At 37.2% G+C, this 144179-nt stretch overlaps 3 protein-coding genes across 3 annotated transcripts; 2 read left to right on the top strand and 1 right to left on the bottom strand.

Annotated features, from left to right (window-relative positions):
* Positions 1-9949: 9949 nt before the first annotated feature.
* On the top strand, positions 9950-86741 carry NGR-A15 (neuropeptide receptor A15). Its single transcript, XM_028319382.1, has 8 exons — positions 9950-10152; positions 21708-21934; positions 74159-74289; positions 76347-76535; positions 84290-84460; positions 85123-85359; positions 85786-85961; positions 86582-86741. The coding sequence occupies exons 1-8, from the start codon at positions 9956-9958 to the stop codon at positions 86739-86741; spliced, it is 1488 nt and encodes a 495-aa protein (XP_028175183.1). The 5' UTR covers positions 9950-9955.
* A 351-nt stretch (positions 86742-87092) lies between these two features.
* LOC114363559 (dmX-like protein 2) lies at positions 87093-90724 on the bottom strand. Its single transcript, XM_028319317.1, has 5 exons — positions 90708-90724; positions 89639-89781; positions 88686-88848; positions 87340-87442; positions 87093-87116 (listed from the first exon to the last, which is right to left on the bottom strand). Exons 1-5 carry the CDS (start codon positions 90722-90724, stop codon positions 87093-87095), a joined length of 450 nt encoding a protein of 149 aa, XP_028175118.1.
* Positions 90725-91088: 364 nt separating this feature from the next.
* Positions 91089-116028, top strand: LOC114363560 (dmX-like protein 2). Its single transcript, XM_028319318.1, has 21 exons — positions 91089-91335; positions 91651-91792; positions 92134-92313; positions 92801-93022; positions 93218-93393; positions 93470-93607; positions 93684-93799; positions 93889-94132; positions 94469-94712; positions 95127-95259; positions 95841-95973; positions 96148-96235; positions 96920-97156; positions 97708-97940; positions 98383-98555; positions 98956-99059; positions 99397-99641; positions 100231-100419; positions 101050-101171; positions 103228-103369; positions 115834-116028. Exons 2-21 carry the CDS (start codon positions 91678-91680, stop codon positions 116026-116028), a joined length of 3429 nt encoding a protein of 1142 aa, XP_028175119.1. The 5' UTR covers positions 91089-91335; positions 91651-91677.
* The last annotated feature ends 28151 nt before the right edge of the window (positions 116029-144179 follow it).

Consider the following 144179-nt stretch of genomic DNA (forward strand, 5'->3'; position numbering starts at 1 on the left):
CATCGTTTGTGAATATGGGCGTTACTTACGCATGTATAATATCAGTAGGTATACTTAAGTACCTACCTATATCAAAATATCATACACTTCTCGCTGCCACTTGTAACTCATGGGAAATCTCATATCTATGCAAACCATATGCGTTCCGAATATGTTTGAATGTTGATGAGTTCCTTTGATTTGTTGTCTTCAGTTGACTTTTGCTTTGTGAATGTAGCTTTATTTTAGTAGATGATCTTCGTCCTTTGTCCTAGTTTATCTGAAATTGTAATTAAGAGCAAACCTAGGGCAAGGATTTTTCTTCTTCTTCTTCTTGTCGTGTCAAACTTAAGGATTTTTCTATCCTATCCTAACCTATCATGTGAAAGGGTTTTCAGTGGCCATAGACCTCTTTCTGCTGTATCTATTATAGGTATATCATCATCATCTCAGTATACAGTAGCCCACTGATAGACTGTTGGATTAAGTGTAATACAGTAACAAAGAACTTTTCTCTCAGTTTAAAAAAAAATAAACACTTTACGCGTGCTATTATAGTCATATCTAGTGATATTTTTTTAAAAATAATTTATGGACCGGACTGGAGCGTTTAGAGGTGTGTCAGGAGCCGATTACAGATGTTAGGCATACAATATTTTTTCACAACTTTTCGTGAAAAAGCAATCAATTTTGGTTTGCAAATTAGCGCGTCTGACATCTGCTGATAATAATAATAAATAATAATATGCAAAGTGTTGGCACTTCATAGCCGATATTGTGACGCGGAACGGTGCCCATAAAAATCTTTACGCATGAGTAATGATTATGAGAAATTTTATGTCACGTATCTACGCCATTTTACCGCAAAATTGCGGCGTTAATGTTACAGACAAAAGTTTTTTTCGGATAAAACTTGTTTTGGCTGCATCATTAGGTAAGCGTTTTCGAGTTTTTTTTTTTTCGTGAACGTTTCCTATTAACTTTCCAAGTATTTAATTGGATGAGTTGACGAAAAAAAGCTTACAAATTACAGGACGCCACCGTTTAGTCCCAAATTAATTAATGCTTGTGCGACGGGTACCAGAAATCGGATTTAAAGATATCTTTAGAATAGGTTTTTATTTCTTAACCGTAGATAATAATAATCTTATTTTAAATAATAATAATAATCTGAGAATGGAAAACACTACCAATAGGTATAACCCACAAATAATTTTTGTCATGTACAGGTACCGAATATCGTTAATAATGGCTACAATTGTGCGTATTGTTATGAAATTGTTTCCTTGATGTTGACAATCGAGCGCATTAATTGGAGTAATTTACCCCATTTGCAAGCGAAATCGTACAAATTGATTGTGTACCATTTGTACGATTTGCCAGATGATTTGTGATTGAGCACAAAATCTAATCTTGTGTGTTGCACTCTTAAATTACAAGAAAGTGTCTCTCTGAAAGTCTGCGATTAAATATTTTGTTACCTGGAAATTAAGTGTCATTTACATTTCAAATCAATTATAAAATTAGTTTTCTTTGATGTCTAGTAATAAACCAATTTATAAAGATTAATGGTGTCAGACTGGTTTTATGCTCCATTAAAAATTTGAGTGCTTCGACAATCAATTACCCAGGTCGGTGATGGAAAAGTTCTCTGGGGACTTTAAAAACAACGTCATATTATTTTTTAATATTCACGTATTATTTACCTACGAGGATGATGTAAAGAAAATAAACTTACAAAATACACATTCACATTTTTATGGTTGCACAGGCACACAGATGATGAAATACTCTAGACTTTAGTATGTAGGTAATAAAATTACTATTGAAATAATTTTAGTTAAACCCCAGACTTCTCATCTGATATTTAATTAAATGAACATATTTTATGTTGTATTAAACATCATTGTTTGGAAGGAAATATACGAGTACGAAATGGAAAAGTAGGTAGGTATAGGTACCTTTCTCCAAACTAATATTGTAAGATGGTTTAAGTATCTACAGAATGCACCATGAAAAAGTGGACAAAAAATGTCGTTCCTTCCTTTTCTTTGAATTGGTGGTTTTGGTGGACATGATTGATGTCGCTTCTTTCGTAATTTTTTAGGAAACTAGTCAAAAGGAGAAAGTATTACTTATAGAATGAAGTTAAGTATGCTTAAAATAGATTTGTCAGTATTTTTTGCTGTAATTTCCCCTTTTTATCACAAAGATAGGAAATCAAATTTCTTTTGATCCCAGTTAGTTAGACGGAGCTGACTACCTTTTCAAACGACTTGTGTTGGAGTTACTGTGTGCTGTAAGTAGGTGCAGATTTAGATATAAAAGGACACCAAATCTAAAAAAATACAGCTGTGTTTTCAGGCAAGTACCTTTTTACTTAATTTTTGAAACAAATTGTGTCATTAACTTGCTGTACCATATAATCTGGACCATGCTTCTAATTCGTTTGCATTATGGTCGTGGCCGTGCTTTTCAGAAAAAAAAGCTTAAGGTAAAAATGGTAGGTCGGATGACAGTGAATAAGCACGCGCAATATCCGCGTTGTCAAACACATTTATCCAGCTACCTTCAGAATGGGTGAGACGCGTTTAATATAACCTATTTGAATTTAAAATCAGGTTCACGCTGTGCACTCGGCCGTACATCGCGATTTGCATGCTCTCGCGGGTTTGAATTGAACATCTTTCAAGAAGAATAAATACGAACGCGATACAATGTTTGTGGAGCGAAAGAAGGCCATCTGTCAATCTTGGATGTTTCTTAGCAAAGGAGTTTGAGTGAATTTTGTTCTTCTTCTTAGGGGCCGTCCATATATTACGTCATTCTAAATTAGGGGGGGGGGGCCCCCCCCAGGATTTTTGGGGTTTCCTACCGATTCAAAGACAACCGCACCCCCTACCCCCCCGTATCATGACATAGACCGCAGATTTGCCATGCAGATGTGCCAGGGAGTACTAATCTGCGCGACTTGTGTCACCCCCTGATGCTTGGCACCCGGGGCGGACCGCTGCGGCTTCGCCCGTGGTACTTACATGTATTATATATATAAACCTTCCTTAAGAATCACTCTATCTATTAAAAATAAAATAAAAGGTTATTCTACAAGTGTTTTAATTTTGTCAAACTGGTAATGACGTCAATTTAGGGAGAAGGGGGGGGGGGTCATTAAGAAATGACGCTAGGATGATTGTAGGGGGGGGGGGTCTAAAATCTGAAAAAATCGATGACGTAATTTATGGACGGCCCCTTATTGTCGTGTCGACAAATAACCTACACAGCGTCGCGTCGGCCCAAAACTCCGCCACAAGAATGGCGTTGTCAGTAGCCTTAATTAAAATAATTAATGAATTTTGTTGATAAGTACAGACAAAGATATGGATACCAGGATGATTTTTTTGCATCGACTAAGTACACTTTACATACAGTGTGAGTCACGTTAAAGTGCACATATGAAAATAGATGAAACTAGACCTATTTTTATCGACAAAAAAGAGGTCAATTTTTTTTTATAGATTTTTTTTTCTTCCGATTACTTATTGCAAAGAAAACATAATAACTTTTAAACTAAGAGGTATATCCTGATAAAATAAAAACAGTAATAATGCTAAATAACAGGCGATACTAAAAAAATACCTAAAATACTCAGAAAATGCCAACAAATAATAATAAATTATACTTTTTGAAAAATCTGCTTTTAAATTCGTATTTTTTTGGTTATTTGATAAATTTCTCCAAAAAATGCCCCTATAACAGGTGGTTTTTATTACTTTGTATTATTCTCTATCGTATTACCTTTGTAAAACCAAAAATCGCATGTCTCTATCCCTATCACAACATTTGCTATGATCGTTTGAACTAAGCCTCTCCGGGCGCGCCATTCAACGCTTCGTTAACAACGAAACTGAAAGTGGCTCTAGATTTGTAATTTTGATAAAGACAAGTTAGATTTCAAATAAAAACAAAAGATTTCGAAGTAAAATAAACATTTTAGTTAAAATTAAAATTGTCTCTACCTGTAGCGGAGAATAATGTGGTGGCAGGCCTTTGTTCAGTTTCATCTATTTTCATATGTACACTTTAACATGACTCACACTGTATAGTAGTCATTTTAAGCCATAATACAGGGCTGGCCTTTGTGGAAATTCCTGGGAAATGCATCTGTCCAGCATTGGACGTGATTTGGCTGAAACGAACGAATAAAAACCTAGATTGGACAAAACTTTAAAAAAAATCTGAAAAATGGAACACAAATTCTATAATAGTCGGGCGACAGTTCGCCATCAATTGCTAAGAAGCCACGACCTTGAAGAGGACAGCTGTTTCTAATAAAAATGAGAATACGGAAACAATACGGCGGAGGACCGGTCTTTGTGGAAATCCTTGGGGGAGGCCTTTGTCCAGCAGTGGACGTCTTTCGGCTGAAACGAACGAACGGAAACAATATTAATTTAACGAGTATTTACATCTTAATTATATCCCCTTAATCAACTAATATTACTCACAGTGAGTCGTGCCGTGTTTCATTGAAACCCATATGTACATTTCAAGCCATGAATTCTTGTAAGTATATTAAATGCATATTCAGATGTCACAATATTGTAAGTACTTATATTGAAAATGCCAGAACGTGTGACATAATAGCGTAAAGCTCTAGTACAAGCTATCATAGTAAGTGTTGAAAATACTCTAGCTCTCGCAATGTTGAAAATTCTACACAATCATGTCACTACTACATATCCACTGTGTTATTTTAACAATGCAACACGGTTCAACGAACAATTTTGATTTGTACCGTTCAAATTGTTGAAACGAAGCGACTATAAAATTAAATGGTTGTGTGAATAGTCTAGCTGTTTTTCAATCATACTGAAAATATATGATGTAGGTGTATGTTTTTGTTGCAGAATTTACACTGAACAAAATGTTTTGTTACTGCTTACACAAAAAGTGACTTGCGAAGTGAGTGTTAACCTATAACTAGACTGCAAAATAGTTTGTATAATATACACAAGATTTTGTTCTTCATAACCAAAGTTAGCAGTTAGTAGTAACCTTCAGTTCGTAGGTCACTTTTTTGGAACCAAACCATTTTTTTTTCAGTTTATTTACACATAATAAGAGTCCACCGTGTATGACGTGCCATCGTCCTACTTATACATTACAATTTTGTAGTAGCTAACTAAATAAGAAGACGTTTTTCCATGTTTTTTTTTCAACAAAGCCTAAAAGCTTTAGCACTTGATATAAGATAAGTAAGTACTTAGTTACGTTGAAGAAGCTACGAAATATCCTAAATGAAGACGTAATCTATGAAAGCCTTCTTTGTATGATAATTCGGGGAAAATGTTTTCATTTTCACACCATTTTTGTGGTATATTGTTCTTTTTTGTTTGATTAAATAATAAAACAGCACAGACGATTTAGTTGAAAGTTCATTGACTTATTGAATAATACTCGTAATAGGTGTTGAAGTTAGTATGAAATTATCGTCTCGTATGAAGAATTTGTGGAAATCCTTGGGGGAGGCCTTTGTCCAGCAGTGGACGTCTTTCGGCTGAAACAAACGAACGAACTTTAACGAACGAGAATTTAACGAAAATTCATTTTTCCAAACAAAAATTTTACCCAGTCTCCAAAGTTCAGCGGTCAGATCTGTCGTCCAAAAAGCTAAAGGTCTTGTGATGAAACTCTTAACACTAACTTAACAGAACTACATACATCCATTAGCAGTCGTTGTCTCTTCGTCAGAGTTCGATCTTCAGCTAGGTTCTATACTTTTCCAACACTTATTCTAAAAAAGTTGGTAAGTACTCGTCGTAGTATAAACTATTACAAACGAGCTCAAAGGGCCATCCTTANATTTATTATTATTATTATTTTGTTTCAAAGATTCTATCTTTCTCCATCTTAAAGACGGGTATTTTGACCTATTATTATTATTAAGAAATCTTCGGCCTGTTCTGCTCTGATAAATCTTTTCTTGAGGCTTCAACGTTGACCTAATAAATATGACCTTTAAAACTTTGCAGGAGATACTCGAGCAAGCTTAAGAAAAAACAGCAACATCACTAAACTTTAATCTGGCAGCGAACAAAATAAGAAGTTTTAAATCTGTGAAAGACTTTGAAGGGAGCAAGCGACGCTTTTGCAAATAGTAGGAAATCCCCCCATACCGAGCTGGTTAATTGATGAAAAGTATTGTATATTCAATTAAATATGTCAATAGATATATTTCAAATAAGTGGTCTAAAAATTTTCAGTCCAGAAATATTTTTCGACTAAATTGTTAAAAAATATTTTTTTTACATTTCACCGGTTCACACCACCGTGTTCGTAATGAAGTTATCCAGCTGACGATTTTAGCCCATATTCTATTGTCTAAAATTGATACAATGCCACAAAAATGATAAAATCTGTCAAAATCATAACCCTCCTTTTACTTTGCCGTAGTCGGGTAAAAAAGCTCATGGACCGCCATAACACAAACTAATGACTTATCAAAAACCATAATACATTTCAAAAAGTATAGTTTTATGCTTTTACGATAAAACGGGGATAAGCAATCAGTCCGTACAGCTTTATTGTAACTTAATCGAAATCACGGTAATACAAAGCGGTAATAATCACGAATTACTATTTACCTAATGGTAGTTTTGGTAGCTAAACGGTCTAGAATCTCTTCTGTTTCTGGCTTTTCTATCTGATTTACGACTTGAAAATAGTACAAACTTTGTAAAGCTACTGTAACAGGTGCTACATTTAGTTCAAAATATACGAGTACGAGTTGCAATCACGCCTCATTCGGCAGTTTGTTGCATTTGCTGAAAATGTTAGCAGGAGTTTCTGCAGGTCCACTTTTATGAGCATTTGTTGCAGGAATTTTCAAACTGTTACTAAGTTGACGAACGTTTTGCGAAAGTTTTGCGTCGTATTTCGTTTTGAAACACATTATGTTGACCAAATAAATTCTCAACTATAGTTCGTTTCATCCACGAAGACGCGCCACACCAATTTTTGGTCGTGCGGGGAGTTTGATCCGAGCAATACGAGCGTCATTATTGTAGTGTGCGTGTGCAATCATGGATGATTTATCGTGTATCGATTGGTATCGATAACACTCATTAGCGGAAGAATGGTGGAGCGCGTCTTAGTGGATGATACGATCTATATCTAAATTAATTTCCACACTCTATTCATATTTGCTTAAAACTAATGACTGTAATAGATACATTAGTTTTAAGCGAAGATGAATACTTTGTATTAAGAATTAATACTTGTTTAAACTGATGCCCTGGCAATTATGGCTAAATAAATCAAACATTTGACCATTCTTCTAAACCATCAAAACCCTAGTGGTCGCATAAGACCTCGTAAAAATTAATTTCTACTGTCTCAATTCGCGGGGCTTGAAGGACTACAAAAAAATAATAATTTCTGTATTTGAGGCACGTCTAATAATAAATTGACACAACTTTATAACATTAATACCTCAAGTTACAAACAACATAAGCCATTTCAGTTGAGTTAATTCCTTAGGCGTATACATTTATGTGATCGTAAAATTTACGGCTCTGTTCCCGTTAGGTATGTTGGTGGAAGAGTTTCTTAAAAGATCATTTGCTTTTGATGAGTTTAACTTTAACTCTTTAGTCAGGGTTGGCAGTATATCTACTTATGTAGCACCCAGTTGTTCTTCTTTTATTGTTGTAGTACCCATTAATCTTCTTATTTCTTCTTGATTTCATTGAGGGTCCAATGATAGGTTTTTTGGCAGTCAAGTTATAAATCCTGGCTATACAGCAGTTGCAGTTATGTGAATGAGTGGTAGCGTTACTAGGTGCAAAGTGCAAAACTGTGCAAAGTCGCTAAACACCGTTTGAAAAAGAGTAGAAAAACCGAAACGGTGCGATGATGCAATGGCAAAGATTTCAATAAATTGCTCTCAAAATCGAGACATATCGTCCTTAGCTTTCAATCTGTAACCTTTTCTCATTTTCAAATAAATAATTGCACACAATAATTTCATCCACTCAGAGCTTAATACATTATTTAATCTTGTTAAAAATAATATCTTCGATCATTTTTCCAAGAAAGCAGTCTGTAACGTTACTCGAACACATTTCTAAAAATAATGTAGCTATAAAAAGACGTACAAAACGTTTTTTATTTTACTACAATATTGACCATTGCCTAAAAGTAAAAGGTCTTGGCATTAAACACAAACAGCCTCGCATATTATCTTAGAATAATATTTGACGTAGCGTAGGCTCACTGGACCCTTTACACCCTTCAAGTAGTAAGTAGTTCTTAGTTTTGAGGGTTTGCTACATAAAAGAAAATAATGGTACTCTAAAAATACCTCTTTTTGTATATCTTTGAATATCCGATCGATAACAGTCAAGACACCTATTTGATAGAGCAAAACTAGAAATAAAATTTACATTTGTGATTATATCTCTCCCTAAACCATAGTTATGCAATTGGACATATCAGACACCAATTATTTAAATTCAACACTTTAGTTTAGCCGGAGGATAAGGAGTTTGAAAGGTTACACAATCTTATGTAGTTGAGTAAGTACCTTAATATTGTGTAGTAAAACACCATAAAAAGTGTCCGTGTTCACCATCAATCTCTAATTTATAAGTGACCCCTATTGTAACACTAATGGGAATTTTGTTTTCAAAAGGGTCACTTAAAAATTAGGGATTGGTGAAAACAGGTTTATATGTTTTGAATCCAACTTATATTTTCCAGTTCACACTTGGCTAGTTTCTCCCTACAAACACATTGTGAGTTGTTTGAAGTATTGGTATCTACTAACCAGATTTGCGTTTCTTATTAGATTCTAGCTATCGTCCAAATACCTAAAAGTATTTGGTTTCTATTTTATTTCTTTGGATCGTCTTTCAATTTTCTTATTAGCTTTTTTCTTTAAGTTGTACTTAATTAGATTTAGGTCTAGACAAGCGGCACTTAGTAAATAAAAAGGTAGGTACATGGTAGCAATTCCGTAAATAATAATGATTCTTAAGTGACGCTTTTTGATGGAATTGAAAATCAGGTACTTAATTAGATCTGTACTTAGGTCTAGACAAGCGGCACTAAGTAAATAAGAAGGTACTTTACTTTGTCTTAGATCGTCATAAATTATAGCCTATATGTTATTCTGGGTTATAAACAATAATACTGTAAAGATTCATCAAAATCCATTCAGTAGTTTTTGCGTGAAAGAGTAACAAACATCCAGACATCCAAACTTTGGCATTTATAATATTAAGTAAGAAGTAAGATTAGTAAGATTCTAAAGTTGCACTTTATGATCGAATCGAAATTTTAAGTAGCCCGTATTCATAAACATTACTATGAGGTCTCACAATGCGCGTGGACGCACAGGGTGACACACAAACCTCTATTCAACGCTGTGCGTTCGATTTTCTGCTTCACTCAAGTAAGCATTGTTTGTGAATACGAGTGTAAGAGTAGATCTTCGCCCTTGGGTATGAGATTATAGGAATGTCTGTTATCTGAAAAGGGAATAAATTCTCGACGAGTGTGAAAGGTCAGGAATTTACACGGAATAAATATTTATGGAACGGCCCTCCCTTTTATACTTACATATTTTATATCTGTTGGAAGAACATCACGCACTCAAATATTGTCTTTTATTCAACAAGACACTGGCTCTTGACAAAAGAAAATCTTATACACAAATGATTCCATATCATCGGACATACGAGTACATAACTTTATTAATTAGATTTTAACCTGTATGTGTACTTAATTAATGATTAAACTGTAGTGCAGTGCTGTTATATTGTGTACGAGTATTATTCCCAAAAGGACGTTTTTTTTAAGTTTTTTTATCCACAACGAGGAAGTTCTTAGCCTGGATCTCCCCTGATGATGATTATTAGGTAAAAGATTCTCTTACATCCTGTATTTAGTCTTTCTGTTGTTCCAGTTATGCAACATGGAGGACTACAACGAGACCCTGGAGATGATGCTGAACGCATCAGAGAACTACCAGTACCAGCCGTACTATCTGCGACCTGAGACGTACATTGTGCCCCTGATCTTCGCCCTGATCTTCATCATTGGGGTGGTGGGAAATGGCACCCTTGTGGCAGTCTTCGTACGGCATAAGGCGATGAGGAATGTGCCGAATACGTAAGTTTCACTTACAGTCATCATCGTCATTAGCCCATAGCAGTTTATTGTTGGACATGCCTTCCCAATACGAGCCATTTTACCCTGTCTTCAGCTTGTCGCATCTTTAGTGTCTACGATTTTTCGCTTGTCATCCTACCTTGTCCATTTACGGTCCTGATCATCATCATAACGCCTGCTGGAGTAATATTCTCAGTACGCATCGCGCAATTTTACCCTGTCTTTGTCTTATCGCATCCTCATTCTGCTGAGTTTTAGGAAGTTGTCTCCCTACCTAGCTGGAGGGCGTCCCTTCACTTGTCACTTACCTACAGTGCTTCTCTGTTCCATAAAAAGAGTCATTTTGATTTATCGAGGAAGCTATTACATAGTTCATGACACACCGTAGGATAATGTAATATTGTGTCTTTGAAATAAACATAGTTAGGTATTTGAACCAATCAACAATCAAAATATTTCATGTGATGATGACTGTGACGTTTTCCGCTTCACGACCTTTCTTTTTACCTTTTTTTTTACCAATATCAGCTAATGTAATGTAACGTGATTTATGTTAGCAAAATATCCACAGCTTTATGCTCGTATCTACCATTTCATTCGTATTGTGAGCCCATTCATGCTCGTCACTCGAAAAGTTTCTTTTCATTCTCCTAAATCCGCACGATTTCGGAGTCTCATAACAACTTCGCGATATCCAATAAGTGTCGTCGCAGAAATATCGTCATTGTAACACTCAGCGAACACACCATTGCATTCACTTTTATTTACCCAAGATGGAGGCGAAGGAATGTTGAGTTGTCACATCAGTTCTGTGATGGGGTGCAGGGTTTTATTAAGCGCCTGAAGGCTTTATGGGACAATAAAATAGCGTATTTTCTTCAGTTGAGCAAGAGCACCTACTTTCTTTTGAAATGTTTTACTGCACCAAGTACGAACTTTGTCTTGACAGTTGGACTAAACCGAACAGAAACGGTTTCCCAATATTGAATAAAACTGGAGAACTGGAGTGTATAAAATAAATATGTACGGTTTAATTAGGTATTTTATCGAACATTCCTCGCATTTGTTCGCTGAGGTTTAGCGCTCGACCCTGTACATGAATCCTAGTACATCTAAGCCTTTTCTGTCCAGCATTTTTGAAATGTACCGTCTCTCATGCCTATTTTGATTTCTATCCATCTTAGCCTTTGGGTTCTTCTTCGAATCCAAACATCCTCTGCAACCTTCCACCGACTTATACCCCATTTTGATGTATGTATTTTGATATTTAAATAGACTTTTAAATTCCCAATTCATTCCATTTCCAGTTCCAGCAAAAAGCCCCACAGTTCTGGGAACCGACCGGTTCTTTCTCAGTATCATTGATTCCCTCTCAGAGCTGGCGCGGGGCCAGACAAGTCCACTTGATTATAATGACTTTTGGCTGTAGGCGGAACACTGAACGACTGCAAAAATAGGCGTAGGTTTATAGGTTTGCAGGGTTAAGGTCGTGGACTTTCAACAAGTACTTCTTTTGTCGTTAGGTTGGACTTGGTACATTCGGACTAAACCGTAGAGAAATTAATGAATGTTTAATTTATAGGTCTAATACGCTTTACTCAGTCAGTGTTTGAGGTAAGGGAGTGGCACGGGACGTGCGTGATAGAGCACTATCTGTCGCCAACAGAAATATATCATTTGTGAACATTTCAGCGGTTCATGAGGTGCCTGGTGACAGACGGACAGTGGTGTCTTAGTGTAGATAGTTTCATCCACGAAGACGCGCCCCACCAATTTTTGGTCGAGGAAAGGGCAGGGTGCGGGGAATTTGATCTGAGCCATTCGAATCATTATTGTAGTGTGCACTCATGGATAATGTATGTATCGATAACACTCAAACTGAAACCGAATGGTGGGGCGCGTCTTCATGGATGAAACGATCTGTAATAGGGTCCCGTTTTTTACTTTGCGGCACGGAACTCTAACAATAGACGTAGGTTTTAGGTTTCCAGGGTTAAGGTCGTGAACTTTACCGATCTTTTAACGCCTCAATAGAACTTGGTTGGAGAAAGTTACTTACCATTGTTTCTAGTTACATTTGACTTGATTCTGCCCACAACTTTTGTCGGGTTTGAATCAGTCTTTGAAAGTTTCACTTCTCAGGAACTAACGGGCTCTCTAAATAAACTTTTGTAATGTCAAACAATGTAAATTTTTGTTAGCGTTGAAATAGTTTTGATATATTAATTTGATTTTTTAATTCAGTTATTTTTGGTCCCTTATTTACATAAAGTAACCCATACCTCAATCAATGTTCAGTTTTTTCAAAAATATAGATTCAACAACGATATAAAAAAAGGTGTAAAGTCAACAGAACTTTATACTACACTAGCGGCTGCCCGCAACTTCGTACGCGTGGATCCCGTTTTAGCCCCTTAGGGGTGGAGCTCAGATCATAGAAGGGAATAGATGTGAAACGGGGGCGTGGCGCGTGTCTCCGCGATATGCCCAGAAACGAACATCGCCCGCGACGCCAGGTTAGTCGCGATTCAGTCGTACTGAGGAAATGTTCTCCGATATTGTTGGATAATGCGCCGTAACGTGCAATAACATAAGTGAAACGAAGAACTACAGGAACAATGAAGTCATTTACCACATGTAAGTATTGCAAATCCATTGGTATTTTGCATATAAATAAAAAAAACTAAACATTTTTACGAACGAATTCAGTGCCGTGACATTTACTGCGATATCGAAATTAGTGGTGATAAAAATTCAAACACGTTGTACATTGACGATTTAGTTAGCAACCACTTTATGTCATGCGTAACTACTGCGCAATGTATTTTATTTCTTCCGATATCCACTGACGCGTGAAAATACACAGTACGGCCGCATGTGCCGGTCGTAACATAGTGCAGGGCTCGTGTTCTAATACGGTTTCCTATTATCGATAAATAGAAGTAAATTATTATTTTCTATTTTCTAATTTTGAATGAAAAAATCATGAGTTGCTTGCGATTTTTAAGTTTTTACAAAAACAATAACAATAGTAGAAGGGATTAGTAACTGTCAACTATGTAATTACTATAAGAGCTAGTTGAAAGCCTAATATAGGCATTATTTTTGATAAACATAGGCGGTACGAATTTCGCCATAATTAAAAAGTTAATGCGCGATAGTAGTTAATAATAATTACAGTGATCCTGTTATTATTATTAAAGTAAATAATAATATATTACCAATATTGTAAATACTGGTAAAAATCGCAAGTACCTACTTAACCCATGACTTTTCATACAAACTTTGTCAGTCTATAACTTCTATACTCCATCGATAACGACATTGAGCTTTGGTTGGGGTAAATTAATATAAGGTAACTTCATTTAGTCCCAATAATTGATTCTGAGTTTTTCGTCCATACAAAATGGAACTGACTCCTTTATGCAAAAATCGTTAAAGAACATAATAATAACGTATAATAATAAAAAGGTTTTCATACAAGCATTTTTTAAACCAATTTCGAGCCTTGCCCCCAGGATTTAAAGTATCGATATCTTATCGACTCCATTTTATCTTTCTTCTCTCTAATTGCTTTTTTCAAAGTGTGCGTCACGTCACGCGGCCATTGATTGGCTATAAGGCACGCCTTCTGGCCAATCACAGCACTTTTAAGCCGGTTGCACATGTTGTCGTAGACTCTCAGTCGCTTTGTTTTTACACAGTTGAATGTGTGTGTGGGAGCTGTGGTGGGGGAAATGTGGGGACACTGGTTCTCGTTGTAGTTACGCGCGACTTCATATCTATTCTCTTTCTATGATCTGAGGGGTGGAGTTTCGTAAAATCCTTTCTTAGCGGATGTCTGCGTCATAACATCTACCTGCACGCAAATTTCAGCCCGATCCGTCCCGTGGTTTGGGCTGTGCGTTGATAGATCACTATGTCAGTCAGTCAGACAGTCAGTCAGTCACCTTTGTGTTATATATATTTAGATAGATTTTCGTTGCAAGGTAGCACGTTTACTTTAATATAAAATGTCACAGTATAGACTGTACTATACAGTTTCAAGTACTCAGCTCATGTACATGAGCTCGTGTATCCTATCCACTTCAACTCAATTCCATTCTGGTCAAGAGACATTCTTCTAATGCAATTACTTTAGTGTTACAAAAAGCAAACTTTCTAGTTCTAGTTGAAATTCTATCTGGCTGAAAACTGGGCTAATGGTGCGGTAAATAGGTGTGAGACATGCATTATTTGCATCAAGCTAATCTGCGCGGTAACGTCGCTGCAGTACAAGTCAGAAAGGTCAACTTGGCTCGTATTTATTTCTAGTAGAATTGTCTTACTTTAGCAATATTGTTGGGAATTCTAAAAGTTATTAATTTTTAACAGAAAAAAGGAAAGTTATTTTTACATATTTTCACATCGATTCCTGTTGGGTAAACAAAGACTGGTTTTTAATCATAGGTCCTTTTCTAATTTTATACATTAGAAAGAGCTAAACGAATGTACACGGCTACTGTTTGACCAATTTGAACAGTTGGCGGTTGGAAGTCGATTTGTTTGCAAGTTATTTCATACATGACGTCATAGTCGTAGTCATAAATATTTATTTCATCATATTGGTATAATTGGATCTTAAATAATAATACAGTCCCGAAACAGGGCATTGCAACATTGTAGGTCATACAAGTTCATAGAGTTCAGATATCGAGATTTAATTTTGCAGTTGAGGATTACACTCGGTTCTGTTACTAATATTGTGAGGTTTCTGATCCAGCTTAATTGGAAAGGAATTAATCCAGTATAGAGGTTTCTATTTGAAAATTCTCTAAAATTTTTATTCAGTAGGTAAGTACCTATCTCTGTATTCCTTATTGTATATTCGTACAAAATTTTAACTATTTCAGCATCAAATCTCAACTAATATTATAAATGCGAAAGTAACTCTGTCTGTCTGTCTGTCTGTCTGTCTGTCTGTCTGTCTGTCTGTCTGTCTGTCTGTTACGCTTTCCCGCTTAAACCTCGCAACCGATTTTGATGAAATTTGGCATAGAGATAGTTTGAGTCCCGGGAAAGAACATAGGATAGTTTTTATCCCGGTTTTTGAAACAGGGACGCGCGCGATAAAGTTTTTCTGTGACAGACAAAATTCCACGCGGGCGAAGCCGCGGGCGGAAAGCTAGTTGTACAATAAAAATAAACAAAGAATGGAAATGAAATTGGAATCGTCAATTTTGCCGTGTTTTTCCTGTCCCAATTAGAATAAGACAAAATTAAATAATGATGTCAACCGGAAAAAATATTTCCTCAATTGATTTGAAACCATATACCTATTAAAGACAAAGAAAATCAGGTCATTTGGAACAATTTTATGTTTTGATAAATGAGGTGATTACAATGTATTTCTATTTATAAACAACTTGCGGCCGCCCGCGACTTCGTACGCGTGGATCCCTTTTTACCCCCTTAGGGGTGGAGTTTCGTAAAAGTTATATTTATTTAGATTTGCAGTTGATAGAGATATAATGCTTTTATCTAAAGTTGGTCTAATCCTAGATAAAGGAAAGTTTCCAGACTTAAGCTCGCTTGTTAAAGTATATTATTATTCACCTAGAAACACAAACAGTTAAAGTTTTATTATCCGTTAATTCTTAATCCAACAATTCAGTTATAGACATGCAATACGAGTATCACTATTAAGTGATTTTATTTATTTATTTATTTGGTCGTTACATCTTTGATTTAAATAGTGTCTTAATCATAAATCCTCTTGAGGTTTGTCCAGACACTATTGTTCTCTATCTATACAAACAAAATAAACGTTTTAGTATAAGCATTCACAACTTTAAGAAAATTATAGGCATACAAAACATTATTTTAGCGAGTGCGCACTACGATGACGAAAGACTCGACGTTCGATCGTGAGGTATTTGTTACTTATTATTTTACACAAAACCTAATGGAATACTTAATATTAGACGTCCACCACATCACCCGTTGACCTTCCAATATGCCTAGCACTCCGATCCAATCCCATCCTATTAACACGTAAGAGTCATTGGGATCAGCTATGAGCATTTGCCACGAGTCTCTCCAATGAATCAATATACGAATAAAATGTAGGTATTCTTTATTGTGCAAAACTACCTTGAATTTTCATGTAACTCGACCTGAAAATAAGTTAATCAACATCAGCTTTATTCAACACTAGCTTTCCGCCCGCGGCTTCGCCCGCGTGGAATTTTTCGGTTTTTTATAATATAATCTGTGACATTCAGCAATAATGTGGTGGTGGAAAGAATTTTTTATATAACCTGTGACATTCAGCAATAATGTGGTGGTGAAAAGAATTTTGAAAATCGGTTCAGTAGATCCCGAGATTACCCCTCACAATTTAACAAATATACAAACACACAAACTTTACCTCTTTATAATATTAGTATAGATTATTTATCTTAATTGATATTTATTTGTACATTTATAAAATTATCGAAGTGATGAATGCTCGAGATAAGTACGAGTAATTTTAGTGCTGATATTCCGATATTACATTTTCTAAATGAAAATGGATGGGCGTGCGTGTGATATTGAAATAAATTACTTTTTGAGTATATTTGGGTACAATAGTAGCAACTTTAAATACAAGCTTTTGTTTGTATTATGTAAGTTATATTAAAGTTGGAGCAATTAATGGCTCTCTAGGTACAGTTGAGTTCATAAATATGTATATTGGCAGTGTCCAATGTTTGTCCAATTTGTCGGCCGTTTGGTGTATTGGTTCAGAACGGACTACAATGCCGAGAGGTCCCAGGTTCGATTCCCGGCCGGGCAGAAATTGAAATGATTAATTTTAATTTCTGTGACGGGTCTGGGTGTTACTATGTATATAATATGTACCTATGTATTTAAAAATAAAAGTATATGAGTAGTACATCCGTTAAGCTAGCACCCATAACACAAGCATATCAATTGCTTACTTTAGGGCTAGATGGCGCTGTGTGAGATTGTCCAAAGATATTTATTTATTTATAATGTGTCAAAATATTGAAGCGCACTCAATACTGTGCTACCGCAACATGTTAACGAACAGTTAATTACATTTTAATGTTTGGAGTTTGTATTGAAAATATACGTTGAAACTAACAATATTTTGAAACATTGGCACTACCAATATTTATGAACTCCACTGTACCTATAGATTTTAATTATTGGGGTTGAAACTATTATTTGTATTTTTGGCATAATACGACTAACGCCCGTTTTCACAAACATTACTATGAGGTCTCACAGTACGCGCGGACGCACAGGGTGACATACGAACCAATCACATAGCTCTATTCAACGCTGTGCGTTTGATTTACTGCTTCACTTAAGCAAGCATCGTTTGTGAATACGAGCGTAGTTAGTTAGTTTTGCGGGGCAATCGAATACCGCGCTTAGCCTCATGATTGGGCCATTGTGTGCGATTTGTGGTTTATCTTCCTACTGCAACCACCCCAGATTCCCCCAGAAGGTGAGCAGCCCGTCTAGGCTGCTACAGGCCTCCTGTAGCGACGATGGTGATCGAAGAAATTGAGCCCGTTGTTCTTCCACGCTACTGCACTCCATGAGCACATGCTGCGGTGTTTCCTCTGCCTCCATGCACCCCCTGCACAGTGGGCTGTCTGTAACACCTATGTTGTATAGGTGCTTGTTTAGCATGCAGTGTCCGGTTATGACACTGAGGACACGAGCGTAAATCTATGGCAGATTTTACAGCGCCCTTAACAGCTACTTTCAAGAACTAACATCTTCATAGATTTGACGCACTCGCTAGCAAGCACACCCAACGTGAACTCATGGTAAGCACACTGAATCCCATCTCTGGAAAATGATTTTCGGGCAATGTAGTCAAGAGCTAGTTATTACTCAAAGAGCTAGTTATTGCTGAAATCATGGGCACAGAGCTAACCACATAATTTACCGCTCCGTTCGCAAAGCCTTTGAGTACAAAGACTACCTTGGATGCACTTCCGAATTCAGTTGGTTACTCCGCAACGAAATATCTGTTTATTGGCACTAACTGTCTCTGTCTCTCTTGTAAGATTCTGAGGAGTGTAAGAGAGACCGATAGAGTTAGACCGGGATTGTATTATAGAGTTGCCACTCAAACCCAAATGCAAATCACGATAGGCAGCCTTGGCCAAAAGTCATTACGTTCTAACAGTAATGTCCCTATAAAGCGATTGTGTAGATAATTCTCGTACCTAAGCCAACTAACTATAGGTAGGTACATTGGATTTAATATAGTTATTAGCGCATCACAATAGAACGCGTCGGTGAACTACAACTAATAACCCACGAGCCGGAAGACGTAGCGTGGGCAGGCCTCCCACTAGGTGGACCGACGATCTGGTGAGGGTCGCGGGAGGTGCCTGGATGCGAGCGGCGCAGGACCGGTTTTTGTGGAGATCCTTGGGGGAGGTCTTTATCCAGCAGTGGACGTCTTTCGGCTGAAACGAACGGACGAACCCTTTTTTATCGGTGGAAAAATATCATAGAATCCTCCAATTACTTAACAAAACATACAAGTAATTCAATCAAAACTACTGAAATATTCGTAATAAACAAAAAATATGGGTTAAAATATTTCATACCGCTTCATGCGAGAGGGTATTTACGGTAGCTGTCGCTTTAAGGCATACGTATAATGTGGTTGAAGGGGTAGGCATCCTAAACAAAATCATCTGTGACCATGCGGTCTGTGGGATCACAAACAGTTCGTTTGTACAAAAAGATTACAGCCCGATGTCACGTTTGATACGGGTTTGTCCTGTTTAAGTTTATTATTATAGGATTTTGCTAAAGCTAAAGGCTTTGGACTAACCATAGCTAGATGTAAATCAGCCAATTCTTGTGACATAAATGAATTAGTACAAGTTTATGTCAAGTGTTTTTTTTATTTTTTTTATTTGGTGCACAAAACAGGGATACATCCATAATTTACAAATAATGCGTTTAAAGCATAAGTGTACGAGTATAACCATACAGTATAACTTCTTGCAGCTCCAATAACAATCGCACACAACATACAAATCGAGTTAACAATATACATAATACATTAATTATAAATAGAGAAAGAATTATTTAATGTTTTCAATGAAATAGCTAGAGGTTCTCGAACGTTTCCTCTACTTTTAAGAAGAAACAAATGTTTGAATATCGGCAAATCCGTATTAAACAAATTTAACAGATTTGAGAACTAACTAAACAAAGTGACAGATGCTTATAACGACTTTGGTTAAACGGTACTGCATAAAAAACATACAGAAGAACTGAGAAACTACTCCTCCTTTTATTGAAATTCGAGGACTTGTGCTGAATTTTAGTAAACTGCATCAAAATTATTAGAATTATTAGTAGGTAAAGTTAGCAAAATATTGACAATAGTGACTGAGTTTCTTGCGCTGCTTCTTTTCAGCACTGGCCCATATTACTGTTCCGAAGCATTGGTAGGGCTAGGACGTGTAAATGACGTAGTGCTCATAAAACTTTTGAATTTAAAAATAACAGAGAGATGGCTGATATATTCAGGCTGTGTCACTAAAGTCGGAAACTTGAGTCAGGTACATCACAAAGGCATTAGCTTTATAGTAGAAGTAGGTAAGACTGATAGTAGGTTGAGCGATAAACCGGCTTGTCCCTTATAAGGGACTAATAGTTCTGATAGTGCCTTATGTAAAATAAAAACGATAGCTTTTAACAATAGAAATAAAAATGTATTGTAATATGATTTTGAAGAAAGAAGAAAAAGGTTTCTGAACATCACAAAGGTTATTTACAGTACTATTCCCACCTCTCATTTTCACCGCTGCAACTCTTGTGTAGCCAGGATCTACAGCTTGACCGCCAATAAAAACCCAACTAGAAGGTGAGGTTTGTCCCATGGGAAAGTTAAAGGGTACGGCTAGTGGTTTATGGGACTATTCCCACCTCTTATTTTCAGTGGTACAACTCCTGTGCAAGATCTGCGGTTTGACCGCAAAACCCAACCATTGAAAGTTACTTAGGCCAGCTGCTGGGCTAGGTTGGATGCCGTGATAAAATCTTATCGTTGATTTTAGACGACAAATGTATGGGCTTATCGTGAAAAATCGATAAAATGTCGCGATAAAAGTCTGTCGTGATATTGACATAATTACCAATATTTAATATCATTTGGCATTATTTGTCAAATAATTACGTTAGTTTATTAACGTGTCCTTTAATACCAATGGAGTTTATGCGTTTGTCGTATTAGTCCTAAATTGACTTTAGTGTAAATAACCATTTGTAAGTGGCGTTAAATTCTCTCAGCCCCCATTAATCTTCATCCTCCACTTTTTGTTTATTGCTTTTCTAATAAAGTAGGCATAGTTTATTGTTTACTTAATCATCATTGATCTTAATACGTAAGTTATTCGTGAAGGTAACTTTATAGAATGAAACGTAAACACATTTTTTTATTTTCATTATTAGTAAAACCACAGGTAATACATACACATACATGATACATGATACAGCTTATATTGTAACACAGTTAGCATATAAAATAAGTATTACATAGGTAAGCCTAGAAGTTTTATTAAAAGGTTCCAAAAGTTTAATTTGGATTATTCCATTAAGTTTATTCAATTACAATAATATATTTTTTTTGTGAGAGCTGAAAAATATCTAATATACGAGTAAAACCAATGAATTTATTTACGAAAGATTACCGTTTTACAAGAATGTAATTTTATTTATAAGTATTATTGATATCAATGAGTATTTTGGGCGTTATGTATGGCGTTATTTTCTATATCAATAGATCTCCTTTCCTTTGTCTTTTTTTTAACTTTGGGGAAAAAAGACAGATTGGGTTATTCTCTTCGAAATAATTTTTCATAGTATTACTTTCACCAGAAGTCCCAATGCATTTCTTGTTCGCCAAACGTGTGCAGTGGAGTGCAGCAAAACTTGGCAAACTGAACTGTTTTGCGAGAAACAATGTCGTCTTCCACTTGGCTTAATACTGCATGCGAAGCGGGAAATTTGGGATAATGCAAGGCAAATTTTGGCACAAGATTAATGGGAGAATAACAATGCTTCAGAATTTCATTTAAACTTTCTACACAGTAAGATCTTTTTGGAAATAATTGTTATTATTTTGTTTAATTTCAACAAAGCTTACTGTTTCTCAATTAGTTAAGTACATGGCCAATTCAGTAGCTTTATTAGCTTCTAGATGCCTATACTGCTAAACATAGATCATCATCATCATTTCAGTCATAGGGCGTCCATTGCTGAACAAACATAGGCCTCCCTCAATGATTTCTAGATTGGCCGGTTGGTATATTATTATTGGCCTATATCCAGTGCCTTTCTGCTACCTTTATGAGGTCGTCTGTTCACCATTGTGTATTTTATCCAATTCTCATTCAATTACATGATCAATTCTGCTGAATCGGTAAGCTTCTAAGCTGCTCCTTATAAATGTCTACTGCTGGACATAGGCTAAGTATATGCCATCAAGATAAATTTGTCACTAATAACAAATTCCTTGTCCTCAGATACATCCTCTCCCTGGCTCTAGCAGATCTCCTGGTCATCATCACGTGCGTGCCCTTCACTTCCATCGTCTACACCGTGGAATCCTGGCCATGGGGTGACACCGTCTGCCGTGTCTCTGAAGCAGCCAAAGACGTCAGCATCGGAGTGTCGGTGTTCACGCTGACAGCACTATCTGCTGACAGATACTTCGCCATCGTAGACCCATTGAGGAAGCTGCATGCTACTGGTAAGTCTTTATTCTTTAAACGCTTTTATTAAGTCTCATTAACGTCTCGAACTAAGCTAAACTGCTTGTGTTACGGATGTGATCACCACAATTTATAGTCCAGCGGTGACGGAGTTCGATCCAACTACCAACCCTCGGCAAGTCCAGAATCTGTAGTACGGCAACGATACCTTTGGGCTGTCGGGCTATTTATTGTTGCCTCAAATCTATTTCATCGCGCTATTTAGTTTTTATTGTAGGAACACGACTATTCCCAATTTCCTAGAGAAAAATGTAGAATTTGGCCTACTTCTCCCTACCCTGGCTAGAAGGGTTGAGAAGGCCCGATGTTCACATATTTCTCCCTCTCTTAGTCGACTCTTCTGATATCCTCCGGAAGAGTAGGGGTGGTCCTAATTTGCACACAAGTGTTTCTAGACTGTGATATATTTTTACATTAACCTTGCCTTGCAGAACTAGGTAATACAGTAAGTAGGTATGTATCTTGAAAATAATCAAATTCAATGGTACTATTTTAGTATATGTCCTTGAGAAATCCTAAAAAAAAATAACAAGTAAACAACCAAAGCTCAAAGGTTTCTTTCGTACGTTTGAAATATTTTTTATTGTTTGCGTAAGAATGAGGCTAAGATTTCGTAGTATTTCCTAATTGAAATAAACGATGCCGCAATGTTAATTATTAACAAGCCTACCTAATTAAACTTTGTAATTAGAGTCATTAAGTTGTTACCTTCGCAGAAATGTAAAACTCTTTTGTTTTATTACGAACATAATATTTTAGTTTGGCCATGTTTTTATTTGATGATTATTTCGGTCTGGTAAGTTATTGTAAGTTTTATTACATGTCTGATGTCATCAAAACTTATAATGTACATTTTTGTGAATGGAATATCAAGATTAAGTTAGTATTTTCTTTACGGTACGACAGGGTAGGACAACAACAATAATACAACACTGTGGAAACTTATGTAGATAGAACAAGTAAAATTTTGTACCAAGATTGTATGTGTGATGATGAAGACTTTCTAAATGACCAGGTAAAAAGAAAATTAAAAGAAAATGAAGCACAAATATACTGGTCATCACAAAAATCGTTCCCCTACGTTTTACAGGAAAACTCGTTTCTACTGACACAATCATGATGCCCCAACAATATTGGTGTTTTATGAAAGCCCAATAAATATCCTTAAAGAAAAACACATTTAATTTCTTAATAAACTATTAACATATACAATACATTTATTGTTATTTACTTGAAAAAATACCTCACTTTGGGCTCACCTCTGGGATCAATTAGACCAATTTTTATGGTTATAAAACCAAATAAGCAATGATCTCACGTGTCCTCTTTAATAGATGGATAGCGATTAATCCCAACTTAACAGTTTTATAGCCATAAAAGTTGGCTCAAGCGTAACTACCTATTTTTTGAAGAAGTGACTCTGGATTCTTCTACAGACACATTTTTGGGGTAAAAACCTTTCCTTTAATGAAATGAAGTTTAGAGCTAGGCTTTTAAATGGTGCCAATATTGGTGGGAAGTGGGGATGCATACGTTTGAAAGTGTTTGTCGCGGGAGGGACGATTTTTGTGATGACCAGTGTATTTCAATACCCAACCGTTTTAAGGGTTCCGTCGGGAATTTATCAATACCGTTTTATTTCATCGATAAATGGCAAAGAGTACTTAAATGTTATTTTTATTTTATCAACATGAAATGGGTTTTAACAGGTGTAGAGTAAAATTGTTTCAGGATTTACCAAATATCCTAAAAGCACTGAAAATGTTGATGTATATTTTAGGGTTAAACTAAAAGCTTTTAAATTGGGATAGTGAAAAATGTAGACTAATACAAAGGGTAATGAATTATGATGAATTATTAAGTAAATACTTCATAAACTAAAGGGACTATTCAAGGTACTATTTTTAATTTCATTATGAAACTTTGGTATACATATATTAAACGAAAACTTTAGTACTTGTAGATACTTGTTGAAACAGTAGGTTCTATTCCGGAAGGAGGTTGTGTTATTAATGAGCACTAGGCTTTAATTCCTAGAGTTCTTAATGGAATTTGAACTAAATTTAAACTGTATTACGTCTGTACACAACTTAAATTTAATATAAGTTGTTAATTTCACGAAACTTGGCACTAGTTTCCAAAGTTTCTCAAAATAATTAACTAATAACAACAGTCACCTGTCTCAAGATGTCAACGGAATTCTGAACTTAACTACTTAGAACACAATCTATATACAGTGTGTCCGGTCATGTAGTGATCAAACTTTATGGGCCAAATCTAGGGACAATTTTATCGATAAAAATACTTCAAATTTGGGGCTTGACCCATTTATCGCAAAATTACAAGGATTTAAGTTTTTAATTTTTAGTTTTCACCTTTTCCTTCAAAAACAAGTGAAAGCGTGGGTAGCTTAACATTAATAAGCAAATATTTTATATCACGCGATAGCCAATAAAATTATCTATTAGCAAAAGTAGAAAACAGATACAAGTTTCATACATTTTAAGGGAGTAAGAATGGATTTAATTAGAAAAAAACATGACTTTTTTCACTTCTTTTTCAGTTATTTTCCAACACAAGAAAAACCAGGTCGTTAAGGTATGTTTTATTTGCATTGTATTATTAGTATTTGAGCTATTCTACAAAACGAATGTAAATTTATTAGTCTACGTCAATTAGTTTCGACGTAATTGTTGAACAAAGATACCCCTTCNATCCGTGCAAGACAAGGACAAAACATATTGCTATCTCACGCTCTAGAATGTTCGAAGCGAGAGGTCCGATATTTCTGTCTCGTTTCTTCTCTATTTTTTCCTGAACATTCTAGATTTTCCAGAAAAGTGTGAAAGAGAAGCTATTTTGTGGAAGTGAGAGATCAGACAATGCAAGAAAGAGGCCTACCGAGTGAGTAAGCGAGAGAGCCTGATGGTTTTCGCTACGGTATTGCCTTTTTGGCGAAAATTTCAAGTTCATTTTCTTAATTACGAAACAGATTAATTAGTTAATTTGAACTAATTGACATGATGTTGCTAACATTAATTCTGACTCTCTTTGACGTCGCTAACAGTTGCTAACATTAATTCTGACTCTCTTTGACGTCGCTAACAGCGATAGTNGCCCGGACACACTGTATATAAAAGAAAGTCGTGTTAGTTACTCCACTTATAACTCAAGAACGGCTGAACCGATTTAGCTGAAAATTGTCAGGGAGGTAGTTTAGAGCCAGGAGAAGGACATAGGATACTTTTTATCCCGTTCGAAATTAAAAAAAAGTCTGCTTATTTATTGCCATTAAGGCGGAACAAAGTTCGCCGGGTCAGCTAGTAAGTAATAATAATATAATCACTGCTTATAAGTAAAGTACCTACACAGTAACATAACAAGTAATATACAACTGCGAGTCAAATCGTAAGTTTTAAAGACATTTTCTTTTAAAATAGAGAAACATTTTTATATCATTTGTAACATTATGTAACTTATATAAAAATGTCGCGTTGAGACCCGTGTTTCTATATTTTAGTTAAAATCTTATATTCTTTATTAATATCCTGAAAAATGATGGAAATCTGTACTGGAATTGCTTTTTAGGGTTCCGTAGTCCTGACCCTTATAGTTTCGTCATGTCCGTCTGTCCGTCCGAGGTTTTAATATTATTTATCTAAACTATTGTTTATCTCTCTCATTACCCTATTCTCCTTCATATCTCATATTTTACAACTTATGATTAAAAAAATATATACAGGGAATGCAGTTCTCTTTTCAAAAATAAAGAAACATTTTCTTTGAGTATTTTCTATCTACAGTATTAAGAGTACTTTCCCTCCAGGAGGCATCACAAAATTCCACCCTGTATTTAAAAAATGCAATCCTCTAAAGCGTTACTAATGCTACTTTGAGTAGAATTACCAATTCTTCGACCCACACAAATACTACGAATAATTGGTCGATAACTTAGCGTTTCCCGGTAGACCGATTGTGCGATGCATTGTGCCAGCAACCATTAATCTTTCCGGTAATAATTTTCCTACGAAAATAATTTATCTGCGAATATCAATTTGTATGGAAAAGGCTCGGGTGAAACGCGGAGAATTATGGAGTGAGCGAACTGAAATCTCGGCTCCTTTGGCAAAATCATGATCTTTTTCTATTGTCATATTATTTTACTAGCGGCCGCCCACGACTTCGTACGCGTGGATCCCGTTTTACCCCCTTACGGGTGGAGTTTCGTAAAATCCTTTCTTACCGGATGCCTACGTCATAAGATTCCAAATTTCATCCCGATCCGTCGAGTGGTTTGTTGGGCTGTGCGTTGATAGATTTTCTATCTTGGGACTTCACTTTTTAAGAACAGCAAGGCAGGCAGGCATTGCAGGCAATCACACCTAACCTAAAGTTAAGTGAGAAGCAGTCTACGGTAGTATATACCTGCCCAGTAAGTACCTATGCATTCTTGCCTTGAGGCCCGGTTGAAGAGACCTCGGGGAGAGACGAGAGACAACTGGCAGCGAATTCCAGTCCTTGGCTGTTTGCATTTTTATATTTAAAAGTTGCTTCTTTTTAACCGACTTCAAAAAAGAAGGAGGTTCTTTGTTCGATTGTATGTATTTTTTTTGTATATGTTCACCGATTACTCCGTCAGTTCTGGACCGATTTTGCATTTTTTTTTTGTTCGATGGGGTAAACCTCTGAGGTAGTCCCATTGTCACCAAGTCAGGATCTGATGATGGGATCCTAGGGAAATCGAGAAAAATCTCAAATTTTTAATACTGGTATTTTCTATACTTTATTTATCTTAAAAACATTTATCAAAGCGTACCATTTCCATTCCTCCGTTTCATAATTAATTAACCTATTAAGCCTGCTGAAAACTCTCCATAGGCCAATAACTGGATCTTCCTAATAAAGGTGGTCGCTACGCTCTAATAATCCTTTTATTACTACTAAAATGAACAAATGCGTACATTTATGAGTTTCATTAACATTACAACTTCTTTTTATTTTGCAAGGAAGTTTTAATAGTTATCTAGAAGATAATTGGGTGTATACGTTTAGCCAATGAGAATTCGTGTTGCTTTATGTCCCAAAATTTTGAAGGATAAGATTAATTACGCCCGTATTCACAAACATTACTACGAGGTCTCACTGCGCGTGGCCGCACAGGGTCACACACGAACCAATCACAGAGCTCTATTCAACGCTGTGCGTTCGATTTGCTGCTTCGCTTAAGCAGGCATCGTTTGTGAATATGGGTGTTATGGCGCATTCACACGTGCCGCCGGCTTATGCCGCCGGGTTTGCCGCCGGCTAGACGGCGCGGTGACGGCATCGTGTGCAGGAACGCTTAAGCTTGTTCGATGCGTCTTAGACTCAGCTACCTCCAGTGTCAGTGTGACGTGCTAATTTCAGAAAAATGATTATCCAACATTGGTAGGTACTGAAGTTAGTAGTTAGGTAGGTAAAACATAGATCCGGTAACTACATTATTTTATGAGCTACCGAATTCAAGGACTTTTAAGAAAATAAAAATTGGCCAAGTGCTTGTCGTACCCACGCGCAGTGTAGGGTTCCGTAGTTGTCCGTCGTTGCCACAATATATTTCAGAAGCAAGCAATTACTTCATCTAAAGTCACTTTTCATATTTTCTTCGAGGGAATTTGTACTGGTTAAGAAATTTTATAATACACGAGTCAAATGACTTTTAATCTGCTACTAAACTAACTGATGTATCTTAACCGTTATAGAAAAATACAAATTAATATTTACTGGAATCACGTATTGTTTTATCGTGACTTTGGATTAATAAATCACAGAAGATAAAGATGTCACGGAAAGTTATTTGATCCACTATTCCCGAGTGGCCAAAAACTCGTTGGCCACTTTCACGAGAGCCTAATAGAAATAATCTATCAAAGGCGTCGATGTGGCAAGCTGGTGAGATAAAAACGAAGGAAGGGATAATTCGATACTTCGGAGGCTGCTGTTTATATTGGGAAAATTATTTCATGAAATTGCGGCAAAAATTGAGGAAATAAAATGGCTAAGAATAATAAGACAAATTGACGTATTGTTTGTTCTTTCACGTTATCATTAAAAGTTACTTTATTATGAGGTAATTGAATGATTAATACTTACAGATCTAGACCTTATCTTACATTAAATCTTGTCTTAATTCCAATACCTATAGTAGGTGGTTGTTACTTTTGGCCTTTTCCCATTCCTTTTACGAATATTTCTTTCAGTCCAGTTATCGAGAAAATGTTCTACGACAAACATACAGAAATACCCATGATCGTCTTTATAAAACTTATACAGTCCCCTAAACTTTTAATTAAATCCTCTTAATTACCTTTATACAGCTTCCTTAGCGTGAGTGCACTCGTAGCGATATAAAGGCCGCGTGCGAGATCGATGCGGTACTAATTTAGCTTCAAGCAATTCCAGATCAAAGTGGTCTGCGACAAATAGACAGAAAGATCCACGATCGTCTTTATAAAACTTACAGAACCCTGAAACCTTCATCATGTCCTCTTAATTACCTTTATACAGCTTCCTTAGCGCGAGTGCACTCGTAGTAATATAAAGGCCGCTTGCGAGACCGATGCGGTTCTAATTTAGCAAGAAATTCCAGATCAAAGTGGGTCGCGTATTGAACGCAATCCCGCGGCGTGACTTCCTTTTATATGCTGGCATGCAAATCATTAGAAACGGCGTTTTAACATCTTCATTTATTGTCCTTGATGCGTAATTATCTTTTCTTAAAGGTTACTAAGCCTCTGTTTGTCACCGGTCATCCGCTTTGCAATGGAGGGAAGTTGAACCTTCGAACTTCTCCTATTTTCTTTTCGTTGCGGGTCCAATGACAGTTAAACTTTCCCCCACGGGAGAAACTTGACCTTCACTGGTTGGGTTTTTATTGGCGGTCAAGCTGTAGATCCTGGCTACACAAGAGTTGCAGCGGTGGGAACGAGAGGTGGGAATAGTCCCGTCCATGTCCACGTATCACTGCGAACACGTAAAATGCACGGTTTAAGGAAATGACTCCCAGACCGCGCACTGTGAGACCTCAAAGTAATGTTTGTGAATACGGGCGTAACTTTCTTACAAGCAAGTTAATTTGCCTTCGCACCGCCCACACTCTCCTAACACCGGCACTGAGTTATATACAGAACACACACACAACCTTCTGTTGCTTGTGTTAGGGCGCATTCATACGGGATACGTCTTTGACGATTCGTTCAAAACACGATACGTTGGAGATGTTCACATTGAATAGAAAGAAAGAAAAAAGAAAGAAAGATTTATTACGATGAACATCACGTATTAGTTGAGGACAAAAAGAAGGTGTATACGGAAAAAAAAGACAGAAATAGGACATAAATATTACAAGGAAATAAAAAGTGAACTGAGCAGTGCTATCCAGTCGCAACAGCGATGCCCATCGCAATGGGAGTCCACTCAGCATTATGCCATGCCGAGTGCACGGACGGACACGGTGTTTTTTCACGATTCGTCAAAATGATATCCGAATTGATGTTTACATTTGTTTCGCGATTGAGTTCAGTGGATCCGCCATAAAACACGATTCGTGATTATCAAAAGCCGACACGTGATTTTTAACGAATCATGATTTTAAAAAAACGAATTCGTATTCGTCATTTTTCAAGATTCGTGAAACGTGTGAACATGGGTATTTCAAAAGCATTACTCCCGTGAAAAAAATGACGAATCGTGAAAAAAAAATGATTCGTAAATTAACACGATTCATCTACGTGTGAACAAGCTCTTACGTTTCAAAAACGCATGGCATGGCAAGTGCTTCTTAGTTTGCATCTGAAGCAACTTTGATTTGGCTCTGGCTGAGCTTTGAGTGCTTAAAGCTATGCCAGATTTCAAAGGTTAGTTGTTCCAGTTATTTGCAGCTCAGCGGCGGTAGAGTCGCTTATACTGAATTTTGAACTTACAACGTGGTTGTGTGGATGTCATGGCCTTATAGCAAGACCAGTTTACGTTACAGTTTTTAAACAGCTTACAGCTTAGAAGACAAATCAAATAAAATCAAATCAAAATCCATTTATTTGCTTGATAAGCGGTACAGCAGATGTCAATATAAAAATAGTTCGCACAAATCACCACAACTGGCATGCAAATAGCTTACAACTAAGTAGGTACAAGGTTTTTGTTTTTTATTTCGGTTCGTCATTGAGACTGAAGCCATAATTAGATTGATTCGATATCATCCTGCCGGGCTAGGATGCGCATCGTGATAAAATCATATCGATGATTTTAGATGACAAATCAAAATGCGTAAAATCGACAAATTTAAATGCGATTAATGTTTATCATGCCGCACATCCTAGGCCCGCAGATATCATTTTGAACCATTTTTAAAGTAAAATAATAGAAAGGTTTTTGAGTAAGTCTAAAAAAAGATCGTTAGATGTATGAAACAATTTTATTGAATTTGGTAGTACTGTAAGAACTTGACAAAAGCCTACTAAAAAGAGATTGAACTGTCTCAGCGATCTCAAAATTCAGTTCGCAATTTGGCGAGAATCCCGTTTTTTGTCTTTCCAGCAAATTCTGACCACGCGTCTTTTTCGCACGAGTAAAATACGATACTTATACAGGGTGACTTTGTAATCAGTATCCAATTTTTTTAAGAAGCTCTGTAGAACAATTTAACAATACAACTTTATCTTAATTATTTTAAAAATCGAACTCGCAGTGTCCATATTTTAAGATTTAAGATTTAAAGGTTATGGCTTATTTTGACGCACTATTATGTCTATTAAGCTTTACAGTAAACTGTGTGAACGTATTTTTCTATAAACGACGTAAATTATCGACGTGTGCCAATCTTGTAACCGCGCGCAGCGGATAAAAATAAAATATGAAAAAAAAAATTTTTTCATTGCGTAAATCGATTAAGTTACTGATTCTGAGTCGCTTCTAAAAATTTTGACGCTGTTTACAAAATCATCCTGTAGATCTCACGCACTTTAATCTTCTTTTTTGGTCGAGTAAAATACGATAAAATTATAGATCTCGTGTATCAAATGAGGGTAACCCTCGATATCTAATCCATTGCTTTCTTTTGTGAATTTTTATGGTACAATGGGCATGTCATTGGATATAGTCACAGTCACATAGGAACGTCTGTCTGATTTCGATAGGCACAAAACAAAATGACATCTGTTTGTGTATAGGTATACAAAATTTATTTATGGATATAATTACTCAATCGTAAATAAAATAAAATAGGTACTGTGGTCTATTCCAATTTGATCACCCAGGTGATCGAAGTTTGTGTCGAAGTGGACTCCAAGCCACAGTTTGGTGTCCTTTGATCACCCACATATAAGAAGTCCATTTTGAGTACCTAGGTGATCTTACCCATGGGTGATCAAAGGACACCAAAGTGTCGCCTAAAGTCCACTTTGATCACCTGGGTGATCAAATCCAGGTGACCAAAGTGGATTAGACCGTATAGTAGAGTGTAACAAAAATGTAACCCTGTATAGTACTCGTAGTAGTATAGGTACTTCTGCTGTTCTAAGAATACAAGAACAGCTAAACTTGGCGAAGTAAATGTTCAAGAAGTAGACTAGCGGGTTACTACTGTTGTAGCAATTCTGGTGTATTTTGTACAAAGGCTTATTGTCGTGTTGTGTTGATACAACTTGTCTTACGAATTGTTTCTTTACGACTTGTTCTACGTTGTTTATGTATGAGAATTCAAGTCTTTTTTTTTCTATTTGAATCTTGGGAAGCTTCCACTTTGAAAAAAATATTAACACTCAACTAATTTTTCTCGAAAAGTCTACAAACACATAAAAAACCGGCCAAGTGCGAGTCGGACTCGCGCACCGAGGGTTCCGTACAAACCTGCAAGGTTTACAAAGTTCGTTCATTACGACAATCGAGTCATAACTATGGTATTTTTATTGCAAAATGAAATTCATAAGTTTATATTTATTAAAAAATATATGTTTTGTAATATAACTAAAAATTTAAGGTTTTCGGAATTTTTCCTTTATGTGTGCTATAAAACGTTGCTTCATGCCAAATTTCAAGATTCTAGGTCGATTGGAAGTACCCTTTAGGTTTTGATTCCCTTGCGAGTACTTGCGAGTTTCAAAATATGCAGCTTAAATTGCTGTTTCTTTTGATTGCGTTGACATAGAAGTTTGATTTTGTTACAGCTTAAAGGTATTATAGACCTGAGTATTTGGTATGAATTTCAATTTAATACCTCTACGCGTTTATGAGGAAATGGGTAGTAAGTTTAAAATTATTAAAAAAATATATATTATGTGATGTAACTAAAAATTTATGGTTTTCGTAATTTTTCCTTTATCTATGCTATAAGACGTTGCTTCGTACCAAATTTCAAGATTCTGAGTTCACGGGAAGCACCCTGTAGGTTTTGATTCCCTTGCAAGTGTCGAAAATTTGCGGCATAAACGGCTGTATCTTTTGATTGCGTTGGCTTAGAAGTTTGATTTTTTCACAGCTTCAAGGGACAGTAGACCTGAGTAATTGATATAAATTTCAGCTTCATACCTCCACGCGTTCCTGAGAAAAAGGATCTTGACAGACGGACGGACGGACAACAAAGTGATCCTATAAGGGTTCCGTTTTTTCCTTTTGAGGTACGGAACCCTAAAAACAGCATTACCAATGTAACATTATTTAAGGGCGTTTTTGCAGGATCCTATTTAGTAGTACTATACGTGTTTTAACATCCAGTTTGCTGTGTCCCGCAAATAACCGATCCGTTTGAATTTTCACTCATAAAATGTGTATTCACATGATAGTTCAGTTTTACGCGGTAGGCCTACTGCATTACATGGAACATTGTATCATCATCATCATCTCAGCCATAGGACGTCCACTGGTGAAAAAAGGCCTCCCCCAATGCTTTCCATGTTACCCGGTTGGTAGCGGCCTGCGTCCAGCGCTATCCTGCTACCTTTATGATGTAGTCGGTCCACCTTGTAGGTGGACGTACCACGCTACATGGAACATACAAAACTGGATTGTAAAAACATTATAAATGAAGACGTTCAGCTTTCATTTCTCTCTTCAAACTTAGGTCAAATTAATAACGCCCGTATTCACAAATGATGCTTGCCTAAGTGAAGCAGCAAATCGAACGCACAGCGTTGATTGGTTCGTGTGTCACCCTATGCGTCCACCCGCATTGTGAGACCTCATAATAATGTTTGTGAATACGGGTGTAATAGGTACATGATACTAATCCAAGTTAACCGTTTAACGTTTTGTTAACCTGCCTCTTACCTACACTGTATATTAATCCCTACCTTGCCAACAAGGTCTGTGTAAACACACGTTTGTTAGTCGAACCTTCTAGAAATACTCGTTAAGTATGTAAACAACAGTAATGTATTCTTCAGATATTACCAAGCACGCGTATGTATACGTTAACTTGTTTACATACGCAAACCTGGATATTTGAGTCTACCTGCCTGGTAGAGGAGATGGTTTTAGTATGAGCGGTGATTTTCTTCTTTTCGTGTCGACAACAAACCTACACAGTGTCAGCCCAAAACTCCGCCACAAGAGTGGCGTTGTCAGTAGCACTCATTAAATCCTCCTGAGTGCAGTTGCTTGGGCACTCAGGGCACGACATCAGGTGCTTCATCGACTGGGGAACAAAACCGCACCTGCACTCCATGTTTAAGCCAGCGCGTGCCATGAGCGGTGATTAATCAAATGTAATAAAATCTTTATGTTCGAGGATATTAATTTGTCGATAAAAAGTTGCTACCTATACAGTAGGTAGTCTCTAAATTGAAGCTAAATCAGATGAAGACCCCTCAAAATATACCTATCATTGGGGTCTTCTAATATTGTAACATAGCGACGATTATAATTAACTAGCGGGCTTTCGCGACTTCGTACGCGTGGATCCCGTTTAACCCCCTTAGGGATTGAATTTTGCAAAATCCTGAGTGAGCACCTACGATCTTAAAGGAACCCCCATGAAAAATTTGAGACTTCTAGCACTTTAGTTTCTGAGCTTTTGTGATGAGTGAGTCAGTCAATGAGTGACCTTTCGCTTTTATAGATATAGATAGATAATAATAAGGGTGACTCTAGGTGCTGGAGCAGCGATTTATTTCTTTTGAATCTATGCAAACTAGATAGTGACAACACAATTCAAATTGTGTACATTTAATTTCGTAAGCTGCGTAAATATTAACTTTTTCATGAAGACGCAATGCTTTTCATCTCGATATTTTGACAAGAAAACTATAAATATGTAAATAAGACACTTTCAGTAAACAACTCGTAGTAGGTATGCCAATATCTATGTTGAATAAAGTTTTTGGCATAAATATCGGGGAAGGGTTCGATAGTTTGACATTTATTTCACAAAAGATTTAGGCCACGCGTTTGCCACGGGACCTGCTCAATATACATATCTATCAACTCTGTCCAATAGCAAAGTTTCTAAGGGCCAGTAGATCTATATTGATAGTCCAATTGGCCGGTTGTCATTTGTTCCACAAAAGATTCAGGTCCCTTCGATCTGGGCGCTCCATTTTGTTTCTTCGCTTCCGGACAAGCCACGGCCTTTGGGAACAAAGCATTTGGGCAAAAGGACATTCTGTAAACTATTGAGATAAGGAGATGGATGGAGACATCCACCCGGAGTCTTTTTGATGTATCTTGGGGTTCCCTAGGACATCTCGAGAGTCAAATGATTGATTTTCATTTTAGTGAAAACTATGATCGATTGATCGAAATCTATGCCTTCTTATTATGAAGGTTTAATTCCCTGATGTACCGATTCACCGAAATCCTACTTACCGATGCTTAATTCGTCGAATGTGACATTTCATCGATAAATCAAGTCATTGTAATCATTATTTTTTGTTTACACTTCGTACTAATAGGCATTGATCAATTGATCAATCGATCAAATTTTCGTTGAAATGGAAATATCGTAGAGAACCCGACGTCTCGTAGGACGGCGTACGCAGTAAATTTTTAGGTGTTTTAGGGTTCCAGAATCATGGGAATATTCTGATTGATGTTGTCCCTATGGAACGAATAAAATGTCCCTTTGTTGTGAGTTATTTGTAGGGCTATGACGCAGTTGGAAATACTCTTTTGTGATTCGTATAGTGAGGTAGATACAGAATTCGTAAGGGTGGATGTATTTCAAGACATTTTATAGTTCCGTAAAAGTGTTAGGTACGTTGTAGAGTTTAAAGTTCATAAACTATGATACTTGAAGCTGTAGTAGTGCTTTAATGTCTTCTTTCATTATCTTGGTAAACTTTTACTGCAGCAGTTTTTCTTAGCGTTTCCTAAATGTTTGTCTTGAAGCGCTGGTAGGATGATGAAACCGAAGTTCTTTATCGGTGACACCGTTCTTTATCGACAACACACAACTGAACCGTTTTTGATGTTTGGCATAAATATAGTTGAGTCCCGGGAAAGGATATAGGATAGTTTTTATCCCGGTTTTTGAAACAGGGACAAAGTTTTTCTGTCCCAGACTAAATTCCACGCGGGCGAAGCCGCGGGCGGATAGCTAGTCTATCTATAAAAAGGAATTTATTTTTGGTCCACGATTTTGACTTGACAAATTACGACCCCTGTAACCTAGACTCAGACCCGACTGACCTAGGCTGGAACTAAAGATTAGGTACTAAATTTCAATCTCTATAATTCTCTCAAAGATATCTTTAATTAACAATTCAAACTAAAATATCTCAGGCGTACGGCGAAATTTCATTAAACACTTTAAATTTTCTATTCTCGCACAAACTCTGTTATTTCAATATTGAAATAGATATTCAAATATTTTAACTGCGGAAACATTGTAAGCAACGCGAAAACAATTTGAGATAGTGGAAATGAAAATAACTTCTTGTTGATGGCACAACTGAGATGAATACAGTAATATCGCTGCTTTTGTAGGACTACTATTTATAGTTTTGTATTCAAAAGATTGTTTGTATCTTAACGTATTCATTTCGGATGTCTGACTGAAAATATTCAAAGGTAATATGATCTGTATAATTTGTGAACTGAATACGCCTGAAAAAGAGGAATTTGGATTGTTATTAACTTATTATTAAGGCCGGGTAGCAGAGAAAATGGCGAAAATGAGATTTTCATTTTTCATTTTTGAGGTACTAAACAGTAAAATTAAAGGCTAAGATTTTTATTGGGCATAGTTGAGGATATTTTCTAGGGCTATTAACGGATGGAAACACGATTTGATGAAGTTGACTCGATAGAATAAATTCCCAAAGTTACCTCTATTCGTTTTCTATTTATGGTTTTATTTTTAAAATAAGCGATTTGAGATTCTAAATCTTTTACTAAACTAAAGTTCAGAAATAACTTGAGGGCTTTTAACGGATGAAATTTTTATATTGCGTCTTATTTAGTTACTATGTTAAAAAATGTAATAATCGCTACTACGAGTAACTGATCATAAAATGTTTTTCCTATCGCTCAAGCTCCCGAGGATCTACCGATAGGTCGGGTGACGTAATCTTGAAATTCTTTTAGCCAGCGCGGAACTTCCGGAAGGTCGGGTGACGCCACGCCTCTTTGAACCGTGTTTACTTTGGCAGTTATATTCTATATTTATTCGATTCTAAAATATATTCCCAAAAATTTTGAAAGTTGTTTTAATTTCTATCACTTGGATATGATTTGTATTAAAAAGTGCTGTGAGTGTGACGCTTGAACGGAAGGAAGTCAACCTAATCTAACCAACTGCGTATTTCTAAACTGCGTATTTCTATACTGTGTAGCCGCGAGAGCTCTTTGGCGCGCTGTCTTCGGCGAAGTATTGCGCGCGCAGATTTTGACAGCGCGAAATACCTACTTTAGCAGAAATACCAAGCCTTAAGGCGGTGTATCTGCTATGTTTATCTAAATTCACAATTCATATCAAAGTTTATTCATTAATTCTGAATATTAAGTTCTGAAATTACTAGATTTGTTCTTGCACACATGCAAAAAAATCCAAGTTTCTCTTTTTGACATTCTCGTTTTGATGTTGTGATTCGAGAAATGATTTAGGTCTATCATCATCATCATCATCAATCATCAGAATTGAGCCGTGCAGAGTAGAATACATTTGTCACCAAACCCTACTCTTCCCGCAGGTGTCGTAAGAGGCGACTTAGGTAGGGACTACACATCAAACAGAGAACGGGCAGCAGCGCTCTCTGAAAAACATCAATCTTTCTAACTGCGATCTCCAACCCGCCTGCCAGGCGTAGGGATTATGGCAAAACCCTTCACTATAGTGGAGGAGGCTCATAGTCCAGCAGTGGACTGTAAAGGGCTGTTGATGATGATGATGATGAATCATCAGAATAATGCTGCAAGACATTGCATTACCAGTAGCTAGGGGGATTTTTGGGGCTCTCTGTGCCAGAAAGTAGGGCCCAGCTTACCAGGTAAATTTTCGGAGAGATCCTTCTGTAAGTTACTCATTTGTAAATTCGTAGTTTGCCCTTGACGTGGTTAGTGGAAATCGGTAATTTTATTGCACTTCAACATCAATTAGAGTTTTATTTTGTTTGTACACGTGGTAAGATTGAATTTATGTTTCCTGAAACCCTAAAATTGTATCTTTCTAATTGATAAACATTTCTAGTAATAGGTGTTAAGTGAGGCAGTGTGAAACGAACAGAAATATATTTTTGTCAGGGTAGATTAAATCGTACATACAGAAGTTTTGGAATTCTAAAATTGTATTTGTGTAAATCAACAGGTTTAAATTAAAACTGAGGTTTCACCAGCCAATATCCAATTTGAGCATGCATGAAAGTTTCAATATTTGCCAATGTTCGTTTATGTATCCGTAATAAAAATTAATGTTCTATATTTACACGGAGAATATTATATCAAAGTATATAAATAAAGGCGTACCTAAGTACGTGTTTTATGGAGATGGGCTCTTTCGGTCTGTCAGTTTGGTTCCCAGACAACTGAATTGAAAATTGCTATAACTAAATAGGCTTTCACGTGAAAAAGAAAAAAAAAATTATAAAAGACAAACAAACTATTGCGGACAATAATCAAGGACCTGTTTTATCTTTTTCACTCAACACTACGATAGATTTTATTGAAATTTCTTAGCGAATAGAGTCGCTTCTTTTAGTTTTGAGTCCCGCCTTAGGCAACATTTTTCAAGTTGTTTATTTAAAAATTATTTAAAACTACGATAGATACTCGTAATAGCCGTATTCCGTATCTGTTTTAATTCGAAACAAACAATCGATGTCTATTTTGAATAATGAAATACTAATGAAATCAACCCCAGAACATGCTTCGAATACATTCGCTGCGCGTCATTTACAAATGATTAATTCACTCTAATGATTGCATTATCACTCGGTATAATCAATTCATTGAATTTCTGGTATAATGTGAATTCACAAAATTTATAGAATTAATTTCAATTTATGTACCTACCATCCTAAAATACATCAGGTGTGATTGCGGTCAAATAACTGCTTTGTTTTGCATTAAAAAACATTTATCTTCTGTAGGTTTTAAAGGGCACTTTAATATGTCCAAATACATTTTCTGCATTAACCCTAGCACTGCTTCAACAACAATAATATGGGCCAGTGCTGAGAAGCAGCGCAAGAAACTCAATCACCTTTGACAGCATCTTTTTGAAGAGTTTTCTCATTTTTAAACCTTGCTCTTGTGATTGAGAGCTTCTAAACAATCATAGTAATAATTAGTGAAACAATCTACAAGTTAGTCTCCTTAACAGAGCACAGAGGTAAGAAAACTTTTCATGAAACATCGATAATCGAACCTTCGGCCGATTGAGCTCAAGACGATTAACAACGCCATCCTTTCAAAGCGGTTTTAAGTTAAAACAATAAAACTCTACCTCGGGGCTACCTCGGTATCGCTCGACACATTCGATCGCAAACAAAAGCGAGTGATAGTAAAGTAAACACACAGCAGTGTGCCTACCATGAGTTTACGTTAGGTGTGCTCGCTAGCGACTGCGTAAAAAAATGACATTTAAATGTATGACATATTGTGCAGCGCCCCTAGCGGCTACTTTCAAGAAATAAAATCTTCATAGAATTTTTTGACGTATTCGCTAGCGAGCTCACCTAACGTAAACTCATGGTAGGCACACTGAACCAATTTTCCTCGGACAGACGAAAGAAAAATAAAACACGAAAGAATTCACCTTTGTCTTGTTGCTGGCACAGAGAACTTCAGACAATACTTGATTAAAAACTTGATTAAATTTTTGGCTAATATCTCCTGTGTGTTCTACTTCAACCGAAAATATTTATAAAACTCAAACTTTTCTAGCTGACCCAGCAAATGTTGAGTTGCACCTAGGGGTATGAAAAATAGTTCACATCTTATTCTCAAACCTACTTTCATAAAAATCGATGAAGCCGTTTTGGACGCGTTTTGTTACAAACACTGGTACGATAATTTTACATAAGAAAGGAAGATTAGTGAACAATGGAACTCAAGTGGCTAAAAATTTTACAGTCATCTTTTTCTCTCATTATAATTTCGAAACAATCATGTAAAATATTAGCTTTATGTGGCTCATTTTGGATATGATCAGTAAGTAACCGTTTTTACTCAAGGAGCATTAGAATCCAATTTGGCATTCCAATTCAATTTATACACAAATCTGTGCCAATCGTATAGGCATTCGTATTATTTACTCCATTTTGTATGCGAATTGAAATTCGAATACTTCTAAAATACGCCTCTGTTGTTCAAATGCCTTTTCTATTGAACGATGCCTTGGTGCAAATAAACCCGTATACTAAGGCTGGGTTGCACCATCTTACTTTAACTTTGACAAATGTCAAAAATCTGTCAAACTCCATACAAAAAACACCGGTTATCGTTATAGTTACGGTCAAAGATAGGTGGTGCAACTCACCCTTATTTTTTGGCGTGTAGGTACCATTATGCTGATATTATCTAAGAAATATTTTTGGAAAATACCCAAAAATATCACATAAAGGCCACAATACCAGCTTTACTCGGTCAGGAAATGGCCTTATGTCAGTTAAATAAGAATTATAGGCCATTTGAGCGACTGCTACGATACCATATTGTACAGTCGACAGAAAATCTATACGTTTTTGTTCAAAAACAGCACTTATTACAAACCACATACGATGCAGTATTACCTTAACGTGCCGTTGTTTTCCATGGCCTAATAAGGCCTAATAAGATCCCGTATATTTTCGTTTTATTGAATGTTACCTTTTGACCTTGAGGTACGATTATACTTTATGAATGCTTGGTTTCAAATGGTGCGTAAATCAATGGTGGATTGTTATCAAATAGTACATTAATCATAGACCATAAGAATCATAGACTTATGTTATGTGACGGTAAATTAATAAACCTTTTTTCCTACAAATGTGTAGACCTTTGTAAATAATTGTGTAGCGTATCTTTACCTTTCTTTCTTAGTACATAATTGATGATTAATACTACTTTACTCTCGATAGAAGAATACCTAGTGTGTGTTCTTTTATTACGGGTACAGACGACAGCAAATCAAGCTTATCTCTGTATCTCGTGTACATACTTATTTACAGGAAAGATTTAATTGTTTGTATTGAATAGGCTCCGAAACTACTAGACCGATTTGAACAATTATTTCACCATTAGAATCCTAATGTACATAGGCAGTCGCAGTACGTGATTCGCTAGGTCAGCTCGTTCCCACCGCTGCAACTCCTGTGTAGCCAGGATCTACAGCTTGACCGCCAATAAACCCAACCAGTGAAGGTCAAGTTTGTCCCGGGGGAAAGTTAAACTGTCATTGGACCCGCACCCGCAACTTTAATCAGAAGAATATCTTAATATTATTATGTAGTACTTATTATTATTCTGTGGTAGTAGTAATATGTAGTTGTAATATCTAGGTTCTAGGTGTTATTTTGCAACCAATGTTTAGTATAATGTTCTGTTGACTGTACTCTAGTAGTTTAGTGTCGTTTTCCCACTAGGCCATTGAACCTTAAGGCTTATTTTATGACGTCAGAAGCCCCGATATCCCTCGAGTGGTCAGTATCGGATAAGGAATTATCGTAACTCAGACAGTTTAGGACGGTCACATGCACCGCAAAGTTTCTGAAGTGGTCGCATGCGGGTTTTATGAAAATCCACGCTTTTCGATATTTTTCTCTACATATTTAAGTAGTTATGAATATTTTTTTAAATTGCAAAATTAAAAAAATGCCTTGTAAAATTTAAATATAAATGACTTTTTAAAATTGACAAGGTCTAGTTTATTTTTCACGAAAAATCATTTTTTTGTGAATCCCTGAAATCCTAACAAAAATGTAATGAAAGATAGGCATCCATTATTATGATTAAAATAAGCGGTTAGATTTATGGACATTACTTATCCAAACATTTTAGATTTTAATTTTGTGAATTACCTTCTGTAAAATAATGGTAGAGCTATAGATTTTTTTATGCATTTGTTAAAGCTATTAAGAAGATTAAAATATTGTGTACAGCTAAAATATTTTGTATAATATTGGAAAATTTTAGTTTCCATTCAGACGTGTAAAAATATACTATAATCTCGCAAAAACGTAACTCTTTAAAGTATAAAAATACCACTCTATCCAGACTAACATAACTGGCACTTATATTAACACGGATCCCTACTCACTATTTTCTGGCATGGACGATTTACACTTCACGATGTGGCAGACAAACGTTTGCGTTAAATGTGATATTATCGTCGACCCCTGAATTATTTTCAGGATTTATCGATAAGCATTTTTTAAGCGCGCTAAAATATTCTTTTCTATTAAATAGTTAAGTATCTACTGATTTGTATTATACTAATGTACGAAAAGCTTAAGATTAGAATCATTTGAGCAGTTACTTTTTAACAAAGATTTACAATATTTTATATTTAATTCAGATTTAAGTAAGTAACTTTCAGTAAAGTAGAGCTGAAATTAAACCACATTTTGATAAAATGTTTTTAGCAATAGTAGACACTAGATATTTCTCAAGGTTAACAGGTATTGTTAATGCTTCTAATGCCTGCAGGACACAAGCACGATTCAACAAATCGTAAGGTGTTAAGGGCGCTAGTTTTATATAACTTTTATTACGTGTAGTAACAAGTTTCCACGTCAAAACAAAGCAACAAAAATATCGGCTATTTTTACGAAAGAAAAGAGATTTTACTGGTATTAGACGATCTGAGTTTCGCAATAATGTATAGTCAACAGAACAATCGGACTATATATTTTGTTGGAAAAATCTCAACTGCATAAGATCACTGTTTAGCCTGACGTGCTATCTGTATCTACTACGAGTATATCTGTTACGGCTAAAGATAGATGTGAACATAAACTTAAGATTAGCCGGCTAAACTTAAGTTTATCTTCGAGAAGCAGCTAAAGTTCGATAACATGTTAGTTTGCGTCGTGATATTCCATCTTTAGCCGGCTAATGTGCACATTAGCCAAAACGAAACGGCTAAAAATGTATTCGAAGGGCGCGCCAGGCCGGCGGAGGGCTTGAGGGGACGGTGGGGAGACAACGCGTGCGCAGTTTTATTTTGTAATTTTAAATACCTACAGAAGACTCTGTAATGACCAAATGGTTTACCTTATTATTTTATTTTAATGATTAGGTAGATATTGTTCTAAGTAATTAATATTTTGTTATTGTAATAATTGTAATTTTGAATACCTACATAGGTACATAAAAGTATGTGTAATGAAAGTGATTATTTTTTAATAAAGTTTTCGTGAATTTCGTGTCAAAATAGTAAACATTATTACATTGTTTCCTTTTCCATTTCCTTTTACATTTTTAGCCAAGGGCCTGCGGTTACACTTAAGTTTAGCCGGCTAAAGATAGAAGAAACTAACATTAACACCTCTTCGAAGATAAACTTAAGTTTAGCCGGCTAATCTTAAGTTTATGTTCACACCTATCTTTAGCCGTAACATATCTATATGAGCGAAAGGTCACTGATTGACTGACTCACTCATCACGAAATCTCAGAAACTACAAGTGCTAGAAGTCTCAAATTTTTGCATGGAGGTTCCTTTTAGAACGTAGGTAGGTGCTCACTAAGACAGGATTTTGCAAAATTCAACCCCTAAGGGAGTAAAACGGGATCCACGCGTCCGAAGTCGCGGACGGCCGCTAGTTCACCAAACACAACTGCCAAGTGAAAACATTTACTAATATTTAGTAGGTTCTTGTTAATTCTTGTTTCTTACTTTGAACACTCTAAATTTTGCTTAAATTGCTTAAAGTTTAAGTTTGAATGTTATAAATCTAGTTTCGACTTACTAAGATTACCTAGAAAACGAATCTTAGGCCCGATTTCTGACTTGAGATTTCCAGCTCAAGCGTGCTCAATCTCATATCTAGCCAAGGATGAATTTAATATGAAAAATTCATACTTGATTTGAGTATAAGTACGGCAATGGCCTTAAACGGTCTTCTGACTTCAACTGAGTTTTACCGGAGTACTAGTACTTACTCGTATGTAGTTTATCAATATTACGAAATTAAAACAAAAAAATACCACAATTTCAATAATTTCGCTTCGTCATTCCGAACAAATCTTATTATGTCGTTAATTTTATCGCAAACGAAACGACATTACTATACGAGAGGCTTACCTATTTTCCCATAATTCAGCCATCATAGAAATCGCAACATAAAATTAAATACATAGGTACATCGCAATAAAATAACTATTAGGGATCTTTTATAAAGGTCAGTGGGAAACGTGTATATTGGAATCAAAGCTGTAAAAGCCTCGACGGGCTATAAAATTTTATTGTAATCCTATAGATCGTGGAAAAACCTTTTTATTCTGGCAAAAGAGTTTTATAAACAGTTCAAGGGTGTTTGGAGGTCAGATTAGAAGGAAATATTTGTAGTTTGTCTTCCTTTAAAACATCATCATCATTTCAGCCATAGGACGTCCACTGTTGAACATAGGCCTCCCCCAATAATTTCATAATGACCGGTTGGTAGCGGCCTGCATCCAGCACCTTCTTGCTACCTTTATGAGGTCGTCAGTCCACCTTGTAGGTGGACAACATGAAATATAAAATGGAAATAACTTTGGTAGTAGAGAAATCGTAAATTTTATTAGAACAGATTTTCAGACTATACATTTTATAGTTATTAAAATTTTTACTTACATTTTATTTTGTTAGCCACCAAAGTGAAACTAGGTGGTCTTTTGTTAAAACTATAATAAAATTAAAGAACATAATTATAATTAACAACCCGGCTAAACCTAAGCTAACATGGCTACGTAACCCGTTGCTAGACTAGAGTTTAACTTTGGCCTGCCTAAAATAGCGCCTTTTACCTCTATATATGATATTAAAGTATGGCTTGACGTAGGTAGTCCGTAAACGAACTAAAGTCGCTGACATAGCCCGACGGATTAGCAAGCTGAAGACGTGGCAGTGGGCAGGGCACATAGTACGCAGAACTGACGGCCGATCGGGCAGCAAGGCTCTGGAATGGAGGCCGCGTACCGGAAAACGCAGCGTGGGACGTCCACCCACAAGGTGGACTGACGACCTGATAAAGGTAGCAGGAAGGCGCTGGATGCAGGCCGCTACCAACCGGGCGATGTCGAAGTCATTGGGGGAGGCCTATGTTCAGCAGTGGACGTCCTGTGGCTGAAATGATGATGATGACGTAGGTATTTTCACCTGTATCTTGCCTAGATTAATCAGTGGGCCAACCACACCAACGCGTGCAGATCGCCATCACCAATGACAGTTCACGCGACCTATGACAGTTCACGCGACCTATGACAGTTCACGCGACCTATGACAGTCCACGCGACCTGTCAGTGGCCATTGATCGCACCAGCGATGGCGATCTGCACGCCTTGGTGTGGTTGAAGCATTAGTGTGAGTTTACATCAAACGTCATTACTAGCGAGCGCGTTAAAAAAAAGGAATATTTTAGTTCTTGAAAGTTTCCGCTAGGAGCGCTGTACAATCCGTCATACATTTAATGTCACTTTTTTACGCAGTCGACATCGAATGCGTTCGACGTAAAATCACACTACGCCCCCAGAACCTGTAGAGCGGAGATAATGGATTCATAATCAGTATCAGAAAATTCCTTTTTCAAACAGATTCATTTTAATATGTCCCCAAAAAGAAATACCCTGAATGGAATTTAAATCCCCAACCGCAGGTGGCGGACACGAATAATGTGTTACCTTTATTAATTAATTATTATTTATGTGTTAAAAATAAAGCCAAAACTGACAATAAAATGAATTTTACAACATAATTATTATTGGTGATTTATTGCGGTTCCAACAGTTATTTCTCACGCCATATTTTTTATAATTTACTAATAATTATCCTCATCTTGAACTTACCTCGTCAGCAAATAATATTCATCACTTACCAACACTGAAAATTGAATTTGGTAATACATATTAAACAACAAACATTAGCAAACTTTAGTCACTATGGTACCTACCTGTTATAATATAATCCAGGCAAACTTCTCCACAACTCAATATACCAAATTACAGTTTAAACTATATTATTTTTGAAGATGGTTTTCAAAACTCTTTATTACTTTGAATTTGCTTTCATATGAAATCTAAACATCGTAGACATTTTAAAAAGAAACACTGATATTTGCAAAAAAAAAAAACATTTGAAAAATTCAGAGTAATGGAACTTTTAAGTAGACTATAATGAAATACAAACAATAATTTTGTGCATGAGTTTAATAAAATATTTTACAAAGCAAAAGCTTTTCTTATCTGTGGATTTTAAATATTAAAAACCTAAACGCGGCGTCCATCTTAAATCTGTATGACGTCGAGCGAAAAAAAGCTGAAATTACCTCAAAGAGTGCCTCTTAAGAAAATTGGAACAAAATACTTTTCCAAAGTGGAGTAGCTTTTAAGTAAATATCCATAAACAGTCAGTACTACAACAGGAATTTGGAAGTCATTTAAGCTTTCATTGCGGCAACGCTGATCAAAGCTCGAAAAGAATTGGTCGGAATAAGCTCGCTCTTTGACAAATTACGGGTCCCGAAATCGCGACCGAAGCATAATGATGCTCGTACGAGGACCCTTATTACAAGGAAAAAGAGGGTGGGACGATATCGTAATTACAAATAAGTGGAAATCGCATTTTAGAACGTGTCATCGGGGCTTTGAGTGCTGAAAGAGAATACGTGCTTCTGGGTAAATATTATGTTCTAAAGAGAATTAATACTTCCCGGAAATTTTGTGAGAAGCAAAAATTTTCTTTTTAAGAATTAGACAGTTAAATCTGTGAACAAGCCAAAGATTTGATTCCTTAAAAACACTTGACGTTCTTGAATTTTAAAACGCAATCTTAATTACGAGTACTATCCGTTCGCGATAAGTTTGCCGCTGGCGATATGACGTCACCCGAAGGAATGCGTCTATAACTTTAGCAAACTACATTGAACATATTTTTTATTTATTAATATTGATAAAAATTGTGTATTTGCGTAAAATAAAACACTTAATTGCGTTTAATCACTAGCAAATTGCGTTTAATCGCGGTTGGAGGAGGGGACACGCATTCCACGGAGCGGCAAACTTAGCGCGAACGGGTAGTAGGTACCTAGGTACCTTCAAAAGATACCATCTTAACTATTTAATTCAGCTAGCGGAAGTAAATTATTGCGTCTCCATGTGATACGGGAGAATCACGTTTTGGCAGCTCGTATAAAGTATCTATTTTCTAGCGGTGTCAATTGGACAGGTTTTATGGCCATTAAAAAAGGTTGAAACGTATTTATTGACAAAAGATTTATAAGGTTCAAAAAGAGCATAAACAAGGCAAACATAATCGACAAAAAGGGGCTAACTAACCACTACTGATCCGCAAATGTCTACTTATCTAACAAAATGGCCGTCAGCAAAACTACAGTCTCCTAACGAAGCGAGTATCATATTCAAGTCTGAAAACAGGCCCTTATCCCCGTGTCAGAGTGAAAATAATTTGCTATGACACTAGTCGCGTCACGTTACGGGATACCAGCTTAATGGTTACAGTGTTAATAGGGACATACCAGTTTTTGACATAAGCTGACGTAAGTGTACTTTCATCATCATAATCATCATAATTTCAGCCACAGGACGTCTACTGCTGAACATAGGCCTCCCCCAATGACTTCCACATTGCGACCTGCATCCAGCGCCTACCTGCTACCTTTATCAGGTCGTCGGTCCACCTTGTGGGTGGACTTCCCATGCTGCGTTTCCGGTTTGTTTCCGGTACGTGGCCTCCACTCCAGAACCTTGCTGCCCCATGACTTTAGGGACTAATTTCACTTTTGTTCTTCGTTAGTTTTAGCCAAATGACCTCCACTGCTGGACAATGGCCTCCCCAAAGGATTTCCATAACGACCAGTCTTGCGCTGTCCACATTCAGGTACTTCCCGCGACCTTCACCAGATCGTCGGTCCACCTAGCGGGAGGCCTGCCCACGCTACGTCTTCCGGCCCATGGTCGCCGCTTGAGAGCTTTTCTGCCTCAACGGTCATCATCTCTACGAGCTATGCTATGAGCCCGCCCACTGCCATTTGATTGCTCTAGTTTTTTACTACAAGGTTTTTGTAGCCAGGATTAACCACAATAAGTCCATTGATAATTATACTGATCTACAAACGCGTTCGCTAAGCTGTGGTTAGTAAGGATTTATAAATCCACAACATTTTACTCAAACTAGGAATCGAAGGCAGACTCTACAGACAGCTGGAGATCCCAATTGCTTGACCAACATTAACGCTATAAAATACAATACTTTGGAAAGTTCTTCTGAAGATCAATTTGATACCACTGAAGAGAAATTGATGATGAAATTCACTACATCTGCGATAGTTACGGTAAAGTTTTACATTATACTGTGGTCATCACATCTTTACTGAACCTCTGAGGAAATAAACAAAAGACATTCGTGGTCTTGAAATCTCACTCAGCCCGGATATGGAGAATTGGTTTGCGAATGTGCACGCAACTTTGAAATTGGGCGGTCGCAGCAAAAACAAAGCTTGTAATGTTTGTTTTTTCCGCTTTGTAAGTGCGAGCAATCGAAATGACCATAGAGTAAACAAACATACTAGGCTAAGAGCAAGTGAACGCCAGACTTACGTTATTTATTAATAAAAGCTCAAAGTTTGTCAGCGCGTGCTCCTAACATAGGTAAGAACGTTGGTGCATCATGAAGTTTGGGTCGTCGTGGCTTTGGCAGCTGCTGTAAATTATTTTCTGGCAGGGGGTTGGCTCGGTCATAAACCTCTGGCTGATGAGAATTATTAGAAGTTGTTTCCTCATCAGCTAGATAGTTCCAAATCTACTAATTATGTTGGGAGCAAGCGCTGACAAACTTTCAGCTTTTATAAAATGACGTATTGTCTGGCGTTCACTAGCTCTTAGTCTATATCGTTTGATGTGGTTAGGAAATCATGATGTTCATAATAAAGCGTCGTGACGACAACCATAAAGGTTGTTATAACATTTATGAGCAAGGAAATGACGCATTTCAAGTTCTTAACATGTAAAAAATAAGTTGGTTTAGGCATGAAAATATTTTGAGACTTTTTGCTGTCTCTGAAACTAAAATTTTCTTTAACTACATAGTGATTAAGCATCTTACAAGCCACATTATTGTGTATCATAAACCCCTCTTGGTAAACTAAATACTTGTATTACGAGTGAGTTCACCACAATAATCGAATAGCGGCGGGAATCGAAACCGCGTTCCTCGGATCACGAGTTGGCCAAGTCCGACACCTTCACCGTTCAGCTATCGTCACTTATAGTAAAAAGCTTGTAAAAAGTAGCGACCCGCGCCGGCTTTGCACGGGTGCTAAGTATACCTACTTATAAACCTTTCTCTCGAATCCCTCTATCTATTAAAAAAACCGCATCAAAATCCGTTGCGTAGTTTAAAAGATCTAAGCATCGATATCGACAGACGATTTACGATATACAAAATACAATAGCGTAAAGCGACTAATGTAGTAATATGTAGTGATGGTAAGAATTTGATGATTAAGGTGCCTCACAAATTAGTAACTAATCCTAATAATTAAATCTGTTTATGAGATAATAATGCCCGTTTTCACCATCAATCCCTAATTTTAAAGTGACCCCTATGAAAACAAAATGCCTGTTATGTGTCACCATAGGGGCCACTTTAAAATTAGGGATTGATGGTGAAAACGGCCATAAATCTGTTTATAAATAAAAAGCAATACAAATAAATGTTTCTATTTATGGAACTTTAATCACTTATCCAATTACGCGTCTGTTTCCATGATTTACGATTTTCTCACCTGGATGTTGTTTTTTCATAATTCATACGAAAGCAGTCTCCCTCCCCCCATTTTCTGATTAAGGGACGCTGACGTCAGAGGCAGGACCTCATAAATTTTGGTCAGCTGCATTTGTCACCGCTAATAAATTTTCGGCGACAGTCTTACTTTGGGACTTCGTTTAATGTTAAGAAACTGGTAAAAACAATGCGATATTTTAGATGTAGCTTGAATTTGACAGTTTGATACATTAGTAAGTTTATTTTGATTTTGTTAATACTTTAGTATTTATTAAGGCTTTTAACAAGCTTATTTAAAGTAAGAAAATCCTTTGGATTTTGAATACATATTTTTTATCAGATTCGTAGTTCAAAATTAATTTTTGACATTAACGTCATTTCAGGAAAATTAATACATCCAAGATAGAAGTTTGTCTAACCTTCCATCAAACACATTGTTGTGTTCCGGCAGTTAGAGGTAAGATAGCCAGTTCCTCCGCGGTTGAGGATTCCGGGTGAAGCTCGCTTCCACCTTCGGCCTGATCGTCACTTTATCATCAGGTGAGATACAGGCCAAGAGCTTCCTCGTTGTGGATAAAAAAACACTGTATATTAGCATCGTATTTAACCTTTGATGCTCACACAAAATTAATTAAAGTGTATCAAATAAGCCGGACTGCATAATTTACATACGGTTTGTCCAAAATTATTCTGAGGTAAACAAATCATTGTGACAAAATGAATGTTGGTTGGAATAAAACTAATCGGACCTTGTCTACGAGTTACACCTTACTACCACCGTTTAAAAACTTTTAGTGCCAATCTATTTATGTACATTTTTGTTCTAATCGTTGAATTATCGAACTCGCAGCAATGCCAACTATTAAATGCCGTAAACATCCCAAACACAATGCCTTGTTATTGCAGAGGCAATAAAATCAGAAATAGATTTGATTTGTTAGGCGCATCGCTCACTGGAGCGTTTGGTACAGTCAGCCGGTCGGGTAGAGACGACGTTACATTAAGATAACACGCTGCAATTTTGAGGCACTAACTAAATGATGGACAGGGCAAATAGTACGCAGAACTGATGGCCAGAACCTTGCTGCGTCATCGGGGGCAGCAAGGTTCTGGATTGGAGGCCACGTACCGGAAAGCGCTGCGTAGGACGTCCACCCACAAGATGGACCGACGACCTCATAAAGGAAGCAGGAAGGCGCTGGATGCAGGCCGCCACCAACCGTCCATTGTAGAAATCATTGGGGGATACCTATGTTCATTAGTGGACGTCCGCGCGTCCTATGGCTGAAATGATGATGATGATGATGAAGTAAATGATAAAGCAGTTTTTAAATAGGTACGCGCTTCTCTTGCAACTTAAATGTATGTAATAAGATCTGTATTGACTACGCTCGTAGGATGGTAATGGAAACACATTATGTTAAAAAAATATTAGAGACCGCTATAAATCAGCCGATAAAGCCTGTAGCTAGGACTGTCACATCCTAATGATTACCAGCAACTACTGACGGTGTGTCGTCTTTTTTTTAAAAGCGTAGAGCGTGCTATGCTCGGAGCTTCCCTGAGTAATCGAATCAGAAATAAAGAGATCCGTAGGAGAACCAAAGTGACTGACATAGCCCGCAGAATCGCTAAAATCAAGTGGCAGTGGGCGGGGCACATAGCTCGTAGAGCTGAGCTCGATGGCCGCTGGGGCACGAGCCGGAAGACGTAGCGTGGGCAGGTCTCCCACTAGGTGGACCGACGATCTGGTGACGGTCGCGGGAGGTGCCTGGATGCGAGCGGGGCAGGAGCAGTCTTCGTGGAAATCCTTAGGGGAGGCCTTTGTCCAGCAGTGGACGTCTCTCGGCTGAAACGAAACGAAACGAACCTGACGGTTTATACCATCTCATTTTCGAGACAGGAAAACGGTGTCGCAGTGGGCGCAGAGCTTTACTTCCAGATGCGAACACAGACTTCTGATCACTAAGGAGTTCTTTTTGATCGAAAAATAAGAAGCTGTACGTCTATAAACAAACCTGTTTTCATTGGCAGCGTATCAATTCGCTTATTTGATCAGTGTAGGTTGGGCAACGGCGATCAGTGATGCGGATTCATCGATAGTAACCATCGGTAGTTACACTATCGATAGTATCACCATGTGTAATAGTATCGCCAGATGTAATAGTATCGCCAGGTGTAATAGTATCGCCATGTGTTTTAGTCTCGACATGTGTGATAGTATCGATACTATCGATAGTTTTATTTAAATATGGAAAACATACATTTACAATTTGTATCAGCAAAGTTAGTTTTACAACCGAGAAAAATTATTGACATTAAGTACTGTAAATATTTTTGTCAGTTGTAAAACTAACTTTGACAGTATCGATTAGGTACTTTTGACGGTCCTCAAAAAAGAAGGTGGCTATTAGGAATTAAAACTCTGTCAACTATGTCGTCACTATTGCATAAGGCAATACTATCGATATTATTATTTTCTTTGCCTTTAACTTCTATCGATAGGCAACACTAACGGCGATCTATTTCCGATAAGGTCGAGGCATGCCAACAATGGTATATGCAGTTTTACTTTGATCATGCATCAATTTCAGACTTGCATTAAACGCCTTTGTGGTCTACTAGTTATAGTAGAATTTTCTGGAAGCCCTCTGGGATAATGATTTAACCTCAGAGTAGATACATACATGTATATGTAAAATATATATAAAAGAAAGTCGTGTTAGTTACTCCACTTATAACTCAAGAACGGCTGAAACGACTTAGCTGAAAATTGAGAGATTTAGAGCCAGGAAAAGGACATAGGATACCTACTTTTTATCCCGTTCGAAATTTAAAAAAAAGTCTGCTTATTTATTGCCATTAAGGCGGAACAAAGTTCGCCGGGACGTCCACCTACAAGGTGGACCGACGACATCGTAAAGGTAGCAGGGAAGCGCTGGACGCAGGCCGCTACAACATGGAAAGCATTGGTGGAGGCCTATGTTCAGCAGTGGACGTCCTGTGGCTGAAATGATGATGATGATGATGAAGGCGGAACAAAGTTCGCCGGGTCAGCTAGCTTAAAATAATTGCAAGTATTTCTGTAATAATTCGACCACTAGAGCTATAATGCCTTTCGTAGCTGTCTTTCTGTAGTTTTATTTTCATGTTAGTTTGACGTTACATTCGTGGGATTGTAAATAAGTAACAGATTTTACCCTTGTGGACATTTACGGCTAAATTACAGAACGAAGCGCGCTTTCCTCAATCCTAATTTTGTTGCGGACTTAATACAAGAGCGACACATCCCTTGTGATCAAGCTATAGTAGGTATAGTTAAGAAGACCTGCCGGGCTAGGATGCGCGCCGTCATAAAATTTATAGATGATTTTAGACGACAAATGTATGGGCTTATCGCGTTAAATCAATAATCGTGCGATAAACGCTTATCGCGGCGTGTATACTAGGCCTACAGATTGTCTAAAAATATGGTTCTGCTGTTTTAAATTTCACGCTAAGCTGCAGGTCACGTTGATAGATATTCTTAAAAAAAAACCAAACGAATTGAGAACCGCCTCCTTTTGTAGAAGTCGATTAATAACTTGAAAAATTGGAACTGCCTAAGGTGCTCTTTAAGAAATGACTATATTATTAATATTATATTATAAATATCCTTGGACATTTTATACTGCGCAACTAGTCCCAAACTAAGCAAAGCTTGTACTATGGGTACTAGAAAACTTAACTAAAAGGTATCTTCACCTTAAAGGCCGGCAACGCACCTGTAACGCCCCTGGGTCTGCGGGTGTCTATGGGCGACGGTAATCACTTACCATCAGGTGATCCGTCTGCTCGTTTGCCTCCTGTAACATAAAAAAAAAAACAAAAAAAAACGGATATAAACATTACTTTAATACTTTTTTTTTGTAAATACATATTATACATAGAAAACACCCAGTCCAATACAAATACCTAATTATGTTCATGCACACAAATGTTTGTACTGTGTGGGAATCGAACTCGCAACCTCCGGAATAGTAGCTCGTTTCGAATCACTACACCAAACGGCCGACAAAATTTTATTATCTTAATTCGGTGGTTTGGTTTCGTTTGGTATTTACATTCTGCCTAAACTAACAGTCACTGTTCTGTGCTCATGCAAATTGAGAACTGGTTACCTTTCATTAAAGGATTGTGAATCCAATTATTACGGTTGGAGTAGCAACATTTGTAAAATTAAATGGCTAAATTTAATGTAAATTGGGCTCTAAGGGAACTGTAAAACTAAAGGGGTCACGAGCCTTTACTTTTTATTAGCTTTCGTTTGGGTTTTTTTTTTCTTTTTATATTTTGATTAAAGTAGGCACCTACTTTTTAACTAAAATAGAGAAACACAGGTCTCTACACGACATTTTTTAAATGAGTCACATAATTACCTACTCACGGCTTTAAGTTTCGGCTGCTATGCTGCAGCCGTGGTCACAAGCAGACTGTGAGTACATAATAATGTAACTCTTGGGGAGTTGAAATTAAAATCAAAGTATTAGTACGTAGTACTTATTATTATTCTGTGGTATTAGTTATTCAAATGTTTTCTGTAGGATAATATTATTTCATGTGTAAGTGATCATCACATTTGAAATTAAAAGTTGTTTTTAAAATGAAAATAAAACAATCGAAGTTTAACCAATAAACTATTTAAACTTATTAAAAGCGAGTACAAGAAAAAAGTGTTATAGCGGTACGCTTACTACAAATTGACTGGTTTTGCCAGTAATTTACGCAAATCGTTTTCTGGAGTAGAATCTCAGTATTTACGATCTAGAAATGCGGTAGCGTGTCAAGCCAAGTTCAAGTATTACTTTTCATCAAGACTACTGTTGTAGTGTAAAACGCACTGTATACTGAGGTGAGGAGCGTCCATGGTGTATCATACACTACACTACTCTTACTACATCCATATAGTCGTAAATGAGTAGTCTCTCAACTCAGTAGCTAGCCTCTCTAGGTAGGTGGTTAAAATTACTTATTACTTTTGACCTTGACACTGTATTTTTTTATCTGAAGTTATGTTTTTCGTTAGCGTCTGTTCTCTACGTAATAAGTCCATATCTTCCCCCTAAGGGCATATCCCATATTCCGCCATAGAATATCACGTCCACCACTGAGACGTTTGTAAAATTTTTTTAGCAGTTAAATCAGATCATTAGTCTACCATCCATAGCTTAATCCACATCTTTCAGTCCTTAATCGCCTCTCAAATCTTATCACGTTAAAAACGCCAAGCTTTATATTTTATAGGATAACAATTTGAAACTTTTTGTAATGAAAATCGGGAAATAAGGGGCTAATACATCCATCCATCATATTTGAGTGACGCAGCGAATTTTTTGGCGATAAAGTCATTATCGTGGCTTTCGAAACATTTTTACAATCATTTAGTGAGTAATTTTTATATTTTAACAGATTTGTGTACATTCCGTGATTTCTTTTTTTTTCTTCTTGGGTCGTAGCAATTTCGGTCACATTTATAACCTACTAGCTTTCCGCCCCTACGCGGCTTCGCCCGGGTGAAATTTTGTTTATCGCGCGCGTCCCTGTTTCAAAAACCGAGATAAAAACTACCCTATGTCCTTTCCCGGAACTCAAACTATCTCTATGCCAAATTTTATCAAAATCGGTTCAGTAGTTTAGGTGTGAAAGACAGATAGACAGACACTAACATTCGAATTTATGATATTAGAATAGACTACTTATGTCATTGATGGTCACTATGTAGGTACGGTCGACGGCACATGGGACTAACATTTTTGTCGCAAAATAGCATGGAAGAACTCAAGATACTGTCTTGTATCGTATCTGCATACCTTGATGTGCAAGCGTAGGTCATTTTTGCTGGAGAAAATACCTTACGCACGTATTCACAAATATTACTACGAGGTCTCACAATGCGCGTGGACGCACAGAGTGACACACGAACCAATCACAGAGCTCTATTAAACGCTGTGCGTTTGATTTACTGCTTCACTTAAGCAAGCATCGTTTGTGAATACGGGCATTAGCCTTTGTTAGTCTGCCTAGGAAATTGAGTCGTAAATTAATGTAATCGTTAATACATATAAAGATTCGCTCGCTCGTTATCATCACTCGTAAACCTAACATCGGGCACTCAGCCCTTTCGTACTCAGATATAATCCGTTTTACGATCGAAATCGAAGTAATCTTGCTTCCAGCAAACGGCTCATCGAATCTATTTGTTCACGTCATAGCAAACCGATTTATGACCAAGACCTGGATTCTGGATTCTGGAAGCTTTTAGCGGCTGGCAGATGCCCATGCACTCTATCTTTTAATATTTATGGAAATGCACACTGCATTATTGTGTTCGCACTACGAGCGAGTAAGTACAATAATATTTTATGGCGTTTATTGGTGCTATCGGTGGGCCAATAAAGATGGAAGATAAAACATAAGATACCTAAATAAAGTTCCAAAAGGTCATTGTTCGGGATTCTTATGGGTATCTACTCGATGAAGGAGATGTTTACTACCAAGAATATCTTGTTACAAGGAAATACATTAAAATTGCGTAGTTGCTCTGATGTGAACGATGTAAAAACCAAAGATGTGACAGGCGCGCGCGGGGGCCCCGCGGGCGCGGGCGGTGGGGCACGCGGCGTAGTGATGTTCTTGTGAACAGTCATAGTTAAATATAACATGACATCTAAACTCAATTATAAAATGGAAAGATTGTTTGTCTTGAATAAGCTCAAAAATTAATATACCTAGGTAAATAACCTAAGCTTTATACCGGGTGCTAGGTAAATGGGTTTATAAGCCGACACTAGCCCATGTTAACATAATTATGCAGGTAAGGTATGGTGAAGTCAGAAAATTGATATTATCATTTTAATTATTTTAATTTTCATACAAATCTGATTTTATACATTGTATTTACCTAACACCCTGTATATATTGTATGTATGTAGAGTCCTACGCTATTTCTGAAGAACATAGGCGGTACGATGTTCGCCGGGTCAGTTAGTACAAAAAAACTGTAACGTTAAATTTCTCGGAAAAATCAGTGACATGTTTCAAAGTATACACGAGTAACATTGTTAGCACTCAATTTTATTTCCAAACAAACTCTTCAAAATATAAATAAATGCCAAATTAGGAAAGCAATTCCACCTTTTTCCTCAAAAAAGAAACAATTACGGCATCATTCGTAAATTAATTCGAATACAATATGTGGCTAACAAAAAAAGATTTTGGTAGAGAGAGAATGTGCCAATCTTCTGAAGTTGACCGAATTATCGCACGGTGTTTTCTTAAGTCTCGATGTATTAATTAATTAAGCGTGGTCTTATCTTATTTCTTATCAATCATGGCTTTTTCCTCTTATTGCTTGTCAGTGTTTCCATTTGTAATTTTCAATATTAAAGTAGGCAGTTACTTGACCGTATACCGTTTCATATGTCTTATTTAAAATGATTAAGCTTATAAGTACTTTATTTTTATTAGAACATAAGTTTATTGAACTAAATAGTCAATTGTATTTCCAATTTATTCCAGACCAAAATAAAACGACTTCGAAATGCAGCAACAAAAGCGTACCAATTCCCATTGTAATTAACATTTAAATTACTTGTTTGACAAAAACCGCAGCTCCGAATACGACTGACTTCTCTTCGCCTAGAAAGCGAGTTTTCCCTTCGATTTAATGTCGAAATCGCGATCGGTACCTCTAACACGAAAAACAATCGTTTGGGTATTTAAATAAAAGATTATATTATCATCGCCATCAAAAGATTTAGTATGAAAACATTAACAGCGCCCCTGTGTACCTACGTGACGAAAGTGAACTTAGTATGAAAAATGGTAGCACAAAACTAATTGTCGTCACGTTATCGTTGAATTCGAAGGCCGGGTATCGAATCTTGTCGAATACGCAAACAAATTTTTTTCGTGCAAGAGGTACCTACTGGAAAGGATAAATAGGATAAATAATAAACGAGGCGTATTTTGGAAGCATTCGAATCCCAAATTCGGATTCGCACGACTCGCATACGAGTTCTCAAAAAATCACCAGATTTTCTGTGAATTCCGCAACGCGTGGTAGAGACCAAATTGTATTTAGAATTCATTAGTAGGAATCATGGCAGAATAAAATTGCCAGACCACTCAAAGGAAAAGTATGCATTGATTTACCCAGAACCGGTAACGGGCCGTGATCAAAGTAATTGAGTTACGGTTTTCATTTTTGATGATTGAAACTTTTTTTTTGTTAAAATAAAAGTACAAATCACTTTAGATTGCGTACTTAATTAATAGGTATTATTACAAATCACTTTCGTATACAAATCAAGTTATTATTAGAATATTTTCATTAAACATCTTAAATTTAAATTGGCTCTGACTGTAATACGATCACATCGAAACTTGGGAAGGAAGTATCAACAGTTAATTAATCAATTACTGGTATTACTTAACGTAAGTACCTCTAACGATATGCTTTCTCTGTTCAGACAAAATTGATTTATAACAATAGCTGTTTTCGACATAATTTTGGTAACTATTGTTTACACAAACGATAGAAAATGTGAAATTAGCAGCCGTAATTTCAGCAGCATCCTGTATTATTCGCGATGCTCATTTGATAAGACCCTTTTCAGCATAATTATCACTATAATAAAGGTCAAGTCGTTAGTTTTCACCTGACCTTTGACACACGGCTGATAAAATTTGACCAGGGTCGGAATCTTCTTTGTTATTATTTACACTTATACCTAACATTTTTGTAATCGTATAAAACACCAGTCAAAGCCGCGTTTCGTGTTACTGCTGTATTTATTTCAAAAGAAATTCGTATAAGTCGCCGGCGATACTTAGAGTTTCTCAAGAAGTCTCAACTTAGGAGACTTTTCTATAAGCTCCTTATGTCAAGTCAATACCAGTATTTATCCCGGCGGTTCTCAGAAAGTTTCCTCGAAAAGATTAGTTCATGTGGAGGGTATTTTTTGAATCCAAAAAATGTTAAAGATATTATGTATACATTTGTAGCTACAGTTATGTAAGCAGCGAAAACTGCGTAGGTTTTTACAAGTAGATAATCTCTAATTTTTGTTGCACAATACAGGGTGGCCAGGGAGTTGACGTTCAAAGCTAAAATTTAGATTCCTTACATCAAGGTATATCTAAATCACCCCCATTTATGTTATACGATTTTACTTAGTTTAGGAGATAGAGTTAATTTTGTGATTTATCCTTAACTAACGAACGAATGAACGAATGAATGTGAATGAAACGAATCGACCCCTTTGAGAACTAGTAATCGCATACTACTAGTTCAAAAAAGAGTCGATTCGCACACGATTTTAATACTTTTAATACATTCGGGCCAAACGCCTACTAAAAAAAAAAATATTGAAAGGAGACGTTTCGCACATTCGTGCGAAGGAAAATCGTGCGAAACTACTACTAACCCAAATTAACAGGTACATAAATGTGACTTAAAAAAAGCCTCACTTGGGACCAATTAGACCAATTTTTGTGGTTTTAAAACCAAATAATGATCTCACGTGTCCTCTTTAACAGATGGATAGCGATTAATTCCAATTTAACAGTTTTATAACCATAAAAGTAAGCTCAACCTGTCGCTTTAAGAAAATACATTGGATCCTTCTAAAGGCACATTTTTGGGGTAAAAAACTTTCCTTTATGAAGCTTAGAACTAGGCTTTCAAGTGGTACCAATATTAGAGTGAGAAGCGGGCATTCATACGTTTGAAAATGCTTGTCGCGGGAAGTGCTTTTTATTTGACACCGAGTGTACATAATTAAAGCTATTTTTGCTACTTCTATTCCTGAAGACTTAAATCCACGCGTGCTTGAACACTCCTATACAAGATTTAAAGGGAACTTTTGTAGCCCGTTTTAGTCCCAATTATGATACCAGTCACGTTGGAAGCGAAACTTCACGGTACAGTTTTAGTTCAGCACTGGTGCTTAAATAAATAATGAGTAGGCGAGTGGTTATCAAGAGTTATTAACTGTAAAACAATCAATTATGTAAACCCTGGTCTTCCTAATATAAATAAATAAATAAATAAATAAATAAATAAAATAGCGTTGCTAAAAGTGTTTAGCTCAAATCTAGTAATAAAGATTTTGAGTATGTATTCTTTAAAATAAGGCATTAGAATTATAGTTTTCATCATATTAGGTTATAGCACACTTATCAACTCGGAAAGGGATCAACACCGTATCGCCTTTCGCGCGCTGTCAACCGCGAGGCGAGGCGTTTACGGTGCGGATAAGTGTGCGTTGCAGTACGGAGTTTCATACAAAGAATACTGACCGCCTCGAGTTGACGATTACGATCCGTTTCCGGGTTGATAAGTTAGTGTGCTTCGTTCTGCTCCCTGTCGGAATTGAAGCAATGAAAACTTTAAAATGCGAATAAAACAAATGTTACAAACATTATTTTAATATTTAAACTTGCATTTTTCCTTTATTTTAATAATTTTAAATTGCATTAATCTGCAGTTCCACCAAAGGAACTATTTCGGGCAAACCAAATCCGAACTACCTATTGCCATCCAAAACTGCTATTAATATCAGGATTTTAGTAGGGTATTAGATTGCTTGGAAGATTTACTATCTCCAGGTGGTTTCGCTTCAGTAGATATTGTAATGTACCGATCGCAATCAATTTCGTCTCCAATATGGATGATTATAGATTTAATCCTTTCTTTGAGCTAGTGTTTTCCTCGTTAAGCTGTTTCTGTTTGTGATAGCAAAACTATTCAAAGTGACTGTGCATTTATATGAAGTGCTTCTGAAAATAATTAAACAAACACGTCTATATTTTTTAAATAATCACGTGACATAGATGGTACAGGATGACACGAAATTCTACAGAATAATAGGCTGAGTTGCACCACCTAACTTTGACCGTATCTACAACGATAAAATCAATGTATTTGTATGGAGTTTGACAGATTTTTGACGTTTATCAAAGTTAAAATAAGATAGTGCAACCCAGCCTGATAGGTCAATATCTATCTATCTATATCAGCCTTTGGGGTTCGTCTTCGAATATAAACCTCCTCAAACTTCCACCGACTTCTGTCCCTGGCCACTTGCATCCAGTTTATTCCAGCTTGATAAGACAGTATAATAGGTACCTACTTAAACTTATGTACTAAGTCCTGCGCCGCCCGCATCCAGGCACCTCCCGCGACCTTCATTCCTTCCTTTCTTCGGTCTTTGTGGAAATCCTTGGGGGAGACCTTTGTCCAGCAGTGGACGTCATTCGGCTAAAACAAACGAACAAACGATGATGTACTAAGTAATGAGATAATTTGAGTATCATTTAATTCTAATGAATATAATGATCAAAATAATATTTCTGAATTCCCTCCGATTCTATATATATTTCTGATACAGCTAAAACGTCGCTTTCCATTCCAAAAACCTTTAGCAATCAACTCTTACGAAATTAACGAATTTAGTTACAATTCGTCAGCAAAACGTTGTGAAAAGATGGAGAAGTTTTTATTCATGCAAACTGGTATTGAATTATGGAAAATGTCGGACACCCTTAAATTGGAGCGTTTGACAGCATGATTCAATCAGCAGAGAACAGTGAACGAGGCGGTTACGTTAGAATTAAATGAATATCGTGACAAAAGTGTGGGCGTAGGAAATTGTATAAAAGTCAAACTTCAACCATTTTTTTGTTAATTACAGCCTAGGTACTCAATACTCAATTACTTACTTTAGGCAGTTATACAATGTGGACCCTGATAGATTAATAGTTGCCAATTGGTAAATGCTAAGAAGAGGCGCCGCAACAAACTCAGGAACCTCTGTCTGCCGGTTTAAAAAGTTATTTTACCCTTTTTTCGGCGTGATTAATATACACAAAATTATAGTTCCAACAGTTTCCAAGAAAAACCTCGGACAGACAGACAGACGAACAGACATATCGAAACTATAAGGGTTCCTTGTCAGGACTACGGAACCCTAAAAAAGAAGGGGTTACAGAATATTATTATGTTAGGACCTGTAAAAGTGTTCTTTGATGGCCTACTTATAGAAAATAAACTAATTTTAGAGTTTTTATTCAGAAGCAAGCTAGTTACTTCCATTTCAATTAGTTCTCCACTAAATCTCATAGCCCTACAACTCAAATCAGACGCAAACACCATATTTCAGCGGCGGCCGTGGCCCTTCTGAATAATTGCGATGTGTTTGCGCAGCTTGTACATACAGTGTGTTTAAAGCTATGACTTGTGGTAATTTTCAATACGTTTCTATGAGATTATGTTCTGGTATAACCATATTATTAATAGCTAAGTACTCGTGACGCTTTAAAATTAGTATGAATTTTTACTTGTGAACACTTGACATCGCGGCGTGTTCGTTCGTTTCAGTCAAATCCAAGCTTTATATTCATAATGACAACAATTACTTATAGGTAATACCAGTATTTTTTTTTACTCCTATATCACTTGCAAAGCTCTCTCTAAGCAGAATAAGAAAACCAGATTATAACTAGATCAATCACAAACTATAAACATTACTAAGCAATAAGCAACTCTTACAAATCAAATAACCATTCCTTATGTATTATCAAACAAAGTATTTATATACAAACGACATCACAACAAGTTGTGTCATTTTATGTAGTTAGAATAGGTGCTATTTTTCTGTGTACAAAATTCATTAAGTACATTATTTTTTATTGTTTATACTTTTTCAGTGATGATGGATAGAGATTAGATTTATTACATAATACTCGTAGAAGCTCTAAACTAGCTCCTGATTTATGTATTTACACATCGTACATTGTTTTCAACCTCATAGAAAAGATAGTGCTGGATGATTTATTACTACTTCCGCAAATAATTTTGTTGAAAGTCTGAAATCGTGGAAAAAATATTGTAGAGGTGTTTCTTGATACGCAAAATTCAAATAATGCCTAGTTATATCGATCCTTTAAGTCACTGATAACATGACTCAAGTATAGCTTGCTCTACCACAATTTTTTGTTGCAACAGAATTATTATGTTGATGGCGCTTAGAAAAGTGACTGAATAAACGTAACGCTGGGTATATTTTTTTTATTCACAACAAGGATACTCAAGAGCTGCATCTCACCTGATGGACAGTGATGATTGGCAATATTATAAATGATGGTAAGACAGGTAGACTCAAAAGTGGATGAGACTTAAAGTTTCATTCTTTCAGAACAATTAACTTGAAATAGTTTGAACACAAATTGTTGTATTCCGGCAGTTGAAGGTACTTAGCCAGTTTCTCTGTAAAGCTCGCTTTTTCGGCCTGATCATCACTTTCCATCAGGCGAGATGTAGGCCAAGAGCTATTGAGAATAAAAAATATATTACTTATACGTTACTACAAGACTATCGCCCGTATTTACAAACATTACTATGAGGTCTTACAGTGCGTGTGGAGTGTGGACGCACAGCGTGATACACGAACCAATCACAAAGCTCTATTCGATGCTGTGCGTTTGATTTTCTGCTTCACTTAAGCAAGCATCGTTTGTGAATACGGGCGTATAATATACAGGGTGGAGTTTTGTAATGCCACCTGGAGGGAAAGTACATTTATTTTTGAAAAGAAAGAGAACTGCATTCAAAGATTTTATAAAAAAATCGAAATTTCACTACCATACCATAAAATTTTCTGTAACATAATTAAAATAATTGAAAATTTCATGGTTTTTCTTTAATTTTATTTATTAAGTTTGTTTAAGAGATTTCATCCTTATACTTAACCCTAACGATCGATGCAATAAAAATACAGGGCGTAATTTTTAACAGATTTTAGTTGATCCGATTCCCGGGCGTGTCAAGCAAATTTTTGGAAATCTTTGAATGCAGTTCTATTTCTTTTAAAAAATAAAGGAATGTTTTCTTTCAGTGAAATGTTCTATCTACAGTATTAAGAGTACTTTCCCTCGAGGTGGCATTACAAAATTCCACCCTGTATATTATGTTGTATTTATTTTCCATCGCCATTTCCTATATCTTTTGTACCGGCTGTAAAACTTGTTATTCTAGATTGCGCCAACAATAATACTAGTCGATAAAACGAACGATTACACGTTGATGTTTTATTTATTACTGTTGATACGCTTTTTGTTTTCGTAAAACAACGCAAATAGATTAATCGATTTCGCGTTTCTACGAACTGTACCCCAAGCATGAACAACTCTCGTAGTGGTAAAGCTGTAATTGTCATGACAATGGATTACTTGCTGTCACAAGTGTTCTTATTAATATTTTTTTTATAATGCAAAAATATAAAGAGAGCGTTAGCCACTAACTACCTTTTGTCGAAAGATATCTTTTGACGTTAAATGAAAATTAATAACAAAATTTTATTTTCTTGTCACAGCAAACAATCCTTTGTCATGACAGTTACAGCTCTACGATTACTATACGATCACGAGTTCGTGATTAGGGTATTGCAGCAATCCAGTTGAAACGGGCTGTCATAAAGCGACTATCCACAGCTAATAATTACGCGGATTGTAACTTTTTAGTGGTGTAATTTAGGGATAGTAAAATACACCTGCTGCTGTGTAACATTTAAGTAGGGTTCTGCTTTCTAGAATTGTCTTATGTTACTTTAACTTTGACAAACATCAAAAATCTGTCAAAAAACACCGGTTACCGTTATATTTACGGTCAAAGTTAGGTTTTGCAACTAAGCCTAAGTCTCGCGTGGTTATAGTAAATTAAAGAGATTTTGGAAAAACCTTTTTCAGGAGTATCCTCTTATCTACAGAACACAATGAGTATTCTCACTGCATTCTGTAGGTAAGTTCATAGATTAGGTAATTATATTATACCTACAGTTTTATTTTTTATGGTCACATCATCCAGCCTCTACGAATATTATAACAGATTCGATTTCGTTATTATTTGCTAGTATGGCCGACTTCATAGACGAGAATTGAATAATTTCATACAGAACCCTTTGCCTGTGTTAGTCCGACGCGTTCTTGGGCGATTTTTGTTCATCCCTATTCATGGCAGAAACATTGAAAACTTAATAACGAAAAATACAACTTAATTAGAAAATAATAATTTTTAACAAAATTCTGAAGCTTTTGTTATCGAAACAGTTAATTTCTGATAATTTCATTATTCGTAATTAGATGCTTTGTTTTAAAAACTTTTCTTTGAAACCTCAATTTAAATCTTGTAAAACTAAGTTGTGTTCGTTCGTCTTCATTGTTACAACGGTCGAGTTAATAGCGCACCTGGCTGCGTGACGTCAGATCGACGCTCTGGTACGGACGGGACGAACGCGGGGAGGTGCGAGGTAAGTGCGAGGGAGAGTCGCATTTCAGCGAAGTGCGTAGTTACGTTCGGGTTGCAGGTTTACTGCGGAGCTAACCGCCTCGGTTGTCTAGTGAACTCTAGTGGTAAGACCACCTGCTTCAGACGCAGAGGTCCCGGGTTCAATTATTTCCAGTGGGGGAAGATTTTTCTGTTCGGTTTGGTTGGTGGTAGAGCTTGTTTTATGTCTGCCTGGCTAGCTACCACCATCTTACCTAAGTCTGTCGCTATAAGAACAATGTTAACAGCATAGTTCCGGCAGTTAGAGGTAAGATAACCAGTTCCTCCGTGGTTGAGGATTCCGGGTGAAGCTCGTTTCCACCTTCGCAGCTTCGGCCTGATCATCACTTACCATCAGGTGACATACAGGCCAAGAGATTCCTTGTTGTGGATTAAAAAAAAAGCTGTGTTGCCAGGTTAAAATCTTTCAATTATTATTGTTAGTTACTAGCGCAAGCTGGCGTGGTTTTATCGTTATTGGTTCGACGCAGGATTAGTTAAATAAGAGTTAAATCCAGTATGGGATGTTTCGGATTTTATGGGTCGCCGCAGATGCCTCAGTGTGGTTTCCAAAGCACAGGTTATCTGTTTTATTGAGCATTCGATTGACATAAGTCTGAAGGCTTAAAGAGTACACTTTTTTCTATACAATGTGTCAAAACCAAAAGTTATTTATCTACTCATACAATCGGCTGTTTACAACTTGAATAGAAATTGAGACTTATTTCGTGGATGTTCAGTGTGTCCCACTTACCAAAAAACTGATATAAAAATATTACGAGAGAGCGACCTACCTACTCCAATCCTTTTACCATAATGATTATTTAATATTTGAGGTTACAACAGAAGTACTATTAATAGCGTCGGTGTTCCGATCTAACCAACCTTTAGCGCTGGAACCGAGTGATTTATAATGATTATTAATTACTTGATTTCTGATTAATCGTCTTGGTGTTGAGCTTGGTTAAGTTACCCTCTTCACATTAATCTTCAAACCATAAAGGACATGCTACATTGGATGCGTTATGCGGTCTACGGTCAAATCAAAGTGAACGCAGCCCGCAACATGTATGAATAATATTGTCGGTCTCTATAGGTACATTTCGTATTGATGCGATCTGACAGTGCGGGCACGAGAAAAGAATGCAAACTGATAGGTACGGGCTGCGTTCATTTGCCCTGACCGCAGAAAGCAGAACGACAAATGTTTAAGTGACCCAAATCGAAAAAATGACATTATAAAGCTTTGAAAAACAGAAATTTTCTTTCTAAAACTGTTATCAAAAAACTTTATGGAACTTAATGTCACTTTAGGGCTGGTTTATTAACCCCTAAATCCACAAAACAGTCACGTGACTTAATTTTTCCGCGCACGGAAAGCGCTTTGAAAATATGAGCCTGAAGTAAAAGTGTCGTCGCGACGTACTTATTGGATACGGTTTTGAAATTTATACCGCCGTAAAACCCGTGTAGTCGTAAGGAACAACCATTAAAGCTATCTTTACGGAATCCCAATTTAATGACAGGTGCCTTACCCGGGTTCAGTATAAAGTACAACTGATAAACGATGAAGGTGACTTATTGAAGAACGCTATCTATCTCAGCGCCAACATTACATACAGTCGCCCTTATTCACAAACATTACTTTGAGGTCTCACAGTGAACCAATCACAGAGCTCTATTCATCGCTGTGCGCTCGATTTGCTGCTTCACTTATACAAGCATCATTTGTGAATACGGGCGACTGTCAGTACGCGTGCCATTGGTTCACCATCCCTGAACCTGCTCGTTCCACAAAATTTAGGGCAAACCACCAATCACGAAATTCACTATAAAGAATAAATAATATTATGTTTTGAATAAGGGTAATTAATGCCACTGTGGAGTAAGGTCCTGTCACTCGCCGGCGGTGCCACTTGTAGTACGATACCCCTCATCAATAGCATTAGGTGTTATTTGATGGCCAGTCTATGACTACATCAAATACTGGGACGTGTTTGAATGCCCTGGAAAGGGCCTATGTACTGTCTACACTACTTTACTTTTAATTTTTTTTAGAACTGTGGCACAAAAAGGTTCGCCATCCCTGATGTATATAATCCCTTTCTAATTCAAAGGGGATATTGTTGGTGCTCCAATACTAACTGTAACTGTGTAAGGCCCAATTTGACCAAACTTTTATCTGAGAATAACTCCTGGTTTATCTGGCACATTGACAGTTTCAGTAAGGGAATATGCCAATACTGACGATTTATTCTGAGATTAATATTTAAAAACATGAATTTGTATCGGCAGTCAATTGCTGTAAAAATTTGCCAACAAACCGAACTCAAACAAAACAATTCCATGGCTTTATTTTTTGTGGAGCATGATGCGGAAAACACTTTCAGTCACTTCGCGTGTGTTTGCTATTTATTTGACCGTGAAATCCGCGCGTGGGCGGAAAAGACCGCTTTGGCTACGAATGTACCGACATAGAAACTCTTTCAGTTGTTTTATCGTTCGTTTTTTTCAGCCAAATGATGTCCACAGACTAATGTTTCCAAAATTTGAAATTGAGAGATCCGTATACGAGCTAAAGTCGCTGACATAGCCCAACGGATGTGGCAATAGACAGGGCACATAGTACGCAGAACTGACAGCCGATGGGGCAGCGAGGTTCTGGACCGTAAAACGCAGCGTGGTACGTCCACCCACAAGGTAGACAGACGACATCGTAAAGGTAGCAGGAAGGCGTTGGATGCGGGCCGCCACCAAACGCCCTCCCGGCGATTGTGGAAATCATTGGGGGAGGCCTATGTTCAGCAGTGGACGTCCTATGGCTGAAATAATGAAGATGATGATGATGATGTCCACTGCTGGACTAAGACATCCTCCAAGGATTTCCACAAAGACCGATCCTGCGCTGCTCACATCCAGGTAGCGTGCCATGCTCGGAGTTTTCATGCATGAATCAGAAATGAGGAGATTCGCAGAACTGCCGAACTTAAGTGGCAATAGTCGGGGAACATAGGTAGCTCGTAGAGCTAGATGGGGCAGATAATGATGAGAGGTCGCTGGGGCAGAAAAGAACTCGAGAGTTCTTTTTATCTGCACACAAATAACTAATTTGTGAATAACCTAAGAAAAAAAAAATAGCCCAAAGGTTAAAATAGTTTACATCAAACGTCCTTACTAGTGAGCGCGTTAAAAAAATGTATAAAAATTTTAGTTCTTCAAAGTTTCCGCTAGAGGCGCTGTACAATCCGTCAAACATTTAATGTCATTTTGTACACGCTCACTAGTGACGACGTTTGATGTAAACTCACACTCAGCCCTAGGTGACAGTAGCCCAACGATGAACGTGTCGGACTGACCGACTCAAGATCCTTGAAACTACACTCAACATCAAATAAACCGCACCTTCCGCGACGCGAACTTTAAAGGTTTTCTTCTGACACAATCATGGTACCCCAACAATATTGGTGTTATTTGAAAGCCCAATAAATATCCTTAAAGAAAAATACATTTCATTTCTAAATAAATGATTAACATATACCATAAATGTGACTTGAAAATAGACCTTACTTTGGGCTCACCTCTGGGCTCAATTAGACCAATTTTTATGGTTATAAAACCAAATAAAGATCTCACGTGTCCTCTTTAACAGATGGATAGCGATTAATCCCAACTTAACAGTTTTATAGTCATAAAAAATGGCTATAGCGTAACTACCTATTTTTTGAAGAAGTGACTCTGGATCATTGTAAAGACACATTTTCGGGGTAAAAACCTTTCCTTTAATGAAATGAAGTTTAGAACTAGGCTTTCAAATGGTACCAATGTTGGTGGGAAGTGGGGATGCATACGTTTGATAAGTGCTTGTCGCGGGAGGTGCGATTTATTTGATGCCGAGTGTAGTTCGAAGTTTGAACCCCGGCGCCGCTCGACTATTTGTGGTGAACCCACTCGTAACACAAGCATTAGCATACCACGAAGGGTTAACGAGATTATTAGTTCGATTAATAATAGCATAAATTAATTCGTAAATGTGTGAAATCTACAGAACTTTATGTCCATGGCAAAGAATGCCCTATGGCATTAAGTTAGCCATTTGGTTGTTGCAAATCACGAAGGCGAGTGAGCTTTACATGTGTGGTTCGTTTTTTTTTTTAAGTTTTGATATACAAACATTACACTATCGTTATATGCATGTACACGTACACACACAAGTAAAGCTCACTCGCCTTCGTGAGTTGCAAGAACTATACCAATTTGTGTGGCATAATTTAACAAGATATGATTCTTTTTAGATCTTCTTTTCTATGGACAAAGTTGCATTGTCTTAAGGAACTTGGCTCTCAATTTCACAATGTACGTTTTTGATTGGCTTCCCACTAACTATTTCAATGTTAACATCATTGCTTAAGTATTAGTCGGCATCAAAGGGAATATTCGTTACTCAACGACACACATTAAAATCAAAGCTCGCGTGTGCTCGTTACACAAATTGTGCGCTAACTATGAAAACACTATAAACCACCTTATCTGCCCAATTAATAAAGTTCATTATCCAAAGACTCAACGGGACTAAATTTCCGCTGTCTGTTAAGCTAATTGGTGGGTAAACCCTAAGTCGTAGATTTAATTAAACAACAACCGTACACATACTCGAACTTGTTCAAAGGACAGATTAATTGAATCTTAACTCGTTTGCTCGTTTGAACCGAAATTAAGATTTTGCAGTCGATTGCTTAAGTTCAAACTCTCTCAGCCAGGAAAACTTGAAATGATATAGCTATGTGGGAAATGGGGGTACTCCAATGAATAACACAAGAGTAAAATAATGTGATAACTGGTTGTATTTCTCTCGCTAGAATAGTTACACGTCTTAAACTATAATAGTTACACAGTTAGTTCGTCTTCCGTCTTACGTCGTCCACAACACACATCCTCTTTTTTTAAACATTTAACCCTATACTTGGAAACGACGGTTTTGGTTAATATTTGTGATTTGCACTATAAATATTGGATTTATGACGAGTAAAAATCATTTAAAAATACGAAAAAAAATCTTAGGTATGTAGTTTTGGAAATATAGTATGTATCTTTAAGTGCACATTGCCAGCTTTTTAGTAAATTAAAACATGGTTTATTTGTTAGTAGAAATTAGTTATTTAAATGAAAATTACTACAAAACCTTAGGCTATTCCTTATTTGAAAAATAAAAAATAAATATCTTTTACAAAAAACTGAAAACAAACTAAAAAAAACACTTCAAAGTCTGTAACGCCTTGTAAGTATAGCTGCATTTGGATGTATGAGAACCACTCCATCAGCGTCGTTGGAGTACCTCCTGAACCTCGGACCCCTCTTACCATCCAGGAGAAGCAAATGCAGAAAGAGCACATGGGAATCTTGTAAGACCATTAAAGAAATACGAGGGGTATTGATGCCAACTGGTACCGAACTGTGTTCACGTCTTTAATTGAAGATAATTAGATATCCAACTTACAGTGGAAACGCAAGATAGCGGAAATGGATCTCTAGAACTCTCAGGGAAACTATGCAGCAGTCGAACCGGCTAAAATTCTTCAATCACCAGCTTTATAACCGGAAGCATGCAGCAGCCTGGACAGGCTGCTCGCTTTTTGGGGTGATTTGGGTTGGTTTGAGTAGGAAGATAACCACCCAACAGAACCAGGAGGCTTAGTGCGGCTTCTAATTCATCAGCTGAAGTGTCACCGCTACTGACTTTCGACCTGGTTCAAGATTTTGGAACCATAACCAGCATTTTGCGCGCCTGATTTTGTTGCTGCAGCACTAATGCTGCATTTCTATATTCAATCCTAATCCAAATTATACGGATTTGGATTGTCAACTGTCAAATTTTAATATGTTTTTGGCCAAAATAACTGCGGTTTTTGATGTTTTTATATTTTTATATTGTTTATAAGACTATTTAAACAATATTAAAGTGTAAATGCATCGAAAATTTTGGAAATATAATCTAAAACTGAATTCAATTTGACAGTTGTAATCCGGATTTGGAGAAGGATTGAATATGGGGATCGGGCGTAAGTTGTCCAAAAAACAACGATTCTTTAGTACATGGATTAAAACTCATATCAGTATATTATAATTTACGGCTTTAAATATTAATAACTAATAACATATCCCTTTTTTATGCGATAAGATCTATGAAAAAATCATAAAATAAAGTCAACGAGAACCTGGCAATGTGTCTTTAAAGATACATTCAAAATTTAAAGTAAATTATTACGTATCTGACAATGTGCATTTAGAGATACATTCCGACAATCCGCATCGTACAAGAATAATTATACAAGTTTTGGGATGAAAAAACAGCACTATCATCAAATAATCACCAATATTCTTTAAAAAAACACCGAAAATAATAAAAATTATCAGCCGGTGCGTAGACGCCTGTCAACGGTCTGACATTTTGAATATTACTGTTAAATCTGTGCAGCCTGTAGCGATTCTATACTGTGTAACACAATCTGTAGTATTTGGGCTAACGTTATTATTAATAAAACTTTTGAAAATAGTTTTTGGTTTCTCCCCCATATTTTTGTTTTGGTCAACGTATCTTTAAATGCACAATGCCAAGAAAAGAGTTAAACCACTATTTCTCGTTCCTCATTCAATTTCATCACTTCCGTTTCCTGCATAGACCATCACTCAGCGTTCAAATTATAAACTATCTTTCATCCGTCATCCCACTGATTCGTTACACACCAAACTCGTTAATCCTACAGCTATTTGTGTAGGATTATGTTCAGTTTATATTACAGTCGACAGTTCGTAAGACCACATAATTTTTTGTCACAAAATAAATGACTCAAGCCAGCAAAAATACGATGTTTGATTTTGCATGAAACATTAAGGAAGTTAGCTAACTTACATTATACGCGTACTTACTAAAATTATACCTCCGCATACTTATATGTTTTTCTTTTTTTAAACAATTAGATTTGCTACAACATAGTTCTTATAGGGTTAAAACTTAATTTCTAGTTAATGTAACTATAAGGCTGGGTTGCAACATCTTATTTTAACTTTGACAATCGTCAAAAATCTTTCAAACTCCATACAAAATACAACATCGGTTATCGTTATTGTTACGGGCAAATTTAGGTGGTGCTTGTTACCCAGCCTTAGCCTTTTTTGTTATACTGGCCACCAAGTAAGGTTTTTTCTTTTTTATTGCTTAAAAAGTGGTAGTTTTTTGTTTTTTTTCCCTTTTAAGTTTTTGAGAAGCACAACTCGTATAATCGCATCAATCCACTATAAACAAATTAAAAGCAAAATTCCAAACAGCTGTAACCATTCGAAATTAGTCAATTGTCCGGGACAATGCAATTTAATCACAACGTTCATTGTTCTGAAAAGTGCTCTGAAAGTTGAAGAGTTTATAAGTAAGCCGAATACAGTAACGTCATTGCCTACATTTCGAATGCGGCCATTTTCGAATTTTTAAATTTAGATATCGATTTGAATGAGACACAAATGAAAAAATAATCATTGTAATGAATAATCATTACAATGATTATTTTTTCATTTGTGTCTCGTTATGTGTGCTCTGAAAAAAAAAATCTATGAAGATTTTATTTCTTGAAAGTAGCCGCTAGGGGCGCTGCAAAATATGTCATACATTTAATGTCATTTTTTTTTTTACGCAGTCGCTAGCGAGCACACCTAGCGTAAACTCATGGTAAGCACACAGATGAAAGCGCGNCCTGATCCTAATTTCCTAAATTTAAATCCGTTGCCGAAAATATTTTAATCTCCCCGTTTCCCCGTTTTACTCGACTCTGGCACGGCGCATACTGCGCGGATTGCCATAAAAAAAAAAAAAAAAAAAAAAAAAAAAAAAAAAAAAAAAAAAAAAAAAAAAAAAAAAAAAAAAAAAAAAAAAAAAAAAAAAAAAAAAAAAAAAAAAAAAAAAAAAAAAAAAAAAGCACACAGATTCGGGCTTCGGCCGAATAGACAATAGATTCGTAAAAAGTTGACAGCGTTTAGTTATTAATTAGTTGAGAAATATACTAAGAAAGGGGTAACTTAATAAGTCATGTAGGTCTTTAAGTATTTCTCGCAAAAAAAATCACAAGAAAATACTTATAATTTCAAGGAATTTCTAAGGAAGTAACAAGCAAAGGGTCTACTGCTCAAATAATATTATTGAGAAAAAACTTGACAAAGGGTATTTTAATGACAGAGCAAAGCAATTTTAACTTGATTTTAGACTTGCCTTGGGAAATTTATCTTCATTGTATGTATTGTATGCATTTTCTTTTCTCAGATGAAAAAAAAAAACAATACTTACTTATAGTCTACGTAAGAGCATACATGAAGGTTCATTGAATTTTTATTTAACGAAGAAAAAAATACATTACATAGCTATTGCTAAAACTAAATCTATGGAAGAAAAGCTACAGAATTGAAACATTAAGCGCAGAAAGTCCAGTCACGACTTGATTTCAATTCAAATACAGGCATGACCTAACTGCTGATTTGGCAAAGCCTTTTCTATGTCGCTATTACCACTAACCACACGGGACCTCTGTTTCGTAAGGTCAAAAGGATAGTGTGCGAGTTAGGCATTAAAATTCATACGGTATCTGTAATCAGACCTTCTGATGTTAATTAGTTTGTGGTATAGGTCAGGCGGGTCGAAGTTCACGGTGAATGTGGGGTAGACTGATTTAATGCTGTTTATAAATGACTCGTGGCGGTAAAAGTACGATATTTTTGTTCTGCATGAATCATGGAGGAAGTTGACTAACTGAATTAATAAATTAGAGCAACGCGTACAGTACTTACGTTTTCTTTTTTTTATAAACAAAGATTGCTACAACAGAAAATTTTATATGTAGGTATAACAAAAGAGGTTTGAACGTGATGTTAGCTAAATAATTTAAAAAAATAGTTACTTAATGTCACGTTAGAACCTCTTTTGTTAAACTGGCCACTAAGAAAGGTTTTCTTCTTTTTTATTGAAATTGTAATTTATTAGCGATCGTTTTTTGTTTTTTTTTTCGTGACATAAAACAGATTTAGATTGAACAAACAGTAACTTTTCGTATCTTGAGATTTAATTACTAAATTTTAATTTGTTGAGTTCGATTGGACCACTTCAACAAAGTTTTATGATACAAACGTCGCTCATGCTTTTTGATAGAGGTTTAATTACCAACATCTAAGTAGTGACTGATGAAATGTGACCCAATATTTGGAAAATACTTAGAAGTAATTTTGCAGGTTTTGTCCTGTATTTATTTATAGCCTGGTGGCGTGTTAAGTGCAGTGTTATAAATATTTGAATGCATTCGCCCAGAAAGCCCTTTTTGGGCGTGGGTTCGTTTCCTGCCCTAGGCAGTTCGAATTTTTCAAGTTAATTATAATTTGGTAAAAGTATTGTTTTTCAAATGAGTTTTTATTTACAGGTGGCAGTAAAAGGGCTACACGAGTGACAGTAGCAACAGCCGTCGGTATCTGGATACTGGCTGGTTTGCTGGCCACCCCCGCTTATGTCGGCTCTTACCTAAGGGCGTTTGTCGTCAACCCTACCACACAGGTGAGTAAAATTTATATTGTTGTTGCAATTCACGAAGGCGAGTGAGCTTTACAAGTGACATTACACTGTAAACTGTTTGTATACCTATTACAAATAAATAAATAAATATCGTTATGTGCATGTACACGTACACACACAAGTAAAGCTCACTCGCCTTCGTGAGTTGCAAGAACTATAAGGCCCAGAACAGACGGTGAAACGCAACTGCAACGAAACTGCAACTGCTAGTTACTTTTGAGTTGCATCTAAGTTTCTGCCATAGCGTCCGTTGAGAGACCACACATGACGCAACCAGTTTGAAACTTTCAGTTTCAGTTTCAATCATCAGAATCATCAGAAAGTTGCAGTTTCGTTGCAGTTGCGTTGCACCGTCTGTTCTGGGCCTAACTGTTCATCATCATCAGCCCATGCTAGTAGTCAGTGCCAGCACTATAGCATCTCTCATATCGTGCCATTTTACCTTAGCTTCTGCCACTGAATCTTTAAAAGTTGTCACTTTAAGGGTGAAAGGCATCTTAGGATCAAGCTTGCAAAGGCGCGGTGAAAATGATTTCATTTTCTAGTAACATTATTACATTTCTAGAAGAAAATTAGCTAATTAAATAACCTCTCTCCAAATAACAAAAAAATAATACTATAAACAACTGAATATATTATAGAAAAACAGAATTTATGTATTATAGCGACATAATAATGTACTCACAACGGGCAACTGATAAAGATCATAAATGTTAGAAAATATTTTTTGGATAATGACTAACTTATAAATGACATACCTTTTTCTCGTATTTATCTTTCTGTATTCTACTGTTGCTATCGGCAGGTGAAATCTTTTTCTTGTGAGTTGTTTTGTAAGAGGATTATACCTCATACAATGGTTTAATACATGTAGTAAAGGCAAGGTTACTTTAGTTGTAAACGAGACAATAGTCTCAGCTCGGCGCCTCGCGGTCGTCAAGGTATTAAGACTATTAAGTGCTTAGTTAAACCTTGTCTTGAAGTTGTAAAGCTTCAACCACACCAGCGCGTACAGATTGTCATCGCCGGCGCGATCATAGGCCAATGCCAGGTCGCGCGACCCATGACAGTCCGCGCGACCTGTCATTGGCCTGTGATCGCGCCCGATTCGACCAAACTTTTATCCGAGAATAACTCCTGGCATAACTGGCACATTGACAGTTTCGGTATGGGAAATATGTCAAAATGTCGAATAACTTACGATTTATTCTGAGATTAATACTTATTTACTCTTGTTTAGTCGAATCCACCCTTAGTGATATAAGTAAATACAATATTTTTAAGAGCAGTTATTAAAGTAAGAAAGAAGTCTGCCCGTCTGCTCGATATAACCAACTGACCGGAGCGGTTGAGTCTCGAATAAAATATAAGAGACAGTAAAAATAAAAATATTAGCAACTATTGACGTTTATTTTTAATTAAAATACCTATGTGAGGATTACGTCAATTCGTGCTCAATATGTAGCATCTTATGTTATCGTAGGTACTTATATCCTGAATCATTGCTGAAATTATTAAGTCAGTATTAGTGATCTTGCCACATAAAAAACCGACAACCGAAACATACATGATTTTTACATTACCTATCTTTGCGTGTATTCAAATAGGTCATAACCAAACAATAACTACATAATATTAGGTACTACAGATTACTAGCTATTAGGTCAAATAACAGAAGTACTTTATTTTCAAGTAAACGTTTTTAATTTGTATGTCAATTTACCTATCTAAATTAGTCGTTGATAGATAACGTTTAAAAGCCAATTAAGACTGAATTTTCATGTCGCGACAAAGCTGAAAAATAGCGTGTCATACGATAAACATTAATGAGCAATAGAAAGTAACATAGGTAACACCAAAACTCTGTTACTAACTGGTTCTGCAAAAGTTTTACTCGCGATTCCTCTGAAATTTAAGCCTCAGCGAATGCACGCATGTAACTACGATGTTGTTAACTTGTTACACATCCATTGCTTATGGTTTATCGTAGGCTAAGTTTAGTAGAGTTTCCCAGATTCTCACCCTAATTCTCTTTTCAGTTCCTCGTCTGCTACCCCTACCCGCCAGAGTGGGGGGAGAACTACCCCCGCACGATGGTGCTGATCCGGTTTCTGGTGTACTACTCGCTGCCGCTGGCCGTCATCGCCCTTTTCTACGTGCTGATGGCGCGCCATCTCGTGTTGAGTACGCAGAACGTGCCCGGTGAGATGCAGGGCACGCAGAGACAGGTTAGTAACTAGAGTTATCCCCGCACGATCGTGCTGATCCGTTCTTGGTGTACCTACTACTCTTTGCCACTGGCCATCATCGCACTGTTCTACGTGCTAATGGCGCGCCATCTCGTGCTGAGCACGCAGAACGTGCCCGGTGAGATGCAGGGCACGCAGAGACAGATTAGTAACGAGAGCTATCCGCACGATCGTGCTGATCCGGTTCCTTGTGTACTACTCGCTGCCACTGGCCGTCATCGCACTATTCTACGTGCTAATGGCGCGCCATCTCGTGCTGAGCACGCATAACGTGCCTGGTGAGATGCAGGGCAAGCAGAGACAGGTTAGTAATGAGAACTACCCGCACTATCATGCTGGTCCGGTTTCTGGGGTACTACTCACTGGCGCTGGCCGTTATGGTGCTATTCTATGTGCTCAGTGGCGTAGCGTGGCTTTTCGCCGCCCGGGGCCGTCCGGAAATCCGCCGCCCTTTATTTTAATTATATATATAAATAAAATATTTTAAAGTTTAAATATATTGAANGTATGTGCTAATGCATAGATAGTCATTGTTGTGTACTTGTGAATGAATCTTGAACACTTAATAAAAAAAATCGCTAAAGTTGCGTACATTTATGTACTTACCTAAATTAGAAACTTACCGAAGCGATCCCAAGATTGAATCGTAAATGTTACATTGTCTAGAATCCCTAATGTGGCCTGATTATAACGCTTGAGAGAGTTTTGTTAAAATGAAACATCGATTCCCGCTTTAGGCAGTGCGATTTTTTGCAAGGTTTATGAAACCCAATAAAATCGTCACTGGCAGTTTCTTAATTCAAACGTTTAAGCATGAATTGAAATTGAATTATTTATGAATTAATTTGTAATATCGGTTTCATCAAGAAAAGGTTATGGCGTTTTCCATGGGACCAATGTGACCTCCAGCTGTATCGATCACTTAAGCCAATGAAGTGTAATAAGTAAGCTCAGACACGCCCACATAAGGTTATTTTGATAACCTATGAAGGTGTAGATTGTAGAGGTATTTCAGTCTAGTTACATTTATTACTTCGATAAATAAATTCAACAAATACCAACTGCCCTGACAAAGAGATTAATTAATCCACGTATTTTACAATTTACAAACATTCAGTCGAGTTTAACGCCACATGAAGACTGAAACGTAAATTATTTGATGACACTTAACAATCTAAACAAATCTGTTAAAATGTTTCGGTTTCACTAATTTTACTCTCAAAATTTATTTATTTTGAAAGGCTTTTAATGTTTATGTTAATTGACCACCGTCTGGCAAGTTGGAACATTTATAACATGTTTATTAAGTGCATTATCTCTGGCAGAAACTTAATTAGCCAAAGTTTAATTGGTTGCTCTAACCACATCGGGCGAACTCTACAGGGTGGAAAGAATAAGTGATCTCACTCGATTATTTATAAACTACACAATATATCGAAAAACTGGTTACTGATCCTGAAAGTGCTTCATGAGCTCTTTCAAACGGTACCTGGAAACACTGAATTTTCAGATAGATCCAGTTTATTCTGTAATCTTTTATTGATACCGTTTGTTAGATCTCATGAAGCACTTTCAGGATCAATAACTAGTTTTTTGATATCTTGTATAATTTAGAAATAATCGAGTGAGAACACTTATCGTTTCCACCCTGTATAACTAATTAGTTTTTATGATATTTCGCTTGGGTATCTATAAGAGCTCAAGAGAGAAACGCAGAAATTTGTTTTGTTTGGCAAAAACTTCTATGCATTACTAGACAGGCTGCTCTGAGTGAAGTTATTTGCTCGCTTAGATAAATAGACACTTATCAAAAACTTATTTAGTCGATTACCAGCGAGCTCTCGCTCGTCGGAGCAGACGTGTTTTGGTTCGCTAAAGTTGTAGTCGACAAAATAATGGTAGTATAATAGCGACAATAATGTTCGTCCACGTCATAATATAAAGTTATTTTAGGGACCTAGCACACGCTATGATATAATCTTTATTTGGTTGGAACTGCTTGTCTAGTATTTCGAACATTTTATATCAAGTTTTTGTAGTTTATAAAAACCTTGGATTTTCAAACCAAAATGCGAGGTAGGAATTTGGCACGTATCCGTAAAAATATCAAGCTGACATGTTTGTTCTATGTTCTGGGATATTTCTACTGTCACAAATAGTTTAGTTGTTTCAAAAACTATTTGATAACTTTGATATTTGTGAAAATAAACAGCAACACAAGCCGACATGATTTTAACTGTACCAAAATGTTGACATACATACATTATATCTATAGGAGGATTTCACATGCGTAGGTAGGTATCGTAGATATTAAATCTTATTGCACAAATTCTGTTTTACCAAATCCTTATGAAAATGAGTAGCAAAATTAAACACATTTACATATTTGCTCGAGGAAATATCCATTATTAATTGCCGAAGGAAAAACAAATAAAAGCTCGTCAAAAATGAAACCGTTTATTAATATTTTCCGCCCATAAAAAGGCAAATTCCTATTCATTTCCTCACAAAAGAAGTAATAATTCGCAAATGTACGTTCTAGAAACAATAGATATTTTCTGCGTTCCGAATAATTATTCACTGGAAAATTGTACGATGAAACTTGAAATTGTTTTGATCAGAAATCGGAAGCGAATTTCAGATACTCTGCAAGCTACAGACTTGGATCGGCTTCGAATTTGTACTTCCATACTAATTAACAGCCCGACCAAACTATCGGCCAACTAAAAGTCCACAGTCTGCGAACTGTCTTGGTTTGACATTAATTTCGGGTATGCAGATTATGAAGAACAATTTGAATTAGAAGTCTAAAATCTAGAATGGGAAAGGGCAATTCTCAAGAATTCTAGATCCAAACTCGATAGAAACACAAAACCAGCCTAAAGACACTGATTGGCAAGGATCCTGAAGCAATCATTTTATTCTGGATTGATTTTCTAGGAAACCGTCGTGAAACCTTAAAAACTAGTTTATAATTTAAATACACAAATGGTTATGGAAACTGGAGACGAAAGATTAAATAATAGGTATTAAATTATAGTTTTGAAGCATATTTTTGCGTAATTTACAATGGTCATTGTGATGGTAACGATAAAATATTAAAGATTATCATAATTTAGAATTCTTCAAATAGTATATTGTGGACCAATGATATAGACAATGAAGGAAATACAAACACACAAATGAAGGAAGTAACAGTTTATCTAATAAAAATAAATAAATTAAACAGTTAAAAACTCAGACATAGTAGAAAAATCTATGAGTTTCAAGTTAATAAAGTTCTACGACAAATAAAAACAGCTATGAGATTTGAAAACTGATTTGTGTCATTAAGAAAAGTCGGGATTAGTAGAAAATAATGACTTACTCGATTGTTTTCTCGGAAAGACTCCAGGATTATGAAAGAAAACATCTTTCGTCTCAATGGACTTGACCGGGGATTAGGAGTCGATAGGATTAGGAGTCGCTCGCAACGCAACCGAAGTAAATTAATTATTTTTTTTGTATTCAACTTCGGTAAACGGACTAAAGTCTCTGACATATCCCGAAGGATTAGCAAGCTGAAGTGGCAATAGGCTGGGCACACAGTACGCAGAACAGCAGAACTGACGGCCGATGGGGCAGCAAGGTTATGGAGTGGAGGCCGCGTACCGGAAAACGCAGCGTGGGACGTCCACCCACAAAGTGGACCGACTGCATCGTAAAGGTAGCAGGAAGGTGCTGGATGCAGGCCGCTACCAACCGGGTAACATGGAAAGCATTGAGGGAGGCCTATGTTCAGCAGTGGACGTCCTATGGCTAAGATGATGATGATGGCAATATTTATTAATTTTTTCACGTGCATTTCGAAGTTTTGACACAAGTCGATTCGACACAGGAAAAAACAATAATATTATGTATTATGTCGATTTGTCATACTAAACTCGTCGTAAATTAACGTTTATTTACTCACGTTTGTGACGAATTTATTTCAATGTGTTTGATGATGCCAAATAGACAATAACCCTTTTTGGGGAGTAAAACCTGTTGACCTTTGTAATTTAATTTACAATTTTATCTTTTTCCATCAGGCTAGAAGAATGTGTCCTATAACATTTCAAACGATTAATATCGTGTTTGTTCACAGATGCGGGCGCGGAGAAAGGTCGCCCTCACAGTGTTGGCCTTTGTGCTCGTGTTCGCCGCGTGTTTCCTGCCCTCACACGTTTTCATGATGTGGTTCTACTATTAGTAAGTGAACTAAAATAAACAGATTTTAAAACAACAAATGTTTTAACTAAACAAAAAAAAACTTAATGTTTGCTCAATAATGAAAGCGTGTCCGTGAGTCAAAGAGGCGAGAGGATGCTGACTCCATTTCCTCGCTGGATAGCAATACTAAGCCTTTGTGGAAGGCAAGGCCAACATTTCTGCAAGGCCAGCATTCTTCCAGAATTTTTAACTTAGTAAACTTGATCTTATCGATTAGTCCAAGCAAACTAGCAGGTATTTCCATTCCAATCCATCTGAGTATGAATGAGCCTACAAATGAAAGTCTAAACGATATCGATATTTAAACTATAGCTAAACTTAGGGACTACACAACAAACAGAGAATGGGCAGCAGCGCTCTCTGAAAAACATCAATCTTTTAAACTGCGATCTCCAACCCGCCTGCCAAGCGTGGAGATTATGGCAAATCCCTCCACCATAGTGGAGGAGGCTCATAGTCCAGCAGTGGACTGTAAAGGGCTGTTGATGATTGATGATTGATGATGAAGGAAAATCTCTTTCTTTATATTTTTGTACCCTGAATGTGTATTTTCCTTTATTTTGTTTGTCAGCCACATGTCGTTTTTATTTGGATTGAGTTTGCTTGAATGATATGAACCATCCTGTAATTATTAATTCACATTTGTTTGATGTTTGGGCCCTTATTTGTTGTTTTTTTACGACAAAATGTGACGGGATGGGGGAAAACAAACAGAAATATCATTTGCAGTATTTTTTTATATTCTCTGTGTATTTTGAGCATTCAGATCAGGTATTAAAAATAACAAAAATATTGCAACAAGCTAAGTGAGAGACATACTCCGTCCGTTAGGTTCGTTTAGTTGCCTCTAAGTCCGTCCCTACTCCGTGCTCTCTTATATGAGATCCGGTAGTATGAATATACTTTTAAGGTCGATTCACACACATCCGTGAAGCCACAGATCCGTCAACGCGTTCGCTTTGTATTTTGTATGACTGATTATGTGTAGCGTCAATGATTCAACATACATGGCTGTACTCAAAAGGTGATGCATGATTAGGAAAGCTGACCCCGCGTAACGGTATAAGGCGAGGCAGAAGAAGAAGATGTTAGCCTAGACTCAGTTTTATTTTATTTTATTTGGCATTTCTTAGGAAAGCTTCCAGCTAAATGTTACATTAAGTAGTTCACGGAGTTTCAGTGATAAGTCCATGATTTCCAGTGTCGGATCTGACACTGAAGGCACTGTGTCGTCACTGACACTGACAAGACGTGAGAATGTTCATAGAGAATGTATGAAAGAATATTTCGCACTGTGCCGGTACTGTTACGGAACTCGAATGTATGAAAGAATATTTTTTCTAACTGAGCCGGAACTGTGACGGACCAGAAATGTGTGAATCGACCTTTACCCTTGATTAATCAACTTGATATTCCCTCCTCCTAAGTTTATCTTCCACTAATGAACATCGTGACTCTGACTATTTTCTTCCCACCAAAGATTGATGAACGACATTTATATTTTGGCACGCTTTCCTCATTTATAAGTTATTGTTAAACCTATTTTTGCATAAGTAAAAGTGCCGATATACAGTGTGTCCGGGCATGTAGTGATCAAACTTTAAAGGCGTAATCTATGAACAATTTTATCGATGAATATACTTCAAATTTGGGGCTTGACCCATTTCTCGAAAAGTTACATCGATTTATTTTTTTAATTTTTAGTTTACACCTCTTCTTTAAAAAAACAAGTGAAAGCGTGGGTAGCTTAACATTAATAGGCAAATATTTTATATCATGCGATAGCCAATAAAATTATCTATTAGTAGAAGAAGAAAAGAGACACAAATTTCATACATTTTATGGGAGTAAGAATGGATTGAATTAGAAAAATACATTACTTTTTTCACTTCTTTTTCAGTTATTTTCCAACACAAGAAAAACCGGGTCGTTAAGGTATGTTTTATTTACATTGTATTATTAGTATTTGAGCTATTCTACAAAACGAATGTAAATTTATTAGTCTACGTCTATTAGTTTCGACGTAATTGTTGAACAAAGATACCCCTTCCCAGCGGTTTCNTTCCCATTTGTCACGTATCTCGTCAATTCGCAGGCTTCTTACTTGTCGGTGAAAAGCTCTGAAGTTCGTTTGTTGTAGAGATAAAAGTTCGGCGGCCTGACCCTGATCTGAAGATGTCGTCAGCGCTGTCGACGTAGACGGCATCGTGAGTCTTGGCTGTAGCTTAGGTGGTGTCGGCAATGTAACCGTTTCAGGTTGCACGAACTTGGGCAGCGCTGCAGGAGAAATTGATGCAGCGGTTTCACTTGCAGGAGGAAACGACGATATCTTGTTACGCACAGAATCGAAGTATGTTCTTGCTTGTCGGTATTGATCTTCCACGAAGTAAGGATCCTTATCGTTTTCATAACTCGATAACTTGTGGTCATTGCCTTGAAACTCGGCCCATAACTTGTCAAGGGTGTCGAGTCGTTCATCCAAGTACTTACGAGTCTTCCTGATAGCGGAATCCTTGTTAAAGTTGCGTTCTACCTTCTTGATCGCTTCAACAATGTCGTGTTGGCGCTGAAGTAGACTCTCCATGTTTGTGGTTGATCATGTGGTGACACTTCCGAAGATGAAGATTTTTCACACACTGGTTTGTATGTTGATTGATGATACTTTCTCGCAAGTCGGCGTGAAAGTTTGATGCAGTGGTCCGGGATACCTTATGTCCTAGTGAACTAAGTACGACCTTATGCGCCTTCTCAATTAAACCGGGGATTCCCTCTTCCGGGAGGCCAGTCAACCGATTCGCAGTCGTAAAAAATCCACAAAAACACAAAGTACCTTTAGCGTAGGGCCACTGTTGTAAGGATAGAAGTCCCAAGCGTCGATGGAACCTCAATAGTTGTTTGATGATGTAGATCGCAGCATCCCCCGAGCGTCGACGAGAGATGAGGATCACGTTGTTGAGTTGTTTCTCGAAGGACCAAAGAAACTGTAGCGTCTTACAGTTACAGGATGAGTGCCGACGATTTGTATGGGATAGTTAGTGTACGAAACCAAACCCAATGATAGTCGTAATAACACTGATTTATTTCACATAACACAATTATTTATAAAATGATAGAATAGCAGAAGTACGAACGTACGTGACGTATAAAAGTGTGCATAATTGCTATTTCTAAGTGACCTAGATTAGGTATGTCGTTGACATTAACATAATATGTGCGGTAACCCGTACACCTTAATTTCTAATTTTTTCTTCTAATCAGGGAAGCATAACGCTGACAAGAAGATACCTTCTCAATTCAAGGAGATACTTGTATTATGCCATCTGTGTAGGACTTAGATGATCTTGTAGCTTCTTTATGGAGTCATTTTCCAAGATGTTCCAAAACAGATTTCAGATTCCAGCAATTTCCTCCTTACAAATGGTCAAACCTCTCTCTAGGTGTACTGCCATGTCCACGGAAATAACGAACAGTTTTCTTTCCAGGGAGCCGCAGTAACAGACGGCAGATTGCGAGCTGGTGATCGACTGGTCTCAGTGAACAAGGTCTCAGTAGCGGGACTCACGCAGCAGCAAGTGGTTTCATTGCTGAGAACTACGCCCACCGACTCTACCGTTGAGATTGTTGTTGAGAGGAACGCGCCTCATCGGACACAGGTAATTAACTAGTCACTGTTTACACTACTTCCAGAACGCCACACAGCTGGACATAACTTACTTTTTCTAATGTTCCTAATGCTGTAGCCACTTCTGATAAAATCGACATTTAGCACGGAACTACCAATAAAGTAAATGGACTCGTTTCAAACATACATACTACCAACGGTAAGAGACTGGTGTCAATGAACATGGTCTCATTGCCGGACTCGCGTAGCATTCTATTCAGTCATTGGCTCATTTACAACTACTTCCCACAACATCCCAAAGTCTATTATTCACCGATCGTGTGCCGGGATTACAGAAAACTATGTGAAAGTCATTGTGTCTCGTCCAGTAGGCCTAAGATGTGCGCCGCGATAAGCGGTTATCACGCCATTTTATCGATTTTGCCCATACATTTTGGCGTCGATAAAAGTTATCACGGCGCGCATCTTAGGCCTACAGAGGTTAAACCAGCCATAGGTTTTACTAGACACGTACGAAATAAATCTCGGTTCATTACTGGATATTCTACATCATCTTTTCGTTCCATCTTTAGGAATAGTATTGAAATATCTAGTTCAAAGTAGTCCAAGAAAAACTTGTGCGTCAATCTATTTATAAAACAACCCTTAAATTTGATCAATTTCGAAATACATAACATCTTTTTCCTGTTTCAGAGGGTAGAACCCCAGCAGAGCCCACAGAAGTACATAGAAAAAGCGATCGGTTCACCCAACACCGTGAACTCAATAGAGGTGAAATCGGAAAACGGGCGCGTGTCTAGCATAGTGAATGCCATCAACCAGAACAACAGCTCAATGCGGGGCCGGATACCGAAGAGCTCGTCGAAGGACGATCTGCTGAAGGAGAACGATAACGCGATACAGGACACTTTGAATTCTTCGAGCAATTCGGTAAGTGGCCAGAAGTTTTCTATATTCCGATAAAATTGGTTATGGATTCCAAATAATTTAACTATTCCTTGTCTACTTAATATTTACTAGTTTCTAAATGCCGATGGAAATGGGTTATTTACATAGCATTGAATTAGCCATGTGGTTTTGGCACAATAAAACAGGATTACCCTTAGTAAGGTCGTCGAGAAGGGCCACTAATACGAACATGGGGCTACCCCATCCTGTCTGGCCAGCTTGGGTAGGGTAGGCAAAATCCTCCATTTGCCTCTAGTAAATGAGAGAGACATGCTCCGACAGAATTAATGACCTGACGATGATGCCAGTTGCATTTTAAGGCATGCATGCATCAGGCATAACAATACTACAGGCTACTATAACGATGGTTTCTGCCAACCTTATCAAAATTGCTATCTTCTCTTCCAGGTGCTAGGTCCTCGGAACAGGCTAGTCTTAAGGCTGGATGTCCCAGTGCATGACTCCGAAAAGGCTGGCCTTGGCATCAGCGTGAAGGGCAAGGTGACGGTGGGCCCCGACCCTCAGGATCTCGGCATCTTCATCAAGTCAGTACTGCACGGTGGAGCGGCGTCTAGAGACGGGAGGTTAGTATCAGAACCATAGGTATCCTTTTCCAGGAGTAATATTTGTCCAGGACCTAGGTCTCACCATCATCATCATCATTTCAGCCATAGGACGTCCACTGCTGAACATAGGCCTCCCCTAATGCTTTCCACGTTGATCGATTGGTAGCGGCCTGCGTCCAGCGCTTCCCTGCTACCTTTACGATGTCATCGGTCCACCTTGTAGGTAGACGTTCCACGCTGCGTTTTCCGGTACGCGGCCTCCATTCCAGAACCTTGCTGCCCCATCAGCCGTCAGTTCTGCGTACTATGTGCCCTGCCCATTGCCACTTCAGCTTGCTAATCCGTCGGGCTATGTCAGCGACCTAGGTCTAAAAACAGGCTATTCTTAAGGTCGACAAATTAATGTTATAGAGTCTATCTTTATGTGTTAGGTATTCAGAATAGGCTCCGAAAAAGCGGGGCTGGGTGTTAGCGTGCTTTAGACTAAATTATAAATATTTTGTTAATACTATTGCCATTTTTATTCAGTACGCTTCCCCAGTACCTATTTAGTCGTACCTATGTGAAATTCAGGGGCGTGTAATGATATTCTCCCAGTCAAAACCAATAATAACCAATGTAATTGTTCTGATTCCCAGGTTACACACAAACGACCAGCTACTAAGCGTAAATGGGGTATCCCTGGTGGGGCAGTCGAATGCTGAAGCGATGGAGACCCTTCGGCGGGCGTTAATACACTCGCGGCCGCACGTTCGAGGCAGCATATCACTTTCAATCGCTCGCCGAACTGGTAAGTGAAGGAACAGTCTTCCAATAAAAATATTAACGTAAATGCGCCTATTACCGCCAGTTTAAGCTGACTTCGGATAAACGTTAGAAAATTAGATATAAGACGTGGTGATAGAAAAGACACTTTAATTTATTTATAACAATGATGAAGTAATCTTTGAATTCAAGTAGTAACAATGAGTATTCAATCACACAATAATTAATAAATAGCAATTTAATCNGTACAAACGTACATCGGGTATATTTACGCACAACTTCTGCACAGATAAAGAAATGGTAAAAACCCTGCGTGGATGTTATAGACCTTGTAAAGTAAATACATTGTCGGTAAGAAAATGGGAAGACCAGGACACGGATGAACTAGTCTTGTACAGAAACGACGTACTTGAGAGAAGTAATAGTTAGAATAGGTCTTGTCTAAAAGCTACGAGCTCAAGAGAGGCAGTGGTAAAAACAATCGCGCGGATGATCAAGTCATGTATGTGAGCTTGAGACCGTAGTGGTAAGAACAGCATGTGACGTGTATATTGTCAACGTGCTTGAGAAAGGTGGTGGTGAGAAAAACGTTAATACTATATTACTATAAATTAATCGCTTTATCACGTACCTGAACCGGCTCTTGGCGGACTAAGAAACTCCAAAGACGGCCTGCAGGCGCCGCGCTGTAGAGACTCGCGTTAAATGGCGTATTGTGCTTTTCCAAGAGACATCTGAAAAAGAGAACATGATATTAGTACTCGATAAATCTATGCTAGGACATTTTTTGTACCAACTGAATGAGGACTGCCGCATTTACACTCTCTAGATGGCGCTACCCTTATAGCTCGCGCGTAATTATGTTGCTATCGCACTCGCACACTCACTGCGGGTGCCAGTCGCACAGTCGCGACAGCAATATAATTACGCGCGAGCGATAAGGATGGGTAGCTAGGGGTCATTGGACAAAATTCTACGTGCTCACGGACCAGACTATAGTAATCGACAGGATCTTACTTTACAGTCACGCTACCGTTCGGCTGCTCACAGCTTGTTATGGCTAGTACAGGACTATTCCCACCTCTCATTCTCACTGCAACTGCTGTGTAGCCAGGATCTACAGCTTGACCGCCAAAAAACTATTTACTATGATGTTATGGCCAGTAGGGTAAAGTACCCAATCATACGCCCCTGTACTTGTTGATGGGCGGGCCCGAGGTCTGCTGCTCGGGGAAGCAACCTGGGATGTAATCGGGCGGCGGCGCGCGTGACTCCAATACTTCGCTTAACTGTTGCTGCCACTGGTCTACGCGACGTAGTGCACCGTGCACTGTAGGGCTTGTTGTGGCTAAAGTCTGGTCTTCGAGCACGTAGAATTTTGTCCAATGACCCCAAGCTATCCTTATCGCTCGCGCGTAATTATATTGCTGTCGCGACTGTGCGACGGGCGCCCGCAGTGAGTGTGCGAGCGCTACAGCAATATAATTACGCGCAAGCGATTAGGATGGGTAGCTTGGGGTCATTGAACACAATTCTAAGTGCTCGGCGACCAGACTATAGTAGGATAAAGTGCTCTAACACGCACCTGTACTTGTTGATGGGCGGGCCCGAGGTCTGCTGCTCGGGGAAGCAACCTGGGATGTAATCGGGCGGCGGTGCACGTGACTCCAATACTTCGCTTAACTGTTGCTGCCACTGGTCTACGCGACGTAGTGCACCGTGCACTGTAGGGCTTGTTGGGGCTAAAGTCTGGTCTTCGAGCACGTAGAATTTTGTCCAATGACCCCAAGCTATCCTTATCGCTCGCGCGTAATTATATTGCTGTCGCGACTGTGCGACGGGCGCCCGGTGAGTGTGCGAGCGCTACAGCAATATAATTACGCGCAAGCGATTAGGATGGGTAGCTTGGGGTCATTGAACACAATTCTAAGTGCTCGGCGACCAGACTATAGTAGGATAAAGTGCTCTAACACGCACCTGTACTTGTTGATGGGCGGGCCCGAGGTCTGCTGCTCGGGGAAGCAACCTGGGATGTAATCGGGCGGCGGTGCACGTGACTCCAATACTTCGCTTAGCTGCTGCTGCCACTGGTCTACGCGACGCAATGCACCGTGCACTGTAGGGCTTGTAGTGGCCAGTTCTAGGGAGATACAACAGAATAATAAAACCTAATATCATCTCAAACATTTTTTAAAGCTAACAAAAATCGAGTTCGGATTGAAGACTGTTTGCCGAGCAACTGTTTATAAACCAATACGGTTTTACAGCTACGAAAACATTGCCATCTGGCGGATTTTTCAATCGCGAAAATCCTCATTCTAACGAAATGATCAAGATTATTTTATGTTGTGAGCTACACGACATAAGACGTTACAGAGCATACAAGTCTGGAGCACATGTGAAGTCTCGTTGATGTTTGACATCACAAAGACGCCCTCCCGGTCGCTTCCATACCTCAAACACTGACTTATATCATCGACTAATTCAAAAACTACTGTTTAATAAACGACGTCACCATCGGCTTTAACCCACTATAGAGCACAGCATGCTTAAAAAAATTATAGCTTTTCGACCTTATGTTAAGTGAATAAGGTTCAATTATCTATGCACATGTCGTGACAGCTTTTAATTAAGGCTAAAGCCTGGTCCTTGTCGCGCTCGCACACTCACTGCGGGCGCCCGTCGCACAGTCGCGACAGCAACATAATTAAGCGCGAGCGATAGGGATGGGTAGCTTGGGGTCATTGGACGGGATTCTACGTGCTCACAGACCAGGCTTTACACTTTAAACATGTATTGATTTCAATGTTTCTTTCCATTTGAGTGTGTATGTCTTGTTAGCTGTCCTTAAATAGGCAATATATTCCATAAAGCCCTATAAAAATTTGAAGGTCAAAAATAAATGATAATAATATAATTAGTACACGTACCCGACATCTCAATGCCGCACAGCTGCAAGAAGTGCTGCAGCTTGATCTGCGCGAGCCGCAGCACGGCCACGCGCATCACGTACCACGAGTACGAGTCCGGGTCCGAGTGCTCCGTGTTCGCGAACTTGCGACGCTTCTCGCTCCTAAAACAATGTGCATAAGGAATAAAATCGAGAAAAAGCAATTTTTTAAAGAATTCACCCTACGGTGGTAAGCTAAATATGATTGTATTACAAGTGAGTTCACCACAAAAGTCGAGCCCCGGCAGGGTTCGAACGGCTAGTCCGACGCCTTTATCGTTTGGCTNGAAATTCGCTGTTTTCGTAGGCAAAAATCCAATTTGAACGAGATTTTGTCAATAGACATTCCGGAAAAACGTATGATAATTACGATGGTATAAGTCAAAAGAAGCTATAACAATAAATTATATGACTAAAATCATTTCGAAATCTGCCAAATTCTCGATTTCTGCATGAAAAATGTGACAACGCTCTTAATATAAAAAATTAAAACCAAGTAATTTTTATACTTTGTATTTTTTTTAAGGCTAGATAGGGTTGCAACTTACTCTGATTGAAATGTTCAAGTGAGCGTTATTGTGTGTTGTGATTCCTGGCCCGACCATGACATGGAACGGAGTTTTTACTGTGGCACAAAATGGTAATTTAAATTATGTTTTACTGTGCCACTTATCCCAAGAATTTGTGCCGTTTATTAAACTTATTATATTTTATTCTATGCGTGACAGTTCGTTTTTCTTTATTACCGATTATCCGACTTTATTCTCTATTATCCGAATCGACCCCGGTCCCAATTAATTCGGATAATCGGCGTTCTACTGTAAATCAGATCTAACTTATCTTATAATTTTATCGATAAAGGTTAGAAAAAAATATTTGGACAACATTTGTATACTTGTGTGTACACATCTTGACAAAATGTCTGACTGGTATTACATAAATAAATTGTTTAGCTAAATTATGTCATGTAACAGTAGTAGAAAACAAAAATACATTGGTATTTATTTATTGAAAGTTATTTAATTCTTTCTTATCTCAACATAACAAACATGCGCCGCGCCGCCATGCTTTCGATACTGTTCGTGAATGTCAAATCTTATTCATGTTTATTATCTATATCGTTTGTTACGTCATAAATGTGTACAACTCATTTTTGTTTCGGTACAAAAAATATGCGTTTAAATATAATTGTTATTGTTATTGTTATTTTTAAATTGTGTATGAACAGGAAGTATTCTTCAAACACTGATGCACTACTAACTTTGATTATGCATCTTGATAAAAAGCACTATGCACTAGTACAAACTATTTTGGACTTAAAAATTACTTTATTCAATGTAAATCATGAAATAAATTTTGTTAGAAAAGTTTTTAACTGAATTTACATGTTATCTATAAATTAAATACGCTGTGCCAATGATTATTTGGCTGAGCGATGATGATAAGTGTTGAGTAAACAATAAATAAAATTACTTTTAATTATTTACCTACTTACCTCTTATTTTCATCGCTCGGCTCGCATCACTTACCTTACTATTACCATAAACTTTATAGATAACTGAAGATGTACAGCTAGACTATGCCGAGATTACCTCAGTACCGCCGCTACCTCTATGGACACTCCTTGTCGCAGACAAAGAGTCTCCACATCATCCGTCCACTATACAAGAAGCTAAGGTAAATTATTTCTTCAATTCCTCTAATATTATACTTAACAGAAATATTTTTTATCTCTGGTCCTTAACAACTCGATGAAATATAAATCTACCGACAAGTCACATCCTTTTAAAACCTGGAGGACTATACACATATATGGGGCGTGGCATGATTTATAGCATAATTATCCCTTTTTTTATTTTTGCCACGCCCACTTCAACGAAGTAAAAAATGAGTCAGTTGTATGACAGTGACAGTTTTAATGTGACAAGTGCAAAAATATCAATTGAATGGGTTATCAATGGGAATATCAAATTCATATATAAATTATTGCAGGATTACAACGTATTATTCGAGGGGACTATGCTCGACACAGACGAGGATTTGGACGCGTTGTTACTAGGCGACGACGAAGGTGTCGACCGCAGGCCTTCGATGCCTGAACGACAGCCTCTGTCGCACTTCGGTCCTAGGCAAGGTAATGTAAAACTTTTGTGTTGGCAATTAGGTTGATCCTTGCATAGATAATACAGACAGGCGACATCGTCTCGTCAAATGACAGCAGTGTCTCACAACTAGTCTACGACCAGTATGTGTTGCCAATGATGACCAACGGAATGGAGATGTGGTCCCTTCCCAAGGCCTTTATAAAAAAGCTAATAGTCACGCGATGGTCAATGAAGCATGCTATGCTAGAGTTAAACTATAGTCAGGACCGAATCAGAAATAAAGAAAGCTATAGAAGAACCAAAATAGCGCACAGAGTTGCCATATTTAAGCTCGTACGATTGTCTCTTGACATCCTGATAATTTTCTCAGGTCGCATCCTGTCACGTCTACTCACACACACTCACCTTCCCGGACTGAGTTCGCTAGACCAGATGCATTTGTTAGCGCTGGCGGACACTGTGTCGACGTGTGACGCAGACTTCGCCGAACGATTCGCAGCGAACGCGCGTGTTGATATCTCGCAAGGAACTGGTCAAGAAATAGTACCTGGTAAGTGCTATTATTGGTAGAAGCCTGTGGCCTCATTCACGTAACAAAACTTCAACGACATGCAAGCGATTTGTCACTTTTCGTATTTGATCGTGCCTCCGCGGTATTCACCTATTACTTATTTTGAAGTTTGGTGCCAGTGATTAAAAGTCAAGTGACAAATCGCTGAGTTGCGATCCTATTGACTAATCGTTCTATCGAAATGACACTTGAATACGGATTTAGGACTGTTTTTCAATAGAACGTCTTCTAAAATATGTCAACCACATTTTAAGCATCAAAATACGTGAATTAGGCCACAGGTATTATTTGTAATTTAGTATCAATAACATAAATCTAACAATTTTGATAACATACACATAACATTTTCCGTGCAGCAGTAGATATTCGTTCATTTGGGGTGTGGTTTGTAAACTTAAGTGGGACCATAAAAATATTGATTAGTCAACCTTTTTGTTGTTCAGTATAACAGCAATACAACTTTCAGACTCCCTGGATGACTGTGGTCTCCGATTCTTACTGGCCATGAAACACTACGGCTACCTACTGCGTTGCTTGCCGCTAGCGCAGCGGGCTAATTTACAAAGGAATGGAGTGGGTACTTGCAACCTTGTGTGGGCATACCACTCTGAGACTCATGAGCAACTTTTGGCTTTGATCCCTGGTTATGCTAAGGGACAACCGAAATGGACGACAATGCGTGAATTAGGTAAGTGAAATTCATCAAACTCTTCAAACCAAAACTATATAAAAATATTTGACATATTTTATTTGGAATCAAATATTCTATTTAAAGAAAGAAAGAAAAAATATTTATTTGTTACTAAATGATACACATTGACATGCTTCAGTTGTCTAGTGTTACTATTAAGCTTTCAGAAGTAATATTTGTTAATTTTTGTAGGCGTGGGTTGGTGGGTAAGTGGCGACCTGCTCCGTATATGTGTAGAACGCCTCGCACGCGCAGCCTACATGGCCAAGCAAGACCCGATGGATGCAGCACTATACTACTTAGCTATGAAGAAGCGAATGCTACTGTGGGGTCTATTCCGATCCAATCGCGACGAAAAGATGACCGCGGTAAGTACACAAAACAGTACATAAATATGAATATTGAATCTTAAGGACAAAGCTCAAGATCTGTTTTTGTTTACAGTTCTTCGCGAACGACTTTTCCGAAGATCGCTGGAGAAAGGCAGCTCTAAAGAATGCGTTTGTTTTATTGGGTAAACAACGGTTTGAGCACGCAGCCGCTTTCTTCTTATTAGGAGGTGCACTCAAGGATGCTTTGGAGGTAAAATAAATCCTTGTTCAATAAGAACTTCTAAAATTTATTGAAAGTACCTACTATAAATATTTTTTGATTTTAGGTGCTAATCACACGATTGGGAGATTTGCAACTGGCAATGGTGGTAGCTCGACTATACGAAAGTGACAGCACACTTCCACCCAGTTTGAAAAAATTGCTCATGGATGAAATATTAGGGTGAGTCTTCAACGTTAGCCTAAGTTTTTAGGGTCACTATTGTATACATTAAAAAAGCGAATGCAAACTTATTGTTGACTTATTTTCAGTGGTGAGACAGAAACCGGTGAGATTGAATTGGAGCGCGCCCACCCGGACCCGTTCGTTCGTTCAATGGCGCTCTGGGAACTAAAGCGCTATGGAGAAGCACTAGACACACTATTGAGCCCCGGCGGCCGATTACACGCGGCACGCGAGACGCAGAAAGACTCAGAGCCTATGCCCAGCGTGTTTAACTTCTACGTGTATCTACGAACACATCCGAGACTCAAGCGACACAATATGCCAACGCAGGTATGTCAAACTTCTGTTACATGTATTTTTGAGTCATCATTTTTGGTAACTGCCTATCAATTTGTCACAGTTTACCAACTTTTCTAATAGAACACATCATTTTCTTTTTTTAAACTAATTTGATAAGAAATTAGTCCAGTAACTGCAAAATGGTGAGGTCATTATCCTACGATGCCTGGAAGACTCTCATTTTGACAGCTCTTTGATTGCTCGTGTCAAATATCCTATTGGCTTGGAGTTACATAAGCATGTGAAATAAAGCTTCGTCTATGTACACAACTTTAGCTTATTATTATTGAAATATCATCTGAATAACGCTTATATTTTTGTCCCCAGGGTGGCACACTGGCCCTACTACAACAAGAGCCCGAAGAGAGTATAACCCGTTTAGAAAGACGACTTTACTTCCAAACTGCGCACGGGCACTTCAAAGCAGGCTGTCCCGCTCTAGCTTTGGAGGTCCTGTCCAAACTCCCCGCGCGGGTCCGAGATGAGAAAGCTAAGCAACCAGTGTCTATGCCTTCGGTCGACGACGCTGTTATACATACGGGACAACTGGGCGGGGACTCGACAGCTAAAAGTACGTGTCGTAAATATTATTGTTGTTTGTTCAAACTGCAGATATTTTTAGATGAAATGCAAGTGTTAACTACAGAAGTCGTTAATAACATTTAAATTGTAAACACTGAAATAGGGCTACACAAATGTTTGTTGTGTCCCACACCTTTATTATAACCCGTATTTAACAGTTATCTCTGTCAACAATTCGGGGCTCGTTTCGTAAAATTGGTTATTTTTATGTTAATTGATTTCTAAAAACACCTTTTTATATTTTTTTACCTAGCTTCTACCCGTGGAATAGCTCGCCTAAATTACAAACTGTCATTCAATCTTAAAAAAAAAGAACCGGCTTTTCAGCAATCATGTTCTCTATGTTTTTCAAACCAAGTAAATGTCTATTTTGCTCACTTATTTACTCGTGTATCATCAACAGAGGAAGAAGAGGCCCCAGCAGAGAACAACATGGACTGGGCTTCGACGCCAGCTGAAATGGACTGGGGCGCGCCCGTTAGCACTATAAAATCAGATGAGCTCGTACTCAGCTGGGATGACGAGGAAGATAAAGGGTAAGACCACTCGCAATATTGGTTTTTAACTTTATCTTCGCTATTTGGGCGTTGAAAATAAAGGCCTATTAAAAACCTGAGCGATATTCGCTGCCGCTGTGGGTAGAGGTACATACAGCGCGGGTTTCGCTCTGGCATTTAGTATCAAGTATCGCGGCTAGAGCGACCTGAGCGATATACGCTGCCGCTGTGGGTAGAGGTACATACCACGCGGGTTTCGCTCGGTAGCGAATACCGCTTAGGTCTGAACAGTATTATTACCGCATACCCACTGGGTTTTCTCTGCTGCAGACGGTAGCGAATACCGCTTAGGTCTGAATAGGCCTTTATCCCATACTCACTAGTTAAGTCAAATGGTTCTAGTAATTCTTAATTGGGTAGATCTTTGCACATTTTTTTAGGCAACCTGATTGTCCAAGGAGAATATGTTTCCGTGTTTCCCGATTTCTATTCTGTTGGCAGTTTCGACATAGTCGAATAAATGCATCAAAACTGGAACTTTCCACATGGCTGGTAGTTCAAATTTAGCTTATCTGCATCGCGATCAAAGAAGACGCATAATATCAAATGTTATAATTTAGATCCGAGGGATCCGGAGCATCGACCCCGCCATTAGAAATGAAGATGGACAAGCAAGAAGCAGCTCCGTTAGTCAACGGCATCTCCGAAGAACACGAGCACGAGCCAGAGAAGAATGAGACACCGCCTGTGGACATCATGGCGCAACAGCTCAAGTTCGTGGCCTGTCTCAAGATACTCATGGAGGAGTTGAGCACGCTTGCCACTGGGTTCGAAGTCGATGGTATGTGTATTCTATAGTCCTAATCCTTGCATTCTGTAGGATTGAAGGAAGAATAGAAACTTCAGTACGAGACGCCGCCTGTTGACATCATGGCGCAGCAACTCAAGTTCGTGGCCTGTCTCAAGATACTCATGGAGGAGTTGAGCACCTTGGCCACTGGATTCGAGGTCGATGGTATGTATACTCTATGGTCCTTGTATTCTGTAGGATTGACAGAAGAAGAGGCACTATAGAATGAGACACCGCCTGTGGACATCATGGCACAACAGCTCAAGTTCGTGGCCTGTCTCAAGATACTGATGGAGGAGTTGAGCACCTTGGCCACTGGGTTCGAAGTCGATGGTATGTGTATTCTATCATCTCGGAAGATAATGACCACGAGCCTGAGATGCTTTTGAGTTGAAAACTGTTGTATTTTCCTCCCGTAAAAAAGACAATGTCAAGTTATGTAATATCTAAGTTTTTGCCATAGCTTCAGTAGGGTGGCGAAGCCTATATAAATCCTACTTCCTTCCTACTAATAATATTATAAATGTGAAAGTTTGGATGTCTGGATGTTTGTTACTCTTTCACGCAAAAACTACTGAACTGAGTTTGATGAAACTACAGTATTATTGTTTATAACCCAGAATAACATATAGGCTATAATTTATGACGATCTGTGACAATCGAAATTTCACGCGGGTGAAGCCGCGGGCAAAAGCTATTTAATGATGATTCTTTTATTTTTCAATCCAAATACAATGCCGAAAATTTTCGAAGATTACAATATTTCGTGCCACTTAAACGCTGCAACATTTCGCACATGCTTGGTAACTTATTGACTAAACCACTTAACTGACCCTTCTTTATATCCAGGCGGTCACCTCCGCTACCAACTGTACATCTGGCTAGAACGCGAAGTGGAGGCTTTGCGGCGTCTCTGTGGTTACGCCAGCGCTAGTGGCGCCCCCACAGGCGGTGAACTGATATGCGCCGACCAAGACCCGCCGCCGCTGCCTGAGAAACCCACGCTGCATCAACTGCTTGTTAGGGAGAAGGCGGACTTTGAGGCTAAGGTGCAACGCGCTGTTAGGAGGAAGAAGTGGCTCAAGGGTGAGTGATGTTTATTATTAAAAATAACCTAATCTGGCCAGCTGTTGGTCCATGTCGAAGCTTAATATAACAGCTATTTATATTTAAACGAATAAGTACAAAGTGAAATGTGTTGAGAAATTACAGAAAGATCCCTAGATACCTTTTTTATTTATTTCGAGAAAATGAAAACACCGGTGTTCACAAGAGTAAAACTATACTTACGAGCAAAAGTTTGGAATCACCCCTTTGTGTTCCGAGCGGTCTTAAGAACTGAATGACTACGTATTGTATGTATCTATGGTATCAATTTTAAGCTTATAATATCACCTTTAAAATGGTACCAGTTTTATTGAACTTCTATTAGTCATTTAGTTCTTATGATCGCTCGGAATAAATGGGGTGATTCCATATTTTTGCTCGCGAGTGTAGTAACCTCCGTTAGTTTTCACTCCCTCATTTAATGCAATGCCACGTGACCTTGTATGAGACTGTGAACAGGCATATGCCCGCACCAGTCTTCTGTCTTATAAAAATGCTCTAGCAACACGTACACATCTTTCCCTTTGCAGCCAACGAGACACTCCTCCGGACTCTCCTATCGTACTGTTCCCTCCACGGCGCCGGCGGTGGCGGCCTGGCCTCCGTCCGGATGGAGCTAGTGTTGCTACTGCAAGAGCTGGGACAAGACAAACAGCACCAGCAACTGCTGTCGCCGCTGCCGTTCCCAACGACTCTGCCGCTGTTGGCTGCGGCTGTGGCGACCAATAACACGGTTGTTGCTGATCCTGTGAGGCACTTGCAGGTAAAAAATATGTGAAGTGTCCTATACATCAAAATATGTGGTCTTATACTCTTTTAATGTGTTAGAGAAACGGCTACAAAATATGTGTTCTTATCCTCTTCTATTGAATGTGTGGGAAAAACGGAAAGAGGCTAAGTTTCGCAGTCATTATGCACCGTACAAAAATATGCAATGTAAGCGTATCTCGAATAATAAGTAATTTATAAAACGAAATATTATTATCATTAGGTGATTTAGTCCCTACTGTACGAACACGAACTTCTTCAATTTTACCAGATGCAAATTCCAAATGGAGGTTTTAGTCCTATACTCCCCACACTGGCTTAGCGATGAGGAAAACTCAATATATTTTTTATTCATTCAAGATGCTCTGTTTTCGAATATCTGTGCATTTATGAGACTGATAAAATTGACAAATTAATAATCGTATTTTGTATGCCAGTCCGTAGCCCACGATATGCTCGGAACGATAAGCGAGCTTGGCATCCCGGGTGGTTCCGCCACGAGGATTCTGCACACGTTGCGAGAATTAGCCGTAGCACTGTCCGCTTGCATCTATCAGAGTCTCTGCGACTCGGATACGTTTAGCATGAAGCATACACATCATCATGATGGGTGAGTCTTTGATTTTGTAGTTGACGTATACAGGATGGGTGAATCAAACTGAAGTCAAAATTTTTTTTCCATATTTTTTAGGGATTGTACATTAGTAGAGCTACCTCCCCTATCAGTTTGATTCACCCATTCTGGGACACCCTGTATTTGTAATGCAAAGTCACGGAAGCAGTGTGTGTGAAAGTCTTATCATGACGTATGCACCGCCCAGTAACAGTATGAGCATACTTGATTTCTCGATATGTGATAATTTACTAAGCAAAAAATATACAATAATTTAAAATCATTTCTAAATCGTGCCTTACAATTTTATTATTGAAATGATTCGACCAAACCACTCACTACCCCCCTGTTCTAACAATACTGATTGAATTACTTATTTAATTTATTATCCTTTCAGTATGGTACATGACCACGCTCCTGCTACGACCCATTTGATTGCTCGACCGAGACGTCACTCTGTTGAAGAACTTACTGTTTCGACGACACCTAATAAATGGCCTGGTGAGTATTTCATGCACCTTAATTAATGTTTTTTTAAGAATGTGTATTTACAAACCTGTTAACATATCTGTTAACCCCTTGTGGTAAACTAAATGCTTTTCTCCGAAGTGTAGCCTGTAGAAAACCGTTAGAGAAGCAACTTTACGGCGGTGGTCAAGTTCCTGGAGCGACGCTTCGACAAGGGTCGGGCTGTCGATTAGTCTCCTGGCACGCCTTTCCACCGAATCCAAAGCAGCCAAATGTTTCTTGGCAGAGCCGCCCCAGAGGTGGCAGCAGTATTCCATGCAAGGTCGGATCTGTGCTTTAATATGGCATTCATGATATCGTATTGTTTTAGGTGTGTCCGCACTACGCGGTTTAGCTGTGCGAGCGGCGGAAGAAGAAGACGCGCCTAGACTGGCCGTGTTACTGGCTGAAGCGTTCTGCGCAGTATATCTAGCTCTATTGGGTTGGGCGCTTGCCGCACGCGACGCTCACTTGTTATACAGACTGGCAGCTCAGAACCCAGAAGCTAAAGCGCATGCTTCGCTGTTCGGAGGCGGTGTGAGGCGACTGCTTATGACCGCACCCGCTCCACCACCGGTAAGTTTCCTAAATTAAGCTTTACCCGATGAGTTCTGTGCTGTGTATCTAGCTCTGCTAGGCAGGGCGTTGGCCGCACGCGATGCTCACTTGTTATACAGACTGGCAGCTCAGAACCCAGAAGCTAAAGCGCATGTTTCGTTGTTCGGAGGCGGCGTGAGGCGACTGCTTATGACCGCACCGGCGCCACCGCCGGTAAGTTTCTTCAATTTTAGGTGTAATTAATGCGTTCCACGCAGTATACTGGTTTTGGCACTGGGCACTGGCTGCCTGACTTATTAAACGGCTCAAACCCCGTAAGCGAAAGCACATGCGTCTCTTCACTTTTAGTCTTAGCCGAGGCATTCTGCGCTGTATAGTTCTGCTGGGCTAGAAGCTGGCCGTTCGTGATGCTGATTTATTATACAGACTGGAGGCTAAGAACCCAAAGGCGCATGCATCTCTATTCGCAATAACGAATAAAGGTGTAGTTATTATAAATCGTCAAACAGATTATTATGTGTGCTTAAAAATGCACTCTTAAATAATATAAAATGTAAGCAGACTGTCTAATAACCATTGTTAAAATTGTGTATCTTCCACCCAACAGCCAAAACTGGAGCGCACTGAGGGCACCTCAGTCTGGTCATCGTTACGCGAGAAACGCGCGCTCCTCAACATGCGTATACTCGGGCTCGGGCCTACAGCGCCCCACAAGAACATACAAGAAGGCCGACCTACATATAGGGAGCAGTTCGTACCGCCGCATTGCAGTATACTCACGTATTTGCTTACTAAGGTAACTATAAGTTTGTTTTAGGGAATAAAAAGGGCAAATACTTTCGAAACTGTTGTCAAGTTTTATTCTATACTAGCTTTTGCCCGCGGCTTCACCCGCGTGAAATTTAGTTTGTTACAGATCGTCATAAATTATAGCCTAATGTTATTCTGGGTTATAAACAATAATACTGTAAAGAAACAAACATCCACACAAACTTTCGCATTCATAATATTAGTAGGATCATCTATCGCGTAAAAATCCTGACTTCAATTTATGGAGCACTCTTTACCATTTTACATGGCTGTAATCGGCCAATAGTATTCTTTGCGAATTGAAAAGCATGTAAACATAATTCTTAATTGTTTTTTCAATATCGCAATGTCCTAGCTGTGATTTCTAGCTCTAATGTATTACAAAATAAGTCTTTTTAAAATTTTACAAAAACATATTAAGGAATCAATTAGATTGTATTTACTGTCAACCACTCTCCATCATAGAACCTGGGTGGAATTGTTATCAAGAACATAGTACATAAAAAATATAAATGATACATGAAGTCAATAACAACAATTAATCTGAAGCATTCTAAACCCTATGGCTGATGCAATACGGTACACCAATGAAATACATTCCATGTTCTTTCTACAGCCAACCACGGACCAAGGCTCGTGCCACGACTACGACTACGACTCGGCGGAGTCGGGCGCCGAAGACGCGGAAGACAGCGGCAGCGAGCCCGATGACGATGACATCTTCGACACCACTGTCAAGTGAGTTCTGAAGTGATGCTGTCAAATAAAACGGTGACATCTATATACAGGGTGTCCCGTAATGTAACGTCAAGCCGGAACTGGGTGTTGAGGCAAGTTGTGCTGGTTATCAGAAAAATATAAAAAAAAATCTATGTGGCATATTTTAAAAATAATAGGCATTTAAAAAAAATCAAAAAATACTTTATCGTTTGGCTATTGTCACTTGAAAGGGTAAAACAGAACATTTAAGTTGAAAACCGAATTTAAAGTGTGATGCAGGAGTATAGATAGGGCATCCTATGTAGTTTTGTTGGGGCATATTATGTTACAAGATTTTTCGAAATAATGCTATTAATACTGCTAGGAAGCGTGTCTATACTGAAGGCCGAAGCAACCCTATGCTTGCTTCGGCCCGCATCTCAAAATTCTCAAACAAATATAATATAACAAGTAGCATTGTAAAATTTTTATCTAAGGGTATTTTACTGCAACTCGTCTTTATTAAAAAACTAGCTGACCCTGCGAACTTTGTTCCGCCTTAATGGCAATAAATAAGCAGACTTTTTTTTTAATTTCGAACGGGATAAAAAGTATCCTATGTCCTTCTCCTGGCTCTAAACTACCTCCCTGACAATTTTCAGCTAAATCGGTTCAGCCGTTCTTGAGTTATAAGTGGAGTAACTAACACGACTTTCTTTTATATACAGGGTGTCCCGTAATGTAACGTCAAGCCGGAACTGGGTGTTGAGGCAAGTTGTGCTGGTTATTAGAAAAATATAAAAAAAAATCTATGTGGCATATTTTAAAAATAATAGGCATTTAAAAAAAATCAAAAAATAGAAAAATACATTACTTTTTTCACTTCTTTTTCAGTTATTTTCCAACACAAGAAAAACCGGGTCGTTAAGGTATGTTTTATTTGCATTGTATTATTAGTATTTGAGCTATTCTACAAAACGAATGTAAATTTATTAGTCTACGTCTATTAGTTTCGACGTAATTGTTGAACAAAGATACCCCTTCCCAGCGGTTTCCATAGCGCACGCGACATGCGAAAATGCACTGCCTGAAAGAATCACACAACCTATTCCGATTACTATGGAAACCGCTAGGAAGGGGTATCTTTGTTCAACAATTACGTCGAAACAAATAGACGCAGACTAATAAATTTACATTCGTTTTGTAGAATAGCTCAAATACTAAAAATACAATGCAAATAAAACATACCTTAACGACCTGGTTTTCCTTGTGTTGGAAAATAACTGAAAATGAAGTGAAAAAAGTAATGTATTTTTCTAATTCAATCCATTCTTACTCCTATAAAATGTATGAAACTTGTGTCTGCTTTCTTCTTCAACTAATAGACAATTTTATTGGCTGTCGTATGATATAAAATATTTGTCTATTAATGTTAAGCTACCCACGCTTTCACTTGTTTTTTAAAGAAGAGGTGTAAACTAAAAATTAAAAACTTAAATCGGTGTAATTTTTCGAGAAATGGGTCAGGCCCCAAATTTGAAGTATTTTTATCGATAAAATTGTCCCTAGATTTTGCCCTTAAAGTTTGATCACTACAAGCCCGGACACACTGTATATGCTGAATACATTAAATTCTATCTCTATTTCACTGCTAAGTAAAAGTCATGCAATAAGTACCTACATTCTGAGAACTAAAGGAATATTTTAGAACCATATTAGACAAGCCCCCTACTCGGTTGACCGATGACCTGTTGAAGGTCGCGGGAAGCGCCTGGATGCGAACAGCACAGGTTCGGGTGATTATGGCAATCCTAAAAGAAGGTCTAGCAGTGGATATCTTTTAGTTGAAAAAATGTACTAACAAAGATCACACAGGGGCCCAAAACAATTTTGCCTTCGACAATAAAAATCTCCACTCCGATTCTGTCTGTAAAGAATGGAATTTATATTAGAATAGGCACTTGTAGTGCTATAGTGCTGGTATGCACCATCCTAGACTGCATCTCACTTGACACCAGGTGTAATTGCAGTAAAAAAATTCTGCATTTTTTTTTTCTGCATAAAAATAACTTATTTTATGTTTTCTTTGTAACAGCCCCACAGCAGAGCAGGACTACAACGGCTGGTGGCACGGCCTCCGCATCGTCGGGTTCTGTCTGTCGTTCCTGAACAGCTGTGTCAACCCCATCGCCTTGTACTGCACCAGTGGAATCTTCAGGAAACATTTTAATAGGCGAGTCTAAAATTTAAATAACCTAGATGGTATGGGAAGGTTCGAGTAAATAGGAATAAATTTTATGAAGCCACGATAGACGAACGGGAACGACTATTGTAGTGAGCCCCCACTCGTAACACAAGCATGTAGCTTAGTAATTGTGCAATAGGATCACAGAGTGCAAAGTCATCATAGAATAGGAAAGATTGGGATAAAAGGTCATAAACTCTTGGATCTTGGATAAACTCTACCTGATTCTGACCACAAGAGAGGATTTGCGAGTTTACACTCGTGAAGCTACTGAACACAGCCTATCTTAATCAATTATAAAAAATCCTATGATTTACATCTAGCTAGATGATGCTAGAATTGTGCGTTCCACACTTTTCTAAAAAGCTCTGGCTCCTTTATTCAGTTACCTTAACCTCTGGCTTGTTTACTACTAATAACGCAACAATATTATTCTAACTAGGTCGTAGCATCATAATTGCCAAATAGACTCCGTCTTCGGCCTAATAATTTTACTTCAAAGCGAACTGTTATTAATATTTTCAAATTTCAAATATCCATTGTCTTCAAGCTATAGTTAATCAATTAACTCCAAGCCTGTATTACCAAACTCAATTTCATTAATAAAGCGAACGTAATTCATGAATTTTACCCGTATCTGATACCGTAATGTAAATACTCTATAGTGATGTTGGGAAACACCCAGCATAAAACATTTATCACGGCTAGTTTCTGTTGTGCACACAAAGCTTTAATTGTTATGGCGAGTTCGTTACACGACTCGAGTGGAGATGATAATGCTGATACACGTGATAACGTGATAACATCTATGCAAAACACGGCTGATGCGAATACCAATAATAATTGAAATATTGAACCAGAGAACTGAGATTCTAATAAACTAACTAATCCAAATCTATACGGATAATTCATAATTATGAATGGGACAACGAATTCTGCTCGCGCTTTTAAAAATTTAACACTGGGCCGCAAAAAAAGGGTCGTTAAAAAAATCTTGAATATCTTTAAAAGTACCTGGACCAGCTTTATGAACCAAAACATTCTAGAAAAACTACGCATTTTTATTTATTTTACATTTATTAAAAAAAAATAAACTTGAATTATTTTTTAATAAAGCTAGGTCACTTTTAAAGATATGAAGATTTTCTAACTAACCCTTTACTTTGCGGTCCAGTGTATGTGAAAAGCTAGGTCAATTACTTTTGAAGACATTGAAGATTTTCTAACCAACCCTTCGCGGTTCAGTGTATGTGAATTTAATGGAGAAATTACCATCATTAATCTCTGTAGTTTTTCTTATGAATTTCTTAGAAAGATTCATTCATGTCTGGAGGAAAAATACCAAGCTGTAACAGCAGATAAAACAAGTTATTGGACCCGATGACAAAACGCAAACACGCGAATGTCAATGAAGAACGAAGGATCAAGACACAATAAATATTTATTTAGTCCCATTATTTCACGCCCAATCAACTTCTCGTGATCAACAACTCTAAATCGGCAATAAATTTCTTCAGCCTTCAACAAACAAGGGAAAAACACTGGGGTTTCTTTTCAATGTGTAAATCTCTAGAGTGCGTGGTCGAAAGCCAATCACGACGAAAGTTGCGAGGCATCGATCAAGGTCCCGCTAACGACAAAGTTACGAACTTCTTGCTTCTCCAGTCAAGACATGCCTTTCTTAAGTGCCCAAAATAAATGTGGAATGTACACAATCTAGTTCAGGGTTAGCACAATGTAAAATGCAGGAATTCGGAATACTTTTTGATTTGAAGCATAGAGAAATTGTACCTGGAATATTCAATTTATTAGTTAATGGAGCAAGCCTCTATTTTTTAAGCATTTTGAAAAATACCCGATGTTTTCTGAAACAAACAGTGCTATTTCGTCAGCAGGCGATTTGAGATATATTTCGCCTAATTTTGACCTTGACAACCGTGATTTTCATGTCCCATGGGCATCAAGGTCACGCGATCCTGTATCAGGGAGCTGTATCTTATCCTCATACCTCATGAATCCCCTTTTGAATGTCAAACGACCTCATTTCCGAGTGCTGACAACACCCTAAGGCGCAGTAACTTGGCCATATATTTATCCAAGGCTGTGCGTGATTGTAAAAACGGGAAACCAATCGACAAAAGTCGCGAGCATCGATCACGAAAGTTCCGAACTTGTCTCGACATTCCCCTAAGTGCTCTCCAGAATGTTGGACGTATCCGAGTGGAGGGTCAGCACTTTAAGGTCTAACTTTGAAGCTAGGCTTCATAACTGGTCCGTTTTCTGAAACTTTGTAGGTATTTCACGACTACAAAGAAAATTGAAGTTTCGAGTATAACCTCCTGGGGCCTGGCGTCATATATTTATTACATAAAACAAAAAAATATAAATCAACGCTATCTGTTGAAATTTACCAGAACTTTTACGTTAGTTAGTTAGATGGTGCATCTGTCCATCATTCTTAGCTGTGATTGGCTAGTGAAGTGACATTTATATTTTTTTATCTTTAATTGAACTAGCGACGGCGCCGCGACCGGGAACAAGTGGTTAGTAATCATGAATTTTTTACTAAAATATGAATGATTTCTATAAACCTTTGTTATTATTCGTTTTGGGATTTGAACTGTTTTATTATCTGAGTATCACTGATTGTGGAAATACGTATGAAAACTACGAAAACCATGGTGAAATCTGAATGTCATACAGGTATTACATGAGGTCCCAATTACTAGTGTAAACTGACAGAGCCCAGTGTAATACCTGTATGACATTATACATTTTCTATTAAATAGCATACAATCTGATATTATTTTCTTATTTGTTTAGGTAGATATATGCGAATATAACATATTAGAACACTCAAAACTCGATTTTACTGGTAAAGTCGGCCCAGAAGTATTATCAACACCTCAAGTCACTTTGATTTTTTTTTATGAAATTAAAATAATTTCATTAGGCACTTAATCAAATTGTTTTTTAATTTTTTTTATTGCTATTGACCTTATCTACATCACTTAATGTTAATTACACATTGGTGTGATGCATTTTTTTATCACGAGGATTTTTTAATTTGAGTCATCCATATGAAATGCAATAAAATTTTGAAATACTATTTAAAAAAAAATAGAGATGCAATGTTATTGCCCAAAAATGACATAAAACTTGATAAAGAATCTATCTAGCTACATTTTACCGAAAATGTACTTAAAAAATATCAACATTTGCATCCACTGCATAGAAAAGAGTAAGTACAGGCAGAAAAAAAATTAAAAATATGTAAAAAATATTTTGGCATCTCAATATATTTCAAAAATCGATTCAAATTCGTTGTAGATAGTCAAGAAACTTAACTAGGAATTACTTTTGTGCAATTTATTACGGGAAATCCTGTACATGAAATAAAAAAGTCGTTGACATTGGGAACCGATGTCGTAAATATATGACATTGAGAAAATTGCCGTTTTCCAGATAAAAATTTTTATTTTATTTTTTAAGATAATTATATCAATTATTAATACTATTTGGATAGTTTTCATATGAATTCACGATAAAAATAATTCCCGGGCCCCAGGAGGATAATTGTAGCTCATGACTATGACGTCTGTGTAACTTTATTTTATTTATTTTAAGGACAGCCAACAAAGCATACACCTTATCTAATATAACCTTAATACATCAAACATTATGTGGTGTTGCCTTACTTAAAGGCTGCCACGGCATGCAAATAAGTGTACTACTAATAGAAGGCAAACACAATTTCAATTTTCTTTTCTCTTTTACATAAATCATGTTTAGAGTCTACAGTTCGGTTCGTTTATATGTACTTATAACCCGTGTACCTACCATGAGTTTACGTTTGGTGTGCTCGCTAGCGAAAACGTCAAAAAATTCTATGAAGATTTTATTTCTTGAAAGTAGCCGCTGCACAATATGTCATACATTTAAATGTCATTTTTTTACGCAGTCGCTAGCGAGCACACCTAACGTAAACTCATGGTAGGCCCACTGGATTTGACTTAATTTTGTGGACAGAAAATAAGGCTACCGGAATTGCATTATTAATTTATAATTAGATAACGCATAAAAAACTCTAAAATATGACTTATAGTATATTTTGTACCTTTGCGGTATATAAAGTTAACAAATAAGAAAAGAATACCTACCAACATACTTATTGGTGAGTTAGGTACGAAATAACTTATGCGGTCTGTTAGAACAAAAGCTATCTCAAACGAAGTAGTATTTTTCATACATGAAACATTTATCAGCTACCTACGAGTATTTAAGCCACATAAATACCAAAACCATCTAAATCCTAAAACACTTTGGGCCTAGTTGGTACCTACATAATTGTTTTTTGTAGGTACAATTTTCTCTGAGTTGGTTAAAGTGAATTGTGCGGTCCTAATAAATCTTAGTTACATGGTGTAGGCGAAATAGGACTCTATTTCTACAATAGAGGATAATGTAGAAGAAGTAGAAGTTATTTATTTGGGAATGTAATTATGTCGCATTCTCAGGAAATTGTTATTTGTTTTATAGAGCAACAATAAAAAGGTTAAGGTTTTTCCTCCCAGTGAAATAATAATGTTTTCAGTATGATTGCTCAATACTCAATAAGTTTATTGCTTCCATAATAGTAATGTAGGTAATAATAGAATCAATTTGAAAATTCTTTTCTAATAGCTGAATAAAGAATATCTATCTCATTATATTATTAACATGTCAACTCTTAACTCATTGTGATATCGGCAGAGAAAATTCTAGAAAGTGACGCTAACTAACTAAATTAGACAAGATTAATCATAAATAATTTCAATAGACCTCAAAAAGTTTTTACGAAAGATGTTTCCAGACTTCCAAAGTTTTCACTTAGCTTTTTAAAAATTAGGCGATCATTCCAACTTAGGATGATTTCATTAGTAGTGATTCCTTTTATCAACCTAACTCAGTTTAAGTTTTAGCATCTATTTACATCAAAAATAAAAATGTAAGGCACCTCCCGCGACTTTCACCAGATCGTCCGTCCACCTAGTGGGAGGCCTGCCCACACTACGTCTTCCAGCCCGTGGTCAGCTCTGCCACGCCCAATGTCACAAATTGTTAATTTTAGCAATCACATTCCTACCTAGTCATAATTATAATAAAATTAGAACTAGGCATTCCTAACTTTGTAGGCAATATGAAACAAAATCATCTTGCACATACGTTTGTCTGTAATTTAAATTAAAAATACAATTTGTAGAAAGCGGTAAAAATTAAAATCACTTTGGCTGAACCATACGAGTTTTAATAAAGTCTACTCAGAGATAAGCAAAAAAGCCTTAGCAACGCTGGAAATCATAGAAAAAAAATCGTTCGTAATGAAATATTTTGCCAACCCTTTGTATGTGCTCAGATCCTAATTGAATTTCAATGAATGCAAGCAAATTAATAATCTAAGTTTAAGGTTTCAGAACTTAATAAAAGCTTGTGTGCTTTTTGAAGTCAAATCCAATTTATTTATTCATTTATATGTTTTAGAAAAGCGGTAAAGGTACAAGACATCCACTTCGTTTTTTAATTCGACTATATGACTATTCTGATACTTGCACCGCTTTTCCATTCTGAAAAGACATGATAAGTATCTACTCATGAAAATATTGATTTAGAATCAAAAACAAACTTTAAGTTATTCTAAAACTCTACATATCTATCGCATTTAATTTTATAAAATTAAGTTCCATAAGAAAACTTCAGAATTTTAGACGGACCGCTTGAAGCAGTCAGGGTCGACAGCTTCAAGCTGCGACTGCACAGTGAACTGCAGAGTTCTATGGACGCACATACACGAACCGCTAGAGCAGTTGCAACTGATTCGGGCGGTCGACAGCACGGTGAATTTTCATCGTGCGGTCAAGCAGTCGCCAGCCATACACTGACTGCTCGAGCTGAGTGTCGACAGCTCTCGCGCAGTTACCTCCGCCCACTTTCTTCATTCCACGGCGCGCGCGCTTGTGATTTGTTGAGCAGTTAATACCAACTGCTCGAGCAGTTATCACTGGCAGCTTCAAGCTGTTGACTCTTGACTGCAAGAGCGGTCCGTGTATGTTGATCACTGACTAACTGCTCGAGCTGTCCGTGTATTGCCGGCCTAGTGTGCGCGCCGTGATAACTTTTATCGATGTCAAAATATATGGCCAAAATTGACAAAATGGCGTGATAACCGCTTATCGCGGCGGACGTAATTTCATCATTTACCTATAAGTTTTATAATCAAAAAAGAACACTGTAAATATCTGCACATTTTTACTCGGCACACGTGTTCTTGGTACTTGAAATGTACGATTCAAGTTTTTATGACACGTGATCTCTTAAATTGGCTTCATTTTATTATTAGAACATACCTTTATTATTTAATACAATTTTTTATTATTTCATACATGGTACCGTGTGTCGTTGTCAAGGAAAACATGAAGGCGAAAATGCAAAATAAATTTTTCATTCCTCTCAGTCTATGAATAAAATCATTACATAAACATAAATAATTATAAGAGTGTGCTAGTTAAATGATAAGTCAACTTTTATTCGCTCTAGATAGAAAAAGTTTTTCTTGTAGCAAAAATCTTGTACGTCTGTAGAGTAGTAATCCTCTTTCTCGCGCAGTCGGGTAAAAAACTAATTGCTCTTAATTTGCATTCGTTTTGAAGAATCTTTTTATTCCAACTACTCGTAAATAAAGGTAGCCCAAAAATATAAAACTTGGAATAAACCAAACCTAATTGAATTCCTTTATCGGTAAACAATACAAAGAAAATTATTTATATTGATAGTTATCCATATTATGGTGAAAACAAGGTTAAAACGATTCGCTCTGAAATCAATTACATCATAATGTTATTTCTTCCTTTTCTCAAGGAATACTTAATACTTATGTAATGTATTTCCACAGAAAATAACAAGTTTATTGGGTCTATCGGGCCAATACTAGGTATTCGAGACAATACTGGCTCAATTTACTGTCTATTTGTCGGGTGTTGTGGTGGCTTTGTATAGTGCCCAGTGTATTTGGCCCTGTGAAATTGTTGATTTTCTCAGAATCATAACTTTGTTTATCGTACAAGCTGTATTTTCCCGAAATTGTATTTTTTCCCAATCCTCTAACTTAAAATCAGATACTCCAATTATTGAACGGTAAAACCCTCAGATCATAGATATGATCTAAGGTAAAACCCTTTTAGAATACAAAAAGCTTGAATCGATTAGAATCGTTAATCAGCTGAATCACTCACGTGCTCACGTCTCGTGATCACCTCAACACATCGAAATCCTACGTACTCCTTGAATCCAGCACATCAAACTATACATTTTTGTTTCAAAATGATCCTTATTTCAACTACATAAGATGACACAGTGTATCGTATTTAGCTCGAGGACAAGGACAACATTCCGCTTGTTCATCCCAGACGGAATATTTGATGAGACAAACATTAAAGCAGATACTACGCAGAATCAATAGTCTGGAGCCGATACTTGTTTAATGTTTACACATTATACTGGCTTTTACCTACGGCTTCATTCAAGATAAATTATCCACAGAAAATTTTAGGCTTATTATCACCGATATTTTTCTCTGGATCTCAAACTTTCTCTATGCCTTTCACCGAAATCAGTTCAATGGTTTAGGCGAAAAGTAACAATTAAGATCTGTCATCGCAAACTTTCACATTTCTTACATTAGTAGCATAGTACGAAGGATTATAAAATTAATTTTGGGTACAGAGAGATCAGTTCGCAGTTTACTATCTGTTGACGGTTTAATTAACTACCTGTTGACGGCATAGTTAAGCTATTTCGGCACAGACAGAGTGACACTCTCATTTACAATATTAGCCCTTCAAGTTCCCGCGAATCGAGACAATAGAAAACAATTTCTACCGCGACCTTCTAGAACCGCTTAGGGTTTAGGACGAAACACACTTGTAAACCCAGAAACGGATCGTAACCGTATAAACTCGAGGCGCTCAGTTTTATTTGTATGAAACTCCGTACTACAATACACACATATCCGCACCGTAACTTAAACGCGTCGCTTCGCGGCGAAAGGCGATACGGTGTTGATCCCTTTCGGGGTTGATGTGTACCTTTAATGTGCATACTACGAGTATATTAGTCCTCAAGGTGATAGATTCAAAAGATAGGTATTTAAAAATGAAGTTTTTTGACGCTAAGACGAAGACTGAATTTTTCATTGACAATCAAACTACTCAGAGCAAGTCACCATAATACCCTATTCTGATGTAGCATCCCATTGTGGTTGCCTCGTCGAATCCGCTAGAGATTCGCTCGTAAATCAGCTTAGCAACTTTGACAAGAATATGCATGGACACTAGAGAATAGATAAGGCATGAAAAGGGGTAGGTCAGGAGGGGACTATTCTGGTGCAATAGAGGTCGTCTTGAAATTGAGAAAATTGACAATCGTGCGTTACGAAGACACGAGATTTTAGGAAACCTTTGAGACAACTTTCAGAACGCCATTAGAGATACGTATTAGGTAATATGAAAATTCTGATTATTAGCCCACATTGCGAGGTTGAATGCAGTGCCAATGATTCGAATCTATTCAATTACTTGCCTTATAAAAATGGAAAATTATATTTAGGTATAGAGAATTCCAACTCATCATTCATGCTAAACACCTACGAATCCTTTCAAAGTTCAGCGTTTTGTACTAGTGCCAGAAATCTACTCACAAACCTCGTTAGTTGCCAAAGAAAACAAATAATAAATTATTTACCATAAAACCTACAAAACCTCAACACATCGTTTCATCGACAAACATTATTCTGTCCCAAATGTTAGATAGACTTCCAGGCTTGAGTAGTCAACCGAATTTACCTGCTTCAATAATGAGTTTTACCTCGTTGAGATAAAGTTATAAATCGGTTTCATCTTGTGAGCAGTAATTGTTACATGTTTACCTTTAATGTTTGGTATAAATCACGGATTTTTACGGCCGACCATCACATAACAAGAATATTTTATTGCTCGGTCTGTTCGGCGAAATTCTGTTTACACGTTACGTTAGCGGGGATACAGCTTGTGGTTACGATAAAAATATTTCGGGGTTTTCCGGTATTGACTTTGTATTTGCTGTTTATGTTAGCTGATTCTGATTGGGCTATCTGTAGAAGTTTGGTCAAACACTTTGTTCTTACAGATGAACTCTTGTTGATCTATACATCAGCCGTGTAATAAATAAGAATCCAGGAAAACATAATTCCACGTTCGTACGTATTTCAGGGAATTCCCCGAAATAAAATATAGAGATGAGTGATGATGATAACACAGCAGGTATTGAATACTTAGTTTTATCAGTATAATTTTATGTCTGTAACATAATAATGAGACAACTGTTGGAAATAAAAGTTCCCCAATTAAAAGTGACTACATCCAAAATTTACTTTGCCCTAGTTACTTTGGTACATACCTAACGAATAATATGAATTTGATAAATATAATGGTAGCAGAGTGAAACTGTGTACACATTTACAAAAGTTTCATATTGAAGCAGCTGAAAACATACACAAAAAAGGTTGTTTGAATTTCAGCAAAGGCTTATAACCTGAAGTAGCTACGGCCCTACTTTTATTAGTACTGATTTACAGCCAGATTCATCTTCTTTAATTTAAAATTCTGACGTTGAGAGTTTTTTTTACCTTTACTATGCCAGCGTGGTAAAGTAGAAAACTTTTGGTTTTTAATCAATGTTCCTGGGTTGTGCCGCTATGTAGTGATCAAGTGTGTATTTTGGATCGTTGAAAAACTAAAAAGGGAAAGAAGTTAGATTGGTGATTGGATTTCCGAGTGGTTTCAGGTAACGCTGATGTTTCAAAGGAATCCATTTGAATTTAAAATAAGCGTCAGAAAACCTTATTCTGGAATTGTAAATATATACAATTCCAGAAAAACGCAATTCAATAGTTGTTGCAATTCACGAAGGCGAGTGAGTTTTACATGTGTGGTCATGACTGTGTGGGCATCGTTTTGATAGATATTTCACTATAGTTATGTGCATGTACACTTTGTACACTTACACAGACACAAGTAAAGCTCGCTCACCTTGGTCAGTTGCAAGAACTATAACAGAGACGCTTGCAAGAGTTCCTTGTGATTAAAAATAATTCAATTTGGATTTTCTTGCGTGTGTTTAAATGTAGCTAAATTGAATGAGTGAAAATCGCAATCCTTCAAAAGCCACGAGTATCAAAGCTTTTAATAACTTCCAGTAAACATCTAACTTTCAAGTTACCTGCCTACCTTCGAATGCTACTTCGAAAAGCCTTAATCATAAGTAACTTGCAAACGGGCCCGGGAAGTCACTGATGACATTAATGTTGAAGGAATTTAATTAGGAAATTGCTATCAATTAGATGGCCGCTGTTATCTTAACCAGGGATGTTATGGTAACCGTAACCGAAACTTTCGGATATCCGGAATAAAATAATATAACCGTAACCGATTCAAAAGTTTCGGATAGTTTCGGATGTAGGTAGGCAGTTTAAATTGTTTTTTGTATAGCATTATATGTAAAGGCATAACAGCCTGATTTACCTTTATAATGTCATCTAGTATCAATTTTTACTGTTTATGGCCATGAATGAACCGTGTTGGACAACTATTGCAAATTGCATTCTAAAGCACAGAAATCCGTAACCGTAACCGAAACTTTCGGATATTTGAAATAAAAAACTATCCGTAACCGTAACCGAAACCGGTATAATATTATTCCCATATCCGTAACCGTATCCATAACCGAAACTGCATATCCATAAAATCCCTAATCTTAACCAGTCTACTTACAAGAACATTTTAATTTGTTATGGCAATTTCGCCTCTAATTCTGCTGATTAATTTCTTTTTGCTAACTATCTGTTTGTTTCAGGTACCTATTCTGCCGTGGAGGTTCTTCGCATGCCACGCGAGGATCTTTGTCACTCTCAACTTCTAGAAGATTGCATTCAAGTAGAAAAACTAACATCAGTATGGTTCCGAGGACGTGAGTATCTACATGCTATATCATCATCAAGAAATTGTTTAGTTTGGACTACAGGAGCAAAACTCTCTCCAATGTGCCAGAGGCAAATGGCCTATCGAGGTTTCCAGCGACTGGGACCGCAATTAACTAGGACCGCGCTCCCAATCGCTGAATCCGTATAAATTAAACAATTTTCTTCCTGTGACTGAGACCACTCATAAATTTTAGCACTGTACCGATTTTGGCTTGAATAATATGTGTTTTTGTTATCTATAAGTGGTCCTAGTCGCTGGAAGAAAAATACTAAATTTTTATGGATCCAGCGACTGGGACCCTGATCCCAGTTAATTGCAGTCTCAGTAGCCGAAAACCTCGCCTACCCTTCCCACGCTGGCAAAATGGGTATAAAAACAAGCATGTTGTTTAAAAAACCGAACCGTTTTTTTTTAATTACACGGATAAAGACGTACATTTAATGGGCAAAAACGGAAATTTCAATTTAAACGGCGTCAGAGTCGGTTATAAATCCATCATACCCTTTCCCAAATGAAAATAAATCCGGGGTTTTAATCATCGCAGCATGTGACCTGTCAAGTCCTGGCCAAAATGGCCATGCTGAAGCTGTATTACATAATATTTCTCCATTGTTACAAAATAATTATTTTAGGGGTGACTTTCAAAAATCCCGACACTCTTTTGTTTTCCGTTTTTATTGGCACTAATGGATTTAACGATTTCGCGCTTCGGCGGGCACGTTAAGCTGTATGTCCAGTCGAGACATGATGTATGATGGCGGATAGCTTCATAAATTATATAGTCTGATTGTCCGAAAATAATAAAGAAATAATGTAATGTGTTCATTAGTTTGGAGCTGTCTATTTTGCCTTTGTATTTTGATGTTAGTTTGTATTCCAGTGATTTGAATCGAGGAATTAATCCACTGGAATTGAAAACCAGAGACTACGTCTACCCCGTCTAGGTACTTACTAGGAAATGACACTGAGAATTCTATTCATAAATATTCAAACAGATTCTCTCTTGTAAATTAGTTGAAATATAATATTTTGACTAATAGGAATAACGTCATGAAAGATTTCATATCATTATCAGTTACTATTAAGGTTAACTTTAAGGACCTTCTTCCAATACATGGCTATGCAAATTTTACACAGGGACACGGTCAAGGTTTTATTCAATGGTCACCGACCCATTGGCCGAGTAAAGACCCAAAACGCCGGGCAGTGATTAACGCCCGTATTCACAAACAATACTTGCTTAAGTGAAGCAGCAAATCGAACACACAGTGTTCAATAGAGCTCTGTGATTTTTGTGTGTGTTCGTGTGTGTGAGACCTCATAATAATGTTTGTGAATACGGGCAGTTAGCCTTGGGACCTTATATCCATGTGCTGTCAGACTCTCACCACAATTTCAATTACAGAACAAGCGTTGGCCGCGAGAGCAGCATCCGCCTCCTCAACAACGGTTCTTCAAAACTCTGAGGGCGGTGTTCGGGCCGCTGCCCTGCCAACAACAATCAGGAGCGGTCCAAAGAGAACTACAGCAAACGGCTGATGTTCAAGGCAGAGAGCACAGCACCCTTCCCGAGGTGCTGCGAGAACGAAAACGGGGCTAAACTGGTGGAGACGAGTCTTGGGAAAGAGAGCAGCACTGAGAGCTTCTTTCTTCCTCTGGACAGCTCGTTCAAGTCGTGCTAATTTGGACTCTAATGCATACGTGAAATGGTGAAGAGTGATGGTATTGGACATTGATGTTGGTGCCTCAAGTCACCGGGTGTCATAAGATTATGTTATGCTAATTTGGACTCTATAGCATGCCCGAGATTTAGTGACGCGTGGAAGAAGTTTCATTGGACATTGATGTTGTTCTTCAGATAATCACGCGCCATGAGATTTAGTGTATGTTTCGTGGAGTACATTCGGTCACAAATTTTCCTATTATACCAGTTGGACTGTTGTATAGGACTGCAGTTAGTTACGAAACAGTGCTTTGGATTATTGGTTAGCGTCCACCCTAACATAGTCTTCGCCCTTGGATAATATTATATCAGGATAAAACAAAGACAAAATTCAGCTCTGCTACCAAATGTAGGTCATACTCATATGGCTCTCAGGAACAATAAAATTGATTGGCAGACCTGGCTGTACGCTTTCTATAAGGTCGGTAATGGGTCCCATCTCTGCCTACAATGTCATCTCTGCAGAGCAGGCCTACAATGTTCCAAGGAGGATTACAATTGAGGCATAAACACCAGTTTGTTACTCTGCGGGCACGAAACTGGTGCCGGCCGAGCGACAGCGATGCATACAACAAAATGGACAGTATAAATGGTGACGCGCACGAAACAGGCGGTGGCGGAGGCCATCGCAAATCGCAATACTACTCCTCATAGCCGCTGCTCCGCCGTCAAGTCGCGTCGCCGTCACGTCGCGTCGCCATCGCTCGGTCGCCGTCAGTTTCGTACCCGCAGAATAATGTTGTTTCAAGACCATTACGTGCCATACAATTTCGGTAAGAGTAATTGTTCCTATTTTTTGTTAGTCCAGCGTCGACAAAGATTCTTTGATAAATATTTTCTTAAAATTCCTCTAATTCAACTATGATTACCTAATTTATGATAGTTGCTTATAACATCGCTAATAAATTATTGGATTAACTCCATTATCATACTATGCCGAGGTAGAGCAAAGTTCAGGACAGGACTATTAACTTGTTAGGGTAATTTAATTTTCGAGTTAGTTTCGTTGAAAGTGGTCTGAAGAATTTCGGTAAGAAGTATGTCATACTTTATTATGCTAAAAGGAAAATGAAGATGATAATATTCGTGTTGATGAAAGTTTTCTCTTACTTTTAACTTTAATTTTATAAAACATTGCTTTTAGAAGCTCTCTTATTTTATTTTTAACTTTCACGCATTTGTAGGAAAAGACCAAATAACGAAGTAAGTAAAGTCTTACATTTATTGTAATTGAAATGTAAATAATAAGTTAACACATAATATAAATAACTAACACTTGTGACGTTCTGGCGTACGTATAATAGTCTTCATAAAAAATATCCTTAGGCATTCGACATTTAGATTTTTTTTATTGAGAGTGTAGTTATGCTTTTATTATTATTTGTTTATTATTTACTCTGCATTTATAATGTTACATTATGTATCTACCTTATTTGTAAAGTTTTTCCATGTGAGTTAGATTTTTAAAGCTGACTTAAGTAAGTTGTAAATCTACGATTCATGTGTATAGTGTATCTGGTGCATATAAAACTTTAATTTTAATACACTCATCGAATCGTATTTATTATGCTACTTAGTACTAAAAATATGCAAAACGGGTCCCCCTACCAAGCCATATTTTAATTTTATTTGGGTAATGACCCCAATCGTAATTATTTTTATCACCTGTCAAACATAGTGAAATCATAGATTTCAATATCAATAGAAACTTGTGAGTTTGACGTTTTTGAGAAAAAAGTGTTTTTAGAGAAGTTGTGCCTTCTTTAGAGTAATTTTAGTACCTAGAAGGCAGGTACTACCTACTCAAGCCGACAAAATATTAATAAAGCTCTGAATATGCATTATTGTTATTTTATTCATAAAAAAAGCATAATATTTTTGTTGGTCTGAGCGTCAAACATGTTAGTTATAAAATAAAGTTTGTAAAAATATTTGGAAGGTACCTAAGTAACTATTGTAAAATGTTAGTAATTGAATTAACTTTTATCAAATCTGTGTAATAAATATTTTATTAAATAATGTTTCGACTAATCATGTAGAAAATTGTTCACCGAATTTCATAAATAAGTATAAGTAGGTAAATATAACTTTACTAAATAAAATACAAAGTGTTATAAAGTGCATTTGTAATTGTAATTTATACTTAGTCACTAAAATTACAGGGTCTGGATTTATAAAATAACAGACCAGAACGCGAAAGAATTACGAATGTTGTATAAAATGATGTTGATGTATAAATATTTAATATAGGTAAGCAGATTTATTAATTAGATTTAAATATGAACAAGTTTTTTGTATTCAATTTATTGCAATATTTTTCATTTTTATCCTTTAATCCTTTATAGTCTAGTCAGTTCCTTTTTAATTTAAATAAAAAAACCGTGCATTGTATTTATTTATGTAAAGTAACGTAGAAAACTAACTGGTGTTTTGTTATTATTTTTAATAAAATTCAAATTAAATAGATTGTATGAAAATACTTTTTTTTATTTCACTATTTCCTAGGGTAAGATATTCCGGATGTAAACTGTAGATTATGGGTTCAAATACCTATGGGAAAACGAAATTGTTAACTTTCGTTTTTTGTACGTTTCGTTTTTTTTTGTAAGCTGCTTAAAATCCCTTTATTTTGATACCCTACTCAATAGGTTTTGAGAAAAAAAATTTTTTTTGAAGACGTTCTGGCGCCTTAAATCCGCCATTTTGATTTTTTCTTAAAATTGAAAAAATCAAAATGGCGGATAATAGCCAGTGTCACTCTCACGATTAAGACGAATCTAACGACACCTCTCACGCTAAAATCGGTCAAGCCGTTTAGGCTGTAGGCCGTGCCAACGAAATATACATACATACATACACCTACTTACATACACATACACTCGAAAAACATAACCCTCCTTCTGGCGCAGTCGGGTAAAACCATAACCCGCCTTCTGGCGCAGTCGGGTAAAAAGTCTGTAAGTGTTTTATTGAGATTATTTTTCCTTCTTGTAAATCGTTGAAATTGGCTTGAAAGTAGCAAACATACTTTCAGGTAGTCGTCGGGGCACAAAACTGGAAATCGTTTTTCATTAACATTTTTACGCCTCTTGCGTTACGTTACCTTGATTTGGGTTGACGGGCCGAATATTTTCGTTACCAAGCTTTAGAGTTAAGAAAATCACTCGTAGTGTAATATACTTTCTGGTAGAGTTATAAAAATAAGTGAAAAAAGATTGTCTTATGCCCGTTTTCCCCATCAATCCCTAATTTTAAGTGCCCCGTATTATATGTGGTCACTTAAATTAGGGATTGATGGTGAAAACGGGCATTAGACACCTAAACATATTTTATTAAGTACATGTCAGATAAACTTCTAAAAATATTTTTTATAGAAGCGGTTTCCCTATTTTTTTCCGGGGGAAAATACCATAATAAATTGTAATCCTAATCACCTTCACACACAGCTAAAGCTTTACTTGCTAATTCTATTAATGTTGTATCAATACTTAGACCCCATCTTTGTACCTTTTGATCTTATGGTACCAATTTTTGACACGTTATCGTCCTTTAACAGTACATTAGGGACATAATCATTTATCAACGCGCTGTAACGTTTCGTCACACTAGACTTCAGATTTATCTCACTGTAATATACTCGTACTTATCACAATGGAAGTGATTTAAAGCGACGGTAGTCAAAAATATTCAGATAAATTAAAAATGGTTCCAACTCGTTTATGTGGGTATTTTGATGTTGGATTATTACCTATAAAATAACGGAAGGTAGATTGAATTTTCGTTAGTTGAAAGACGTTGTCGACTCGGTTCGCTTCTCGGAGGCGCTTTTTCGGTTTATTGGTGCACTCAAACAATGTTTTGAAGATAAAAACTGTTATATTATTATTTTGGTTTGGTTGGAAGAAATTTTATTTTAATGTTAAAAAATGGTTTAAGTGCGGTGAAAAAACAGTGATAAGTGCATCAACAAGAGTGTATGCCCAGGCCTTGGAGTTAGACTGGACACTGCCCACCAATGAGGTATGTAGTTTTTGTTTTAATTATTTAATTTTTATCACGTAACACTTTTGGTAGAATATTTAGTAAATACAGTCCCAATTAAGAATAATTTTGAAATCTCTCATGTTTTGAACTACAATTTGGTCAAGAATAAAACATTTTAAAGGTTAGCTGGATCCTCTTAGGATAGATAAAGTCTAAAATAATATACAATAGTCAGAATGAAAAATTTTTTCTGTCCTTACACATCAAATTAAATATGACCACGATGTTAAAGCCATAAAATAAAATGCTGTATTGTATTTACAATGGAATAAAGAACTCACCGTATCTGAGATTATGTGTCTTCTAGGATTAATTCTATACAATTTATTCTTTGAACGAATGTCACGTACATCCATTGTCTCGTGGTTCCATTCAAAAGGGACAAAGAACACGTTAAAATCATATTTATTCTGAGAAAAACGAAACTAAATCGTCACATTTAGACGATAATGTGGTTCGAAAAGACTTTTAGACGATAAAATACATGAAATTGCTGGTAAAAGTATAGCTCATTCACATAAAATTATTTGAAACAAAAGAAAAGTCTCGCTCTCGATTTCACGTCAGAGACTTCAAGCCTTTTCTAACTTTAATCGAAAGGTTATAACCCCGACTGTAGGTCTAATGTGTGTAGTTATTTCAATGGAAACCATTTTGCAGCTGCATTTGTAAAGCCTCTCCGTGCTACATTCGTTCTGCGTTCTTGTAAAAGTTATTCTAACGATACAAATTAGCACTAACTTTCTTCCATTGTGTTTGCTGATTCTAGGTATAATATGACGTCTCTTGAACCCATTGGGAATACATATTGATAATTTAAAATTATACCGCACACAGACCTGAGGTGGAATTGTGTAAAGCAATCGTAATCATTTGACAGTTCATAACGTACGATTATTCGGTCAAACGCTTTGTTTAACTGACTTTATCGTACGTTATGAACTCTAAAATGATAACGATTGCTTTACACAATTACACCTCGTATCCAATATTTTAAAACCATGCAACTTTGAAAACTAACAAATTGATAAAAACTAATCCATTGTAAGACATTGTTGTAAGATAGATTTATTTTATATTCGTCTGGTAGATTTTCTAAGGTATGAATGAAACCGTTTAAACTCGGTCCAAAATCCTAAGTCATCAGTAAGAATGCTGAATCGAAATTCGATAGTGCGAATCGATTTTAAATCAGACAAAATGCTGTGATTGCTCTTATTTGAACTTGAATATTTTTAGACGGTAAATTCTTACTTATCTGATTATTAGGTAGGTATTATTTGTCTGGTTTAAGGTTTGCACCTAAGTTTAAAAAAAGTTCGTTCGTCTCAGGGAAATGACGTCCACTGCTGGACAAAGGCCTCCCCCAAGGTTTTCCACAATGAACGGTCCTGTGCGGCCCGCATCCATCCGTAGAGTCGATGGCCGTTGGGGCAGGAAAGTTCTCGAGTGGCGACCACGGGCTGGAAAACGTAGCGTGGACAGGCCTCTAATACTAGATGGACCGACGATCTGGTAAAGCTCGCGGGAAGAGTAATTTATTTGAACAACTGTTAAGTAATTCATTTGAAAAAGTATATGAAACTAATTCATTTGAACAACTGATTTAAGCAGCATAATGTTTGTTTGTCATCATGACTGAAGCATAGTTTTGTGGTTTCAAACCGCAGTTAAATCGGCTTATTTTTTGTCCTAGTGCCTAGTATCACTAATATAGCAATGGCCTTTATAAATTTACTAACTCTGAATACTTGTATTAACGCTAAAGGTATTAATTAACCTGACACCAAATATATTAATAATTCTTTAAAAAGGATTTCATAAGTGTGAAATTAAAAATATTAGTGCTTTGACCCTTCAATCGTCTGAAAACTTCAATTGCTTAGCGAAAATCTATTCTCATTTCAAAATGCTGCGTCTATTCAGGTGACGATAACAATTACTTACAAACTATATTCGAAAACTTATAACGAAGTATTCTGATTCTAATTAGACATTATAATGATTCAATTTCTCGAATGTCTGTATGATAGTTCACCTCATACGAAAATAAGTATTTTTTAAACTTCGTTTTTTTTTCTTAGCTAGCAGAAATGATAGCGCATCTATGTAGACGAAATTTAAATTATTTACTTCAAATTACATGCTTCATCATCATCATCATCATCATCATCAAAGGACGTCCACTGCTGAACATAGGCCTCCCCCAATGCTTTCCATGTTGCCCGGTTGGTAGCGGCCTGCATCCAGCGCGTTCCTGCTACCTTTATGATGTCGTCGGTCCACCTTGAGTGTGTGGAAACCCACACTGGGTAAAAAAATTCTGAATTCTGACAAAATAAAGAAAGAAAGAAATATTACTTATTGCTTATTAGTCCAAAAATCAGAAAACAAAAACAGTTTCATAACCACAATAATTACGTAACTATCACTCAAAAGGCTCTACCCGTGTAAATAAAAGCACAATTAATCCACGTCAAACAAGATTTCAATAAAGACCTGATGGATATTGGCAAAGTTTGACGCCCCGTTCGATTGTGACGACGGTTGATGATAGAAATTTTAATATCGGACTCCGAAAGATTTTAGAGGTCAGTGGTATTGTGCTCGGTGTTATTTGCGAGGCAGGAAGGGAAAATATGCAAGCTTATTTATGGATACAAGATTGAAAATAGCATAGTGATTTTACTGTCATTTTCTATGTATACCTACAAAATAAGATTTTTTTAACACAGAATAAGACCAGGATTATAGAGTTCAGGAAAGACAGCGCAGCAGGCAGCGAATTCCAGTCCCTAACTGATTCCATCATAAAAGAGTCATTCTCTGTTTCAAAGTTTTTGATTCATTTGGTCGTTGAAAAAAAGACACTGACAAACAAAAAGTTTTTAAATACCTACAATCCATGGGTTTCACAGTTTTCGACAGGAGTTTCGATCACACAAAGTTTTCGTACAGGACACTCCGAACTTTGCACCCTTTTTATTTCGTGTGGACAATAATTGACTTTTTGATGAATGATTTTTAAATTCAAATGTTTTTTTTTGGAAATAATTGCCAATACCTTAAAGTCTAGCGTTTAACTCAATTAAAGCCTGAGGTATGGGAGCGGCAAGGGAAGTGTTTTTAAGACGTAAAACATCAGCTAGACTACAGAATTCACATATGCATCAGATTTTATATCCGTTGTCTCGTACCCATAGTACAGTCACGGAATGAAAAGGTTCGTCAGTATTCAAATTGATTCCTTCAACGAATCGCGAGCACATATTACCTTTTGAAACTATGTTACAGAATAATCTCGAGTTAGAGAAAATAATCTTTAACTGTTCGTCAGTAAAGTTCAAAATTATTCAGATCAAAGTTGTTTGACGATTTATCTTGTCAAGAAGATTATTATGATTGATAAACTAAAACCTTCTTGTTGGTTCAAACTGCCATTATTATTTCTTTTAAATAAAAAAAACTATTGTCAATTGGTCAATGTCATCATTGCATTGCACTGATGGGATAGAAAAATAAACAAGCAAAACCTTATTCGTTAGCAAACGTCATATTTATTTAAATGTTAGCAGCACTGTTTCTTGCACTGTTATGTTGGCAGGTTTGACTCTCACAGTACCTATTAGTGCAAGCGAAAACCGACACTAAGGTGACGAACCTTTTCATTCCGCGACTGTACAAGCTTTGCTTAGTTTGGGACTAGAAGCGCAGTGTAAAATGTCCAAAGATATTTATTATTTATTATTATTATTTACGAGTTTAACAATATGCTCTGTCACCCCTCCCGTGCCGCTTCCAGGACGGACGGTTCAAGGACGGACAGGCCACAACAAACAATACTGGTGGAAAACTGCTGGTTACACAGCAAACCCAAAACTTAGGGTTAAGAGAAGTCCCAGGATCCGAACGGCTCTAAGCTCCTCGCCACAGATTACCTTATATTTTCTATCCTCACTGTGGATCAATAGAGAATTAGAGATGCCTTGTTTAGCTGTAGATTTGAGGAAGCTACATACACAGGCGAAAGTAAATAAAAGCTCGTGGAAAGACCCAGGAACCACAACTTAAAAGAGGCACGTTAACGCATCTACAGTAGGTACCTTCAGACAAAATAGCATATTAATGAATTGTTGTTTTTTTTTATTTGTCCAAATATCACAATCAACATCAGAAAACTTTACTTCTTAAGCTTAAATATAGAACCGAATTGGTCTCGAATCTGCTTAGTTATAACTACTATTAACAGAAACTGTGTACCTACCATGAGTTTTCGTTAGGTATGCTCGCTAGCGAGTACGTCAAAAATATCTATGAAGATTTTGTTTCTTGAAAGTAGCCGCTAGGGGCGCTGCACAATATGTCATACAATTAATGTCATTTTTTTACGCAGTCGCTAGCGAGCACACCTAACGTAAACTCATGGTAAGCCTACTGAGATTAAAATGTCAAAACAACCGAATTGCACAGACAAAGGAATTAAAGCTACAATCTGTACAGACTAAAGTTCCATTTGCATTTTTATGATTCATATAAATCATAATAAAGTTACCGATTGAAAAATGACAATGAATTTTCACATCTGAATTTCAAATCCATGTTGAAATTGAACCCATGATCTTACGCTCAAACTTTTGCCTGCCGCTGCACGCTCAAAGTTTCCATATCGTTGTTGCGGTTACGGGGTGTTATTACGTAAACCAATCTCTTTCAAACTTGCTAACAAGTCGACTTCAAAGTACCTACCTATATTTTTTTGCAAACCTAAAATACTAACCTAGTGAGAGAAAAATACGAAAGATCTTGCGTTCAAAAGTTCCTAGGATTTTCATCCAGTAGGGGAGACCGGGTACAATAGTACCACGGGTCAATAGTACCATCGGCGATATTTCTTCATACAAGCGACGTTAGATTGTGTGCATAGCGTCAGAATATGCGCTTTTTGTGTTTCCATCCGCTCACCAGTCGGCGGCGCTTGTGCTGAGAAACAAAGGTGTACAGGAAGGATTTTTGTTTTTTGCCCAGCCGCAGTAAGTTTTTATGTCAAATATATGAGCCCATAAGTTGCCTAATATGCTATTTGTTACCAAAGTATTGTTGTCAATAGTTTATCCAGGCTCTAAACTTTGTATCGACAGCGAATTATTGGCATTCACTGTGAAAATGACTGAATTTTAGGTGAAGTTCTCTTGACTACCTACTTAGAACAATTGTACCAGTCTCCATGGGGTCAATTGTAGCGGTACAATCAACCCCGTGGTACAATTAACCCCCGGAACCTTATTTTATACTTACTACATAATATTTTAAATTGGTTTTAAAGTACCTATACTTATAATAAGATAAGTTATTATAAAACATTCACGTGGTTATTTTACATTTTTACAATTATATTTTTACAATTACAGGCATACCTACCTACTGAAAATATAGTCTAGGCTCATTCATAGTTGCATGCATTAAGCATTAATTAGACACATACTTAATGTGTTTTATTAAATAAGTAGATAAAAAGGTGATATAAGTACCTAAATGCCTACTTAAAATGTTTTAATATAGGTTTCTAAAACCCTTCTGAATATGTACATTTTAGCTTAATTCAGTAGGGGAGACCTAGGAGAGTTGTGACAATTTTTTCTTTAGGGGCCATATCTCGCTCAAAAAACATTCCACAGCTATGAATCATACAAATTAATGTAGCGCCGTTCCTTCTGTTTTCAAAACAATCACCAAAGTTAACTAAAGTATTAGGGTTTCTAAGAAAATCACCAAAATCTTAGACTACTCCCTCTGTCACAACTCTCCTAGCACCGAGGTAAGTTGTGACAGGTACCGAGGTGAGTTGTGACAGCATTGTATTTCATCTGTTAGATATAAAAATACCATTATACTCAATCAAATATGATTTATTTAGCAAAAAAGTACTTTATAATCATCCTTTAGTAACAATTTAAACAAATAGTAATAAGATGTCGTTACACAGATTGAGCTACATTTCTCCAGCTTTCATTTTCCTCCCACGACCCTGGATTTATTTAAATTATATTTTTTAGCTAATATAGTCACTTAATATATTATTTTCTTCCTCTTCTGTAAAAATTAAATATTCGCGGTGGTATAATCCATAGACGGAGCTTCGCCTTCTGGGTTTACTTGATAAGCCTCATTCTTCTTATTATATCTTGACAAGTTTAGATTGTAAGTTGTCGCAGCATAAAATATTTTATCTTAAACTTTGACCCTTTTTAACCTAATCACTTCATAAGCCAGGTTCTATATTTCGACTCCAGCAAGCAGTTCCTATTATATGGAATTCATGTATAGTTATTCAGAATCAAAAAAGTAGCGGCAGGCAATTATACAAATTATGAACCTTCTAACACACAAAAAAACATCGAAAAACATCGTGGAAATGGCCCATCAGAAAAATTAAGTAAGCTAGGAGAGTTGTGACAGGCTGTCACAACTCTCCTAGGTGTTTAAAATGACGACTTGGTTCGAATAATAATTTTTAATTTCTAAACACGATGCGCACACAAAAAATCAGTGCTACATTTTGAGACCTGAATAAACATGCAACTTGAGAAAAAAAAACATAACAGTGCACATATACTAAAACATGATATAAATTGAAATAAAATTTTGACGAAAAACTTACTTTTCGCATTTTTCTGTACACAGACGTCATATTTACGTAACCGTGCCTCTAGCGCCGCCCGCAGGTATTTAGTCAAGAAGAGCGTCTTAAGAGCGACAAACAAGCGTTTTTTCCAGCTTCCTAACTATATTAAGTAAGGAGAAATCGTCCTTGTCACAACTCACCTCTGTCACAACTCTCCTAGGTCTCCCCTAAGTAACTAAGTATTTGAACATTTTGTTTTAGATGCCTCGGCGTAGAGTCAAAAGTACGGATCGCGGATCAACGGATCTATTCCTTTATGAACAGGCTTTTGAAAAAATCTTAAAAGGTCGAAGCAGTAGTAGGTATAAATAATCAGGGTCAATTGTACCAGGGGTCAATTGTACCCTCATACAAAAATAGATTTTTCAGTTTTGATATTTCTATCATTGTTATTATGCTTATTGTTGTTTCAGAAGCAATATCCGAGCCAAATAGATGGCATATTATGTAGAAACAGTTAGTTTATTCGTTTTTATGGAAGAAAAGTTATTGTGTTGTTTTTAAACTTAAGTGTTGATTTTTCATACTTATTCCTAAATATTTTCGATCTCAATTAATAAAGACTGATGATTGTAGGAGATTAAGAGAACAGAATACCAATAAAGGTGATGATTAGATAAACATAACTACTTTTATTGCCTCATATATTATTGGTACAACTGACCCGTGGTAGGGGTCAATTGTAACATGAGACATCGTACAGTTCAAATTCGTTTTTCATTAAGTATTCGAAATAATAGTTCAACTCTGCATGCTTAAATTTGTAGCTTAAGAGTCTAGTTTTTACAGCATCCTAACAGAATAAGTTACATTTCATTAGATTTCTCAATATTGAACAATTTCCAAAAAATGGTACTATTGTCCCCGGTCTACCCTAGGTAATAATGATGATGAAAGTGATTTTTTCTTATTATTTGATAATTATAAAAAGTGATTTTGACTTGTAGGAGGCAGTTTCTGTCCAAAGTAAAAAGCAGCTTAGCATGGGTAGACCCTCAGAGCATGATTAGGTACAGACTGATCGATGATTGTAACAGAGCATCAATGGCTTATTTTAGCAATTTTATTTTAAGTTAAATAGATCTTCTAAGTTTACATTGGCAATAGAAACCAGTGGTTATCAGTAATACACACCCAAAACTTTATAATTGGCCTCCAATCACTCCCCGTTGTTCCTTGTCCGAAACTCCAATCTTGATTTGTATGATTCGGGAAATGATCCGATTGCAAAAGTTTGAAATTGCTTACAAACTTCATATTTACTGGAGTTGCTCAATTTCAAATATTAATTGAGCAATCTGAGTTGAGTTTGGTTGAGCATCGCCATGGAACTTGAAACCATAAAGTTAAGTGTCAATATATCAAAATTTAAATGGTTAAAATTATGATGATGTTGGCTCAGTTTTACAGCCAAACAATAAGGTGAGGTACATCGTCAAATAAAGTTCGTGACACCCAAAGTGGCCAAAAAGTTGATACCATAATCTTATTCCAATTGGAACAAAGACCTTGAGTGTCACGAACTAATTGACGCTGACTGTTACCTGAAACAAAGCCACGATTCTCAATTTTGTCAATCTAAAACTGCTGTTATTTCTTTTTTAAGGAAGTACTTCTTTTATTTAAATACTTTATGTATTGTTATTACCGGTAAAGCCCTCGGTTTAACACCTACAACGCTATTAAGCTTAGTGAAAAATAATACTTAAATCTAACGAGAAAAAGTTGCAGAAAAAGCACAGACACCTCTCAGCTCTGATTTACAGGAAATACGTTATCAGTTGAGTGATAAAACTATGAAATTTGCACACTCCAAAACAGTGCATCTTGAGAGAGAGATAGAGAGTGCATCAGAGATGAATTTTAAAGGCTACATCAAATTCATTTCTTAAGTGATACTTAAGTAAATAAATCTTTAATTAGAAAAGGTTTATTAAATTGTCTACTAGGCTATCTCAATTATATCTTATACTAATTACTCGTTGGACAAATGGGCCCATTGCCCGCGGCATTACGCTTAAGAAACCCTCGTTAGCCGCCACACATTTGTAACGACCTGTGCCTCTAGCACGAAAAACTTTCGACTTCGAATCGCTTGCGTATTCGAATCGCCATCAAAGGATTTAGTATGAAAACTTAAACAGAGCCCCTCTGAAAGTGACGTAAAGTGAGCTCAGTATGAGAAATGGTAGCACGAAACTAATTTTGACAATCAATGTTGTCACGTTATCGTTGAATTCGCAGGCTGAGTATCGAATTTTATCGAATACCCAAACGATTCTAAGACGAAAGTTGTTCGTGTTAGAGGTACTGGCCATTTTTCAGCACCCTGAACACTAAGTTTCCTAGAGTGGAGGAAGATTAGAATACTGAACAAATTGGTGAGTACAAAAACTTAAAAGGAAAAATACTTTTTTGTGGTATTTTGTTATTTAAGCAAGAATATAATTTTCCTTAAAAGTAGGTACTTCTTGAAGTAAATTCTAGGAACAAACTATCTGTTTAAACTCTACCCTATACTGGAAAATTCACACGATTTCTTGGTTTCAAAAATGGATAAAATATGTTTACTTAAGAACTTTAATAAAGAAGCTCTTCATCCACCCACGGTTACTAAAATATCACGCACTTTTCTATAAATGTCTTATTAATCAATGAGTAAAACAACAATTATATCTCTCAACCGTCAAGTAAATTATTTCTCAGGCTTCATAAAGCACAGTAAATGCAAAGAGTAAAAAGATTTTCAATAATAAAATGCCTTCTTTTATTAACGCTCCAAAACCAACACATTATTATACAGGGTGTTGATTTCAATACTCGNAGGGGCCGTTCAAGTATTACGTAAGCAGATTTCTTACCATTTTTTACCCCCCCGCCCCCCTTGTCATCCAAAGTAAGCAAAGCACTTACCCCCTCCCCCTATGCTTACGTAAACATTTTTAGTTATAAATGTTTTTTATATTGTCATTTTTAAAATAGGAAAATTCATGAAAATATTAGGTTTAACTGATACACATAGAGTAAGGGACAAAAAATATAATCAGAAATAAAGAACATAACAAACATAATTGCATCAAAGATAACTTTCAGTGCTTACAATACGTTTAGTATCCAAACAAAACACGCGCGCGGGAGGCCGGCCTCGCGACTACGACTCTTAAATTTCAATGGGCAGTGTCGGCACGAGAGTTAATTATTAGACAAGTGAATAGCGCACGGTAATTTCCCTAATGTACGGTAATTCCCCTAATCAGTTCTCAAAGCGAGTGCCTACGATGTATTATTTGCGGGAATCCCCGAACAAAACGTAAATAACTAACGATGACGTAATCATCATCTAGACCCCCCTACCCCCCCATGTCATCCAAAAAAAGCAAAACAGAGACCCCCCCCCCCCCTTGGTGCTTACGTAATACTTGAACGGCCCCTTATCACACACATAAAAGCATGGTTTAATTTAAAAAAAAATGTAGCTTCTGTAAAAAATTTTATTTTGCGGAAGGAAGCAAATTCGTGTAAAAGGTTTTTTTAATTAAAGACCTACTTAATTAATTAGTTTTTAGAACAAAAAATAAACTCGTAACGTGATAAGGTGTAAGTAACTTATTTACTCATTACATTTTTAGGGTAGATTTGGATTAAGCTCCGTCCAGTAGTCGTCGTTGAACTCACAGCTGATTGTGGCTGATAGTTGACTGACTCATGGGCGAGCGCGGGTAGTGGGGCGCGGGACGGGGGGCTCAGCGTTTGCCCGGGTCACCGGGTGAGCGCCGCGCGCCGTTTGCGTTGGGGGACTATTCTGCACTGTAGTGGTCGATTATGGAAATCGTAGATATTTAAAACATAATTTAAAAAAAATTTGAAGTCAGTTTTTTTGCTGATTCGTGATCAGAATAAGCTACTTAATCAACTCCCTAAATATGGCGGGTATTGAAATCAACACCCTGTATAGTTTTGTACGGAGCACGACAGTTCAATTGACTTTATTTTAATAATAATTATGTTCCAGTATTTTACAACAAACTTATACAGATTGATCTGCTGCCCTTTGTACACGCGGGCATTAGGCTGAGTTGCACCAGTTTATTTTAACCGTGATTATATTCATAACGGATGTTTTTTGTTTGGACTTTGATAGACTTTTGACGTTTGTTACAGTTAAAGTAAGATGGTACAACCCAGCCTACATCTTTACAAAATGAAGGTGCTTAATAGGTACGAACACATTTTACTGGTTTTACTTCTACTGTGGTCCTTTTGATTCAATATCAATTACTTCATTGGCGCAAATTGATTAAACCACACAATTTATTCATTCATACGAGTCCCTATCAAGTTAACAGAACACGTTCTTATTTAATTCAATCTACGTGTAAACAATCACTTTGTTTGCACAATCAATTAATAATTCGATACCCATTTAGTTCGGTTCAAATAATAATGAATGTTTGAAATTAATTCAAAACACAATCTGATGAAGTTTGATTCAAATGGTGTAATTGTGGCAGACTTGTATTGCTTGGAGTGAAGTCGATCTAGAATTCTAGACTGCTTGCTTAATCTAAATGATACTACATAACACATACTAGAATTCAATTTAAATGTGTGTACACAGTGTACAGGACTAAAACTATTAGATGGTACTCGTGTGTACTTGACGAAATAGGAGCGCGTGAAACGTATACAATACTCACTACTAGCAAATCGTTTAAACTTTACCTTTACTTTTTGAACACACTTTATCATATTTTTTTTTAAATACTGCAACTGGTATGTGGTACCTCAGTGTACAGTGTATCGACCCTTTTGCTTTGGACCACTATTTACGGCACATCCTGTATGACGCCCACTTTTTACGCGTTGTTGTAGAGATAGTTTTTATATCAGAAAGTGTATTCATGAAAAACAAAACCTTTTAAATAAAAATTGAAAAAGTTTTTACTTTCGTTTTCAATATCGACGTACTCGTAGATTCGATGCCAAAGCGAAAATCTATCCCAAAAAATAACAAAAAGACGAATGTTCTATTTTTAACGAAAGGACGAATGTGTATAATCTAGGATTCCGGAATCCGGATCTATGTCAATGATTAGAACATGAATGTTATTCTACCCCAAAATGTCTCTCTCACAGCTATTTGCGCCTAGGATCCTATTTAGCTAAACTAAGACGAATCACTATCCATTTCCTTGAAGATAAGCGGTAAAATGCCTCGAGTAATATGTAGTAGAGATGAGACGTATTTACTAGAACAGATCCACACACTAGGTATTTTACAGTACTAAGTGGCACCTATTCCAATTTTGAAAATACTTGATCCACCTAGTATTTTTTAAATTACACGATTTCCGACCCTACCATCAAAGTAATAGAGGTTATTATTGCATAATCCGTAGTCGTCCACCTAGTATTTTTTAAATTACACGATTTCCGACCCTACCATCAAAGTAATAGAGGTTATTATTGCGTAATCCGTAGTCGTGTATTACGCGCACCGCGTATTTCTCGCTAAGCTTATGTGCGAACGTAGAGATTCACTCCGTCTCTGTCTGACAAACAAATTTGAGCGCAGGCAGGTGTGAGATAGGAATAGCCTGTTGAAGTATGAAGGGAGGATATCAATAAATCAACAGCCAGCAAAAACATATTCAATTTCGAATTGCATTATTAATACTACGGTTTTATCTTTTCAAAGAAAATTGTATTTTAAAGTCATAATACGTGGATTAGTCCGCACTAGTCGCGTCAAGTATGGTAAATTACTACGTACTAGGTGGAATAGGTATTTGGATCAAGTATTAATAAATACTTGGAATAGGTGCACCTAGTATCAAATTTACCTAGTATAACCCATCTCTAATATGTAGTACTGTGTGGACAGAGACTATTAGGACACTTAAACAACACATTTTTGTTACACCATTTTCTATTAAGAACTAGCGGCCGCCCGCGACTTCGTACGCGTGGACCCCGTTTTACATCACAGGGTTGAATTTTGCAAATCTCGCCGTAAAAACCATCCTTGGACTTCAACGAACAGTAAAAAAAAGAATTGGTAAAATTGGTCCAGGCCTTGTTGAGTTATACGCTTAAGTACCAACACATATAATAAACATTATTTTTTATATTATAGAACAATAAAAATTAAATAAATTGCCAAAATGACAGCGATGCTGTTATCCTAAAATTGAAACTTTGAAATATTTCTTAGGAGTTGGTAGTCTGTCAGAGATTAAATTAATTTGCAGTGGCTTTATTTAATTAGAAATTTAAAATACATTTATTTTATTTAAAATGGTGGGAAGGTGTAAGGAAATTAAAATTTGTTAATACAAAACTAACCACTAGGTGGACCGACGATCTGGTGAAGGTCGCGGGAGGTGCCTGGATGCAGGCGGCGCAGGACAAGTCTATGTGGAAACCCTTGACGTTCTTCGGCTGAAACGAATGAACGAATACAAAAATTACTTTTACAGATGTTACAATGTCTTTCCGACGTTAAAGTTCCCGTTAAATCATGCACCCTAATAAACAAAATAATCTTATGCCTTAAAACGCCGAAAACTTTTCCAATTACCTGCCGTCAAGAAGAAATGCGTCCGGCCAGAAAAAATAAATTGTTAATTTCATGAAAACAGGTCTGAAAATTGCTTGGCAAATTAAATTAGGAAGCCATCACCTCACGCGTTTTCCTCTAGCCGCAGGAGAAATCTTATTTGCACATTCTACGCTTAATTTTATTGCGAAATCCATTTTTCTCAAGAATTGATATAGATCTGACAGGTCAGCATAATTTTTGAAAGATCAAGGCTGGGTTGCACCACCTTACTTTAACTTTAACAAACGTCAAAAATCTGTTAAACTCCATACAATAAACACCGCTTTATGGTTATAGTTACGGTTAAAGTAAGGTCAGACAGCCTCAGAATTTTCATGTGTCCTTGCAGCAATGTGCAGCCCCATATACAAACAAATGAATATTTATGGCGTCCCGTAAGTATCACTTCGGCCATAGATTTATGGTGACCATAGAGTTTTCTGATCGTAAACATCAAGTTGAATGATGATTTATGTTACGAGAGGGACAAGGTCGAGTTTATAAACTAGTTTTAGTACCCTTTTGTACTTATTGACGTACGTCAGACATCAAGATAAGCACTGGTATCTTATGTAGCTACAATAAGGGCTATTTTGCAAAAAAAAATGGTATAATTATGTCACCGTAAAGTTGTTATTTCCGTCATTATAATTTGACGTAGTTTGATTAATCTAACCCATTGCATTGTTAGTTTACAGACCCACGCGTTATATTATAAACTGACGGAGTTTACAATTTCAAGTTGACATAATTACATTTAACTTAAGGCTGAGTTGCACCACCTAAGTTTAACCGTAACGATAACCGGGGTTTTTTGTATAGAGTTTGGCAGATTTTTGACGTTTGTGAAAGTAAAAGTAAGATGGTGCAATCCAGCCTAGGTCTTCCTATAATAGGTCGTGCCCTTCAATGGAAATCCGAGTATTTTTTAACAATAACGGTTACATTATGAAGGCAATACAAACATAAAGATAAGGTTTCATCTCCTAAGGCCCTGTGAAATGGGGCTGGCGATACGACAATGAAACGTCTTACGCCTAAGGCCCAGAACAGACGGTGAAACGCAACTGCAACGAAACTGCAACTTTCTGATGATTCTGATGAATGAAACTGAAACTGAAAGTTTCAAACTGGTCGCGTCATGCATGTGTGGTCTCTCAACGGACGCTATGGCAGAAACTTAGATGCAACTCAAAAGTAACTAGCAGTTGCAGTCTCGTTGCAGTTGCGTTTCACCGTCTGTTCTGGGCCTAAGGCGTCTTACGTTGAAAGTTTCAAACTGGTCGCGTCATGTGTGGTCTCTCAACGGACGCTATGACAGAAACTTAGATGCAACTCAAAAGTAACTAGCAATTGCAGTTTCGTTGCAGTTGCGTTTCACCGTCTGTTATGGGCCTTACTGGGAAACAGGAAGGGCTATGTGAAGATGCGCTCACTCATGTTATAAAAGAAATCCGAACCGTAGGCTAACTCCTAAATATACAACTAGGGGCTTAGAGTGAGTTTACATCAAACGAATTCAATATTGAGAGCGTCAAAAAATCTATGAAGATTTTTTATGATGAAGTTCTTGAAAGTATCCGTTAGGGACGCTGTACAATCCTTCATACATTTGATGTCATTTTTTACGCAGTCGCTAGCGAAGACTTTTGATGTAAACTCGCACTAAGACCACTGGATAAGAAGGGAAAACTGATTTAAAGTTTTTACCTACGGGTCCAGATAATACCACTTTAAAGCCAATAGACTCCAAAAACTGGTATCATGGCCAATATTACTGAAGACAGCTCTATTATGCTCACATGGAATGGAAAATTAAATAAGATGAAACACTTGAGAGTAAAACCAACACGTGTATCTTACGAGGGGCGGCTGAAAAGTTTTGAGCCTAAGTATCTTCAAGTGTTATTATTGACTCGCGCTAAATTTAATTAATTAGCCGATAACCTCCTTAGTATATGTACAAAGTTTCATTTCATTAGTGTCATCACGCTTTTAGTAATTAATTCGTAAACACCATCATGTCTCAGTCATCCGCGCAATGTACGAAATTGAAGTTTAAAGTTGTCATAAAATTCCTCAAAAAGAGGAACAAAACGCTGACGGTAACATTTGAAGAGATGTCTACAGTTTATGGGGAGTCTTGGCCTTCATTTGCTATCATGAAAGATTGGATTCGATAGTTCAAGCATGGCAGGGAGTCGCTAAAAGATGACCTCAAGTCAGGGCGGCCAGATTTCGCCATTAACGAATAAAATAATGAAAATTTAAAGAATCTTGCTTTAGAGATTATCGAATTAAGCTGTGACAGATAGCTGAAGCCATAGGCAGTAGCAAAGAATGTATCGGCGATATTTTTCATACTCATTTGCACATGAAAAAGGGGTGCACGCGATGGGTGCCAAAAATGCTCACGCCGCTCAACAACTAGCGTCGAGTCACAACTTCGCAGGAGTTTTAGGCCATCTTTGACCATAATCCTAACAATTTTTTTTCTCACATTGTTACTATTGATAAATAATAGATCCGGCAGTACGATCTAGAGTCAAAATAAGAGTCAATGCAATGGATTCAAAAGGGAAAACGCCGCCGCGGAAATTCAAAGTGGAGCGATCGACACCCAAGCTCATAGCCACTATTTTTGGGATTGTGAAGGAATTTTATTCATTGACTACCTATTTAAAAAAACTACAATAAACGGGGATTATTATGCTGTACTGTTGATAGGAGTGCGTCAAGTGGTTGTTGAAATATTAAGAGGCAAACTGGCGAAAGGAAATCTGTTCCTGCAAGACAATTCACCCGCGTACCTCGCGCATGTTGCATGGCTTGTCCCGGGTAAAACTGGGTTTCAAGAAATTAATCACCCACCACACAGTTTAGTCCGATTCCCTAGCTATTTTGTCTAATTCTCAAATTGGAAAAAAGACCTCCAGGAACGAAGATTTTTGAGTAACAAAGAAATGAAGGCGGTGTTAAAGGCTCATTTCGAAGGCGAAGATTGCGAATTTTTTTTCAGTGGGTTAAAAGCTCTTTTACACAAATGTAAGAAGTCCTTTGTAGTAGAGGGAGATTAAATAGAAAAATATAATTTTTACACTTTTCTATCGGCATTTTTAATACCCTAGGCTCAAAACTTTTCAGCCGCCCCTCGTAAGAGTTCTTGGAAAAGGTTCTATTTAAATTATTCTTGTTTATAAACTCTAGGGTATTTTTGTGGCTTACTTACTTGTGCGCACAATGGCCCAATCATGAGGCTAAGTGCGGTATTCGATTGCCTGCAAAACTTACTTTTGTGGCTTATATTTACGTCTATGAGTAGTCCTCCTTGTAATTACAATATTTGTAAATACTATACTGTTTAATATTTAAAGCCCGGTCTGTGAACACGTAGAATTTTGTCCAATGAACCCAAGCTACCCATCCTTATCGCTCGCGCGTAATTATATTGCTGTCGCGCTCGCACACTCACTGCGGGCTCCCGTCGCACAGTCACGACAGCAATATAATTACGCGCGAGCGATAAGAATGGGTAGCTTGGGTTCATTGGACAAAATTCTACGTGCTCGCGGACCAGACTAAACAAACAGCTCGCTTTCACGTTTTAGCAAAAACATCACGAATTTATTACAAACTACTTTCTAATTATGAGTTCATAAGATAGCCTGGTGACAGACAGACAGCGAGCGAAATCTTAGTTAGGGTCCCGTTTTCGCCCTTTGGGTACGGAACCCTAAAAATGTAACTTCCTGACGAGCTCCCGAGGGAATTTGGCAATCAATCCCTCAATGGATGGCAATCCCGCAAAATTCACGGGCAAAGCTTTCACTTCTAAAAATGACCTCAAAAAGTAGGTAGTATTAGGAAACTCGATTTTGACGTCAAAACTGGATTTTATTCTTGGAATTCGTTCTAAAAGTAATAATTTTACGATACACAAAAATGGGTCTGGATTTTGTTCTAAGTAAATGTTTTGCTAACGAAAAAGCTCAGGTAGGTATTACATTGTATTTTCAACTTTAATAAAACAGCTTTAAATAACAGATCCTAAGTTTACTTAAAACAAACTGAAACATAAGAATTTTGTTGTTTTATCACAGACTAACTTTACCCGCAACTTTTAACTCGTAAAAATAGTTTGAATATTATTTTCCGTTTTTGCAACATTTTTCTTTAGATACTGTAGGGTAATTCAAGTGCAATCTGTCATTTCAATCTATTCTATTTGTCATTTAGCTTGTTTAATCTGTGCTGAATAAAGTGCACAATATTTAAGCAGGATATGGTTGCACGCGGATTTTTAGAGAGTTAAATCTTTTGGCCAATAGAAAACGTCATAATAGTTATTATATGAACTGGGATTGGTCAATGACTTTTGAAATTAAAATCCGATGGCCTGAAAAAATCGGTTTTCCAACAAACGTCAGTTACGCGCAAGGAGGTTTAGCTATTTATCAATCGAAGTTAATAAGGGAGAAGACATAAGACTAATTTTATTATTTGCCTGCCGCGACCCGGTTTTTACGAACAATGACGATGACGAACGATGAACCAGTAACGAGGAGCACACTTAGCAATGCTTCCAGGTTGCGCCTCGGTATCAATTAAGTAACATTTTCCGTTAAGTTTACTTTATGGCCAACTAAAGGACTTTTGCCGTCTCCATGGACAAACTCGAAGTATGATAACTACAGTCATTGTCAAAATTTTGCACTGCCATTGCCGCTGGATACCATATATCGCTACTATATTCATAGATAATAGACTTTCAGTTAATCGTCAAAATTGACATTGTTTTTTAAATAACAACAAATGGTATGAATTTTNTCGTTTACTTTTAAACCACTGGAGATAATCTAATAAAAAAATATGTCCTGAAAGCTACATTTATCAGGATTATAAATATATACCATTGTATGGTACTTTTTTCGCAAAAAGTAGGTGAAAAAAATTTTTTCTTCGGGGCACCGCGGGCGAATTTAATTGCGCATCGGATTTTTTTTTTTATTTTATCCATGAATTCATACTATTTGGTTCATAAGCAAGTAAGGATTATTATTTTAGAATTTATTTAGAGTTGCTGGCATATCAATCTGCCACGATCAGTATTTTTTCTTCAATTGATTTTGAACTCTATGTGAGAGACATAAGGTTGCAAATAGCTTAATTACATTTTAATATTGAAAATATCATAAGAAGAAAGCACTAAATAAAGAACTTGAATTTGTCTAAACGTCTAATGATTATTATTATTTTAATTAACACTTTTATTTCTAAATACTATTGTACCAGTGATTTAACGGAAAGGTAAGTGTGAGGAAAATGAGGATTGACAATCATAGTACGGGAGATATTTTAACACAAAGGCTGCGGTTGTGATCATTTTAGTTGTTTTTTCAGACAGCACCAGCTTCACCAGCACTACTTCTTGCACTCACATCTTACCATTTCTAGGCAAGCTTTGAAAGCTACAGGCAAATCGGTCCATATAGGCTTCATATTGCTATCGACTCTGGTCCACCCCCAACTAGTCGGGTAAAGGGAAGACTGAGTCGTTTGTTTGCAACTGATCCTATACGCGAAGCCCTTGATATACAAAATTTTGAATAACTTGAAAAAATCCTAAGGATAAGATTACTGCCCTTGATATACTGCCAGAACAAAACAAAACCAATGGATTAATAAGATAAGTGGGAAAAAAACAGTGGATTGTACTAATAAATGGATAGATCTTGAACAAGAGACGACGAAAAGAGGACCAAAATCCCAACATAACAGCCTAATCTGGTTTACTGACAGCTCCAAGATGGCCTTTTTAACGGGAACGGGCGTCTACTGAAACACTTCGAACACTGTGAACGCATAAGGAGGTTTGCTTCAGTGTTTCAAGCTGAATTCTACGCTATAATTATGTGTGCACTAAAGAACAGGGGCTTAAAAAACGCAATATTTACATCCTGAGCCACAGCCATTGCCATAATATGGCATGAGCCGTGGTATGCTTTTAGATAAAGGTACTATCAGTTCTGACCCAATAGGTATGGTCACTGACCCTTGTCTCGCTAAACTGTCGGCTCTCTCATTGCATTCGATCCGTGTACGTCCAGGTATCCCACATCAGGTCCCCCTTCCGAGTTTGTTCATCTTTAAGATCTCAACGTTCACTGAGGCGATGATGGCTTTGCTTGAGTGCTGCCTGGCTGCGGCTCAGGATGTAAATATTACGTTTTTTACACCCCTGTTCTTATATCCAAGAAGCACAGGGCTGAATGGGAAAGCTCCAACGATAAGCCTCTCCAAATCATTCCTAAAGGGAAGTACAAGGTCATGGAGAAAACTCATTAAGCGGAAATAAAAGGTAAACCCAAGCAATTACGGGTACGCAAACTGGGCATTATGGAACGAACCACATATCCACAAAATGGGCCTAACTACAGAAGACAGCTCTCGAGCATGTGGAATACATGTGGGGTCCATGAAACACTTAATACTGTAAGGATGGGTCTGCTTGAGTCAGCATATCCGGCATCAGAAGACTATTAGGTGACTTTCACTCAGATGCTTAATTCACCTAATGGATAGGATTTTTTTTTGGATGATAGGGAATAGAAAAGGAAGCATAAAGATCCTAATGGGTCGCTGTGGACTACGCTTAGGTGTGGCCCTACATAAGATAACCCAGACAGCTTTGTATCAGCATTGGCTACTGGCAGTAGGTATATTAAGGAGTTCGCCTATAGGATCAGTTGCAATTGCAAGCAACCGACTCAGTCTTCCCTTTACCCGACTGATTAGGAGTGGACCAGGGTTGATAGCAACATGGAGCCTACATGGACCGATTTGCTCGTAGCTGCCGAGGCTTGCCTGGAAATGATGAGATGCAAGTGCAAGAAGTAGTGCAGAAGCTGGTGCTGTCTGAAAAAACAACTAAAACGGTCACAGCCGTAGCCTTTGTGCTAAAAATATCTCCCGTACTATGATTGTCAATCTCCATTTTCCTCACATTTACCTTTCCGTTAAATCACTGGTACAATAGTATTTAGAAATAAAAGTGTTAATTAAAATAATAATAAACATTAGACGTTTAGACAAATTCAAGTTCTTTATTTAGTGCTTTCTTCTTATGATATTTTCAATATTAAAATGTAATTAAGCTATTTTCAACCTTATGTCTCTCACATAGAGTTCAAAATCAATTGAAGAAAAAATACTGATCGTGGCAGATTGATATGCCAGCAACTCTAAATAAATTCTAAAATAATAATCCTTACTTGCTTATGAACCAAATAGTATGAATTCATGGATAAAATAAAAAAAATTTTCCGATGCGCAATTAAATTCGCCCGCGGTGCCCCGAAGAAAAAATTTTTTTCACCTACTTTTTGCGAAAAAAGTACCATACAATGGTATATATTTATAATCCTGATAAATGTAGCTTTCAGGACATATTTTTTTATTAGATTATCTCCAGTGGTTTAAAAGTAAACGACGTTTATTTAAAAAAATACTTTTTTGTTTTTGTGAATTTTGCTCAATATTTCTATTTTTTTGTATGAAAAGGCAAAAAGTTTGTTCTAGAAATGAATTCGCCATCCTTTAGTTATCTGAAAATGATACCACACTTGCCCTAATACTCATAGTTTTGAAGATATGGGCCTTAGAGTGAAGCGCGGCAGAAGGAAACTTGCCCCCCCTCCCCCTGCTACCACAGGGGGGGCTCCCGATGTCTACCGACGGAAATCCACTCAGGAGGACCCAAAGAACCACTGTTGCAAAAATGAGCCTTCTATACCAAAGTGGAGGGGTNACCACTATATTGACAAAGTTCTCCGTCTTCGTACGCGATATTGGAAATTTGACATCTACCATCGGCTGATCTGACATTAGGCGTAGTCTGGCTTTGTTATTCAATTTTCAACTGTATTACCTTGACAATCAGTTCAAAATTGATTACTAGAAAATTATTTGACAGACGATTTCTACTCTCGACAAATGCATTTGAATTAGCCCACTGCTCTGCTGTGGTGATGTTAAGCCTTCCTCAATAAATTATAGATAGCTCTTTTTTTTTTCAAATCGGACCAGTAGTTTCTGAGATAAGCGCGTTCAAGCAAACAAACTCTTCAGCTTTATAATATGAGTATATTACCTATGTAGATTAAAATTCTTAAACGAAATTCCTAAGTTTTAGAAAACAAGTTCAATGTTAACAACAATAAAGATATAAGACCCTTATTTTGTTATAAGCCTCACTTTAGATCCAGCTTACTTTACGGCCTCGACAAAAGGTTTAACAGAGCAGTAAGGGTGATATTTGCTTACGACACGTCTTTATGGTTCTGCTCAGAAACACCGAATAAAGAAGAATATCTTTTTACTCAATTTTCGTTTCTGGTGTCACTTTTTTTTATTAAGCTTCCACGTCTCGCTACGTTATTGTACGCCACGATTATACATACAAATACTTGCTACGGTGTCAAATTGTATAAAAGCTTCACATTGTAGAAATGTGTCATTCCGTGTCACGCTCGTGTCACGTTTACATCATCATTACCATCTATTTTTCATGGATTCTTTTGTGCAGGACAAGGCAGGAGGGGATTGGGGGTTCCCTCAAAGCCAGAGGCGGAGCTGCGGACGAATGTCCAACTAGGACAATAACTCGCGGCTCCGTTTCTTTGGGCTCTGGTGGAAACCGTCGGGTTTTAGTGGGTAGGCCCCGAGTTTCGTGGGTAGGCGGGGAGAGTCCCACATAACCCACTGGCCGTCCCCATCAACCATTGGGTATGCGCAAAGCATTTCCCAACGTAAAAAAAAGGTATTTGACCGCAATCGTAGGTACCTGGTGTCAAGTAAGATGCAGTCTTGGATGGTACACATCTGCCCTGTAAGTGCTTATTCACTCTCACCTTGAAAAGGCCCGGATTATAGTGTTCAGGAAAGAGCAGCAGGCAGCGAATTCCAGTCCCTAGCTTTTCGTCAAAAGTTACCCCTAACTTGGTTTTGCTTCAGAAAGGAAGAGTCTTTCCGTTTAACTTCGGATTCACCAGTCTTTCCCGTTTTTCATAGTAATACCCAGACCCGTCACAGAAATTAAAATTCATCATTTCAATTTCTGCCCGCCCGGGACTCGAACCCGGGACCTCTTGGCATAGTAGTCCGTTTCAGAACCACTACCTACATCAAATGGCCGACTAGGTAGAAAAGTTTTTCACGATGAACATGTTTTTAGGGAGATCAATAAAAAAAAACCTACGGGTCCTTATTTAAACTAAAAGTTTTTCTAGTTCGATTTTTCGTAACCCTTCCTCTGTTGTTAAGTTGTTATTTTACAAAATGGGATCCTAAGCTATGATGGCCGGTTTGCGAACAATATTATGTCCTTATCCCACTCGCACAGTATGGATTATCGGATGGTTGACTGAATAAACATGTTTAGTCGAAACTTAGTGATTTTGCTTCATAAATACATAATAAGTAGTTCAGAAATTCTAAGATTTCAAAGTATAATTTTCTTCAAATCAATGTCTTACTTATAAAAACATACTGATTTACTAAGCGTAGATTCGACCAAACAAGAATAAATCGTCAGTTTTGACATATTTCCCATACTGAAACTGTCAATGTGCCAGTTATACCAGAAGTTATTCTCGCATAAAAGTTTGGTCAAATCGGGCCTAATAACTATTTTAAAACGCAGATAAACAAATAATTATAACATAACATACCTTCCGCTTCTTCTTATTCACACTTTATCGATTCCAAGATAAATCACTAACTTAATTGTCAATTTTCTAGGTAGGTATTAGGTAATTCTATAATATTCTGTATAGTTCTTATATTTACCTACATAAAGAATAACAATAAACGTATCTAACGCAAAAAAGGTTTTCTCATTTGTTTAGCCACTTCCAAACAACCAATCAATCTGTCAAATCAACATTTCTAGTGAAAATTATACAGCTTGTTTGCCCTTAAATTCGAAATTGCGCATTTCCGTTGAAAATTTCGTGGAAATTTGTTGATCGCACTTGGAAATTAACAATTAGTATGCAAAAGGAGTGAGAATTTGATTTCTTTCGTGAAAAGTATATTTCTAATTTGAAATGCATGGAATAATAAAAAACGTTTCATTTATTTATGAAACTTCAAATTGTGAAGTTTAAATAAATGTTGACAGATAAGATTTTTGTAGCAAAAATACATCTAAACCACTTTGGCTCGGACGGAAGTCATTGGGCCTATGTTTAGCTGTGGACGTCCTACGGCTGAAATGATGAAGATGATGATTATTACTATATTTTAAATGCGAATATTTTCATGCTTAAGGGTTTCTCACTCAGGGAATAGAATAGTTTTCATCCCGGTTCTTGAAACCGGGATACACGCGTGTTAATCTGTTTGTGACAGACTGAAATTAATAAGTGATATTGTAAATAACGTACAGCTTAAAGCTACTGAATATTAATTACTCATCCAACTACATTATTGTTCACATGTCAGTGTAGCGAACAAATAAGACGGCTCGCTGAATATTGCTCATGTTTCCGTATAGACTTAGGATTATATTCGGGAACTAGGTAACTTGGAATTCTGTCTATCAAACTACTAGACATGTCACCATGGAACTAGACGTATTAACACGCCACAATGTGTCGAAATGCCTCACTGGATTTTGAACTAGATGCCTCTAAATTAAAG

Source organism: Ostrinia furnacalis, unplaced genomic scaffold, assembly GCF_004193835.3.
Source record: "Ostrinia furnacalis isolate ACB-3 unplaced genomic scaffold, ASM419383v2 OfSCF7173, whole genome shotgun sequence".
Classification (NCBI taxonomy): Eukaryota; Metazoa; Arthropoda; class Insecta; order Lepidoptera; family Crambidae; genus Ostrinia; species Ostrinia furnacalis.

What these genes read in the sequence shown, in the direction of transcription:
- LOC114363559 (XM_028319317.1), bottom strand. An exon ending in GTGCGGCATTGAGATGTCGG is followed by an intron (nt 88,849 to 89,638) that starts GTACGTGTACTA and finishes GTATCTCCCTAG; the next exon opens with AACTGGCCACTACAAGCCCT. An exon ending in TCCGCCAAGAGCCGGTTCAG is followed by an intron (nt 87,117 to 87,339) that starts GTACGTGATAAA and finishes ACTTCTCTCAAG; the next exon opens with TACGTCGTTTCTGTACAAGA.
- LOC114363560 (XM_028319318.1), top strand. Translation starts at nt 91,678, where the DNA reads ATGCTCGACACAGACGAGGATTTGGACGCGTTGTTACTAGGCGACGAC. An exon ending in GACGACAATGCGTGAATTAG is followed by an intron (nt 93,023 to 93,217) that starts GTAAGTGAAATT and finishes TAATTTTTGTAG; the next exon opens with GCGTGGGTTGGTGGGTAAGT. An exon ending in GACACAATATGCCAACGCAG is followed by an intron (nt 94,133 to 94,468) that starts GTATGTCAAACT and finishes TTTTGTCCCCAG; the next exon opens with GGTGGCACACTGGCCCTACT.
- NGR-A15 (XM_028319382.1), top strand. Translation starts at nt 9,956, where the DNA reads ATGGAGGACTACAACGAGACCCTGGAGATGATGCTGAACGCATCAGAG. An exon ending in ACGCGCCTCATCGGACACAG is followed by an intron (nt 84,461 to 85,122) that starts GTAATTAACTAG and finishes TTCCTGTTTCAG; the next exon opens with AGGGTAGAACCCCAGCAGAG. An exon ending in TGAATTCTTCGAGCAATTCG is followed by an intron (nt 85,360 to 85,785) that starts GTAAGTGGCCAG and finishes CTTCTCTTCCAG; the next exon opens with GTGCTAGGTCCTCGGAACAG.